The following is a 144,179-nucleotide window of genomic DNA, read 5'->3' as shown; positions in this document are numbered from 1 at the left end:
CAGTCGAAGTCACATTGCATTCTTAATCCAGTTGTGTATCTTTTATGAGCAACTGGGTGCTGCTGCTGCTGCTGCATCATCAAATCTGAAACTTTACTGTTGGGGTACCCCAACCCCATCAGCAACACCACCCACCACCCTGAGCACCCCCCCCCCCTCTCTCTCTCCCCAAATGAGTTGTTGTTAAGTTCAGCCACTAATTGCTCTGGTTGGGACTGTGGTCGACTGCATTACCACTGTCCTGCCCTCAAACACACACACACACACACACACACACGCATATGCACACACACACACACACACACACAAACACATATAGACACCAGTACTATGTGCCTGAGTGTTCATGTTTTGTCTCTCATTTGTGTGCAAACTTAATTATAAATGTGTCGTCTCTCTCTCATTTTAATGTGTTGTTTCATGTATGTGTGTTAGAGTATGTATCTGTGCATTTATGTGTGTGTGTGTGTGTGTGTCTGTGTGTGAGTGTATGTGTGTGTGCGTCTGTGTGTGTGCGCGCTTCTGTTTGCATGCGTGTGTTTCTTGAATCTGTGTATACGTGTGTGTGTGTGTGTGTGTGTGTGTGTGTGTGTGTGTGTGTGTGTGTGTGTGTGTGTGTGTGTGTGTGAAGCTCCACTCTCAGTTGGGCAGAAACAATGGAACCTCTCTGATTACATCTCCCTGTACAGGCGGACAGGGTGTGTGTGTGCGTGCGTGCGTGCGTGCGTGCGTGTGTGTGCATGCGAAGCTTCAGGGGGGAGGAAAGGGTGGCGGTCGCAGAGGAGGAAAGAGGGAGAGGCAATGTTTGGACCAACCCCCCCCCTCCTTTTGCTCTGTCTCCCATACACACTCGTTACTTCCCCTCGCGCCCACCTGGCGTCTCATTGGTTAAATCCCCAGCTATATATTTATCTGATTGGTCAGGGCGGGGTATATATACATAGCGTGGGTCGGTTAAATCTGGCCACAAGTTTCAAAACTTTCAAAGAGGGCAGACAGACAGAGAGACAGTGAGCTGGACGGCCTAAGTGACGGAGGGGAATCGAGCTTCGGACAAACCACCGCACCGCACACTCCAAACAAGAACTGTTGTCTTTTGAGAAAAAAAGAGTGAAGAAAAGAAAAAGGCAGAGTCATTGTGGATCATTTTCAGGGGGAATATCTTGCAACACAACTTGTTTGTTTTCTCTTTCTTTCTTTTCTTTTCCCTCCTCTCAGATCTCGATGCTGTGCTTTGGGATTTGTGCTCCAAATCCATCAAATTCCTCTCTTGATCTTTCTGTTTGTCATTCGAAACACTTTGAGTTACAAATTTTTTCCAGAACTTTGCAACCCAACAAACTGAGACAGACGTTTGCAGAATTTCACTTGGTCTAAAAGTTGAATCCGAGCCCGTTTCTGGAATGAATTTAACCGAGCCCCACTTGTCTAGAGAAACTCTTCTGCATCCAAGCCGGGTGTCTCTCGGGGGCCCCTGGACGTCCAGAACCCCGAGTCCCGCTGCTGATTCTGAAATGGGTTTTGAGCAGAACCTCTCTGGGGACTGCAGTTCTCCCGATGGCCTCGGACCCGGGAGCATGAGGAGAACAGAACCGAGGATTTCTCTGACGCCCAGTTCAGGGGGACAGAGTCCGGACCTGACCCAGGCGGGAGGTGTGTCGGTAGGCACAGCCGACGGGAAGGCCGTAGGGGGCGAGCAGAGGATCCGCAGGCCCATGAATGCCTTCATGGTGTGGGCCAAAGATGAGAGGAAGAGACTGGCCCTGCAGAACCCTGACCTGCACAATGCTGTGCTCAGCAAGATGCTCGGTAAGACAAGAACCAAAACTTACCTCTGAAACTGTTTTTAGAGCATCAAAATTTTCTCACCAGACTCACGCAACCCAGTTAGGGTTAGCTGCTTTTTAAAGGTTTATCGGTAGAGAGAATTCTCGGAATCGCCAGACCAAACCCTATATATATATATACATAAATACACACATATATTATGATGTGGTATACGACAGTAATATCAAGTTAATTACAGTGAAAGTGTTTTGGAAGAAGGAAGCTAATTTGCTGATTTATTGTTGAATCTGTAAACGTATTCAAGATTACCAGTTTACTGAGATGACAGGTTTGAGGGGTTTCAAGTGTTAACAACTTCGCTGTACGCCGCTGAAGCAGTAAACTGACATCTGTGATAAATTATGTTTGGCCGCGGAACAACTGCACAGATTCACATGATATATTTTTTTCACGACAGGTTTCCTCAGCGACAGAGTTAGTAGAAAAAAAAAATTCCCAAACGTCAAATCTTCTCAAACCACTCCTGCAGTATAAATCACCTCTCCGCTGTCCGTCCATGCACTCATTATGCTCCAAGCTCCACGGTTTTGCCAAAATATGGAATCCACTGTAACTGACCACAAGCGCTGCTCTCTTCCTGTGAGGAAACTACAAACTTTTTGCGACCACCTTTAAACTATGCATGGGTGGAGTATCAATCTAAGAGGAGCCAGTCGTATGTGTTGCGGGGTCAGAGGTCACAGTGCATTCTTAACATTGCTCTAATGCAGTATAATATTGGTAGCTATGACGCACCATGGAATATTCAGTTAATTTATTAAATTCCAAGACCTAGAGCTTCTCAATCAAAAGGAGTAATTAGTCAAATTAGAATAATTTGAATATTTTTCATTTAAACTCAACGGGTATTTGATTTGAATTAATTCCCAAATTCATTGTAAATATGTACTAAACATTTTCAAGTTGATATCAGAAGAGTGTAACAAATTTAGAGGATAGCAAGGCGCGTGGAGCAGTTTTTTACTGACTTGTGTTTCTGTTACTATAGAGAGCACCATGCTCTTTTGAACGTTAGCCCACCACACAAACATACGATGTGTCATATTTACACTGAGAACTGCTCGGCGCAATCACGGCCTGCCGCTGGAGCTAATCTGCACCTTGATATTTTCAGAGCCCCTCTGTAATACAAACCCTAAAGTTTTTCGAACCTCAAGGCTGCTGGTGTCCGCAGCCAGAAGACAAACTGGGAGTATACAAACTCAATGCAGCGGCTGTGACCTAACGTACCGCCACGAAATTAAGCTTTGTGGGATGTTTTACAGGGTGAATTATAGGCAGTGTTACTTTCAGCAGTTTGAACAGACAGGCACGTCGAGACGTGTTTCCTAACTGTCTGTGTTTTAGGCATTGCAGAAACAGGACCGATCTTAAATCGGCGATTTAGCAGCTCTCAGCAGCTTGTTGTAACTGTCACAAGAAAAACCTCAGGTTGTCGTTCCGTAGACAAACCACAAAGGGTTAGTCTAGGTTTGACAGGGATTCTACTTCAGCCGAAACAGTTAGAGTAGTTGGTTATCAAAATTGTTTGTCAATCGACTAATTGATTATTCGACTGAAATTTAAGCGGTTTGGATATGTCAATGTTGTTCTCTAGAAAAATGTAACAGGCATTTTTCACTAGTTTATGACATTTTTTTTAAGCCAAATCATTTCTTGATTAATCGAGAAAATAATCATCAGATTAATCAATAATGAAAGTGATGTGATGGATGTTAGTTGCCGCCCTAGAATCTACTGTCTGATGAGGATGATGCTGATGAGGACTTGACTGAATGATTCTACCTTCTTTCTTTGGTCAAGGCCTTTCAACAACAAATATAATTTTTATTATTTTGTAATTTTGTCTTCATTGTACCTTTCAGGTCAGTCATGGAAGGCCCTGAGTGCCACAGACAAGCGACCGTTTGTGGAGGAGGCAGAACGACTCCGTGTCCAGCACCTCCAGGATCACCCAAACTACAAGTACAGGCCTCGTCGAAAAAAGACCACCAAAAAACTCAAGCGGGTTGAACCTGGGCTTCTTCTTCACAGTCTGGCCCAAGGTGGCGCACCAGGTCTTGGATTAGGACCTGGCATGAGCCCGTTGGGTGCAGAAAGTGTTTCTGGAGGTTCTGCATATGGACATGCAAGCGCTCACCCTCCACACCACCATCATCCCCACCACCTGCTCCCCTCTCTGGGTCACTTCAGGGATCTCCAGGCTCCGGGACACCCAGAGCTGGAGAGCTATGGCCTGCCCACTCCAGAGATGTCCCCTCTAGATGTTCTGGAAGATGGAGCTGGGGAATCTGTGTTTTTCCCCCAACATATGCAAGAGGAGGGGGGGATGGGAGGTTGGAGTGGGTACCACCACCACCTTCACCCTCATAACCAACATTACAGCCATCACTACAACAACCACAGTCACCACAACTCCATACATGGTGCAGCAACACATGGTCAGAGTTCGGGAATGAGTGTTGGTGCCAGTTTAAGCACCAGTATGAATTCCAGTTTGAGTCCAGGTAGAAGTTCCAGAATTGACTCTAGAATGAGTTCTGTAGAGTCAAATATGACCTCTGTCTCTTCAGTTTTGGTGAATTCGGTCAACTCCAGGTTAAATCCTACTCATGCCTCCAGTCACCACATCACCTTAAGGAGTCCTGCAAAGTGCCCATCATCTCTATCCACCTCCCCCTCCCCTGTTTCCTACCCCCAGCCCTCTATCAGCCTCCCTGAGCCAATAAAATGCCACCAACCGCCCCTGAGCACCGCTCCTGTTGGCTACTTTAGTCAGATGTATGGGAACGGCACTCCAAATGCTGCCCATTTCACTCCCTCTCACCTGGGGCAGCTTTCCCCTCCTCCTGAAACTTCTCCCTCCTCCTGCTCATCCTCCCTTCCCTCATCAACTTTCCTTCCCCCGATGCACTTAGACCCTTCAAACCCTGAGTCTTCCGGCCATTTGGGGTCTTCTTCTGCTGAGTTTTGGTCTGAGGTGGACAGGCACGAATTCGACCAGTACGTGAATATCGGAAGGAATCGAGAGGATGCCTTCGGACTTGGTGGGAGCTGTGGGGGCGGGTCCAAAGTCCTTTGTGGGCGCAGTAGCAATAGCGTAGGTAGTAGCATTAATAGCAGTGTTAGCAGTATCATTAATAGGGATGTCAGTAGCATTATGAGTGGTGCTAGTGGGTGTGATGAAGGGAGCAGCCCTCTTATATCTGCTCTCTCTGATGCCAGCAGTGCTGTCTATTACAGTGCCTGTATCACTGGATAAACATTCAACGATCTCATCTCTCATACCTTCTTGCATACTGCACAGGTTGGTTTGGCTCATTTGAATCATTGCTATGTGACAGGGAGGAAGTATGTCGGGAAGATTAGTTTTGGCTCATACTTTAAATCAAGTCATTGTCATTTTTTGCGTATCTCTCATAGATTCCCACTCCAATTTGAAAAGTTTAAATTTTCCCAAATTCTAAAAAGGAAAATGTAAATGAATGGTTTTGATATGCAAACACTTACTGAAGCTGAGTAGAGCCAAAAGACATAGTTTTTGAAAAATTTGCAAACTGCAAAACACTTAACTGGCCAAGAAGGCACTCTTGTTGAAGAAGAAGAAAAAGAATATATAAATGCACATTGCTTATTTTTAGATTCATTCATGAATTCCTGAAGATAACTTTGAACAGTCGGCTGGATAACTAACCAGCTTTCCCTGATAGCTACAGGCTAGTGTTGCTTAGTTGAACTTGGGCAGTCAGGTATACAACTTGGTAGCATAGATAACTTACGGCCTAATCACAGGATTGTTTGTAGGATTTGTGGGACGCGCCTGTTGGAATGCCAGCTCCTTTGTAGGCATTAGTTTTAGCGGCAGGTTTCTGTTTTTGCTTAGCAACTGCAAAATCCCCTACTGTCAGTCACTTAGCTAAAATAGATGCTCTGTATCAAGATATTGTCTGTTGATTAAAATGGAGAGTAGAGAGAAAAACATGCTGACATAGTGCATTGTTCTGCTTAGGGAGTCTGACTTTAGGCACTCAAAGTAGTTCTCAGAGAAAAAAAGAAAATAAAGAAATAGTATCTTAGTGTGGTGGGCAGATGAATAGAAGGCAGCTGGATAGCACCGCAGGATTGTTCAGTTACTTACCAAGGTTGCTAGGTCTTTGAGTCTTGGTCAATAGCTGGTTGCATTTATGACCGGGACATTGTTCTGGTGGCTGCATAGACTGAAGGATTCAGGGATGTAGGATCTCGGCAAGCGCTTGTCTTAGTTGAAGTGCCTTCGAGCAGGACACAAAGCTCCTACCTGTTCCAAGGACTTAGTTTCTCTTAGCACTCTAAGCGCTCCGGTGACAGTTCATGCTTTATGAAGATTATGCGAGCAAAACGATTGCTTTAATTGCACTGTGCGTACTCTGGTTATCAGAAAAATCCAAACGACGGCAAATCTGAATTTCAAGATCATCTGATATTATTTTTGACAATTCATCTCAGGAGCGGACAAGTACTCCTCTCCACTGAACTTCATTAAGTTTAGATGAATTTATATCAAAGAAATGGGAACATGAAGCACAATGAAGGACAAACACGGGAGATGAACATAGAGAAAAAGACTTGATGGGAGAGACTTGATCCAGCCTCCACATATATCTCAGCAGTGTTGTCGGGACAGCCTTGGCCATGGACCCAGACCAGACCAGACCACTGATGTCTCCTACAAACTATCAGGATGTTTTACAAGTTTTTTTCTGACTATGATAAATGCCGTTCCCTCTCTATCTCATTCCACGACAGGGCCTCAAGTCAAACGCCATGCCAAAATCTGTAAGTCTTAAGTTGCTTTGCTTCTTGGCAAACACAGATACGTTGATGATTAAAAGATCATTTCGTTTTAACCAGTAAGCCTCACTGGTATAATAAACATATCACTTGTTAAAACAAAAATGTAGTTTCTGATTTAGCTCTCTCAATATCAATCCTCTGTTATTCTGCAAATGGCAGAAGATTGAGTTCTGCGAGTTGAGCGCTATCAGAACCAGTCTCGTGGGCTAGATTATTAAAACATCATCAGGTCTAGGGTCTGCCTATTTGCCAATTTAAGCAAAAGCAGCACCATGCTCCCGGATACTGGTAAGCAGTGTGACCGATCCAATAACAAATGGTTCCATTCTAAGTTCATTTAAAAATGTAAGCATAATGATTTGAGCGCTAGGTCTTATGATTTTTGGAAACCTTGGTTTGATGTAGCCGTTTACTGTATTGGTATACTGTAGATACTATGCCTCCTGACAGTATGTGAAGGAGAAACTGAGACTATGAAACGTTCTCTTTGCACTGGGTTTAATGTCTTAGCTGTATAGAAGGAACACTACTTATTAAGAAACAAATGTCCATAACTTTAAATATGTTTTGTACAGAAAGGATTGTGTTTGGTCGTTGTTGTTGTTGTTTTACAGATTCTTATTTTTCAACATTTTAGGAAATATGCTTATTTGCTTTCTTGCTGCGAGTGAGATAAGAAGATCAATATCACCCTCATGTCTGCGTTTTGAGTGCGAAACTGGAGCCGGGAGGTGATCAGGGGGGAAAAACTAGCCTAGATTTCCCACTAAGCCCTGCTTCCAGCCTCTCTAGCACTTACTGATTAACAAACAGAACCTTTAAAACGATAACGTGTGGTTATAGAGGGAGTCATGTGCTGTAGTCGCTGCTTCTGGCTGCACGTAGAACCATAAATTGTCGTTTTTACTTCTCTGTTCGTGCGGATTAGATCATTGAAATACAAGGCCTTCATTTGTGAACTTGAGAGGTGTCGATAGGTGGGTTTTTTGAACTTTGGCCAGAGCTAGGCGAGCTGTTTCCCACTCGCAGTCTCTGTGCTAGTGTGGGCTAATTGCCTCCCGGCTCCAACTCTCTACTTATCCCACAGGTATGACTCTCACAACCTCTGGTCTGTTTTTTTGTGTGTATGTATTATAAACTTGCGTTAGAAAAGAAATCTGTAATTGTAATGGTCTCTTGTAGATCTCTATGGGTCTTTGATAGGTTACATTTTACACTTTGCTCTGCCAGTGACACCGACAAACAATAAACTTTGCGACCCGCACCAGTGTTATTTACCTGAACGGCTGGAAATCGAAATGAGAATTTTTGGCTTTGTTTGTGCTGAGAAAATGAAAAAATCAACAGTTGTAGCCACTGTAGAGATCCCTCTGCATGTGTTTATGTAGCGTCTATCCTATAATAGTTTTGTATACAGTGGGAGCGAAACGCAGAAGTCTCTGTTCAAGGATTTATCCTGCATCTGTTCTGCATTAGTCATACAGACAATACTTCTGTACTTTTGAACATGAAACAGTAGAACAAAATCGAGTATCTTGTACAGTGAAACCAGTTATATTTACCACACCGTTCCTTGTGGCTGCCATTGGTTGAAAACAGAGCAACACTAGGTTTTTCCAAACGATTCCTCTGGAGGATAGAGCCACAGGGCAGCAGCAGTTCAAGTTTAGAGCATTAAAAAATTCTTCTACATCTGCATTTGACATTCTTTTCTGTTGACACCAAACAAAGTCTTGTTTCCATTTCAGTTTACTGTGACACACAAAGAACATCAGAGACACAGACGTTTTTTGGAGTCGTGCAATAACTGGGCTTTTGGTAATAATTATGTGAAGTAAAAAAAAAAAAAATGAAACACACAAGATTCTGGGATTAAAACAAAGGAGATTTTCTCAGCAGTCATATAACAACAAATTAAAACCAGGATTTTCCCAGAAGTGTCACTGTGATGCTTCTAAATCTGTCTGACAGGGATCATTTTTATATTTCCTAAGTGTAGAAAATGGTTTTGTTTTTGTTTATATTTGAAAAATGTGGGTTTGCTGTAAATGGATCTGTTTTTTTTTATAAAATAATTTCACAAAATAAACACTTCTAAGGTTGCACTTCGGCTTGTGAGTCTCTGGAGGAATAAATCGAAATTACCCAAAAAAGTAGTCCCAATTCTTTCCTACTTATTTGACCCGAGGGGAGTTTCTTCATTCAGTCCCAGGCTTTCACACCTCAGAACCGATTGGCACAACCAAAAACACACATCCCAAAGATTTCTCTCTGCAAACTTTTAAATGTAGATTAACTTTGGAATTTAACAAGATTAAATTTCACTTGGCTTGTTTGAATATCGTGAATTTGACATTGCTCCTAACAGGACAAGTCTCTCCAGGCAAGTTTGTTTAGTTTTGTCTGGGCAAGTAAAATGAATGTGAGTCAGTTTGGGTTTAAGCAATGAAAGGTTTTATTAAGATTAGTCAAATAAAATAGTTAGATGACTGACTTAGTTTTGATTGATTAAAAAAAAAAGAAAATCAAACAGTAGTAGGTCTTGGTGTGAGCTGAGACCAGAACATGGGTGTTTAGAGTTTTCGGCAAGTGTTTCCACCCAATCACATCCACCTTACTTTCCACTGTGCCCTATAAGTGTGTAACTACTTCCTGTTTGCAGTCATGCCCTCCTTCCTGTAAACCTTTCTCCTAATGGTGGCAAAAAGCGTTACTCCTACTACTTTTTAGGGCGCACGTTTGAAGTTTAACCTCTTGAACGTGGAGTTGACAACTAGTAGTTCCGCCTTCAAAAAAAATCCTCTCGTGCAGCCGCGCATTCATCAGACAGAGCTTTATTTTTGAATTTTTTCTGAACCTGTTCTGAAATGGTCAGATTTTGAAGGTGTGGTGGAAATGGTGCTGCTTGAAATCCTTTGTTTTTGCTTCTTCTTCTTTTTTTTTTTTTCCTTTGATCTGTATGTCTTTGTAATGTTCACAGGATTAATCATACAAATGGGGACACTGGACATATCTCTCCTTAAAGCCATTTGTGGCGTCGCACTCGGTCATACAGACAAAAGACTGTGTGAAGAATCAGAAGAGAGAGGGCTGAGCAAGAGACTCGAAGCCGGACCACTCCCTCGCCTCCTCACGGGTTGCCTATCACTGTGTTTTGGAGAGTTACAAAAAAAAACGGACAGACCCCCGGTCGCCCCAATTCCATCACAGGGGCGGGTGTTGCAGATGCCGTTACGCAATCTGATCTTCAGAGTACTTCACGGGAAGCATAGTGAGGAAGTGTCAGGAGGAAGCTACACAGGGTCACCAAAATAATTGAGACTCATTTTAAAGAGACTCCTTTATTCTGACCTGCTTTCATTTATCTTTACATTCACATACTGAACTCTTGTATGATTGATCTCTTTTACTGTTATTCTAAGACAACTTGAATAGACACATTTATGTCCACTTTCTGCTGGGTGCCTGGGCCCCGTTTTTTCTTGTTTGTCCTTTTTTTTTAAGTCAACTTCCATCGTACAGCTGCGTCCATCTCATCGCTGCTTTCGCCATTTTTCTTGTTGCTATGTTTTCACGTATGATAGACAGATAGCCATATGGGGAGACGGTGGCCAAATCCCACCTGCAAAGCTCGGACCGGTGGATTGTTTTCTCACACCAGACACCAGACATATTTAAACCGCTGAACAAATTGGAGATGCGGGTTGCTACGCAGAACCTGGGACTGGGACCAGTTAGGGATCAAACTGTTGGAACTTTTCTGTAGAGAAATTCTTGAAAATGCAGTGAAATAAGCAGGATCTTCCAGCACAAACACTGTAATTGCAGTGCATTCAGCTGTCTGTTCCAAAGTCCACTGTGAGCCCTGTGGATCTCAGTCCTCATGTCTCCTGGTCCTTGGATGGAAATAAGTAATAGAAGAGAAAAAGGAGGGGTGGGAAAAAGAGGGGAAGAGTAGAACACAGGAGGGAGACAGAAAGACAATTGCCTCAGTGTTTGTGCGGCGCTGTAATCCTCCGTGATCTGCTCTGATTTTGTCCTGTCTAGGTTCAGATCCGATGTTAAACGAGTTTGGCTCGGTGGGACAATTTTCCCCCAAACAAACCGCTGACGGACTCAAAAGAAAACATTTGGAACAAGGAAAAACTGTTCTCTCCTTCTCTCTCCTCTGACAGTCTGTTTTCTTTTTTTTTTGGTTTTCAGTTTTCAGTCGTTTTATTCCCTCTCAGCCCCCAAGTCACTGTAATTTTCTCTTCTTTTTCTTCTGCTTTTCTTCTTTCCCACGAGTTTGATTCCTCCCTCTCATTTTGTTCTTTGTCATTTTCTAACCCTCATCTCTTTCTGCCACCTTTTCTATTTCCTTTTCTCCCAAAGCTCTTTCCCCCTTCACCTCTCTTTTTCCAACTGTTTTCTTTTTTACAGCCATTTTGATTCAATTACTTTTTCTCAACTTCCATTTTCTTCCTGCTTCTTGCTTTTTATTACCCAATTTTTTATTAACGTTTCCATAAGATTCAATTATCTTTTGGTTGCAGAACAGAAACTTCTAGTCTACACGTCTTAACTGGGCTGTAAAAACCAAGCGGGGGATTGTGTGTGGTATGGAGAGTGTGTGTGTGTGTGTGTGTTTTCCTACACCGGGTCATGATCTCAGTGTGTGTGTTTTAGTGAAAGGGTTTTAGCCGTGTGTGTGTGTGTGTGTGTGTTGCTGAGGTAACTGACAGGAATGTGAGCAACGAGGAGGAAACTCCTGTGGAAGTTTGGGATGTTCGGAAAGGGTGTGTGTGCCTCCGTACATGTGTGTGTGTGTGAGTGAGAAGAGAGAGGAAGAGGTGTATATTTTTGTGGGAACACCTCACCCTCTGCTTGTTACCCTGACTGGAAAAGATAACACAGGCCTGGATTCCCCTTCTCCCAGCTGGAAATTAACACACGTTAGCTTCCAGGGTGTGTACATTGTGCGTGCGTGCGTGTGTGTGTGTGTGTGTGTGTGTGTGTGTGTGTGAGTTTTAGCAGTTTCAGTGGAGTTTCTGCTTGCAGACAGATATCAGCCCTGCTGGTTCCATGCTCTGTGACGACCCAGGAAGCTAGTTCTGGTTCCTACGGCGTTCCTGCTTGGTTATGAGAACTTTTGGGAAGTTTCCCAGGAATGTCCTCTCTCGAGCCATGGACGGGTTTCTCGTTTACAAACATTACCTCATGCAAAACTGCTTTAGAGAGACACCACAAACCCCAACTGAATCTCAGATTTAAAGCACAACGTTAGCATAGAAACGCAGTGGTGTGCTCACTGTATATTCATCATATTGGGGGTGACTGCAGTGTAAAGAGGCAGAGCATCGCTCCCCACAAACTGTGTCAAAACAGGATTGAATCAGTATTATTGATCAGCCACACCGGATCACGAGAAGAGACTACGTACGCCTGTTTAGAATTTTCTGGAAAATTAAAAGCTTGACAACATGGCACAGTCCCCGTCCGAAGCCATCAGTCTGCTGCTCTATCCGCTGCCACCGATTCCCAAACTGAGACTCTGAACACACGTCAAACAAAGAGCCTTGACATTATTCATCAACCAGCCTTAAACAGTTTGAGCTGTCTTGCCTCAAAATTGGCGTTTTTTTTTTTTTTTCCTGCAGTCTCAATGTTAAAACACTCCGCAGCTTCCTAAAATCCAGGGCTCCGACCAGATCACTGGAACTGGGTTTCCCTGTTGGGGCAATGAACATTTTCCATTCATTATCTTTCGCGATTCACGTAGTTTTTGGCACAAAAAACAACTTTTCGTGGTGAACTCCTCACAAGCTGTCGGCCATTTTGGGACATATTCTGCCCCCTACCTCCACATGCATCTCACCTATGACGTCGCTCAGAAACCCGTCCATGGGAACATTGGTTAAATGCTTTCAAAACATCAGAAAACTTTCCTCATATTTTCCTAAACATTAGCTTCTATTCAGCTGTGAATTACCAGGACATCTCCAAGAAAGGCCTACACTAGGGAAATGTTTAAATTATTATAAAATCATATTCAACTTTTCAAGAGTAAAATAGGAAATTATGTGGAAGGTAAGTGAAAAATAGTTCACGAGCAGATGCCGGTATCCATCTGAGCGTCCTGGAAATACCAACGACAATTCCTAATTCCTGATTAGACAGTCATCCTACCACACTGAGTCACTTCATTTTACAGATCTGCTCTGTGGAATTAGGCAGAAATTGTTGTATTTGTTGTTTGTAGCTGGACATTGGCGCCCGTCTCCCCGTAAAAATTGACCCCTTAGGTCGTCTGTGCAAGCAGAAGGGGGAGAAGGAAAGAGAGGAAGGGAGGACAAAAAAAAAATTGGAAATGGAAACAAATGAGTGAATAAGGGAGGGAAGGGGAAAAGGACACAAGGAAAGCAGGCGGGGAACAGAAGAATGCAAAGGACAGAAGTGGAATTAAACTGAATTGTAAAGAGTTAGATGAGAAAATCGATACATTATTTTAATGGGGGCCCAGTGTCAAAGTTTTGCCCAGGGCCCCCCCTATGGGAGCCGATCTGCCCTTGTTGCTGTGGAGAGCGAGCGCGTGATTTTTTGATTTCTTCATTATGCTGCCGCTCACAGTTTGAACGCGTGATGAGCGCAGAGAATGAAAAACAGACGCTAAAGACGCATACGGAGATGGACACTGAGGAAAAAAAAACTCCGGAGAGAAATACAGGGAGAGGCAGCGAGAATGGAATTTGCGCATCCATGTGTTTAAGAGAAAGAAGGACTGATTAAGAGAGAGAGACTATGCAACATATTTAGAGTGGGAAAGAGAGAGAGAGAGTGAGGGATTTTCCCGTCTCTTTCTGTCTCAGTGGTGTTTTATTCACCACATGTGGTTAGGATGTCAGATCAGCCGCCACAACTACACACTGACTCACTAACTGTGTGTCAGTGTCTGTATGTGTGTGTGTGTGTGTGTGTGTGTGTGTGTGTGTGTGTGTGTGTGTGTGTGTGTGTGTGTGTGTGTGTGTGTAGCTGCGGTCATCCTTGTGTGTGTGTGTGTGTGTGTGTGTGTGTGTGTGTGTGTGTGTGTGTGTGTGTGTGATTTCACAGACTGTGATGTGAGATGACAGCTGGTTTATACTGTAAATGCGTCTGTTTGTGAGCTTGTGCAACTTGCAACTGCTTTGTGTGTACTGTACTGTACACTGTAATGTTCTTGCATGAAAGGTTTTGTTTATGATGTGTGTCCAGTATTCACAGCCGTGTGTGTGTGTGTGTGTGTGTGTGTGTGTAACAGTCTTGTCTCAGTGTTTCATGCACCGATAATGTGACTTTTGTCTGTGAGTTTCTTTTCATATTTTCTTTTTTCTGTTTGAACCTATTTACATTTTCTGGCCTGATGAAAATACCTACTTTGTACATTTGGGCAGCTGTTTATCATTGTGACCTGTCAAATTGATTTGTCTATTTATTAATGGTCTCGTATAAAGAGTTTGCACATCTGCCCGCAGTGCCAATTCAGTTCCAAGGAAAGAAACCGTAGCTGCTCAAAACACTGATAGATATCACAGACGGAATCATATGGTAATCTTCATATTAATATAAAACAGAAGATCACTTGATTGCTTCAGAGCCATGAGCCTTAAAGCCTCTACATTTGGCTCCATCATGGAGGAATCATGTTAGTTAACTACTAGAAATTTTCATAGCAGCGGCAGGCTCTACGGTATCAGTTTCACAAACTTAAACACGGAAGAGGAATACATTTCCACATGTTGTTGTTTTTGATTTTTATTTTTACAACAGCAGACATAAAAGAAAAACCACGGATTTCTGATGAGAACCTAAAACGGTGTTCCAACGTTGTGCAATTTGTTCTCATGACATTTGCACACCCATTGCCTGTGCTAAACCACAATTACCTTCCTACAGTTTGCTAACCACGTCTCCCAAACAGCAACTGTCCAATCATAGCTGGGCAACAGTAGCTAGGTTCATCGTGCTTTGGATTTCTCCACCCGCCAAAGTGTGAGAGAGATATGCAATATCTCACGAGTTTGGAGGTAGACATTTTTTTGTTGCCTGTCCAAAATCAAAAAATATATACGAGCAAAAGTGTGTTTTCTTCTCTAATGGAGGCTGCGGACACTAGCGTGCCTGGCTAACTAGTTAGCTACAATAATGACCTAGCATTAATTCTAAGGAAAGGAGTTAGCCTATCATTAGCTGACCACATTATTTTATTAAAAGCTAATAAAAGCTCTGCTCGAGACTGAAACGTCCACTTTCTGGGAGCCATAACATTTCTCCCGATGCTACTAACCGGTATATCAGACTTCTGGCTAACTTCAGCGACTCCGTCCTGCTCTTTATTGGATTTGTGGAAGTTTACCCAAAATATCTTTGACACACTCACCACAGTGTCCTCATTTCTCTTGTGAAAATGAAAAGGTTTGTTTGAAAAATGCAATGAAGGATAAATTTAACTCTCATGTTGTTTATCCAAGTAACTGTATTAAGTTGGGGGTTTTTTATATTACTCTACTGTACTACCAGGGCTAACTAGCTTTATCATGCAATACACTTCTACATGAATCATCAGCTATGGAGCCCACTGACTTCTTGCTGATGACTTAGGTTCAGTTTTTTTTCAATGTCGTTACCCTGTTGAGTAAGCATCATGTTGTGGATGTCAAGCGCATATTTGTGCTCCAGTTGCAGGTTTTCTTGTTTTCATACGAGTAAACCGGAAACACTGAAAGGTGACGTTGAGACAGTTGTCGACCAAATCACAGAGTTAAAGTTAATTGGCTAGCTAGCTACAGCCGACAGCAGCAACTGGCATTTCAGCAAAATCGAGTAAACAAATACAAATGAAAAACTACTTTTACCTACCTCTGTGTGAAAACAAGGACCCAGTTTTTAAAAAACAAATTCCAAGGCTCTGCCTACTATTATCCACTAAATCTATTTCTATTTAGTGCACTATATTTACTGTCCACCACTTTATTTGAGTTTCCAATTTCTGAGTGTGTAAATCTCAAATAATCGACAATGGAATGAAAAATGACCTTCTGCAAACAATCCCATAATGCAATGCTCTGCATTTTATAGATACGGCAATAGAAAGCCAAAGTGAAGTCGGAGATTTCCCGTTTCTTTTCCAGAAATATGAAAATTAGTCAACAGTATGTAGGTGTTGCTCACCTCGTATGTTTAGATAAGGATGGTAGTTCTTTGAAAAAGGATCTTGAAAAAATGAAGGTTTTTTTTTTTTTGTGGCCTCTAATGAACACTGTTTCCCATGAGCCCTTGGTGTTTGTTGGCTAAATCTCGCGGCCCGGTAGAAGAGGCGAGTCTACGGCAGAGTTGGTTCAGACCTGCCTGTATAACAGCAGCACAGAGAGGAGTTAAGGGTGTAGAAGTTTTTAGATGACAATCAGAAAGTTGAAAAAAATTACTCCAGGTGAGAGCCCCGGGGACTTTTGTGGATGTGGACGAAACCAAGCTAGAATGACTTAAGTACCTGCGCTGCCACGTTTGTAGTTTTTTCATGGGAGCTGCAGTGGAATGGAAAGCTCGGCAGCCGTAGCAACGGTAACTGACGGAGACAAGGCCTGTCATATGGTCAACGTTATTGACGAAGTTTCCCTCAACACTGAACGACTTTGGAACCAAACTCAGTGTCCCTGGTTGTGTACATTTCTGGTCTGCTCCATGCCTCGACCATCGCCTGAACTCTCCCTGCTGCAAGGCTCCGGTTGGACCAGATGATGTAATGGGGGGGGGGTTTCTCCCCTTCGCCTCTCTGCCGCAGGATGTCAGGCTCTCTCTTCCATACCCCCACTGCTTCCTGTTTCCTGTCTCTACAGGAAGTAGCTCTGCGTTCACCTCCTGTCAGAGGGGCTGTTGGTGACAGGACTGCAGAGGAGCCTCACTGTATTGTATTTAACAGCTTGTAATAATGTTAGCAAGACTGTATGAGGTCAGAGAAAAAAAAGAAAAAAAACCTTTATCCTGCTACATACTACACAAAGCAGTTTTGCGGGGAGAGTGAAGCACAAAAGCGGCTTCTAATATTTAAAAAAAGACAATTAAAAAAACGTATAAAGAGTGTTAAAGAAGTGCAGGACATGAAAGGAGAACATCAAAAGTGAGGTCAAGGACAATAACGCAAAGATCATTCCAGCCTCTGTTTTGGATTAAATGTGGGATCCAGATTTTCCCGTTTGGGAGGAAGCTGAATTGTGTTTTTGTCGACTGTAACCTGGTGACAGTCGGTCTATTTCCACGACTCTCAGGAAAGAGAAAACGACCTCTGACCCTGAGTAAAGCTGTCTTTACTTTTAATAGACACAGGGCCTGGCACATATCTGACCGTGAACATATCATGGATAGTTTTTTCATCAATCTCTTTTTTCCCTCTTTCTCTCGTTTCTCCTCTCGCTGCCCTTTTTCTTTCTCTCCACCTCCCCTCATTTCCTCCTTTTCTTTTATTCTCCTGTCTTTTCTCGCTTCTGTCACTGATCATTTCTGTCTGTGCTTCTCCTTCCTGCTCTCTCTACCTTCTCTCCTTCCTCCATATTCCATCTCTTTTCTCCTCCCCGTATGCGTCCGGCTTCCTCTCTCCCCCTCCTCCCTTCTTTCCTCTTACCATCCACTCCTTTTGTTCTTCTCTTCTCCCCCGTCTTCCCCCTCTCCTTTCTTTCTTTCCTGAGAATGTTTGCCCTAAGAATTCAAACAGAAAAGGTTTGTACGAGGCGGCGTCTGATCATGTCCTGCCCTGAAAGGCCGCAGCCATCTTATGCTGAAGACCCACTTAACATCAGCGTGGCACGAGTGAATCACCTCTCAAAGAACTGTGGGATAGCAGGTGGCGCGTGGGGGTCTGACTATGGCGATGCAAAAAAAGAAGGGGAGTGGAGAATGGATGAAACATTTCAAATTCATTCATGTAAGGGCCTTTTCCAGACGTAGGTGGGACGTATGTCTGTATAGGAGAAAACTGTTATTCTAGCCTGTGGGGTCGCTCTTATACATGTCCCGCGCCTCCAGGATTTCAAACGCAAAACAAAAACGGAGCACTGCTCGGCACAGCGTCACGCAAATAATTGGAGAGAGTTGCAGGTGGCTTGTTGGCTGGCCTGCGACCGACAGCCTCTTTCAAACGCAGAATATGTAACATTTCTAGCTTTTCGTCAGTCTTATTTTGTTGTGTGTGGCTTCTGGCTTCATTCAGACACGACGGCACAGAGATATGACGGCAAGAAAGATGTGTTTTCTGTTCTCTCTCAGGCCACGTCACCCACTTTAATACCCATTTTGACTTTGAAGCTCTTCTAATCGTGAATACACTGATACACTTTGACATCAGTTCCATCATTTGATGTGACTCCTGTTTAATTCCTATTCTCTTCTCTCCCATGCAGCATTTCGCTCTCTGTCATTTATTCATCCACACAGCTGGCGTGAAGGAGCCTTGGAAATACATGAAGAGATTTGTTGCAGATTTTTATTGCGAGAAGGTTTTTCTTTTCTTTTTTTCTTTTTCTTTTAACCTCTGGCCACGGTCGTACTGCGAGGGGGAAATAATTTGTATGGAATGATCTGGTATTAGAAAGTTGATCTCCTCAAGACCTGACAATCATCACTCGCAGCGTTTTCTAGTTTATTAATTGGTTTGGCGCATAGGAGACGAAGATTGAGGTAATACGTTTATTACAGTGATCTTAGAAGGCGGTAAGAGAGTGTAATCTCTCTCTCCCTCTCTCTCGCTGCATTTTTTTAAACCGTCTGTTGCTGTGGTCTTTAAATAATGACCAGGGCGCCTACTCCCGACGTTAGACCGCCATCAGAGTGAAGGGGCCACCGTGACCGCCAAGCGGCGAAAGGCGACGTTGTGTGATTTGTTTCCTCGCAGCGGCTCTTTGCCATTCCAGAGGGTCTAGCTGGTGGACTGCTCGTGGCGTGGCATTCGGTTTTCACAGCAGGGAAGTGAGGGTGATAGCTGTGTCAAGAATGAAAATGGGGGGAGCTTGGGGGAGAAAGTTCAGACCCCCGGCTACTTCCACACCTCCGCGCCTCTGGCCAGTTACTTCAAACGACACTCAAACTTGATAGTCTCATCCCACTGCATGAATATAAACTTTTCTTTTTCTATGCTGTTCGACAGTCTGGGAAGCATTTCATTTGAATCATATGGAAACCTTTATTCTCCCCGCGCCACACACACACACACACAAACTCCCTCCTTTTCCGCTAACTGCCCAACTCTCTCTTTTCACTTCTTTCTCCCTCCCCCTTTTTTCTCCTCCCTCCCCTCTCCTCAGTGGGAGCCAAGGTGTGGGTGTTAAACCTCTGTGGTCTGCTGGTTTGGTGGCCTTGGCTTTGAAGGGCTTGTGGGTTGCGGGTTCAGAACCCGGGCAGGCCTAACCACTAACCTTGACTGGTGGAACCCATCTATCACCGTGGAAACAGTCAAACCAGCCAATCAGCGAGCCAGAATCTGAGTCAGCAGGAATCCAGAGGAAAAGTGCAGTTTTATTCTATTCTAGTCATTTGTCTCAAAGTGTTTGAGTGTCCATTTCTCGACTTTTTTGATCTCTCACGCTGAAGTCTTAGTTTTGTTTTAGTGCTCTGAAATGTGCGGCAGAATGTAATGAATAAAAAAAAAAATTATGAAAATAACAGCCAGATATCTTCATTAGAAAAGATGGAGAAATTGAGAAAAAAAACATGCACCACAACATAGGAAAACATTAAATCTGGCGTGAGAACAAGTCGTCAAAAGGGAAGGGAGAAGAAAAATAAAGACAGAAAAGTGATAATGAAGATTGAAAAGGGAAAAGGTTAGGAAAGATATCAAACATTAAAAAAATGGGAAAAGGTGAGAAAATGTGAAACAATGGGAGGTTAAAAGATACTAAATGTCCAAAAATATTTGAAACACTGGCTCATTCTTAGGTTTACAGCAGGGTTAAAACATTCTGTTTAAGGTTGGGTTGAGGTTTTGGTCAGTGTGTTATTTGTTTTACCAAAACACCACCCTGATTCACACGGTCCAAAATCGTTCTTGCATAGTGATGAAATAAAGGCATTTAGTGATTTCAGCAGAGCAGGAGGTTGGTAATCCTTCTCTCTCGTCTTTGCATCTTTTTTCACACTTTTCTTGTCATTTCTTACCTATATTCCTGTTGCTCAGCTTTGCTCTTCCATATTCCCCAGTCAGTGTTTTTTTTTTTTTTTTTCCACAGGAATTTCTCGCCTGTTTCGGATTCTAGCTTTCCGTCTTTTCCTCTCTCCCTCTAAACCTGCTGGGTCCTGTCCCTACATCTCCAAACAGCTCAAAACGATCGAAGACGAGAAACAATCTGAAATGTCAAAAAAAAAACGTGGGAAAAGCAGAGCAAACAAGAGAAAAATGAGACCGTAATGAAAGACTGCAGCCCGTGTGAGAACAGATGAGGACATTTTGGGGACTGCAGGCTCTCCGTGGTCTCGAACGTCTATATTTAAACCAGTGACAAAAGTACCCATGCTATTTGGGGATGAACGGCTCCAAAACTTTCTGTTATAATTCAGTCCATTTATCTCTCTGGCTCCCCTGGTTTTCCTAAACCTACATGCATGTCTAAACACCGGGTTTATGAGAACAGCGCCGATGTGGAAATCTCCTAAAATTAAACAGAATTTCAGCCCATTTTTATATATTTGTCTGTTGTTGGTTTTGTCCGCGGTGTTGTCACTATAACAGGCACTGACGCCGCGTGGGAGTGTGTGTGTGTGTGTGTGTGTGTGTGTGTGTGTGTGGCGTGGTGACCCAGCATGACGCCGTAGTAAGCATCGCACATGGCCGCCAGCAGACAGAGAGAAAAGGAGTGTGGGAAACTGAAAGAAAAAGGGCAAAAGAGAGGGAGGGACTGAAAAAAAAATGTGGATGGAGAGAAGGGGAAAAAGAAGGAAGAAAGAGAATAGAAATTAATGGTGACAGAAAAACTACCAAAAGGGAAACATGAAAAGGGAGAAAGAGGGAGGGAGATGCAAAGAATGAGAATCAGCAAGAGAAAAAAGAAGGTGAAAGACGGAAAAAAGGAAGAAGAAAAGTAAACACATTGTGCTTCCATTTCAAGCTTTATTTTTAAACTTAATTCTTTCTCAACACCGAAACACGGGAGTCTCGCTGATAACTGTTTTATACAATAGGGACATTTTACGGCCCTCAGCTCTAAATATTTCATTTTCTCTGATGTAAAAATGTTTACGTCATTTTGGTAGTATGAATGGCTCTGAATATTAGATAACCCATGAGGCTCCGAATTCATTAGTGGGGGGGGGAGTCCAAAACCAGGGAATAATCAACACACTTAATCTCTGCCGTCGGAAACAAAAGAGACCTGATGTGAGACCAAAACAAAAACAAAAAAACGCTTCGTCCAAATAGGGACAGTGAGAGCTCGTTAGAAATAGATCCACGGATATCAGATCAAATGGAGAAAGAAGAGCAGCTCCGACTCCCGACCCGTGGCCACTCAAACAGCTGACCTCTTCGAGCTCGTCTTCTTTGTTCCTGACGCTGACAAAGGACACCTCCGTTTGTCCGCGGCGGAATCAAATCATCGCTAGCAGTGAGGCCGCCAGGACCCACTGAGCCGTGAGGACACTGTACGGGCTGAGGCCGAATTTAGCGCCAAATCGGTCCCTCCCGACTAATTTTGGAATCGGGCTGAGTTTCTGCCGGATTGGCCGTCGCTTGACATTCAGGTGAGTCAAAAGAGACTCGGGGACAGAGTGACTCAGAGAGAAAGAGATGGAGAAGCAGGGAAAAAAAACAGAGACAGGGCAACCATCTTTTCTGGTCATTTTAGTTATTGTTTTTCTCTTTTGCTCAGTTTTCCCCTTCTCAGGTTTCCCCCTCACAACGTTTCCCAACATATCATTGGCCTCGGTGTGTGTGTGTGTGTGTGCGTGTGTGTGTGTGTGTCTGGAGCCATGGGATGAAGTGTGTGGTTACCCACTGGTGTGACCAGGGACACAGGGGCACCTCGCTCTCTCTCTCTCCGTCTGTCTTCGGCTTTCTCACTCTGTCATTTTCTGCTGCCTCCGTGTAATGTCTTATATTTGCAGAGGTCATCTGTTTTCCGAATCCTGTGAGAGCTGCCCTGTTCGAAACCTTTGAGGGAAGAATTCCACTACGAATTCCCCTAAATGATGGCAGCAGTATCGCATTGTCATGACCCGTTAGAGAGGACTTCGGAGACTCTCCTCGCAAGGGCCCGGGGGTTGGAGCCGGGTCATTAGCGAGATCCGTCTCACCTGTGTGACTCCTGGTGAACATTGTGTTAGTTTGTGACAGTTGGCCAGTCTCTCTCTCTCTCTCTCTCTCTCTCTCTCTCTGTCCCCTGGCTTTCACTTTTTTTTTGGTTTGGTTGTATTTAGTTCGTCTTTCGTTTAATTTCTCCTTCAAATTTGAACTCTCACCGTTTGCGTAAGAAAAAAATAGAACTATAATGTTTTCTTATTTTTCAGTTCCTCAAGAGTAAATAAAACGGTTTTTGGATGCCCCGTTTATTTATGCCCCCGGGGGGAGGTGGGTCGATTTTAATATTACCTGTCCTGGTCAGTGATTTTAATCCAGTGCCAGAGCGAGAGTAACAACTACCGTCCAAATTACCTGCTGTCTGTCAGCAAAGTCACTGGTCCTCCTGTAATTTAAATCCCATCTTGAGCAATGTCCTTTTTTTTCCACGTGATGAGGTTCTTGTACTTTTTACTTTTTTAAATTTATTTTAAATTTTTTTTACTATTAAATCCGCTCAGTGTGAAATGTGACTTTTTGTGTTAAAACACATTTAGTCAAAAATATTTTTTGCTAATTTGATGGACGGAAACATGCTAACAGAAAGATTGAGGCTTATTGGGAACGAAAAGAAACTGGCTACTGTAACATCAGCTACAGATATATAAGCCCCATTTTTAGACTATATTTCTTTACATTTTGGCAGATTGGTGTTAGCATTAGCTATTAGCAGTTCCTGTTTCCAATGTACCCATGAATGCGCAGACAACTGTCAATGGATCACGCTGTTAACGAAGAAAACTGAAAATGTGACGATTCGCCGGCAAGTTCTTGGAGCATCTTTTTTCTCTGGTATCTAAGCAGACTTATGGACGTCTATTCGCGATGGACGTCTGAGATGATTGTATCCTCGGCAAGCGCACGTCCAACCGAACGATATCAGTACGAGTTTGATGTCTGTGTGTTAAGATTTTACTGAGCCGTGGCTCCGAGAAGGAGTACAAGTCTTGACTAAAATTCCCCTCACGCAGTATCTTCGCTTCCCACTTCAGCTCTCTCTCCGGAGAGGCCGGCTTTTGCCTTTGTCCCGTTGAACGTCCTTCCTGTTTATTACGGACCGGGTCCTGTAATTTGGCGAAGTTTAAAATCCAGCCCAGAGTAGTCAGTTAAAGTACCAGGGAACATTTTATCCACCGCCTCCCCTCTTAACGTTAATCTCGTCTAAGTGTGGCCTAAGCACAGCTGGGCAGGTGTGTCCCATGACACGGGTTGACCGATAATGGGCCTTTCTCAAGGGGGACATTTTGACATGTCACAGTAGGAAAAGCTCAGGTGTGAACGATAAAGTGAGTGATGACTGAATTTAGCTGCTTTGGTTTCGGGGTCCCGGCTTACCAACACTGACGCAAGGCGTTTTTTTTGCCCCCTTTTCAAATCTACATAGTGTTAGTTTTAAACCATTAGCGATTTAAGCTGCCTGTTCCTTTACAAAAGTCAATGTAAGTGAAAACTAGCTAGCCTAGCTTGCTAAGCAATGATTCCTACTGGATGTTACTTTTTTAATCACGTTAGATCAAAACCCGCTGAATCATTGGCAGCCCCTGCGCACGCTTTTCCCAGACGGTTTGGTGATTCAAACCAGCAGCCTTCCAAGCACAGGCGTCCCTCCCCGAGTCTCCAAACCCTCAAACCCCGACTGGACCTCTTAATTAGCAGGTCTAAGACAAGGAGAACCACCAGCCCAACCTGCCGGAGCCGAGCCTGCTCCCGGGAGACCTCGAACTCTCAGCTTCCAGGTTCCTGGACAGGGAGGATTTTATCACAGGTTTGATTTCTTCTGTGGCAGCAGCAAAATAAATAAATAAATAAAAGAGAAAAAAAACAGCTCACAGAAGACACACAATCTCCAGGTCAAGCTGGAAAGGACGGACTACGGTAGAGAGGAAATTGTGTCGACCACACCCTACCAGGTTTGCAAACTAGTTACCTAATATTGTCATTGTCTTTTTCTTGTCATCTCAGGCTGCTCTGTACATTTAAATCTATTAGTTAATCTATTTGTGATAGAAATATCTATTGCGTATTTCGGGCTACATAAATAAAACCGACTCAACTCAATATCAGTTTTATTTTAATCATTCAAAATCCCGAATAAAAAGTCGACATGATCTTTAGCCTGTCACATGGATCAGATCCATTACCAGTTGTATTTAACAAAGTGAAATGAGCTCCATATTCTTATTCTTACCGGCCTTTAATTAATATTTGAATCACCGGCCCAATGATGAGAACATGTGATGACCATTTAAAAAATAATATCCATTTATAAGATTCGAAGATCCACTGAAAATGACTCTCGCTTACAATTAATTCTAGTGGCGAACTTGGGTCATTAAAAAAAGAGAAGTATTAAAATGTAAAAAACTTGTCTGCTATAAGACAAGACAAAACTATAAGTCCGTTCCAAACACTATTTTCACCAGAACATAACTAATTATAACTGAATGACACTGTAAGTTTTATATCTTTCTTCATTTTCCTTACAGCCGCACTGGTAATGTCCTTTGTGTATGTGTCACTTCCTGTTTTTTCTCAGCTGTGATGTCCCCATAAGGCTCCAAACACACACACACACACACACACACACACACACACACACACACACACACACACACACACACACACACACACACATACAGTAGGAGCAAGCAGTAGTAAACAGCGGTGACGTCAGGTTAATGTGTGATCAACAGCAGCACAAGAAGAGGAGTCATGGTTGAGGTCAAGGTATCCCTCACACGCACACACACACACACACACACACACACACACACACACACACACACACACACACACACACACACACACACACACATCGTGGATGCATTAGCTGGACACATTTTGCAGAAAATGCAGCCTTGGCCTCTTCCGCCCAGAAGAAAGACAGCGGAGAGGAAGGAAGAGGGAGGGAAGAAGGGGCAAAATTATTCACTCATTTATTTTCACCGTTGTTTGACCATGATAGTCTCCATGAGCTCATGGTATCTGTTTACAGAGAGTCCTGGCCAGTTTACAGATAATAAAGACGTTCATATATTTTTTCCTTCTTTTTATATAATAATTATCGGCCGATTGGTGCCTCTGTTCATTTTGTGTGTTTCTTACTTCACTATATTTCCTTTGTTTATTTATGTATTTTGCTAAAACAAGTTTTATAAATCTGTTCATTTTATTTAGCTTCATTCTTAAGTCACTGAGAGGTCGGCAATATAAGTCGGTGGCTTCTTGACTGCTCCTGTTACATCTGTTTTACTCCTGTTATCTGGTTTTTATGCTCTTGTAGCCTTAAGGCACAAATATAGGAAATGCAGTACCTAACAGCAAGCGGGAGGGAAGGAAAAGATAAAAGATGACAGAGAGGAGACATAATCGATCAGAGAGGCTGGCTGAAGGTAAGAAATAATGGAGCTGAGGTAAGGTGAGGAAGAAGAGACGAGAGGATGGAGGATGAGACACATAAAGATGAGGAAAGAGCTCTGTGTATGTGTGAGTGTGTGTGTGTGGGCAGAGGAGGAACACACACACACACACACACAGCTATATTTACACAGTATGGTACATTTATAGTAAGAAATTTTCACATACATATAAAGAGTCTCTGTGTGGGTGGTAGGTGGATCATGCAGAAATACTAAAGTGGAAGTTCGAGCGCGCGCACACACACACACACACACACACACACACACACACAAAGACAAAACCAACAATGCACTACATGTTTGTATGAACATAAACGCCTGTTCGCAACTGTTCGCACTAACTTGAGTGAGTGCTCCAGTCGAGGCCTCTCGGTGTCAACCATACCTCCTACAAAATCCGCTCTTACTCTACTAATTATCTCTGCCACATACGATTTACAGTAAAAAGTAAAACACTGCTAAGAAAATGTTCACTGGAAACTTTTTTTTCCATCCAAGAAAAGTTGCAGTGAGGAGGTCCAGGAGGATTGTTGGGACAATTAGCTTTCTCCACTATGGGAACCTAATGACCCATAACCTGGAGCTTCCCGTAACACGAACTCGTAAGAACCTCTAAGGTCTAAGTTCTGTCTCTCTTTTCCACTGTGATTTACAAACTAGAATGTTTGGATATACAGTACTGTCATTGAAAGAGCAACACTGCTTCTGATAATAGGACAAACATCATAAATTTTTATGCACTGTTTGACAGGTGAGTGCAGTTCACTTGTGAGAAAAGGTGGTTCTAATATTGATATTCTAGGTGTCAAGTAAGAAGGCCAATAGAATGGCACAAAGAGTGCTGCAACGTGGAATCATCCGGTTCATCGCCTCCCAAATCAGAAGACAGGGAGGTGCAGGTGAAGAATCTGCTGGAGAACAGGCTGCAGAATGCAGCACAATCATTTCTGAGCTTTTTTTTTCCTCAGGAGAAAATACAGTAAAATGAATAGCAACGTCATGTTTGGTTGTGCTGCCTTAGTGGAAAAAGTACACGGCTTGTTACTGGAAATGTTACATGATTCTGAAAATTACCAACGCTACCCAGACATTACTGGGGAATGCAATAAAACTGAAAACGTACTCCCAAACACTGTGCACACAATAGACAGTTTACAGGAACAAATGTATAACGAGGCAGCAAAAAAAACCACGTCTCTCAGATATTCTGGATCAGTTCTGCAAACAAACTTTTGCATTTGTTTCCCACCAGAGTACCCAGAACTTGGATTTAGTACCAACCCCTGAGCAGTGCCAAAAATGTAGGTTCAGGGACTCGCCCCCCAAAGCAGGCGCAGTGCAGTGGAAACAAAACCTGAACCCGTGGCAAAGGCTACACCTTAAGTGTACTTAATAGTCGCTGAGTTCCCATTGTGAAAATGCCCTATTTGGCACCAGAGTGTTTCAGGTTAGGAAAAGATGGTTGTTTTGGCTACGTATTGAAAAAGTCAAAGTGTCTCTCATGATAGCATTGTCTTTTGATATTCAGCCAGAATCAGCGTCTCCGTCTTAACCTGAACAAACCGCCTTGAGTTGCCAACACAGGACCATGAAAGTGTTAACCATGCTCTAGCTCACGGGAGTATACTGTAGGGACATGAAACTCATGGAAATGTTACATCACAGTGTGCTTTCCAAGGTGTTCTGTCCAAATGTTTATTGTGATATGATTATGTTGACTGGTCGAATGTTTTTCTTTTATCAAGTGTATTTTCTTTTGGTATGTATTGGAGACAGTGTGTGTGCAGTTAGATTTGGGTCTATCTTGAGTAGTATAAGAAGGTTCTTTGTTCAGCAAACCTGGAGCCCAGAAACCTGGAAGCCTCTGGGAGCTTCTTGGAGCTGTTGTGATGTTGTGTCTCCTGGGATGAGTCATGGTTATGATTGTGTGGTCTGCTGCTTCTTTTGGCTTCAGACAAACAGCAATAAAAACGTGGAACTTTCTAGAAGCTGTTATTGCTGACCCAGCAATTCCGCGGAAACCAAACCAGAACCAAACAGGAGCTGCATTAAATGTTCATCAGGTATTCGATAGGAAGCTCGGCCCACTTTGATACGCAGTAGCAGCAGTTGCTTGAATCATGTGCTACTGTGCCCGAGTATTTAAAACTACTAACATGATCTACACTGTTCTCTCTGAGCTGTGCAGACCCTCACCTGACTTCACCTGCAGTGGAGAGAGTAAATCAGCCCAGATGTATTGAACTGTGGTTAAACCAGCAGGGTGACAGGACGCCAAACTGTTTATGGACATGCCATTTATTGGGGCTAAATGACTTTGTGACCTTCTAATTAAAAGTCAGTGGTTAACCCGCTTCGCTAAATGTCACTTGTGTGGCTTGGAAAACCACTGGCCTCACACTGAGCTTTGTCAGACCTGAGTCAGCAAACGCATCAGTCCCACTGGACCCCCCCAAAAAAAAGAAAGAAAGAAAGAAAAAAAGTCACTATCGGCTTTTTAGCTTGGCTCAAAATATCTTTCATGTTTTGGTGCGGCACATGTGAAGCAGTGTCCCTACCCACTCGACAACCTGGTGCTAGTAATGAGATAAATCATGAGTAGCTTAATAAACTGTCGGATTTTTCCTTGTCATTTGTTTTCTCTATCGTGTTAAAACTGTTGAAAGTCAAGAAAGATGAGAGAGACAAGCCAGACTTGAGCCCAGTCCCCTGTGTTTCAACTCTATACAACCTTTTATCCCACCAAGCCACCAAGATGCACCTGTTATCAATTACTCATTGACTGCCTGTGATGATAAAACCTGAGCAGCTGCCTCTGCTGACAGGATTTGATTAATCTGGAAGCTTTAATGTCCAGTGTTGGTCCAAGGGAGATTTAGAAAAAGCTCCGCTCTGACAAGAACGAAATAACAAACTCTATTTCGTTTTGTTCGCCTCCAAAAGATTTAAGGTTGGGTTTTAAAACATCAACAGTGAGCTGGTGCTGTATTTGGGAATTTGGGGTTGTGACTGGCTAGAATAATGCATGCTGCTGAAATTTTAGCAACATATTTGGCAAAACTTCAACATTTCTCAGGCGGAACCCAGAGTCAAAACTCTGTTTCATAGAGTACATACAGTATATGCTGGCTAGTCCTCTGGGGCAGCAGTGCAATAAAGACTTCATCTGGTCTGTTGCTACATCCGCCTATTACAGTACGGTGAAGCCACAACCCAACTGACCATTAATGTAAAATAATACATATACAGCTTTATGTAGCTGTCACCAAGCATTGGTGACAATAGCCAATTGATTTCTGCAGCAAAATAACAAGAAAAGGTACATATTTAGAACTTGATGGTAAATTTATATTAAAGCCCCAAACCCCTCAGTATGCGCCTGAAAATGGGTGCAGGTCCCAGAGGTGGAACAAAGGCTATTAAGTCGTGAGTCAAGTCCCAAGTCAAGACTCTCCAATCCCACAAACAAGTCAGGTCCACAATCAAGACCAATAAGATTGCAATCAAGTCACCAACAAGTCCTAACTTAAGTCCCAAGACGAGACCAAAAAGTGTCAAGTCCCACATCAAGACCAATATGACCAAAGTCCCAACTCAAGTCCCTATTATTCACCCTTCACAAAGTTTATTGCCATTTTACATGTTTAAACAGAGTAAGATTTAGTTCGATTTTACAGATAAAATGAATCTGTTTTAAAATACGTTTTTATTACTTTCAAATAAATTTTATAACATTTAAAAATAAAATGATCAGCTGTGCCTGGCTGGAATATTCCTGTGACATGGTAACAGTCGTGTGCAATTTCTGATCCGAATGTTTTTCATGTTGCTGACCACAGCAGAGTCTTTACGTCTGAATGTGATGGTCCAGTCATCTGTTGTGTGCCTGCTCCAAAAGCCCACGGTTATTGCTACAGAGAGGGGGGGACGAGTCATTGCTCTGCAAGTGCAGTGCATCCTGATTCACGAGACTGAAGTCATAAGTCAAATTCCAAATCATAAATTATGATGTCGAGCACCAAACAAGTCAACATGTGAACTTGTATCTGGCTCAAGTCCACACCTTTTGAAAGTGAGTGTATAAGATCAGCAGCAGCTGCTTTGCTGCAAAACCGCTCGGTTACAGAGAGTGCAAGTAAACAAAGTTTACGTTTGAATCCGAGAGAGGACAGGAAATGGAAAAAAAGAAAAATATGGCAGTGTGAAGGAACTACAGTGTTTCTTCAGCTTACAGATCCTCTCCTGTTTTCTGTCCCAACTTCACCACATTTCATTCCCCCTGACTAAATGTCTAGAACACCTTTTGGTCTGGACAGCAGGCAGTAAGAATGTAAAGTTAATTCGACTAGTATTTTGCTCAGGTTTGGTCTCACCTGAAGCGCTGGGTTAGAAGCCATAAGGGCTTCTAGAAAGATCCAGGTTTTTATTGCTGCTTTACGAGAGCCAAGAGATCCACCAGACCAGGGTGTGACCTGAAGTCTTGGCAGCTGTTTATTTTAAATCTCTACTGTATATAGGTCTCTCCTGGTGACCGTGTTGAAATATATAATAAAAAAACAGCGGTTTTTGTCAGCATTGTTTATGTTCATTGACGAGATTCAAATACAATTATAAAATACATATATCAGACTTTGTCAGAGATATAACGATAAAGTCCTGGTGTTTTCACAATCCCCCGACCCTTTACCCAGATGGAAACACTTATTGAATTATAGCCAAAATTTGGCACGATTTCTTTATCGTTCATGACGAGATTCAGCGCCAGGTGCCATAAAATTTCCACTAAGCTATTTCAAGCAGATGTTGCTGCGTACTGGGTTCTGAAGCTAACGAGACTCTAGGAATTGTGAGGCTGAACCTAGCCACAGCGATGCTTTGGGCTAAATCACCAAAGTTATTACAATTCATCCCGAAGGGGGACATGACTCCGCGTACCAGGTTTCGTGGAAGTCCATCAAATCGTTGTTGAGACATAAACCTCAAACCTCAAACCTCATAGACTGTCAACTAACAACTGTCAACCTCATGGCCTTGTAGCATGTAAGGAAAGCTCAGGTGGTAATCCTCTTCATCCTCTGGGGACCACGAATGGCTCAGCAGAACTGGCCAAAGTGGGGGACCAACTGAAAGGCCGACACTGCCATTCCTAGAATCGCACCACCAGCAGAGAGATGTTACCACAGGTCCTGAATTCCAATGTCTACCTCCTTCTGTCCAAAATTTTCCTGAGTTATATTCCAGTATGTTGTATTTGTAAAACACAGCACATGTCAGGAATCCATGTGGTCAGGTTTCCTACAGCTGGAATACTTTTCGGATCCACCGAATTGACTGAAAGTCAGCCGTCCCCAAAAAGTTGCTCGGGAATGACTTTAGGTGAAAAGGGGGTTTCTCTGCACAGCTTCCAGCAGTGCGAAGCTGAATCGGGTCTTTCTCAGAACACAGACAGCAAACTTCAGAGGGATAAAAAGCACTGGAGCACACTAAGTGATTTGCAGCCTTAAGTAGTGCAAACAGATTGAGGTTTTGACACTACTGTGTCCCCACAGTCTAAATGATTTTTCCATTTAGATCAACAACTTATAAATGTCAAGATTTCTCCAAGAACTTTATAAACTCTCTTTCTCACTCAGCATCTTCCAGTGTGACAACCCGATAATGACAGTGAGCTGCTCTTTAGTTTTCTTCCAAACCAAACAGAGCGTGATGACAGTGTCTGAGTCATCTGCAGCTGGATGGACAGAGTGAACTTACCACACCGAGGCTAGAACTTCACTTATATATCAAACCTTCAGGGACAGCTTCAATCTCAAAGGGGCTTCAGAGAGGCTCGATGAAGGAAACTAACAAAAAAAAACAAAAAAAGAAAGAAAGAAAAAGAAGAAAATCCCACCGGGAGCAAAAACTGTGTGGAACACAAACGTTCTGCTGGTCTGAGCTGAAACGTGAAGAAACAATGTTAGGATTGTTGTGTGAAAGAGTCAGGGGTCAGATATTCTTGACATGGTAGATGGGATGTAAGAGCGTGAGCACAATAAAGAGAGAGAAGAGAAGGAAATGGACAAAATGGTTGAGAGAGGTAGACGTACAGAGGTAGAGAGGGAGTTTAACCTCCTGTGCTCGGCTCTAAACATCCTGTGAGAGGGAAAACCCCGGGCGCAATGTAACAGGTGCTTCACACGTACAGAAAAACAATCCTTAAGTGAGCACATGTGAAGGTCTGACATCTCTTCCTCTTCGGCTGCGTCTCTTTGTTTTCACCTTCCCTTACCCTTTTTGAAGGGGCACTCCAAACCTGCTGAGACCGCTGAAAGTCACGAAGACTATTTCCAACAACATACACTGATTTTTTATTTTTATTTTTATTTTTTTTTAAGTTTGGACGGCCGAACAGAAGCGCCTACTGAACGCCAAGAGGGACAAGGACGACATCGCCCACACCATAGGTGGGCTATGAGTAGACCTGCATCAGCCAACCCCGAATTCCCGGGACAAAACAAAGTTGATTCCCACAGGATTCAAAGCCTAACCCACAGGGTTGATGTGTACGAGCGAGCTTTGGTGCGCTAACCCTCAATCGATGGAAGGAGCATTGTCCAGCTCTCAGTCACTGCCAAAACAGATTCTTCCCCCGTTCTCCTCTAAATGCTGTATAAACATACGACGTGTCATCGGCTACTCCCGGGTCAAGTTTCTCAAAGATATTTTAGACTGGTCAGTGGACAGTTTCAACGAAAATGAAGGGCTCGTTTCACAAAGACAGATTTGGACTGTGACTCTGACCTAGCGAGTCAGTGTTCAGATTGATGTCTAAATTCACCCTTTGCACACAGCTGTCGTTTGATTATTTTGAGTCTGCTTGATTTTGCCTTTTTGTTTTCGAACTTTTACACACTGAAAAAAACAAAACAAAAAAAAAAACAGGGCAGACCGAGCAACTGCATCGAGCTGCTCATTCTCCTGGAAGAATCCAACAGCTACGGGAGGTTTTTCAGGGAAAATTCGGTAATGATACAAAAAAAAAAACCAAAAACCCTGTGGTGTTATAAAATCTCAGGGCAGTCCAGGCCTGTGGCGGAGCCGCGGGGTTGAGGCCTCTGGACGTGGCAGGGCCCAGTGCGTCCGCGAACTCCTCGGCCCGGCTCAGGAGACTTTCCCGAACGAAAATGACTGACGATGACCGACGCTCCCAGAAAAAGCCGTCACTCCACAGCTTTGGGGGCGAAACCGCAGAGCACCCGGTGCCACCGTTCGACTGGCCTCGCTCCAGTGTTACCATGGAAACGGGGCTCTGCTCTTTAGTCTTAAAGATAGGTCTGTTTATTCCGACAGTGTCTTGCAACTTGCAATAGACAAATCCTAGAGTGAAACTACGACTGGCCCAACCTTTTAGACGACCACCTACGGTCCGACCGTGGTAGAAGTTTCTGTCCCCGTGAGTCCGGCCCCGTCACAGCGCAGATGATCTAGGAGCTTCAGCTTATGCTGTTGGTTCAGTTACTGTCGGAGCGAGGGGGCCTGCCATTTTCCAGGACTCCCTGGCAGCTTTTTGTGGCTCTCCAGCTCACACAGGTGTGCAGTGTTTGGCTTGTTAGAGTTCCCCTGTGGGATGTGTGTGTGTGTGTGTCTGCTTGATGCCGTGGCTCTCTGTCCAGCGAGCGGGTTCCAACTCCAGTTAAAACAGGAAACGGGGGCCGAGGATGGCGACTCGAGGGCAACAAGGACCGTAGACCAGCGTCTGTCTGCTCTTTGTGATTATTTTAGCGACTCTACTGACTTTTAGTTGTGTATCCTGAGCCATATTTGGCTCCCATGCGTGTCGAGTGTGTACTGCAGAATCAGTTGTCTCTAAACAAACTAGAACACAAGGTGCCGGATCAAACCCAGACTGCAGCCCCCGTGAACACTAGACCAGATGTTTATGCACGACAAATGACGACAAACCTCTGGACCCTGTCACGGTTCCATCCATGTCAACCGGCGACGGTGACCGCACCGCGGGGATGGAAAACGCGCCCGGCACTGACGGCTGGAGCGTCTCATCTCACCTCCTGCACGCAGGGCGCATCGGTGCCTGAGAGCGGCGGCGATGGACGCGTCCGACGCCAGACCGGCCACCTCCCGGCGCGCAGCCTCCTGTTGGGGTGTAATTAGAGGCCGCCACCGGCAGATGGCGGCAGAGGAGCATGGGTCTCCCGCGGCCGGCGCTGGGCGTCTGAGCACAGAGGTAAAGAGGGTAGACAGGGCACGCCACGCCGGGGGGCACCGGTGTGATGCCGTATCCTTAACTGGCATATGTCGGACCCACAGAGCCCCCTGCTCGGAAGACTTCTCCCTGGTCTCGTTTGCGCGCAGCAGACCGGGTCCCCCGTTGCCAGACTGGAACCGTCATTTTCAGCTGCGTCGGTGTCACCCGAGGTCAAATGACATCATTGTCTCGCGGCCAGACGCGATGTGGGAGCGCTGCCTCTGCGTCACCGGGTGTCGGGGCTGTTTGAGGAGGGGGGGGGGGCTTTTTTCCGATCCCGACACAGTGTCTGTCCGGCAGCAGCGCGTGCAGATTCACCGCGGAAGTAGGAGGCAGGTCGCACGTGAACGGCCAGAGAAAGGGGGGGGGGTGAGCTTAGACGCGCTCGTTACGAGCTCGAGACCAACAAGAGGGCAGACAGGTATCCCACCCGGCGACTCGGGCTGTAGGCTGAATTTATTTTGGAAAGTGATGCCTGTTTCCATTTCATAGAGGAAGGCAGGATGGCTGCCAGTTAAACAAGTGTGGTAAACCTCACCTGCCGGATGGACGTACTCACTCCCATGAATAAAGAAGAGCGCTGATGAAACTGAATTACCAAGCGATTTAAATGTAATTTTCTGTCATTTATGAAAAACACTTTATGACTTCTGTTATTTTGCGTTTGACGCTTGTAGCCATCTTTGGTTTGTGACTGTGGAGGACACGGCGTACCCGTTCTTTTTTCGGTGGACGGTGGACGGTGTGGAGGCAGACAGAGGACGAGCAGGCAGGGGAGGGGGGTGTGACGTGCAACAAAGGTCCCCAGCTGGAATCAAACCAGGGACGCCGCGCCGGTGGTACAACATCTGACGGCGTGGGCTCAGTTTTGTTGAAACCTAACGGGTCACGTTGTGGGTTTAGTAGCTGTGGTGAAGAAAATCAGACCGCCGTCGATACATTTTGCTCTTCTTACCCTCCTTTTGTAAAACTACCCCTCAGTAAACTTCGATGTTTGTCAGAAATGATCAGCCGAGGAACAACAGAGGAGTTTTAATTGTCAGCCAATGAAATGTCAGCGGCCTGGCAAAGCCCAGACTTGTAAAACCGTTGTATTTGCATTCTGAGCAGTTATGATGCCAACTGACTGTGACTGGCTGCTCTATTCGCTCAGGTTCTGTGTCACAGACGTTACCTCACCGATCTGCTCCGATGTCGCCCCCTCGCTCTCCCTCCCTGACGCCTTTTGTCTCTCTCCCTCCATCTTTTTCCCTCCTCCGTCTACTCGGTGCAGGTCCCTCCGCTCACCTCCGCGTCTCGCTCCCGTCCCCCAGTCCCGCTCTCTTTCTCCGTCTTATTTCCGTCCGCCTCTCCCCCGGTGGTCACAGTGCAGCAGCGGAAGCAACACACACACACACACACACACACACACACACAGTTTAAAATACATGCTGGCCAGTCTGTACATGAGGCACGATCATTCAGATACAGTCTGGTGAAATGCATATCTACAAACAAGCACCTGCAGTCGTCATCTTTCTACAGAGCAGCCGCCTTGGACGTGCATCCAGAGTAAACGTGACATTTTAGCATGAAGCAGCATGAAGGTGAACAAAGTCAAGAGACGTAAAGAGACGCAGACAGCAGGGGCGTCATTTTTATCTCCCGGGAACAGCTGGAGATGCTGCAACAGTCGCCAGCGGGCCTCCCCAATGGGTGTGAAGTGTCCTTAATGGGCTACAGTTCCAGGGTGCTATACACTGCATACACCGATGAGCTGAAACATTATCTCCACTCACAGATGAAGAGAGTGACGCCGATTGTCTCGTGACGACAGCGCACGTCGCGGTCTGGGACACGGGGCAGTCAACAATGGTTTTCGTTTAACCACCACCACCGTGTTGGCCGAAGCTAAACGGGAGCCAAAGTGGCAGCAAATCGGGGAGACAGAGTCGTGACTTAGTCATGGCTTTGGAGGGGAATCCTGCCGACAGGGGCGTCCTATCAGAAAACTCTCATTTGAGTCGTTTTGGAAGTGAACGACAGGCAACAAATTCTTTGTCGTTAGTTTAGAGGATCACGGGAATAAACATGAAGTCTGAATAAATACATTATCACTCTACACTATGTAGCGTATTTGAGCCCGTCTATTTCAACTTTACTTCATTTGGTCATGCTTCTTCTTTTACTATCAAGGACATCAGAGGATACTCCTTTATCCTAGAGCATGTGCACAAGACCACAGGAACATGTTTCAGTTTTCTAGAAAAGCAGGTGAAAGAAATCCTCTACAACACTTTGAGAAGCTGGGGTCAGAGAGGGTAGCTGCACTGAATGGATCATGCTCAGCTGTGTGTGTGTGTGTGTGTGTGTGTGTGTGTGTGTGTGTGTGTGTTTTCTCTCAGCTTAGATACAGTGATTCTACCTGGTGGTGGAGTGTCACCCCACCTGGAAGCTCTATCTCTCTGCCTCATAATGTTTTATTTGCAAGTTTTATTGTGGGTTATATCTTATATTTCTGCCGTGTGATTCACTCAGCAAGTTTCATTTTGTACGGTTGATATTTTATTTATTTTTTTTAAACAAAAAAAACAAAACAATATTCAGACGAAATCAAAACCTTCCCAGCTTTTTCATTAATGTAATGTGAGTCTGGGAGATCAGTGTGGAAGTATCAAGATCGTGTATGAAGATAGTTTAAGAGGTAAAAGTGGCAACACCGCAACGGTAAAACACTCAGTTATAAAAGGAAAAGTTTTGCATGCTAATTTAGTGAAAATGCATAAGTACAATCAGCAACATGTGACTAAGTTGGATAGAGCTCGTTGGGCCAAAACGCCGCTCGTCAGTGTCTTATTATCCTGTGATGTGTGACATTGTATAATATTACAAATGCATTATGATGAGTTCTGCGTCTTTAAAAAGCATTTTGATGCTTTTGTCGAGCAAATTTTTACCTGGTTTACACATTCCTGAGTAGTTTGCTGTGTAACGCTGTATTTTATCCTCTGACCATATGTTTTGTATGTAGAACCTTCATAGTTCAGCTATTAACTATGGCCGCCAGATGAACGCAGTGATGTAAAAGTGTCATGTAACTTTTGTCATTTAAGGGATAAGTCTGAGCATACACACACACACACACACACACACTGTAGTTTATTTTGACGCAAATCCGGAGGAAGAAAGAAGACGCGAGGAGCGGCCACGGTGCGTGACTGACAAACGACCTCCGGGGGGGGAGTTCAGCGCGGAAGCAGCAGTGACCCCCCCCCCATCGCAGCAAAGATGGAGTCAGAATAAAAAATAACACGGGGAACTGATATTACCACTTTAAATGCAGATAAAAGAAGGTGCAGAGTTATAAAAGAAGGGGCACTTCTTGCCAGTTGTTTTTCCCTGGGCTGGCTCTTCCAAAGTTTAGAGTCCCCGATTGCAAATACTTTAGTCAGGAGAAAAAGCTTCTCCCCTCTTTATTGATTGTGGACTCTGGCTTATGCTCTCCCTGAATCGCCCATTTCATTACGCTTTGCTCTCGGTTTATTGGTTTTAAGGCACGAGGCGCCGAGGGGAGATGTGTTTAGCTTATTGCTTTGGCGGAATGGAGCGGCGCTGGCTTATTGCTAGAGTCTGCTGGTCCAGGCTGCTTCAGAGGCAGAGGAGCACAGCTATCCGTATTGTCGTAGACACCAGTGAAGCCAGTACGGATTACAGCAGGAAGCACTGGCTGGACGGGAAACGTCCTCTGTCCTCCTCTGCAACCCTGTCTCCTGGAAACAACGTTCATCTTCTACTGAACCGTTTCCCAACAACATAATCGCTGGCTGGATTAAGTCCAGATTTTGTTTTTTGTTTTTTTTAAATTTAATGAGTGAACGAGGCCCAGGGGAGTAGCCGGGAGGTGGTTGGGCCGGATGGCGGGCTTTCAAAGCGCATGACTGTCACACCAGAGACCAGAACTCACACCCAGGGTCCCGCCTGTGGACACGTTTAGCGTGAACAAACCAGGCTGTGTGCGAAGTCACTGCGAACTTTTTCTGTATTAGACCAGACCAGGACCTTTCCCCGACCTTAATCAAACGGCGTGCGGGTCTAAACAGAACCATAAAACAGTTTGATAAGGCTGGAGTCACGAAAAGAGGATACTGTGCTGGAAGATCAGATAATTTGGTGGGAAGCAAATACGTTGTCTGTGAACATTTTACCGATACGTTCAGCATCAACGTTATTTCTGGGAGACAGGGTTATTCTCTGAATGATCGCTGTCAGTGGTTTGCACAGGCCTCTCTGAGTGCGGTCTTCAGCCTAGTGTTCATCCTTTTCCTCAGGCCGGCCATTTGGGCCAACCAGAGGGACACCTGGACGTTTGGCCGAAGTTCGGCCCAGAATTAGTCCTGCAACTAACTGCTAATCCGCAGGTTGCTCTGTCAACTATTTTTAGATGAACCGATTAAAGGTTTAGTCTGTAAAATGTCAATAAAAAGTGCACAATGGCCATTTTAATTTTCCTAAAGCAGAAGGTGACATTTTCAAATTGCCTGTTATGTCCGACCAGGGACTGAGAAGGCAAAGATATTCAACTTATAGTGATATAAAACAGAAAAGAAGCTATTCTTCATATTGGCGTATCGCTTGATAAATGACAAGTGATTAATCGTTTGTAATAATTGTTATTTTCTGCTGATCGACTAATTGCTTCAGCATTACACAGAGTTAGTATCAAGACACTTCCAGATACAGAGTTTCGAAAATCTCACATTGCAATACTTTGCAACAGATTTTCCCAAAAGGAAAAAAGGAACTTTCAAATTCAGATTTTTTCCAGATGCCACCCTGCTGAAGACGTAGTGGCAAATGAATAGAGTAAAAGATGCAAAAAGGAATTAAAAGATAACAGTACCGCATGTAAAGATCTAATGGTGTTTAGATGGTTTCTTTCTTTTTGGCATTGTGGTGAACGGTGTAAAGTCGGCATTAGTGGACATAGGGTCGACACCCAGTCCCGTTCACTTCCAACGGGGGATATAAGCTCTGAACCCTGCACTTTGAAGAGCTTTTATGATGAATCATTCCATGTAAACAAAACAAGGCCATCTGAGGGAGGTCAAATTTTCCAGAAGAAAATGTAATCAAACATGAGGTAATTGCATCTAATTTAGTATCATTGAATTCCATCAGCTGAAAAAGTCTCCAACCCACCGGTATTTTGAAAGTCACTGAGTCGATTAAGATTCTGTGATTGTAATGATCATTATCCACTCACCGTTTGATTACACTTGACTTACGAAGCTTTATAAAGCCTCTTCAGTTTTTCCTCTCCCATTTTCTTTTTTTCTTCTTGTAGCCAAAATCGAATTGTCTTTCCACCCCATGTCCTTTATGCGTCTCTCCCTCTCGTTTCCTTATCGCTCGCCTGGACTTCACCTCTCGCCTTTATTCGTTTTCTCTCACTTCATCTCTCTCCTCTGTTTCCGTTCCCTCCATCGGTGATTACACATAACCCTGAAGTAATTAAGCTAAGAACACAGACGAGGATACAGGTCATAAATAAACAACCGTAAGTGATATTAAACAATTGGGTAGAGCGTTGGCAGGGGGAAAACACATCGTCAGGAGTTTTTAAATGAACACTGGCCGAGCAGCACTTCCGACTTCCTATAAATTGTCTCTGTGGCACGTGACAGCGTTTGAAAGCCTCTTTCTGCTGAGGACTATCGGGCCTTGTAGCGCATAGAGAGCCCAGTTAAAAAATCTGCATCACAACATTCTTACTGCTTTTATGCTTAATACGCTCACAAAAACTCATGTGACTTAGAAGAGACTCGGTGAGCTCTTTATTAGGAACAGTAATACTGGGTAGGGCCTCCTCTTGCTCTCAACACAGCCTCAGTTTCATAAAATGTTGGAAACTTTCCTTTGAGATTCTTCTTCAGATCTGGGGACTGGTAGGGGGGGGCACTGAAGTCCACTGAGCTCATTGTCCACGGTGCATCATCCTGCTGGAAGGAGCCATTAGAAGATGTTAAATCGTCGGCATAAAGGGATTCACAGCAACAGTACCCCGACGGGCTGTGGCATTCAAATGATGATTGACCGGTATTAAAAGGGCCCAGAGTGAGCCAAGAAAACCATCCGCACACCGTGACACCACCACCAGCAGCCTGGACTGTTGACACAAGGCAGGTCGGGTCCATGGACTCGTGCTGTTTTTGGCTCCACTCTGAGTAAAAAGTCTGGAGGCTGCTGTGCGTGGAAAATTCCAGAGGATCAGCGGTTTCAGAAACACTCAAACCGGCTCGTCTGGCAACAACAGTCCTGCCGCAGATCGAATTTTTTGTTCCTCATTCCGAACTTTGCTGTGAAGATCAACTGAAGCCCCCTGACGTGTATCTGCAGGATCTTACGCACTGCGCTGCTGCCACACGATTGGCTGATTGGAAGGTCGACAGGTGTTCCTAATAAAGTGTTTGGTGGGTGTAAATATGACTGAGAATCCCTCTCCTCAGAGTCCTCACCGAAAGAACAACAGCAGTGTTGACAAGTTTAAAACCGGCAGCATACTCCGTGAACTGGGGAAAACCACGTAGACACTGGATTGTGGTGCAAACGGAACCAGTGGAGAATTGGAAAGGTGTCTCGGGGAATGACCAGCTTTAGCTAATGACGACTGCGTTCTGTTTGTTTCACGCGCTGAAAAGTTTGCCATCACACATCAAGCAGGACCGGAACGATCAGCGACGGTCTTATACCGGCGAGAGTGGCGATACTTATCCATAACAGGTCGGGTCGCTTGTATCTCACCCCGCCAGATGTAACTCCTCGCTGTGTTTATGGTTTTCAAGCGCAGGGGGGCGGGAGAGAGAGTGAGACACAGAGAGTCGAACAACAGAGAAAGAGAAGATATGAGAGGTGGGGGAAAGTTACGCGTATTGAACGTGGCCGCTTTTTCTGTTGCTGCAGTGAAGACCCCACGTCTGCAAATCCCCCCCCAGAACAAAAACCAGCATCGTGTGATTTTCATTCAAGGAAAAACTGTGGACTGACAGAACGGGATTTGGATCTTAAAAGGTAAAAAAAAAAAAAAAAAATCCCCAAAAAACATGAAATTATAAAGAGCAAGCGAAAAGGAGGCTGATATGACAATATTTTACCAAATAGTTTTACTTTGCTCTGGTTCATAGTATGAGTGTAGGTTGTGTAGGTTTCATATAGTGGCTTTGAACCTAAACTGCTAATAAGAAAATTTCCAAAGCAGAAAAAGTATCTATTGCCAAAAATAGCAAAGTATATGTGACAGTAAAAATAGCCTTCCACCCTCCCGTTCCTCCATCATCTTCTTCCTCTCTCTCATCCTTCTTGTAGTGGGCCCATTAAAATCATAATGAGACTGTTGCCGTTTTTGGAGACTATGACTGGAAGAGTAATTCATCCTCATTGCTGAGGCTAAATAATTGAAAGGCTGGAGTTTTGGGAAGGAGGCTCTGATTGATGTACGGGCTTCAAATGATACATATAGTTAAAAATTAGTCAAATTTTACAACCCAGTAGAGCAGTAGATGCCAATTAAGCTTAAAATATGGACAGAAAACTCCAGGAACATGTTCCAGCTTCTCAGAGAGACTGAAAACAGCAGAGAGAAACCATCTTCTGAGAAAATACACAGAAGTAGCTTTTAGATGCTAGTTACACAGAGGATGACGGGGAGAGCGGGGGGCTTGTGTGTTCTCTATATGGCTGTACAAAATACTGTGCCGCAGTTTACCACACACACACACACACACACACACACACACACACACACACACACAGGTCAGGTGTAACGTTAATTTTCTGGATAGGTGTTGCTTATATTTACAAGAATGCACTACAGTGGTTTACACCAGAACCAGATCTTCCTCAGAGAGACACTGGATATTGATGCCGAACTTCGTGTCTTTGGGAATGTATTAGCTGCACAGTTTGTCATCGACAGCCTGCGCTGGGAAAATAAGTAACAAGTTTTGAAACGACAGAGGTAGTACGTTCTGTTTTCCTGGCTAAGTGGCGGCAACCAGGGAACAGCTTAGGAATACTTCTATAGGTTATAGTGTTTGCCTCGAGCAACTTTCGTTTCATGACCATTTCCTGAGACAAAACATGAAACGGAGGGACTGAACTTCATCTTTCAATATTTTCTGAAATACAGGAGATCCAATATACTACGCAGGCCAGTCAAGGTCCAAACCAAACCCAGGGAAAACCTTTCAAAAGCTGTTGCCACAAAATTGGAAGTGGAAAATTGTCTAAAATGTCATTGTAGCATTAAGATTGAGCTACGGGGTCTATGCCAAAGTGAAAAGACACACACCAAAAGTAAGTAAGAGTTACAATAAGTGTTTTGTCCATATAATGTATATAATTTCACATTGACCTTAGCTGACTGTAAATTTGCGTGCTCCGCGGCTACATATAACTCTGTAATGACCAGTGGACCTATGGTGTAGCACACCGTTGAGATTATAAGCTCGGCGTGTTACCGAGGTACTTCACAGTTACGTAATTTTGCTTCTCCTGGTAAAGCCCATACAGGTTGTTGACTGGCTACGTGCTAGCTGCCTAGCAGCTGGTAGACCCTTAGCTAACTGAGCAGTTGTTCAGACCTTACAGCTTGAGCAGCATTTGAAAATTGTGTTTATGCCTCATACTACTTTCAGCGTTCACAGCAATAATCTTCCTTTCAGAGTTTGTGCTAATTTAACAAAATTTTCAGGCAGTAGTTGAAGATTGTAAAATTTTAATTAGCCCACAGGCCAGTTAGCCAGCTAACAATGTTTTGGAGAACAGAATGCCCAGATGTTTACTGAGTATGCTCCAACTAAAAAGCCTATGGGTGAATTCCCTCAAAAAGTTACAGAATAGGTCTACTTTGCCTGTTTTTGATGGCTGTAACATAAATATAAAACCATTTCTACAAAGGACCTCGACGCTGGCCTGAGTCTGATCGATTTGACTCAACTGTGACGCCTCTTGTGCTCACATCTGACAGTGTTGCATTCCAGCTTGTCTCACCAATCCCTATCTTTTCGTGCATCTCATTTCATTTTAAGGAGTACATGAAGTGCTGGTGATAAAGGACTGGGACTTAAATTATTTATGGTGCAGTACAAGAAGTCCGCAGAGTTTAATATGGGGCCGGCGCTGTGAGCCAACGGTGGCTCTCGATAACAAAGTCCCACGGTGGGAACATCAATCATCCCCCAGACAGTGAGTGATGGATTTACTCAGAGCTTGGACTGTTTTTAAACGGACAAGCCAGGCCTTGATTTATTGAGTGCTATGACGAAAGTCTGAGCGAAGGAGTGTACTCAAACCTTCCCCTGTTTCACTTTGGTTGAGTAGGCAGAAGGCTGGTGTTAGTGGACAGCTAAATGAGATTTGTATCAGAGTGGGTGACGGCACATTATTTCTCCCCATTTCCATCTCTTAATATAATCACACAGATGACCAAATGCTAAGTTTTCCTTGCTCGGATTTACCTGTACTTACCCATGCAGGTTCAGGAGGCCACCAGTTCTTCCTTTTATGCCCTCGCTGATGTCATGCGGGAGAAGGTTGTGGGTGAGAAAGCTGAGTGAAACCCCTGAGTTAAACTTTTCTCTTTTTTTTTTTTCTATTATCAACATTTTCTCTGGTCTGGAAGGCTTTTTAACAGTCATGTAAACCGTAATTATGAACAGCTGAGTGAGGGGAAAAAAAACAGTAACGTCAGAAAGCTTGTAATTCCGAGTCAGCGATATCGGGAATTTCTGACACCGACGACATCTCTCACTTAGCGAAAGGACCAATAGACATGTCAACAAACTGCCGGCAGAGTGGCTGCAAAATGCGCCACGATTGGCAGTTACATGAAAGTAAAGTCCAATGTTAGTACTAATAAAATCCATTTGGCTAATCAGGAGCTATGCACTGCACTCCTTTGTTACAAGGAGGTTATGTTTTCATCTGTGTCTGTTTGTCGGTTTGTTTGTTTGTTGGTTTGTTTGTTTCTCAGCAGGATTACGCAGAAAGTACCAAATCGATTTGCACCAGACTTGGTATGTGAAGAACCCATTCACTTTTGGTGTGGATCCGGTTAAAGGGGCGGCTCCGGGAATTTTTTTGATCACTTTCCTTTCCACATTTTTTATCACTTCCTAGTTTGTGTCTGGTTTCACTTGGAAAAAAACTGCTACCAATATGTAACACAACAAAAGTAGCTAATTTTAGTCTGTTTGTCTGCTGTAACTACAAGGTTCAGAGCTTGTCTGCTGCCTGATGCTGCTGGACACAGAGCTGATTAGAGCGCTGACACTGGACCATGCCATAATAGTGCAGTAAAAGCATGTCTATGAGCTATGGATACAACAGACCATGGTGATCATTCTTTTTGGGTTTGTCAGATCCAAGGGAACTCTCCCGTTACACATAGTCACCGAATCCATCGGTCCATTCAGTGATTTGGCAGGGCGTTAGAAAACCGTCAATTCTTTAAAAAAGATATGGTTTGAAATATTACCGAAAAACTGTAAAATATTGAAGAATAATTCCAGGGGACATTTCAGTCATCGCTGACATAAACAATCTTTGTGATATATCCCTGGATTCCCTTTCTCAAACCTTTTATGAACTCAAAAATCAATGTGTTCCTTCCTTTTTTATCTAATATTGTTGTATATCTACACCTACACACACAAAGTTGCCCACGGATATTTTGCCAAGACAGAAGGAATATCAAACACCCATTCAGCACTGTTCTGGAAGGCTTCCAGGCATAAATGTGTTAGTGTAGGAATGTAAAACAAGGTGTTGCTGGAAAAAGAGTCTCTGTGCTCGATCAGCTTTTCTTTGAGGTTAAAACAGTATAAGCTGAGTGACTTACTGTTGTCTCTAAGGGGTGAGCTCATGTTACCTTCTCCCTGCTGAATTAGACCCTTTCTCTTCTACATCTCTAAATCACCCCTTCCTCTATCCACTCTATGTGTGTCTCATCCCTACATTCCTAATCCTCTTACTTTTGTATTTTTACATGTTGACAGATATATCCAAAACACTGTGGGACTTTGTACAAATGGGGAAAAACAAAAGAGTCACTAGAAAGGGTGAGGGAATATTTCAAGCAAATATAACAAAAGTTCTAGGCTTCTAGCGAGGTATTTATAGCCCCAAATTGTTGTTACTGCCGATGTGTGGCAAGACTCAACAGGCATCAGTTCAGATGTTATTTCAAGCAGCCATTAACAGATCAGTAAATCCGTAATCAGTAAATTAGTCGATGATTGAAGTCTGTCTCTTTCAGCCTGACCCGAATGGAGAAATGAGGCGGGTGTTGGTATGTACCCCTAATTTTCACACTGGAAAAACATCGCAGTTGTTCCGGAAACATCTAAATTAATCCTAAAATATCCACCGCAATCATTTCCCGGATAATTTTAAAGTGAGAACTGGGTCATGCATTTAATGTGCTTCGTGTGATTTGTACAGTGCCTTGTTCATCAGGTTTGGGTAATCTGAGAGACATCAAGTCCACTCATCATCTTCACACTCCCCAGAGCTCCTGAGGTCTAACATATAAGCTTCATGCTCAGCAGAATTTCAAATGATGTGTTCCCGATGGTCGCAATGTAGAGTCCTAAGAATAGGGGGAGCTATCCCAGATAGCCAAAACGTCTTGGCCTAGCAGAAGCCCAGAAGCAAGCCAGCTTGTGGAACTAATAATGTATAGCACACCTATGTTTAGTATGGACCCTTTTTTTTGTGTTGACACTGGCCCACTGCTGATCAGAGAGCTGCTAAAGCTGGTAGCAGGTATTTTAAATGATTGAACCCTAAGAAGACGAGACGCCGGAGGTTTCACGGTGGGTACATGCAGGCATACGATGTATGCCCACCTCAGGCCAGGGGGGATTTATTGAATACCGACCTAAAAATAGCCAGACACACATATCACTGTCCATCTTGCAGAGCGAGGCTGCAGCCAATCGCGTTGCAGTCTTTCAAGTAATACTGCCACTTTCCCATTCAAGCGAATTGGAGCATTGAAAGCCAAAATCAAAGACAATATTTTACCAATTGTTTCTGTTTTCAGACTGTTATCACCCTGAATGTTTCCACCACTCACACATGATATCAGCAATCATCATGTCAGTCTTGAATACCAAAGACGATTAGAATCGCACTAGAGACAAGTGGGAGAAGCTGAACCGGAAGGCAAATGATTGGAAATGAATGAACACCACGCGCTGCACGATTTTATCTGCCCACTGTCAACACCAACTGGCGGCAGTAGAAGAACACAGGGTCATCCTTATGTTATCAGTTGAGACCTGGCTAAACAAGCGCTGCTGATGTGGCAACACTGATAGAGGCTTGTCCTCCAAACTATAAGTTTTATCTGTCAGTCAGACAGAACAGGAAAGGGGGGGGTGGCTGCAGCCATTTTCTCAAACCAGTCTGTGTGTAATGACATTGACCTTGGCGAATTCTCATCGTTTGCATCCATTGCTCTTGTGCTCAAAGCAGAGCTATCATTGCTTATTGCTACATTATATCGACCACCAAAACATTCATCAATATTTATACGGGAATTCTCAGAACTAATCTCACTCGGCATCGCTAGATACAATTAATGATTAACCTACATTCATGTTAATAAAAGGAGTGACTCCAAAGCTATCGAACTGATGAATTTGCTGGACAACCTTGAATTCACCCGGCATGTAAATGAAGCATCTCATTAGCATGGTAACACTCTGGACAACAGACATCAGGGCTAAATATTGATAGAGTTTCAGGATTCAAATTGCCTACTTCTGACCATCAAAGTGGGTTTTTTGACGCCACCCTGGTCTTAACAGAGACCACAAGGAAATGGTATGGCTGAAGCAAGGTTTTCTAATCTTATGACATCAGTTGAGCCATACCGTTGTGACTGCTCTTTAAATGACTCGGTTCAACATTTCAACACTCTGTCGTTCGTCTTAAACAGATCAGTGCTGCCGCACGGAAGATTAAAAAGAAATCGACTGACAGAATCTCCCCGTCATTAAACAATACTAGAGTTAATAAGCTTAAGAGGCTCTGTCGGGCCGCTGGAAGAAAATGGTGGGGGGGGGGGCAAGGGTCACAGTCCACTGTAATACGTACAAAGAAGCCATGGCTGCCTATAGCAAAGCAGTGCGTCTGGCAAGAAAGGATTACTTTTCCAAGATTATTTCAGAGAACACTGGAAACTGTAGTATTATATTCTCCAGTATTGACCAGCTGCTCACTACTTCCCCCACACCCCCGCAGGCCTCTGCATCAAAATGTGAAGAGCGTCTTCAATAACAAAATAACTTCAATTAGAGCCAGTGTTGCTGCTGATATCAACACAGATATCCTCAGGAAACTGTGCCAAAAAGATGTAACCATGGGAACCATGTAGCCATGGGAAAATTCACCTGTGTTAGAATGGCTGAACTTTGTGTAGCTCCCCCACCTAAGCTATTGACCCTGCACCTGTACCTTTCCCAGATGCCTTCAAAACAGCCGCTGTGAAACCCTTCCTGAAGAAGCCCACCCTAGACAGTAATGCTCTGGCTCGCAAAGGCTGTCTCGATTCAACTGAATTCCTTTCTGAGAGAAAACCACATCCTGGAGGAATTTCAGTCAGGCTTTGGAACAAATCGCAGCACTGCGACGGCTCTTGCTAGAATAATCAGTGAACAGTCAGACTGAACGTGGAGGACAAGTAGATTTCAATTCTTTTTCTCTTAGACCCTAGCGAAGCGTTTTGTACAAATGTTCGCGATATCCTCGTCAGTGGTCTTCAGAAGTTCGTTCGTCTCTCAGACTTTGCGTTAAACTGGTTTAAAACATACAGAGAGTTTTACGTCAGTCTGGGGAATCATGTCTCTGAGAAACACGGCGTTGCACAAGGAACCTGCCGGGGTCCATTACTGCTCTCAATACACATGCTGCCACTTGGCGACATCGTTAGGCAGCACAATGTATATATTTCCAAAGTTATGCTGATGACACACATCTGCACACCTCTGCTGAACCAAATGATGCTGTAGCTACCTGTCTGTTATTATTATAAGTATGGTATGGATGAGCAATAACTCCTAGCGCAGGGACCTGGAGCGAAAAAAGAGAACTGGTGTCTAACAATCCGGGGGATCTAACTCCATGGATTAAATCTGGGGTTACAAGTCCTGGTGTTGCCGAAAGGCTGATTCATGCCTTTTGATTCAAGCCCACTCGATTATTGTCATGGACTCTTCACCGGCCTCGGCTATTAACCGGTATCAAGAGGAGGGAGAGCGTCACTTCTGTCTTAACTGCTCTGCACCTGTTTGCTCCAACATTTAGAATTGACTTTAAGGTCCTCACTGCCTGTCTATAAAAGCACGTAATGGGCGAGGACCAAGCTACAGTGGTAATTCCCTTGTTAACTATATGTATTCAAGAAAAACTGCAGGCATCTGCTGCTGGTTTATTTGGAAGTTCCCAGCTAAAAGCCAAAAGAAAATGGGGAATTCAGCCATTTTCAATTATGCACTTAAGCTGTGGAACCCACTAATTATAGACATCAGGGAAGCCAGCTCTCAAAATGTTTTTAAAAGTAAGCTTATAAGACCTATCGCTTGACTTTAGCCTCTAGACAGCTAGGACTTTATTGACACAGGCTATCTTGCACTTTGCTTCTTGCTCATACGCTTATACTGCACTCCTTTTAAATGTTGCATTTTACTTGATTTTATGCTTTCTACGTATTTTTCTTCATGTGAAATACTTCAGTGTTATTTTTTCAGCTTTACTTTTTATTTAACGCTCTGTGCGTGTAATTTATTTTACTGTGAACCACTTTGAGCTGCTTTTCTTGTATGGTTGGTGCTATACAAATAAAGTGTATTATTATTATTATTATTATTATTATGCAGCACAAAAGTGAAACAAGGATCATCTTTTGCTCAGACGTCATCTGGCAGGATGCAACGTCGGCCAATCAAATACTCACAATCGCGAATTCTTGATAGATGACTTTGTAGCGTAAACGTGTACCTTTGACATTGCCCTAGTCACGATGGATGGTGAGATTAATGTCCCCACGATAACGCTCCACAGTTGTAGAATCCTGTCTGATAAACCCTCTGCAGTGTTTTTTGTGTCTGATAAACCTTCAAACTCATGGGCCTATTACTCGAACTTGCCGGAAACAGCAAACGCCCACCAACGCTGGTTCTTCTGTGGTTTTTAACGCAGGTCTCTTGTTTGTCTGAACACCCAAAAAAAAAAAAAAAAAAGTCAAAAATAGGCCCCATCTGACTGTCTCTCCGTCCACAAGTGTTGAAACGCAGCCAAGTCTGCCGACGGTGAGCCACGCTAGGCCGGATTCAACTGAGATCCTTTTTTGGCTCATTTGGTTTTATACAGTTCTTCCATGAGAGAAAACGTAGATGTTATAACTGTGTATTTTCTTTTTTACATTAAATTTACATATTTAGCTTTAGATCTATTGATATAAATCAATTTCCAGATCTTTTCCTCACGCTGCTCTTTTTCACCGTCAGTCTCCTTTACAGTCTCCTCTTCCAATTCTTTCCCCGCTGTGGAAAGACGTGTTTTAATGCACACACACACACACACACACACACACACACACATTGCGCCAATGCCACAAAATCTAAAAAAACAAACAAACTCAGGCTTAGAAATCCATAATTCTGTGAGTTTGTAAACACAGCTATTGTTTCGTGCGTGTGGACGGCTGCAGAGTCTGTGTGGCTCTGCTCTTTAGTCCTCTCAGGCCTCCAGCGAGTCACAGGAAGAACAAAATCCTAATGACGGGTGAGTAATTACTCTTCTTAATATAAACGTTATAATGGGATTAAAATGATCCCACAGCCTCCCCCTCCCTCCCCTCCGGACTCCTGGTCCTACTCTTCCCTGGAAGTCTCTCTCTCTCTCTCTCTCTCTCTCTCTCTCTCTCTCTCCCAGCCTTGTACATCTCCCTACCTCGCTCTGGTTAGTGAGTTCTCGAGGGCCAGTCAGCTGGACAATATATATATATATATGTGTGTGTGTGTGTGTGTGTGTGTTCGTGTGTGTGTGTGTGTGTGTACAGTGTATGTGTGTGTGTGTCTCTGTATGTGTGTTTTTGTGTGTGTGTAGGAGACTTGTTTTCTCTGTATGTGTGTGTGTGTGTGTGTGTGTGTGTATGTGTGCGTGTGCGTGTGCGTGTGCGTGTGTGTGTGTGTGCGTGTGACGTGCATGCAGAGCACCATGTGACTATACAACAGAAAGTGAACATGGCAGCTGCCATGCTGCACAAACTCCCTCTCCTTAGACAAACCGCACAGACTCACTCACTCACTCACTCACACACACACACACACACACACACACACACACACACACACACACACACACACACACACACACACTCTCTATTTGGACCTCTATACTTGTGAGGACCCTCTTTGACATCACTTATTCACGACATTATACCAAGAGTTAACCGGTTACAGATTTTCATGTGTAAGAATTTGATGGTTTCCTGTTTTATTTGACTGTAAATTGAATATCTTTGGATTTCCAACTGTTAGTTGGGGAAAAACGAGTGATTGGAACTTGTTTCCTTTGGCTCTGGGAAATTATTATGGGAGATTTTTTACCATTTTCTGACATTTTATTGACTAAACAATTCATCGACTTCTCAGAAAACATAAATACCAAATTCCTGGATAGTGAAAATTAGACCTGAAATGATTAGTTGATTACCTGATTAGTTGATAGATAGATAGATTCCAGCTTCTAAAATGTGGAGGATTTGATGCTTTTCTTTGTCATATGCGACAGCGAACTGAATAATTTGGGGATTTGGACTGTCGACAAAATGAGCAATCTAAAGACATCACCTGGGAAATTATCAGGGCCATTTCCCAAAGTTTTCTGACAATTGACAGGCCGAATGTTTAATCGCTTTTATCGGGAAAATATTCCGCAGATTATTCGATCGTGAGAATGATCATTAGTTGCAGCGCTAATTTTAACCTTAACACTAAAACCAAGTCCAAATCTTCAAACAGTTCTTTCAGGAAACGATGACTGGACAAACGAAAGCAAGAACCAGTCCTCACAAGGATAGTAGTGCACACGCACACACATTCAGAGGCGTCCGTGTCACACTAACTTCACACTAACGTCACACTAAGGGCGCCGCTGTGCTGTGCACTCAGCTCGCCTAACCCGGCATGTCTAACCTTAACATCAACACTGAGCTGCTGGGCTCGCTGTTCTTCCCTCAGCTCCGGCCGGGCATAATGAGCGGCCAAAGACTGCAGTTGTCGCTTCACTGCTGAAAAAGGAGGAAGAAGGAAAAAAAAAAGAAAAAGAAAGGGTGTGAAGCGGAGAGAGAGAGAGAGAGCGCCGTCCACGCTGCAGAGATCCTCCATGTTATGGCGGCGACCCGTGCTTACTCCCGTCACTTCAATGAAAAATAATATTCTAGTGGAACAGCAGCGACACAGACGCCTGCTGTCTTTGATCCCAGCTGATGTGTGAAGGGAAGTCAGACAGGAATTCGGTATTATTTACTGCTCTATCTCAAAAAGCGTTGCTGGAACAATTCGAGTTTTACCATTTTGTAGATGCGGCAGACAATCGTAGACAGTCAGGGCCTCAAGTCCAAGGTGTCCTGTCGGGTCCTGACCTGCCAACCCGAGCTCGCCAGTCGTTACTGATGCGTCCTGCTTATCCAGAGTCTCCTCAGGCCCATAGAACTTTATTTTCAAGTCTGGTCGGCGTTGCACGAGTCTCAGAAGATACCAAATGTGCCTGAACATAACCCAAAAAAACAAGTGTCATAATGCCGCGGTCACTACAAATGGATATTGTACTGCAAGATCAGAAAGTTTTACTGACGTGTTCGGTATCGACGTATTTGAGATTTTCCAAATACGTAAATCAAAAAGAATTGCGTTTTTATTATTATTAGTATTACGCATTTACGTTCCACAGCAAACGTATTCGCTGTTGCGGCTTAGTTGTATGGGAACAGCGTTTTTAGGAGACAGGGTTGCAGTGGAGTTGAAGTTGTTAGCACACGGCGTCTTTTGTCTGGAACGAAATCACGTGGTCTCTTAAACTCCATCGGCGTGTCCCGAGAAACGAATGTAAAACACGAGTTTAACCTGCACCTGTGGTTGAACCCTAAACCCAGCGGCTGGGTTCTGGCGCAAATCACCTACATGCCGCCAGGCCGCCGTATCCGAGGTTCAGTACCTAAAACCTGCTGCAGGCCTGGTTTAGCCGAGGTCTGAGGATCATAACCATCATTCTGCCGCATTAGTCTGAATCATCCGCGTGGAACTTATTAGGTAACTTCATGATACATGTGGTTTACCTGCCGGTTATTCAGGTTCCTCGGAAGATGAACCCCGCTGTCGGAGGAACTGAGTACAGCAGTATTCATCGTCTGCCGCCGCCATCTGGCTGAGATTTGCGCACGTGCACAGTCAACACCGGAGCTAATGATCAGATTGCCACGAACGTGAACGAGCTATGTGTTCTCATGCTCCCTAGATGTTAAACCCTTTTACATTTTTAGCCCCACGATGATCTGAAAATGGTTAAATTACCAGCGCATTGTCAACACTTTCATATTGTTGATCATAATGAACATAGCCACCTTTAGCAAGAGACTTTGTTTATCAAAAATAAATTGTCTTATACTGTTATTCTCATTCAGAACCCGCCATCTATACATGTTCTGTATGCATGACTTTGAAAGAATTGTCCCTTTAAAAGTTAAATGATCACGAGACCAGACGCATATGGACCAGCTTTCATTAAACTGAATATTTCACAAGTAAAAGCTTACCTTATCATTAAAAATGACTTTTACATTATAATAATTATAATAATTATCAGGTTTTACTGATCTAAAATATTTTATTTAGTGTTAGAAAATATTTTTTTAGTCAACACTGACAGCAGGCGGAGGACATCAGTTCCTGTCGAGCGAGCAGATTCCTGAGATCCATCTGTGATCCCACGACAGTTTCAGAGAAAACAATCCACGGTTGTTCAAATCAAACCCTCAGTTTTAAGTGCAGCATCAACAGGTTCAGCTGGAATCTCTCTGTCTGTCTGTCTCTCTGTCTCTCTACCTGTCTATCTCTCTACCTGTCGGTCTCTCTATCTGTCTGTCTGTCTCTCTATCTGTCTATCTGTCTGTCTCTCTATCTGTCTGTCTCTCTACCTGTCTATCTCTCTACCTGTCTGTCTCTCTATCTCCCTACCTGTCTGTCTCTCTATCTGTCTATCTGTCTCTCTATCTGTCTGTCTGTCTCTCTATCTGTCTATCTGACTGTCTCTCTATCTGTCTGTCTATTTGTCTCTCTATCCTTCTATCTGTCTGTCTCTCTAACTGTCTATCTCTCTACCTGTCTGTCTCTCTATCTCCCTACCTGTCTGTCTCTCTACCCGTCTGTCTCTCCACCCGTCTATCTCTCCACCAGTCCTTCTCTCCACCCGTCTGTCTCTCTACCCGTCTGTCTCTCCACCCGTCTGTCTCTCCACGCCCGCTCCGTCGACCCTCTGCTTTGAGAGATCGCGTCCAGAACCGTCTCGGGAATCAAACGCCGTTGCCTCTCGGACAGCGAAGCCGAGCGCTCCAGTGTTTCTTCCTCCTGCGTCCGCTTTGAATGATTTGTTGTCCAGCACATACCAGTCAGGCAGGGTAGCTCTAAGTGTGTGTGTGTGTGTGTGTGTGTGCAGGATATTTACCGTGATCTTTTCCCTCTTTTACGACGCCACATGTACGTGCATGTATATCAGTGTGAATAGACGTAACCCTGGCTCTTAGCTGAAGGTTCGTCACTGAGGCGATGGGTTCGTGTCCTCCCAAGGGCCAAAAGAGTTTGTCGTTGGTTCGCTTTCTTCCTGCTGAACTGAAATCTTCTTCTGGCACCTCGCACATCATGATAACACATTTATGTGTTTGGTTTTTTTGTTGTTGTTGTCGACAGTTTCGGTTTGATTGAGGGATTTCGATTTGATTCCCCCACGCAACTCTTTAGCTGAAACGAAACAAACAACAAGATCAGGAAAGAACAGGAAAAATTATTCAAATTACAGACGCTAACGTGGTAAAACACTCGCTGGCAGCATCTCACACCGCCGGGATGTGCTTCAGGATCCCCGCGGCTCGGCGTCAGCTCTGCCGAAAAAGCAGCAGTTTCATCAGTTTTGTTCCCTGGATCGGCAGGCGCCAGCCACCGTACCCCGACCGCTTCTTCTATTTAACGCGCGCCGGTGTGCGCCGTGGGTCGTGAAACGGAACTGCCAGTGTTCGCTGCTCTTAGGGCCTCAGCGGCGGCGGAGGCGATCACGCATCCGCGGTGCCACATAGGCAACTACCCTCCGGTTCGCGCTCGGGGGTTTTAAATCTCACAGGTGAAAAAGGCCTGCGGCACAGGACGGAAATATAGGGGTCGTGTTCCAGTGCTGTTAACAAAGCCGCAGCACAAACATGCTGAAGATTTCTCTCTAGCTGAACCTCCCCCGACACTTTTACATTCGTTGATCACTTTTCTAACAAACTATAGTTCAGAAAAACTTGACATTTGGGAAAAGGGTGAGTGGGACTGAGGGCGTGAGGGCGGAGGGGGCAGTGCACAGCTGAGCTAGCTGATGGGGCCGAGGCTGACGGGTGGCCCTCCCCGGCGGTTTCGCACGCCACCCGCATGACTGCTGTCGTCTGAAAACCGCGTGGCTCCGGCTGCGACCCCCCCTGGTGGCTGCTGGTGGTTGTTTCCTGACTGCTTCATTAAAGATTAGACCCAATTTTGCAGCCACGAAAGAGCCAGATTATGCTTCATGAGCTGAAGCAAAGCTTATGTTCCACAACCTATGATACTTTTTTTTAGTAAATAAGAAACTGAACCACTAGATTATATAACTCTTATCCTGAAGCTTATCCTGTGCTGGGTCACGGGCGGTTCAGCCTACCTGAGCCCCAACCCTGACTCTTAAAATTTACCTTCACATATCATACAGTGCATTTGTATGAATACAGGGAGGTGGGCGACTCCGTCTTTGAATTCACTGAGGCATCATTAGGCTACAAAAACACTGAAGGCTAGGGAAGGATTGTTTCCCCGGCTAAATATTTTAAAAAGTTAGCGATGTCAAGAGGAAGGAATCCTGCTTTTGCTGCTAATAGCAGATGCTGCAGTGCAAGCAAACGTTGCCAGCGAACATTTTTCCAGCTGCGCAACAGGGCGTTTCTTTCGAAACCTATGTGCTGCTGCGACTTATTGGCATGCAAGCATCACCTGTGGAGGACAGGGCTGCCTCAAGCCCACGCTGGGCAAGAGGTAGGCAGACGGGTCGCAGCGCTTTCACAGGGCCGACACACAGCCGCGACCGTGCTGACATGTGGGCAGTTTAGAGTAGGGAAACCCCGCGCCAGCACCCTGTGGCACTACGTTCACCTCTTTATTAACTGTCGCCAGGTAGGTTTCAGTTGCCTCCTTAAAAACGTGCAAATAACGTAGGGAGGGCGATGTTAGAAATGTCGCCGTCGGGCATGAAAAAACCGTGTCATTGAACTTAACCCGGGGTTTGGCAGACTTGTCCAATACCTGCGTCCATTGTTTTGGTAATAGGGTGGGAACCGGCGCGGGGGAAAACATCAGCGATAACCGCCGCACCGCCGCGCTGCCTGTGTTCCTAAGACCTTTTGAGGCGATTACATTTTTTTTGGGTCTGCAACAGGTTTAGAAAATCCGAAGAGGTGAATCTTCACAAATCTGCCAGTTGAGATCAGGAGCGACTTCTTCTAGAAGCTGAAGAGGTGACTGTCGGCGGGGAAATGTGTGCAGCGCTCGTTCACATTCAACTAAAATGTGACTGCTCATGCAAAGTATTTATTTATTTAAAAAAACAAAAACACCCATGGCTAAAGCGGCATCTTCTGGTGAGACGTTTTTTTAGTTGAAGATTTTGAATCTACGCGGCCGATACCAAAAAAAAAAAAACCCCACTCTCTCCATTTAAAACGGGCAGTTAATGCTCATCTGCTGACGTCACCTCTCATGTTTTATTTAGAAGAACCATGGAGCCAGAGAGAACACGCGGAAAACTCTATGTTAATCCGGAGAGTCTCAGGAAATCTGCATGTGCCCCCAGACGTGGAGTTATGGTCTCTCTCTCTCTCTCTCCCTCCCTCTCGAGGCGCGATCGGGGATTTGATTAGTTTGAAATAGTTCCCACGGACCCTACAGGCGTTCAAACGCACCAAACTGATGACGGGCTTTGGGAGAAAATGCAAAATGAGGGATTGGGTGAGAAAGCTGACATTTTGGGATATTGCAGGCCGTCTCAGATCAGTGAATACTCAGCAGGCTCCATGTAATTCTCCATGTAATAAATCACTTTAAAGTATTGAGAATTGTTATGGACTTGATTTTCCTTTAATGACTCTGAGGGATTTTCCTGTTTCCTCTTAATCCTCTGACTGATGTTGAAAGTGAAAGCTTCGGGCTCCTCACTCTGCTTATCTGACCACGGAAACTCAACTGTGGGCAAATCAGCGTGTGTGCTAAATGAATATTTACAAAGTCAAGTAGGTTTTTTTTTCCTTTTTGTTTCAGTGTCTCATATCTGTCCGCTATCTTCGCTTGAAGCTTTGTGTTATTCAGTCTTGCTTATCTAACGTCCTTTAAAGCTTTTGGTTTTTTTTCCATCTCTTTCTTTTGTGCTTTCTTTAAAATTTTCTTTCAGACTTTATTTACTTCCAGATTTCCTTCTTTTAAGCTGTTTTACGTATTTTCAGCTTTTTGTGGTTTTGTTCAGGCCTGCTTTTGAGATGACTTTTTTTTGGAGGTTTATACCGCTCTTTATTTCTTTGAAGCTGAGGAACAGAATCTTTCATTCATGTATTAATTTCCAGATTTATGAAGGTCAGTGTCTTTGTCCACCCAAATTTTTAATTTTCTGTCTGGATTTTCCCGTTTTTTGTTTTTTGTTTTTTTGGTCATTTTTTTGTTGTTTTAAGGTTTCGTTCTTCCGAGCTTCCTTCTCAACTTCCTAGCGTTCCAGCTGCTTTAGGTGTCATATGTATTTATGTATCTTATCATCATCTCATCCTTTCCTTGACGTAAATGCCATTATCTGTATTTAAAAAAAAAAAAACACTTTTGCTGCAGCTCTCCTTTTTCCTGCGGAGCTTAAATGCACCTAAGTTCGTAAGTTGTTTGGACAAAAGCATCTGCCAAATAAAATTTAATGTAAATGTTAAAAAGTGTGATAACAACATAAATGGTGGCCGTTGTTTGTTAGAGAGAACAAAAAGCAAAAATGAGAAAGAAAAAAATTATGGAAGGTAAAATGTGCAAAACAACAACTATTTAAAAACGTGACGTAATTCATACATAATTAAATAAGACGATATGGTTCACAAATTTACAGATACAGAGACTGAAGAAACAAGAAATTAATTGTACGAATTATTCACTTTAAATTAACAGGAAGAAAATCTAACATGAGCGTGTATCTCTTTCCTCATCTGTGAAGGTGGCGCAGAGATTTCCAGTCGGTGGCTCCCATGTAAACCTTTTCAATGGCGTCTTATTCTCTCTTCTTCCTGTGAACTTATGAGGTCTGCAAGACCACGTCTTAATGTGAGGGACTTCCTCCAGAACCGTAGCCAACTTTCCCATGGCAGAAACAAACACTGGGGACTGGGCTAAAGTGATCTCCGGCCTTCGGCGTATCAGAGATGAGCGATGGCAAACAATTTCAACGCAGTTTATTCCCTTTAAATATCTTTCCTTCTTTTATAGTTAAACATGAATCTTCATCTACCAGCGTGAAGGTTTTTGGTCTGCAGCGTCCTGGAAGCTCAACAGACTCCGAAGGTACCACGTCGCTCTGAACCCAACCCATCTCCTTCATTATCCAGCTTCCGTCTTTTCTGTCACTCTCCACTGAAAACTGACAAACAGTTCGAGATATAAAAATCATTATCTTAAAAATAGCGGCGGACCGGTGCAGATGTTTTAAAAGTCCCTCAGAAGCTCGGAGTCTGTGTGTATTCACCAAAGTGTATCACGGCAGCGGCAGCACTGATCTGAGACCTAGAGATAATTAGCTCCCCACGCTCTCAAACTCATAATGACCCTCATTTGTCAGGGAATGTGCAGCTTGTGAGTGATACGCAGAGTACACAGGATGCAAGTTCGGGCGAAGCAGAAGGAAGAGAAACTGCGGCTCCCGGGGGCACATTCAGTCCGCCGCGCCGTGGATTCACACTCACTCCCCTGATGAGGGCGCTGTAACTAGAGGTCCAATTTCATAAAAATGCCATATCAAAAAACACATTGGGTCTGATTGGGCGGAAACTGAGTTTTGAGGTTCGAAATCATTACACTAATTATACACGATGTAGCGCTCTAAAAAAAAAAAAAAAAAAAATAGGAACTGAGTTCCTGCCATTTACCGTCATCTGGCTTTAAAATTTCCAAAAAAATAATTTCCCAGACACTAGTGGCTGGAATCTGAAAAAGCCTCAAATAATTCTGATGAAATAGTTAACATAAATGTTTTCATTTTTAATGAGAACAAGCTGTAAAAAAAAACGCATCATCGTTACTATACAACAACCACGTTGCCCCTTGAGGTTCGTAAGCGGTAGCTACGGTAGCTTAGCCTTAGATTTATCTGTTGAATGCAAACAAAACAACAACCGTCCACTCCGTTTTTAACCATCCAGCATCGCAGCTGACACTTGTTTATCATGGAATGAGGACAGAAAGAAAAAACCAAAACTATGTTTCAGCTTTTCAGAAAAAGGTGCAAAATTCATTATCAGGCAGGGGAAGGTGGAACTAAATAATTAAAAGAAAAAAACAGTTTTAGCAGTTCTTGAATCGGGGCGGTGCTCAGAGGTCGGGGGCACCAGCGCATTGCCATACATTTCTGTGCAGCGTTGCAACTTTCCAATGAATCAGTGCACAAATAGTGTAGGTCTTGTTATTATACTGTACGTTTTGGGCGAAACAGAGTTCAGTCAGAGAGCCTTCGATTTTTGCCCGTGCCTCCAAAGTCCTCTGCACAGAGCCCGGCAGGTAATGGGAGTAACTGTTAAAGCACATCTAGTGTTTCTTTTTTCTTTTTTTTTTATTACGAGATAATAATTTCTACTATTTGTAATTAATAATACTAATATACACGATTTGTGCTGAATCTCTTGCAGGTGGTTTTTTAACACTTTCACCAATTCAAGGAGCGGATTTCAGGGATTTTCCCAAAGTAAATTTCTATTGTGGCGATTTTTGCTAATGTCACGGCACAGTAAAATTAATTAATTCATTAATTCATTAAAGAAGAAATTTTGTTTTTTGGTAATTTCATTCATTACGATTTGAACAACTAAAGTACAGTATCCACTGAGGCTTCCCCCGCAGTATTGCCAGCTGATTTCGTGGCCCCGTGCTCACACGGTGCATACTCCTAAACAAAGTGGCGTCTACCCAAACCACCACAACGTGAGCCAGACAGCCAATTTTTAGCCCCGGGGCCCCACCAACGCACCCATCCGGCCCTGACGTGAGGTGGAGCTCAGGACCCACTGCATTTAAGGCTTTGACTGTCGGTGGAGTTTCCGGTTGGAGCTGTTGGAAGCGTCGCCCTGGCAACAACAGTAGCTATATGTACGGTACTGGGTCAAGATGGCTTCTCACTTGAACATTTCTTGGGTTGCAGAACCATTTATTTTTTGTCATTGTTCTCCACAAAGGTAAACCGCACGGACGCTTAAGTCCAGAAAATACATAAACATTTTTAGCCTGAGCCGATCGGGTGGAAACTGAAGCCCCAACCCGGGCACCGGTTTCATTCTGCTGCTCCACCCGTGGGCGATGAAGAATTTTCTAAACTGCTGCAAACTTGTGGATTTTTACCTCAGGGCTGTCAGGGCATGAAACTTTCAGGTTTTAGCTCAGAACCGTGGTAAGAATGTGACAGAGTTTTCTCCTTGCCGCAGAAACTCGGCTCTGTTTTTCCAAAGTATGTCAGAGTCAGAGCCGTGATGATCTGGGTTCTCTAATTAGCTCCCCTTAGTCTCAGACTCATAATGGGCATCATTTATCACAAAAATATATATATTTATATATATATATATCCAGACAAATGTGTGTATCTCTAATATATGTTGTGAAGCAAAAACCAAAACACTTCCAGCTTTGAGTTATACAACGACCCAATAAAAACCATCTCGGAGTGTGGTCCTTCATTTAGGAAACATTTTTTTCACCTCTCTTGATCAGACCATTTAAATGTTTTGAAATGTCGGCGGCTGCTGTCCAATGAGAAGCTTCCTACCTTGAGGGAATTGAAGCCACTCACTGAACTATTTTTGAAATAGCAGGATAGCTCGGGCTTAGTCCTGATTCTGGAGCCACAAGCCTCATGCGGTGCTTAACTCATAGGTTAATAATGTAAGGAAATCCAGGACGGAATTTATTTTACGATTTCAAATTCAGTCCCCGAACACGATTTGAATGAAGAGATTAGACAGGATCTTAAGAGTTAGGAAGTTGCTGTAACGGGGGCTCTTGTCTCCATTTCAAGGCCTGTAAGGGGCTCGTCACGCAGCCTCACTCGTTAGCCAAATCACGTTAGTCTCCGGTTCAGGGCCAGGCGGAGCCAGGACCCGGAAAAACCACTGCAGATGCGACTGCCGCTGAGGTGGCTTGTGAGAGGAGCGATAGCTTCAGATTAACAATCCGGGCTTTATATCTTGCTCCGCAGACATTTTGGATTGACCCCGGCTCCGATAAGCCCCCACTCGGCCCCGATGTGGAAACGCGGCCGCTGATTAGTTTATTGAGGGCGGCGAAGCGCACAGCCGTAATTCACCAAAGAGTTTTATGGCCTCTTCTGCTCAGAGTTCACGAGATCTTTTCAATTAGTACGGTCACTGCTGCAAAAAAAAGACCAGTTGCTCCGTGTCTTGTCTGCTTTTATGCGTCACTGCCCCGGTACGATCGGGACCAGCCCATGGAAAACACTGAGTAATAAATGACCCCCTTTAAAAACTGACGCTGATGAACTCTGGAAGGGGACGTCTGGTGATGCTCTTTTTTTCAGCAACTCCCATAAAAAGAACAAAACAGAGAACGGAGTTATCCTAGTAACGAGGATCGTCTTTGTACCCAAAGCCTGAGATTTCTTATTCCACGCACTCACGTCACTCGCGTGGCTCACGTCAGAGAGACACACACACACACACACACACACACACACACACACACACACACACACACACACACACACACACACACACACCTTCCCGGTGCCGGAAATACTCATTAATGCACTAAATGGTCGCGGTGCCAGGGGTTAAGGGTAGGTAGTCGCAAGGTGTTGAGTGTCCAAGTAAGGTAGCGTTGGTGTTGGCATTTTTTTAACAGTAAGAAAAACATATAGTAACGGCCGTTTAAGCAAGTCGTACCAAAGACCTCAGAGATGTCACTGATTAGTTGAATTACATTATTTATTTTGTAACGAGATATATCATGTTTGACGTCTCCTTTTTTTTTTTTTTCTGCATTTCTGCACTAACCAACCTCGATATAATCCATTACAGACTGCGAGCGTAACTATTAGCACTGAATGTGTCTCAACTTTCAAACATCCATGGTCGGCCTGGAAAAAAAGGAAAACTGCGAGACCTCCATATTTGTAGCAGGCAGAGTTTCGGAGGCCGATAAGTGGTGGGGCAGTGGTACAAGAAAACACGATGTCCTGGCCTTAGACCGAAAACCAGCGGTTCTGGCCTCAAACCCAGTGTTTTTAAACACAACTTGTTTTAAGCCAAAAAAAAATATGCCAGAAACATCTCAGTCTGTTTATTTTTGACTGATTTGTCCAAAATACAGCAAAGACTTTGGCCCGTAACTCCAGGACACGTTTACATGTTTACCCTGGAGAAAATTCCTGGTTTTATAGTTCCTTGAGTAAAATCCTCAAGTTGCAGATTTTTTTTGCAGGTTTTTTGGCTAAAAAAGATGTTTTTAACCAGAACCATACTTTGGAGAACTGGATGACCAATAGAGACCGACATTGTCTCCTCAGTATCCTTTCAACTCAGATCCTCTGATACAGGCTCAAACCCTTCGGAGGATTTTGCACCGAAGTGATTTATAAATGGTCTTTGAACACGCACTTGTTTTGAGCACTTCTCAAACACCGTAGGCCACAGCGTCACCTATCTTGGAACTCACATCGGGGTCGTCCGGAAAACCAGGGTAAAAACGTTGTCTGCCAGGTGACCTGTGGTTTTGAAAAAAACGAATCCCACGGTCGCTGTCTCCTCCTGTGTTCTTCACACTGAGCAAGCGGACAACAGGCTCGTCCTCTGAGTAAAGGAAAAACGATTCCTTTGGTAATCTACCACTATTGCTGAGTGTATGCAGAGAGGAAAGAAAAAAAAAAACCCAGAAAGAACAGCGTTGTTACCCTTTAACCTCCCTGTTCCCGTGAGACAGCAGACTGTGGTTTTACTGAAGAGCTCATCTGAATTTACACGTCTGTCTGGACGTGCAGCAGGACGAAACCTCAGCAAAACCTTTCTCTCCATAAGTAAAACCGAAAAAATATCACTTTTATAAAGACTGCTGATTGCATCGTCTCAAAACCTCCCCGGGGTTACGACTTTGTCTCTTTTTTTCTTCTTCTTTTTGACTTAATCGCACAGCACATTGGAACAATTTATCGTCTGGAGGGAGACCAGCACAGGAATAAGGTGGACAGGATGTGAAACGTTCGCTGGTTTACAGCATTAAGCACTGGTGTGTGTGTGTGTGTGTGTGTCGCACCAACACACACACACACACACACACACACGCCCACACCCCCACCCCACCCCCACCAGTGACAGTGCCAAGTCAGACACCGATCCTCGGCACCGGCTGCATATAAAACCACCTGAATACGAGTTTAGCAACGGTCTCGTCTGCAGAGACGGGATGATGCGACTGGAGCGGATTTAATAATAGGGGTTTTAAATGATGATGATGATGATGAAGAGAAAAACCCAAAACAAAAGCCCCGCGGGTCACGGCTGTTTGCGGGTTTTGTCCGTGTGCAGGCTGAATGTCCTGGTGTCACGGTGTTAAAAGCGCTGTTAGGAATGATGCCTCACAATTAATTGGCTGATGATGAGGCTAGTTATGATGTAATCTCTCTCTCTCTCTCTCTCTCTCTCTCTCCTGCACACAGCCAGCCCCCTCCCTTCTCCCTCCCTCTCTCTCTCTCTCCCGTTTCCCCACCTCTTTCTCTGTCTTTCTCTCCTATCCTAACCAACATGGCCGCTAAGTCGGATGGAGCAGCGGTGTCTGTGGAAGATGACAACACACCCAGGAGCCTCTCGGAGCCGGGGAACCCCGCCGCCCGGCCCCGCAGCACCGCCGCCGGCGGGAAGCCCTTCACCCCGCTGGACTGCTGCTGGGTGCTCTGCGCGCTGCTCGTCTTCTTCTCCGACGGCGCGACCGACCTGTGGCTGGCCGCCGACTACTACCTGAGAGGCGACTACTGGTGGTTCGGCTTGACGCTCGTCTTCGTCGTGGTGCCCTCCGCCGTCGTCCAGGTCTTGAGTTTCAGGTGGTTCGTGTATGACTACTCGGAGCTGAGCGGCGGCGACGGAGCGGCGAGCGGCGGCGGGACCGGCGCGGGAGCGGCGGGAGCGGCGGGCGCGGCGGGCGGAGCAGTCACAGCGGGCGACAGCACTTTAAGCACCAAGGACAGTGACCAGCGCGGTGGGAGCGCGGCGGCGGGGAACGCCGCGAACGCGACCCCGGTTTACACGTCTCCTGGCCCGCCTGCCACCGCAGAGAGAGTCGGGTCCCGTCAGAGGTGCTGCACCGTCTGCATGTGGATCTTTCAAACCGTGCTTCACGTCCTGCAGCTGGGGCAAGTCTGGAGGTAAGCCCGCTGGGTTGGTGTGCGGTGCGTGCGTGAGCGCGTGTGTGCATACGCGCCGGCGAGTGTCTGAGAAGTGCGCGGTGCACGTGTGAGCATCGCATTCCCAACGCGCGTGTGTAGTTGCTCGCTACATGTGTCCGCGTGTGCCTGCCTGCCTGCGTGCGTGCGTGCGTGCGTCTGTGTCCCTTCACGTGCATGTGTGTGCGCTCATCCCCCCGGAAAAATTGTCTTTCTTCCACGTTCACCGGTGACAGAGATGTGCAGAAACCCCGCGGGGAAAAGGAGAGAGAGTCTTGGCGAAAAGCTGGATTCGTAGCGTCCGCTCTCACCCGGGAGCCCTTCCTGCTCCGCTGTCCCTCTCGTCCCCGACCGTGACCGAGTCCGGACGGTTGCGTGCAGCCGCTGAGCTCCGACGTGCGGTGCCCTTTCCCCCCGAAGCCTCCGCCTGTCACGGCGCTGGCAGGAACATTACCAGACCCCGCTGCTCCTCTCTCCTCCGGCCGTTTTCCTGTCGTGGTTCCTGAATCGGAATCCTTTTTCTCCTCCGCGCTCAGTCCGGTTTTGGATGAGGGGGGGTTGGGGACTGTCAAAGGAGAGGAGGCACGGGCAAAACCTTTCAAGAAGCTTCCCACCCAGAACGCGTCCAGACCCATGCCCCGTCCCCTGCTTCGAACCGCGGGTAGATGCGAGGTTCGCTTCGATTCGGGTTCCTCCCAGAACCGCGTCCGCGCCGTGTGGGACGGCGCGTTGGCTTTTTTTCCGAGCAGCCCGAGACCTCGAGACCTCGGCGGTGTCCCGAAGCAGGACTCCGCGTCGTGGTGCTCCGGTTCCGCCCCGTCGCCAAGTCGGCAGACTTCGCGGGTTTAAGTTCGACGAGAGCGCGTCCGACGTACCGGTCGAAATCGGAAGAGAGCGCCGAGGTAAAAAAAAAAAAAAATTGACAGGGACGGGAGCCGCGACGTGACGTGAGAAAAACTCAAGACACTACATTTACTCAGCCACTGTAGATTCCTGGTGCTGTTACCGGAGTGTTTCCGGAATTATCATAGTTTTTACTCCACTACATTTATTTGACAGATATAGTTACAGGTTACTTTTCATGTTAAGGTTTCACATCAAAAAAAAAAAAAAAACACACACACACACAATAAGCATATATAACACAACACATTGTTGAAGATTAAACGACTGGTTCCCAGTCCCTTTGGCCTGTGACCCCCTTTGCGAGAAGGCCGTGTCTCGTTGGGCCCCTTGTCCCGTTTCAGATGTCCACGTGTTGTTAGCATTTCCGCCAGTAAACTTCCCAGATTTAAACAATAGTTCCAGGCCCAGTGATGTAAACCCTCCATTTACTCACAAAAAAAAAAAACGGCAAAGATCCGAGAAAAAGTCAGATAAATGAATGAACATTTGCGTAGCAGAACGTCTTTCCAACCCCGTTAATCAACTCACGACCCCGCAGATTTGTCTGGGGACCCCGCGGAACGGGGGGCCCAACCCCTAAGTTGGGGAACAACTGGGCTAAACTACCTGAGTGTATTTTAAAAAAACTAGATCCACCACAACCAGGTAAAACAGTAAAAGAGCTACAGTACAGACAGGACACATCAGTGCAGCAGTCACGGCCTAATAATGCAGAAAGAGTACTTTTAGTCTGATACTCGAATACATTTTTCGGATAATACCGCTGTACCTTTACTTAAGTAGGATTTTTAAATGCAGGACCTCTACTTGAATATCGGACTACAGTATTTTTACGTTTTAGTTCTGGTCCTTTCACTTAAGTAAAGGATTTGAGTGCATTTTCCACCATCGCACAGTAGCCTTGAAATGAACACATCTCTCCGCACATTTTCGGCAGCCGCCGGCCTAAAGTAAGGACGCCTGCGATAAAAGATGCACCCCAGAACATGAGCCGAAGAGTTCTGGTGGACTGGAACCCGGCTGACGGCAGACCGGTCTGTCTAGTCTGCTACGAGAGCAGCCAGTGATGCCGGGCGGGAAAACCATCTTACGATGGGATCCCACCGGCCGTGGCACCTGTCGAGGTTCCGGCCCCTGGGTACTCAGTAGTCCTTACTGCATTATTACACGAGTACTCAGTGCTCGCGGGTTGCACCGCACCCATCTTTGACCTGGGCCTTCATTTTGATCTCAGCCGCGCACACCTGCAAAGTTTGGTGACTGTATCTTGCTCGGTTGTGACGCTATCGCGGCGACGAAATCTGTCCACGGGCAGACAGGCAGACATATCACCACCTGCTTAAGTACTTAAAAACTGCCTCCGTGGCAGTTCCCGCTGCAGTAGGTGTCTCCAGGACCACATCTTGCCACACACACACACACACACACACACAGACTCGGGGGGTGTAAACAAAACCAGCCGTGGCTGGTAAAAAGCCAACTGGATTTTGTCAAGACCAGGGACTGTCACAGAGAGAACGGAGGCCGAAACGAGTCCGAGTCAAAATACCCACGAGACCAAGACCAGCCTGAGATTACAGAAACAATAGCTTGGTGTCAGACTCGAGACTGAGACGAGACGTGAGTAATGCGGCACCAATGTTGAGGCCTTGCGAACAACCATGTAACGTTTTGTGGGAACAGAGAAAACCTCTCGAAACACACACCCAGAAAGTAGTTTTAAATCCCTGCTCTAACCCGCAGATCCTGACGGGAAAAATCTCTCGGATGTGATGGATTTAAAAAAAAGGAAAACAGAGCAGTTTCGTCATCGTCTGAAAAGAAATGAATACAGCCGGCCGCCTGCGCCTTCGAACTCGACCGAGAGGTCGAAGGTCAAGGCGCCCAGGGCTCAAAGGCGCCCAGGGCAGCAGGTGACTTCTGACCAGTCTGTCAAGGTCGAAGAGGACAGGAAAAGACTAGGAATTAAAAAAAAAAAAAAAAGATTCACATCACATCAAGTAATTCTGAAATAGAGCATGTGGGAATTCACACACGAGTGTAATTACATGCAGACTCAGTAATGAACTGCATTAATGAACAACAATAAGATGCTGAGAGCTGGAGAATGAGAATGAGTTGGTTTTAATGTGATAGTTGGTGCCGGGAGGCTTGGACTGGGCTCAGTGTGACTCAGATTGGAGTCAACCGATGCTGAGAATTCCCATTTCAGATTCTTCTTCCTTCCCGTGCGGATCCAAATCTGATCCTCTAATCACTGAGAACTATAGCTAGAGGAAAAGTGAAGGTGTGAAGTCTTGGTTTCTTAATTCACATCTGACCCACCCGATTTGCTCTGCAGAATCCACTCCCGAAGCATGAAACCCACATGCGTCTTACGCTGTAATTCGCAAAAGTGGAAAATTTTGCAGCTCGTGTCGTGCGTCAGTCACCTGACGAAACCTGTCGTCACTTTGCCATCGGGGCTGTCTGGCGGAGCCAGCGTGTGGACGAGATGATGGCAGAAAGAGGTTGAGCTGAAAGAAAAGAAAAGAAACGCTAACTGGACTGTCATTCGGGGACACGCCTAAATTCGATCAAATCACAGCAGCAGCTAGCCTCACTGGACCGGAGGTTTTGTTGTTTCTGTATTTGTTTTCTGCAGTCGGGGGTTAGGGATGGAAACCTACCGCCACGGCCCTCCACCACTACGCGGTTGGGGTTAGGGGCTGACACTTCAATTTCTCCGAGAGCCCGAGTGCTTTGGATTCCTTGCTGTGTTGCATCCTGCCTCCTGCCGTCCGTCAGCGCTGGTTTCTTCTGACCATGACCAGCTCAGCCTTAACCTTATAATCTCAGGTAGCTGCGGCCTTCTAAAGGGTCATTCTTGTTTTGTTGCCGAAGCTTTTCCGAGTCTCTGCAGTGCAAATTAGATTTAGTAAAACTGAGAGACGGTCCGAAGTATCAGATGAATCCTTAATCTCCATTTAACCTTTTTTCATTCAGAGAAGATGAGCAACACCTTGTGTTTGTGTCTGTCTGCTGCATATCGTGCAGGCTACACAGGCTTTAATATTCAGCCTGTTTGTAATGAACACTGACCTTATGTATTCCTTCAGAAAATCTTCTAGGATTTTGCACATCTTCTGATTAGAAATATAATTTTTTTTTTTTTATCTATTGTTTTTAAATAGAACTACACTAGAAAATAAATGAGTTTCTGCGAGAGGGCATCAGCAAACACCCACTGAGCCCTTAGTACTTTTTCAATGTTCAAGTCACAGGATTAAGGAAAAATCCCCCTTTTTGCCAACTTTTATCTTTCTCTGTCTTTATCTTACATTCGTCTCTCAGCCATTAAAGGACAAATCTGTGTTAATCAGTGTAAATACCGATAGAGAAACGGAGAACATAGTGAAGATTACTGTCTGTTTTACACTTTTTTCTCTTCTGAATATTACCGATAATCGCCAGATATTTTCCGCGGCCGTGTGAGAGCAGAGGATTTAGTGTTGACCTAAAACATCAGGTTTAGGTCAATCTCTCATTTTCCCCATGGTGTTTAACAACAATGTGTGGAAAAATCCATCCCGAGAGACACGCAGGCCAGTATTCACAGCCCCGGGAGCAGGACAGAGCCCCAGAATGCATTGCAGTATGAAGACAGGTTAAGGATTGAATCAAGGTCAACTCATCTTTTCTCGACCGGAGACTCACGCTCCGCTCTTGTATCGTTTTCTCCATCTACATTCGAAATCCACAGCTGAAAAGCAGCAAGGTCGCATTTGTTTATCTGGGGGTCGTTGAAAGGCATTCTGGGGATTGTAGGAAATCTCTAACTGGAGCTGAGGCAGATAACGTTAGCACTTTATCACAAAATAATCTTGACTTTGTTGAGCATCACAAACTGATGATTAACAATGAGTAAGAGGATTAATTGATGTTGGATTTTAAAGCTATCAACTGACTACAAATAGATTTAAAGTGACCTTCATTAACCTCTGCTCTTCATCCATACCAAATCTGTAACGTTGCTAATTAGAACAGAGATACAATATAAATATCTAGTGAAGGGGTCATCACACAAATCTGTGATTTTTGACCATATAAATAAAGTTGACCTGACTTGAAGACATTAATTCATTCATCAGCAGGTCACTTATTTGTGTTCGTATGTGCACTTGTTGTAGTTGTACTGGTTTTCTGATATTTGGACAGATTGGGATATTGGAACGTGCATTTATTTCCACACTACAACGTAAAAAGAAAACAAAGCGCTTTATTTTTACCTTTGTCGTATTCTACTTCGTCCTCTGTGTCACAGTTGAAACTCAAATCTTTTAAAATCTTTGAATTCATCACCTTGGATGGCCGTGAGACTTGAGCTTTCGTCTCAAATCCAACTGAAAATAATTTTGTAATCTTACAAAAAACCAATGTCTGAACTTGACTAACCAGTGTCAAGTGGCTAGAATGTCCTCAACTTGAATAGCTGATGCTACCTCGGTCAGCGTTAATTACTCCAGTATTCTTATGTTCAGGTCTGAAGATGTCGAACAGTTCCACACAATACTGGCTTTTAGCAGCTCTTCTTCAGAGACACTGGAATTATAGTCAGCATACAACGGCCCATATTGGCTGAAGCCTAATGCAGTAACTAGACTTTCTGGCCATGCTGGCGGTGTGGCTCTAGGTTTGGGAATCTCAGTCCTACTGGTCAGTCCAGCACTTTGGTCCAGAGTTAAATATCTCAACGGCTGCTGGATGCAGCCCTTGAGATATGAATTAATTAACTTTTCATCTAGAGCTATCATAAGGTCAGAGTTTTTTTTTTCCTGCCAAACTAATGACATTCTCATCAGCGTCAGTTGTACTTTGTGCTTAGCGCCAATTAGCAAACGTTAGCCTGCTAACACACTCCAATTGACTAAAATGGTGAACGTGGTGAACACTGCTGTCACGGTGAGCCTGTTAGCACGCTCAGTTAGCGTTTAGCTCAGAGCACAATCTCCAAGTACTGCAGCCTCTCAGAGCCGCTTGCGTGGCAGCAGACTGTATAAACATTTTCTCATCTGCTGACGTTGTGTTTTTTTTTTTTGTCTCATAGATTTTACTCTTTTACATTTATATTAATTTAATGTTTACTTTTATTTTTTACTTTTATTTGTGACCGCATCTGCCGAGCGTTGTGTTTTTCTAAAAATAGTAAGCGACTCAGACTTTCTTCTTCCTGTTTTTAAAGGTATTTGAAGGAAAATCCTCCCCCTCACCGACATACAGACAGCCTGAAAGAGAGGCAGATTCATGGACAGGTAGTCAGGCGGGCGGAGGGACCAACAAAGCATCAGCTTCAGTCCCATCTGGAGTTCAGTGGTCAGCCAGCGCTGCAGTTTTTAGGACAATCCAATTGGTTCCTGTCAGTGCCAGACTAGATCAGTCAAACCAAGAGAGAAGTAATTGAACTGGTTCCAAATGGTCACTCAGCTCAGTGGTCTGACTGTGCCTGTCTGGACGTGGCTAATAATCAGCCCAAGTGGCTAACTGGCTGCCTCAATGTAGCTCAATACGCTGAATCATTCAAATCTGTGTGTGTGTGTGTGTGTGTGTGTTTAAGGAGGGGTTGCCTCTCTGTTCATTCACAAATGTGACTCTCAGTAACTATTACTCTTTAAACGGTGGCTGTTGAGGGTGACGAGTGACTGGAAGAGTGTCAATAACCTGTTAGCAGTCAGATCTTTTACCTTTATAATCCGTGGTCCTCTGTAAACATGTAAAACGTAGCTCTGGCTTTCATTCAGGCCTGGAGGTTGGTTTTCTGTCCTTCCCATCGTACAAACATGGGCAGATGAAGTGTTTTGGGGGCCCAAGCCATCGCAGGCAGGAGGGTCGTCCTTATCGTCTTGTCCTGTTCTTATCTTTCCTTGTTTGTCTTAACATCAGCCCTTTTCGTAGAGCCCTGCACCGCTGGTTCAGTGCTGCAAAGGTTTCCACGACAAACTGCTGCTCCGGTTTGTGTCAGTCCGCATCTAATAATTGTTTCTACTTTTGAGAGTTTTGATCGACCTTTGAGAGACACCGGTGATTACTGTTGTAATACCAAGTCATTCTTACTACATACTGTATTCCAAACTACAGACTAATTCTAAGCACAATTTGAGTCTGTAATGTGAACACTGAACACTGCAAAGGTTCAAAAATAAAAAATAAAAACAAAATTTGAAAAAGTAATTTATAAGTATACTATTTTCCTTTGTGCAATGCACTGTGCTGCCTGCAGCTGCAAAAAATTACAATAAATTGTGGATGGTGGCGAGGCAGCTGAAGAAATATTGCTTTTTAAAAACTTTCCTTCAGAAAATGCAGCTCAGACTGCTTTAAATCAAATTGTATCCTGTATACAAGAAAGATTTACAATATTTCAACAAATAAATCAAAAGCTGGCAAATAAAATCTCAAAGTTAAATAAAACCGTTTACAATAATAATAGTAAAAGAAAAATACAATTTAAAATGAGATTAAATGAAATAAGAATAAAGGTTTGGTAGGATTCAATAAAAGGAAGGATATATACAAAATAAAGGGAGGTTAAAAACTAAAGATGTTTCTTAGAGGCATTTACGGACGATGCATGACATGTTTGTTTTTGGGCATGTTGATCAACGGAGGGCTGCATCTCCATACTTAATTTAATTTCGTAGTGTTCAGTGACCAGCTAGGCACATGGAGGGAGGGACAGCTGACAAAGTATGGAGGCGTTAAACCATCCAGAGCCTTGTAAGGTGGCGATAACATTTTAAAAATCCCTTCTAAAAGAGATAAGAAGCCAATAATAAGATGCCGAAGTGGGTGTTAGGCTCTCTCTTTTACTGGTGTCATCCCAAAGTCGCAGTTTGATTGATGTCCATTGGTGGACGTACTGCGTCACAGCTGCTGCACAATGGGGGTAGTAAACCGATATGGTGGAGACAAATTGTAAAAGTGGTGTATTATGACAATATGTGTATGGAACTGTCTTTTGTTAGACCGAGGTGTGTGAGAGGTCAGAGATGACATCATAATTGGGGGGGAGGGGTCTGATGGTTAATTAGCTGCAGAAATGACACACCTGGGGAGAGCTGGAGAGAGCGTGGCTGGAAGTGGCCGAAGTCCGTGGGATGTTGAAATAATATTTGGCAAGTTCAGTGCAAGTTCCTTTTTTTTTTTTTCTTTCCTCCGGTATTCGGTTTGGACTTCGTAACAGAAATCTTCAATTTTTCAACTTGTATGACTAAAGAAAACATGAACTGCCTGCAAGGAGGAAAAGAGCGTGCCGGTCCAGAGTCAGGAGATAGTACCAGACACTGCAGCAGCAGCATCCAGGAACGAGCTCTCAGGTTATGGGAACCACAAGTGGCAGGTAGGAATTTTTAAAATTTAAATTAAAATTTAAATCTTAAGCCATAATCCCTTCACCTGCCTGAAAGACTCTTACTGTGAAACAGCAGCAGGATGTGATAAAAATACTCAATGAAAAACCCCCTATCTAAACTGAACACTACCGCTAAGCATGTTTTAAGCTTGGTCACACTGGAAAAGGGACAAATTAAAAATACTCACCAGTCATTTTTCTGACTGGAGATGCTTGAATTTTTGAGTGTGCTGTTGATGTTTGCACCATTGTCAGTGCAATGTTTGAGGGAATGGAGGTTGTACTCACAGCTGAAGAAAATTGAGCGCATTTTCAAACTTCGTGCTTCGTCTTCAGGCAAACCAAAATGCATCACCAGTGGTAACTCTGCTCCCTGGTTAGATGTGTCTGAGGCGCAAGCGAGACAGTAAACACAGGAAGGAAGTCGTGAAAATCCTCCTACCTGCCCAAGTATCAAGCGTCATTAACAGCAGCTATGTCTTCTTCGTTTCTAGTCCTGATTAGACCTTGATTAATTTTCCAGCTGGCTGATTGCAGCTGTTCACCAATCCTGCAAACCCAGTCTGCAGAGCACACCTAGGCCATGGGAGCCATTCAGCTCAAACTTGCATAGGACAACTTGTGGTTGGGTCAGATCAGATAAAGGTCAGATAAAGGTGGTTTGTCCATACCCTCTGATGCGACCCATAGGAGTGAAATGGCGCCACTATGGCAGCGGGAGATATGCCGCAGATGAACACTGTTATAGCTTGACAATATGCTGTGGTAAAGGTTTGGTTAGGTTTAGGGAAAGATGGTGATTCGGGTTAAAATAAGTACTTTAAGTAAGGCTACAGGACCTCCGTTGTCATGGTAACAATAATAAACACGTGGTTAGGTTTATAGAGCCATCGTGGTTGTGGTTAAAAGAGACAACGTGGACTGCAACACTGACTTTCTCCCTACGCCAACTATGTCACTCAATAACAAACGTCACCCGTCTTCCTCCTTTCCTCCCGTCATAACTACTACGGCCACTAGAGGGCGCTGTCACTTGAATGTTGTTTTGGGGCATTTTCTATAAAGACAGACGCCGTCCCACACAACCGCCAGATGTCTCTTAACAAGAAAACGTAACTGTGTGTCATAAAGACGCTGCTTGCACAAATTAGCCATCAGATTGTTTTTTTTTTTAATGGAAGGACAGCCTCTCCGATTGAAGTAGATACACATTTCTGAAACAAATGAAAAAAACGGCTCTAGGGTTCGTTTTTGTGACCAGAATACTTCCTCTAAAGGGTCTCCATGCAGTTGCTTTGGTCCCCGCCCAAGTAGGATTGCCGTGTTGAGATCCAGAGCCAGAGTCAGATTCAACGACAGATCAACGCAGAGCGACGCTAAACAACGCAGGTTTGAAAACGCGGTAGAATAAATTGGGAATGTTAGTGAGACAGCTGCACAAAGATCTTAAAAAACGTCTATTACGTCCTTAGCAAAACATTTCTCTGTTGAGTAATAGGAAATGGCGAAGCATGTCGGTTTCTCGTACACTAAGTGCAAAAACGTAGACTTGAAAGATTAGTATATAGGACACATTGTACAGAGTTAGAATGTATTGTGGAATTAGGACACAGCGTCCAAGGCTAACGAGCACTGCTAGCTTTAAGCTGATTGGCTAGCTATTGCCTACAAAGTGTTTTCTGCTGTGCTTCGCTCGTGGTGGCCAGCAGTAGGTGAAGGAACTCACTGAATTTCAAAACACGTCTCTTTAAGAATTTAAAATCCCAGGACTGTAAACGTACATGGGTTTATGTAAAATTCAATAGTTATTGATTATGTATAAAAATATGCCTGGAGGGAAGTTCTGATGATCCACAGCCTGCCTGTCTGTATGTCTGTATGTGTGTCTCTTTGTCTGCCCGTCTCACTGTCTGTGGGTCTGTCTCTCTGTCTGATGCTCTGCTGTCTGTCGGTCCGTCAGACTGTACTGAATTATTCACTAAACCCCTTGAGGGGAGCTGTCAATCACATTTCCTGTTTTTGTGTGTGTGTGTGTGTGTGTGTGTGTGTGTGTGTGTGTGTGTGTGTGTGTGTGTGTGTGTGTGTGTGTGTGTGTGTGTGTGTGTGTGCGCATGTGTGATGGGATCTAGCATTTCCTGCTAGCTGTCCCTGTCATCCGATCTGTCTGTGTCACTAGCTCTCGCTCTTTCTCCGTTTTACAGTCCGTGTCCCTCTGCATTTGCTTGTAGTGGTTAACCGACATTTAAAATGTTGCATTTGGAGGTTTGAAAAAGTCTTGACACGCGCCTCTGATCCCCCTGCTCCAGTCCATCCTTTGGACGTGTTTGTCTATCTCTTTGTGTTTGTGCGCTGTATGTAGGACAGCACATGCTCGGTTAGTGTATGTGCTGCAGTGATGCATGTTATTTGCATGTGCCTTGCAGGTGGCACACACACAGACACATTTATACATGTATATTGAAGAGTGTGACTATGTATAGATAATGAACTCACGGACACAAAATGAAAATATGCACACTGGGCACCAAAGCTCATATATAATTTTGGTTCTTCTTCGAACAACATCCCATCCGTTGCAAAACCAAAGCTGCAACCATTAAACTGACAGATATTTCCATTCCAGCGCTAAATTATAGATAAGATTCCAAACCTCAACCTACACTCTACTTTAATTCATTCATTGTGAAATAGTTGGCCATTTTGATTATTCTTATTCGTATTTCAGGATTCATCAGCAGTCATTGTGTAACCGTGACGTGCACCATAATTCACCCCTTAAAGCGCTGGAAGTGCAGCCAGCACCGGTTAGACTGAAGAGCCCATTTCTGTGGTTGATTTATCGAGAGGAAATTTAAGATGTCCACGCATGATAACGCATTAAAGCAGCTATGTGTAACTTTTCGCTATCGCTACGTCGCCAGCGTTAACATTAACAGCTGTTTACTTACCAGTCTAGGAGAGAGGTTGCAAGTTCAGCAGGTTCATTCCTTCATGCGCTACTTCTTCATCCTCTCATGTGGGGCTAAAGGCAGCCCGGAAGCTACAGTGACTCGCTATCCTAAAGTGGCGAGACGGGCCGGGGCCTATCTGGTTAGCACGCTAGCTTCAGTAGAGGAAAAGAAGCGACAGAAATTGTGGCAAAACAAGAGTTTACATTGGCGTAGCTTTCCAACACTGGAGACAGCTCTTGGCAAGTAAAGCAAGGAAGTTTGTTGCCGAACTCACAAAGTTTCAGCACTTTTACGGCCGAACAGAAGGGTTTTTAAACGGTCTGTCTTCCGACATGTCCTAATATTTTGGCTGTTTTCACCAGTTAAGTCTTTAAACCAATCAAAACCAAAATTGTGTGCAAAGCAAAATGAAAAGCCAGACTGAGCTTCTTTTGTGTAGCGTCTGGAAGAGGAAACAAAATAAAAGTCAGATGATGAGCAGATTCACAAAAAGGACTGTATTGTTCGGGGCGTTTCATAAAAACCCTGCAGAGAAAAGTATCCAATTTGTCTAGCGGGGACAATTTCTTGGCAAGAATCAGAAGTTACTGATGCGCAGGCACATAACCTGGACTTTCTGCTTGACTCATAAATATATCTGTAAGTTGATGTAGTCATTCATGCTGAAAGGAAAGAGAGAATGAGAGGCACAGGTACAATGCGTATCTAATTCACATTATTCTAACTCCTCGTGACTGCATCAAGCACAGTGTTCAGCGTATAAACATCCTCAGCAGAGTTTTCAGCCTGCTGAACAGCGAACCATCTCGCTGCCAGCTCTGAGCCTCGGAGCTGCTGTAATGACCCAGTTTCTCCTCGGGGATCAAGAAAGTTCATCTTGTTTTTACAGCCCTTTGCTCTAAATTAAGTGCTCAGTCAGAGTATCTCCACTTTACCGTTTAAATTAGATCTTTACCAATGATGGGCTGGGAAAAGCAGACCGTATTTCAACATTTCTGCTGGTGAATGGAGGGTTTTATGCTTTGAGTCACTTTAAGGCGGACTGATGGAAAGTACTAGCCTCCCTCCTCAGGGTTCCTATGTGTATTTTTATTGTATTTTGCTCTTAAATGTGCAGCTGCAAACCTTAGCAATTACTGTCCATAAATGTGGCTCCCTTGTGAAATTTGTTCTATTCAGCTTTCACATAGAACAATATCCTGAAATTGTTTTATCTCCAGCATCCATTTAAAGACGCAAGTAAAATAAATAACACAATATCCCCTGAAATTATGTTCATATTGGACGATTCTCTATTTATGTCCAAAGTCAACATTCAGTGGCAATGTACAGTAGGAAGTAGTGCACCCTTCACGTAGCGACGTGGGATTGATGTTTCCTTTTTTTGGCCTTTAACCATGACCACGATATTTTCCTAACTTTACCCATACTCTAGTTGCCATGCATGGATATTGTTAGAAACATTTAACAATTGCCCCCAGTCTAGTTTTAAAAGTCTGTCTCTGACGTCCAGTGCGCCCCATTACATTTGGGGGCTAAGCTGCTATTTCGATATAAGAATCCCTCACGAATAACCAGTTAACTTATGTGCCATGCAAACAATGTAATATGATCCACACCGAGGTAAATCATCATCGGGATACGGATAATAACGTATGCGCACAGGTGTGTCCTTGACTATGGCCATGCGGTCACTGAGTTGGTGGTGTTAACGCAAGAAAGCCTGTAATGATAAGCGATTAGGCTGAAATCCACATAAATGAAATTAACGAAAATGAATTTAACATAAATCCAGGCACTTTGATGTGCAGTACGTGGCCTATCAGCTATAAATCGAGATGTTTGCTCCCGGAATGACGGCTTTCACAATCGCCCCATTAAAACACTGAAGGCTCGGAGAGGGAGTGATTCACTGAGCCGCAAAACACACAATAATAGGGGTAAGTTTCAGTTTCACTTATAAAACAGCAGCAGTGAACAAAGCGAGCAAGCAGTTATTCTTGTACCTGTTTCAGTGATACTTAGCGAGTGAACACACCTCTACAGTGCCGATGTTTAGTTTGGTATTTTATTGATGCTGAGGTCAGCGAGTGTCTGTCTAAATCCTTCTGTCTCTGGCGCAGGCCAAAAGCGTGCACTGAAAGCTGTGCAAACTGAACGGAAAAAAAAACTGAATTAAATAAAATACTGTAACGTGGTCAGGACGGCCGTAAGACCCCTCAAGGTCGCCAGCGAACGTGTCCCCCGGGGCACCAGAATTCCAGCCAGAGACTGCCCTGGCTGGAAGGTTTTGTCGCTCGGATGTAAACACATTTCGTTTCTGGGCACTTCCTAAAACAACTGATGCTGCTGGCTTTCCTGGGAGGACAGTCTCCCTTGACCCCACGCCGCCTGGGTGGCTTTCCAGCGTGCTTCTTGGGGATTTTTTCCACGGCGTGGACTAAAGTGTCCAAGTGCACCAACAACTCTTGTGAGAATGAGAAAGCAGCAGCGTGTGGCATATGGAAACCATTCTGTGGTATAAATAAACCAGTAAAATTACTTGATCACTCACATCTTTATTGGTCTTGTTGCTCAGCCAAAGCTCCACTAGTAGCACCACCTAAATGGCAGCTATAAACATGTCATCACTGAGTTACTGATACATAAAGTTCAGTCTTGGCCCCAAAACATTTTCCTTCCTTTTCCTGCCAGTTTTTGGTTTGGGGAATTTACCAGTTCTGACATCCATATTCTCCTCATGGTATCCGTGTATATTAACGACCAAAAACTGGTCTACAGACCTACAGATAGATGTATAGAGCAGATAGTGTAATCTGGGCCACTACGTGGACTCGGGCCTGCACAGGGTTCTTTAGTTCATCTCCGTGTGCGCTTCAGTGGTGCATGTTATTAGCGTGTACCCTGCAGGTGTTATCCCCACACACACAGAGACACGCAGATTTTTCTTTCTCTTTCGGTCTCTCTCTTCCTTTTCGTTCATACAAACACATTCAGACACGTTCTCCTAGAGTGTGTGAACTTTATATTCAAAGCCCAGAGGAACGGTTGTATCGCTGTGGATTCTAGTTTTCTCTCTCTGAGCTCTCTGAACTCGCACACTCTCTGATCTGTCTCTCTGGATTTTCCTCTGTAAAAGTGTGTGTGTGCGCGCGCGTGTGTGTGTGTGCGTGTGTGTGTGTGTGTGTGTGTGTGTGAGAGGAAAATCCTCCCAATGTGAGGACCATTGGTCTTTCCAGACTAAGACAATTTTATGGCCTGAGATGTAAATTCAGGGTCATTTATAGAGCTCAGAATATTAGTAACAATTTTTTAAACGTTTCATTACAGTTCGAGTTTTTTTCTCTTTGACTGCTGTAATCACAACATTCGTTCATGCTGTATTCAGTTCCTCAAAGCTTTTCCATTTGGTGCTCTAACACTCGCGTTAACCATTTCTTTGCAGGAAGTGATTCATTTTATGTTCTCACTTGGAGCATATTCCACCTTCCTCCTTTATTTTATTTTATTTTATTTATTTATTTTTGACATGGGGAGTCAAGTGCATGACATACAAGTGATTAAACCTGTAAGAACACGGTCGCTATGCAATTTAAAAACATGGAACCTATATTCTTTTTTTCAAAAATTTTAATTTTTCTCTTCTTATTTTTCTTCTTTTTTTCTTTTCTGAAACCTTTTCTTGTTTAGAGGAACAAGAATAGACAAAGAAGGTATTTTCCATGTTCATGACAACTTCAGCTGTGACGGACTTTTTCATATTTGTTAATATGAATTTACCTCTGTGGCCAACATTGTCAGTTACTGTAGCAATAAAATCCAAATTTACTGGCTCTAGCTGTCCAAGGTGGGATGCCTGTCAGTCAACGCAAACTTTAAGCTGCGTTGATTGATTTTTGTGGCCACTTGGGGGCAGCAGAACAAGCTGAAAACACAACGGTGACCTATCATCAGCTTTTAAAGTTGTCATGGCGAACAAGTTAGCAAACAGTTGCTTGTTTACACATCCAGAAGATACAAAGCAACATCAACAACCATTTTGAGTCGTGTTTGTGTCCACTTGATGAATGTAAGTCCAGTCTTCACCCTCCTTTTAGCTATGGTTTGGTCTCCACCAAACATCCGGCACTTTAGCTACTAGATGTTCCACTTTCTTCACCAACTGGTCACACACTTTGTATATCAGCTGTTTGGTGCTGGATAGGTAGTGTACAGTGGGTTTATCAGAGGTTTCTGGATTAAAACAGCAGCCTGGTAATTGGGGCCAAAAACCATGAGTTTAAAGAGGCTGAAAAACTCCATAGCTAGAGGACCATTGCAGAGTTGGTGATCATTCTCTGTGAATTTGATACTACAAACAACACCTTTCACATCACACGGTAATTTGATCCATGCTTAATATAACAAAGATTGAATGGTGGAGTTTTAATATCAGATTTTAAAGGAATTTTTAGAACTGCCGCCAAGACACAGATCATAAAAGCCAAAGTGAAAGCCAAACATTTTTGGCACCAGTAGAAAGAGGTTTTGTTTTTAAAATCCACGAGGAAACATTGATGTAGATAGAGACAAAATTTAGATTAGATGTCCTGCGGAACACACGCAGATTCGAGTACAACACGAACGGCTGCAGTTCATTTCAGTGCTGCCGATGCACTGGCTGATATACTGTATACAGGTACCATTTCAACATCGCATTGAGTCTCACCGCAGCAGCTCTAAATCAGTTTCAACCATTCTCTTGCGTTTTCTGGCTAATTGGACTTCACTCTTGGCCTGCTGTGTCCATATTTGTTTAACAGTGATGTAGACTGAGAAGTAATAGAGTTCTGCTGCTTGTTCAGCCTAACCTTTGGAACTGGGAACCATCTATTAGAGCACATAAGCTCATGTCCCCCAAATAAAACATGAGGAGCCTGATGTAACACTATCTGCTAGACTCAGCAGTCTTTTTTTTTTTTTTTTAATACACACAGCCGGAAACTCTGACTGTTTTGGCCCTAAGTCTCTGAGCACCTTCTTAACAGTTTAGAAAACCTTGCTTTACAGAGAGGCAGTTGTGATCTTAATTGATCTAATTTTGCATATCAACTGCATCGTTGTCGATAGAAAAAGATACAGAATACATCTGAGCCAAATGACCTCGGTCTCTGAGGAAATCCCTCTGTCACTGCCAAATTTTAACACAGGTAATATGTTTGATCTGAAAATTATGTTGGGTTATATGGTGTTTATTTTTTATATATATAACTATATAATATACATTTTTCAGCTTGCAGTCATGCGAACTGTACATCGTCGCGTTTGTGCTGATGAATTGAGCTCGCATATGATCAGTCCTCTCCTGTTTGTGGTTAGAAATTAGGCTCTGAGGGAACAGGCCTGATAAATCAATCACCAACCTTCTCACAGTTCAAAGCCTCTGCTCTGCTGTTGTTTCCCTCCTCTCTGGACTTGACCTGAGTTTTTAAAGGAAAGTAGTTGTTAGAGGTTTTATAGAGGGGAATCGTGAAGTATGTTGATAGAGGAATGTGCCACATTTTATTTATTACACTTCAATTGATTTTGGATTTGATTCAGTGTTTTTTCAGAGAACTCAAGTATCTAGATTAAAGCCATTGTCCACCTTCTCTTTTTCATATTTCTGTCCAATGAAATAGAAAGGTAATGAAAATGCTTTAGAGTCTATTAAAAAAACAAAACAAAAAAAAGTATAATTTTAAGTGCCTTCTCTCCATTCTGGAGGAAAACATTCATCATTCAGAATTTCTCAAGTACTAGTGATCGAGTGTGTGAAGCCTGCCAGCTCATGGTCAAACAAGGACATACGTTTTCTTACTTTAATTTATAGAAGTAGTGTTATTTGAATTGTCAGTTATTCAGAAATAGTGGGTGTTACTTTTGTGTTTAAGCTTTTATTTGGAATCAAGCTTTTCAGCTCCTCTTGTGAGGAAATACTCGCCTCAGGTCTGACTTCTGAGCTGTTAGAAGTTTTTAGGATATTGACCATGAACTTTTAAAAGACTTTTGACTTTATGGTCTTATGGATTAAAAATTATTTATTTTGTTTCCTGCTCAGCTGACTCCTACGTTATGAATAATGGCACGAACCAGTGTGTAACTGTGCAGCCACAATTTAGTAACCAAGTTCAAAAAGAAAAATTACATTCTTTTTTTTTCATAACAAGGGAACCCAGCTGATGCATGGATGCTCCTCAACACTTTACACTTCAATTACCAAAATACTGCTAAATAAAATGATTCCATCTCAATCCTCATGCGTGACCGTTTTGAGTTTGAGTATGCACATGCGATGGTTTAGGCGGCTTAGGTTCACAGAATGCTACAGCAGAGAGTTCAGTGCGTTGTCACTATCTGCCTATTGCTATTACACCAGGGAGGTTCTATTTTCGGCCCTGTTTGTCTGAAATTTCTAAAACTATCTAACAGCTGTAACCCAAGTTTAAAAAGTTTTGCAACAATTAGTTTCGGTGCAGTTTGTATACAGCCATGTATAAAACACCTTGTGTTTTTGCCCCCAAGTAAAGGACTGTGAGGTGTAGAAGCAGTTTTTCTATTTATTCAGAATTCCTTGGTGCAATGTATCTTTCTACATGGGCTAAGCTCATTTGCACAACCAAATCCATCACCTTTGGGATGAGCTGGAACGCCAACTCTGAGGCAAGCCTTATCGCCCAACATCAGTGTTGGACCTGGCTGATGCTGTTGTGGCTGAATGGGAACAAATCCCTGCAATCAGGTTCAAAAATCTGGTTTAAAACAAGAAAGGGAAAAAAAAAAGAGAAGAATGTAGGCTTTCATAGCAGCGGATTAATAAACATGTTTTGAAATGAGACGTTCAACAGTGATAAACGGCTGTTACGTTCAGGTTTCCATATACTTTGGCCATACACTCACGGAGCACTTTATAACGAACACCACACTAGTACTGGGCAGGGCCTCCCTCTGCTCTCAGAGCAGCCTCACTTCATTTGTGGCATGGATTCCACAAAATGTTGGAAACATTCCTGTGAGATTGGCTGCACATTCACGCTGCCAATCTCCCATTCTACCGCATCCCAAAGGCGTTCTAGTGGATTCAGATCTGGTGGCTGGGGAGGCCACTGAAGTACACTGAGCTCATTATCATGTTTATGAAACCAGTTCAGGACTTTTGCTTTGTGACATGGTGCATTATCCTGCTGGACGTAGCCATTAGAAGATGGTAAATTGTGGCTGTAAAGGGATGCACATGGTCAGCAACAATACTCAGACAGGCTGTGGCATTCAAACCATGATTGGTTGGTATTAAAGGGCCAAAACTGTGCCAAGAAAACATTCCCCCCACCATTACACCAGCACCAGCCTGGACGACAGGTTGGGTCCATGGACTCATGCTGTTGATGCCATTTTCTGACCCTACCATCTGCCGCCTCAGCAGAAATCCAGATTCATCAGACCGGGCTCCGTTTTTCCAGTCTTAACCTGTCCAGTTCTGGTGAGCCTGTGTCCACTACAGTGTCAGGTTTCATCTCTTGGCTGACAGGACTGGAACCAGACGTGGTCTTCTGCTGTTCTAGCTCATCCACCTCAAACTTGGACATGTTGTTCGTTCTGAGATGCTTTTCTGCTCACCACAGTTGTAGAGAGTGGTTACCTGAGTTACCGTAGCCTTTCTGTCAGCTCCGACCGGTCTGGCCAGTCTCCTCTGACCTTTCTCATCCGTCCACATATCTGCTGCTCACTGGATGTTTTTTGTTTTTCACACCACTCTCCGTAAAAACTCTGGAGGCTGCTGTGCGTGAAAATCCCAGGAGATCAGCAGTTTCAGAAACACTCAAACCAGCTCGTCTGGCACCGACAATCCTGCTGAAGTCAGAGTCACTGAGATCACATTTTTCCTCATTCTGATGTTTTTTGTGAACATTAACAGAAGCTCCTGAGCTGCAGCTGCTTGATTTCATGCATCGCACGGCTGCCATATGATTGGCTGATTGGGTAATTGCGTGAAAAAGCAGGTGCTCAGGTGTTCCTAATAAAGTGCTCGGTGAGTGTACATTGTACATTGAAATGGTTATAACTCAGTGGATAAAAGTCTGCCACGATATTCGAAGACAGGAGTCAAGCTTTGAAATTCAGATGCAGATGAACAACACTTCTCTCATTACAATAAGGACAGTGCAGCCTCAGTGGAGGTTGAGTTCACTGCTCTCTAGTTTCTATTGTTTTGGCTCTTAAACAAGTTCAGCCCTCCCCTCCTGTCAATCAAACCAGCCGTAGATTGGAAATCATGACATGCACACAATAACATCAAATCTGACATATTCTCTCTCTCTCTCTCTACATGTCCATCTGTCTCTCTCTCTCTCTTTCACCTCATCCTCCCTCTCAACTTTTCTCTTTGTTCCCTCATGTTTTGTGCTTTGCTGGGTGGAAGAGAGAGGAGACGTCTGCAATTGACAGACTAAATACTTCTGACATCCTCTTTAGAGACCGTGTGTGTGTGTGTGTAATGTCAGGCTTTTCTTCATTTAACTTCATTTAAAAGAGAGAGAAGTAAAAGAACGAGTGAGTGTGTGACTGCTAATGCAGCCTTGTGTTAGTAAGTATAAAAAGAAGAAGTTCAGAAAAGGCAGAAGTAACATAGAAATGACACTTGGGTGTTTTATGTTTGTTTGGGTTTTTTTAGTTGTTGTTTTTTTGTGTGATTTTTCTTTAAAAAAATGTTTCATTACTTGAGTGGAGAGAGACGGAGGAGGTAAAGATAGAAAACGACCAGAGGAATTGAGAGAGAAGGCAAAGGAATAATTAGACGGCAAGAAAGCGGAGACTATCCTTTAACTGAGAGCTTAACTTCTTTTTGACTCATCCCAATGCATATTCATTAGTGTCTCTCTCTCTCTCTCTCTCCGGGGATTTAAGGGAGGATGGATGTGCGGTTAAAAAGACGAGCCAATAAAAAAGAGCGAATACGAGGTTGGGAGAGGTAAATGAGTTAAAAGCAGAGACGGCCAGACAGAGGGGCAGGGTGGGTTAATGCCAGTATTGAAGTGAAGTCACATTCCTGTCTGTCTGTGATGTGGAGTCTCAAGTCTCCAGCATTGAGCTCGATCCACGTCATCCGGTTCGGACATGGGTATAAACTGTACATGTGCAACGGTGTGATTTTTGACATTCGTCCTCTGAAGTCACAACTTTCAGTAGCAACTTCCTCTCACTTTTTTTTTTTTTTTAGGCCAAAAAAAATCTTAAGTGCGTTTTAATGGACATTAATATCTTGTGTATGATCAGGTCTTTGAGTGTCCCCATTTTGTCTTCATTATATCCTGGTTTCAAAAAAACCTGGATAAGCTCTTAACCTGGTTTAGAGAAACAATAATAAAGACCCATTCGGACCCAATTAATATTACAAGGACAAGAAGGGAGGGAAGAGAACATAGCAAAATAAGAGTTCCCCATGAAGATGTATAATAATAATGAGACTAATAATAAAATTAATCATCACAATAATAGGGCTAATAAATAGGCTACTAATAATAATCAGACTGAATAGAATAATAATAATAATAATAAGCGATAGGAGGAGAGAGGAGAGAGACGAGAAAAAACAAAACTACGGGAGAGAGAAGAAGCAAGGCAAGTTTATTTGTATAGCACCTTTGAACAACAAGGCAATTCAGAGTGATTTACACAAAAAGCAATATAAAAAGAAAGGAAACACGGGACATTATAAAAATATATATATATTTTATATATAAATATATAAAAGCTATAAAAGATAAAAAAGACACTTTTTAATAGGATTCAAAAGGGCAAAATAAAGTAGAAGATAAAAACAAGCTAAAGCTGAACAAAACAGACAGAACAGGATAACAAAAACCACGGGGCAGGAGATAACCAGTTCAAGTTCAACTCAACGAAATGCAGCAGCAAATACAAAAGTCTTATGTCCTGAGTCTGAACATACCTCATGTTTTTGAGAGTTTGTTCCAGATATGCGGTTCATAAAAGCAACAGCAAGCCGATCCCAGACGATCTGAGAGGTCTGGACAGTTCACATTGTAGCAGCTCAGAAATGTATTTTGGCCCTAAATCATTCAGTGCTTCATAAGCCATCAGTAGTGTTTTAAAATCAGTCCTTTGACACACAGGAAGTCAGCGTAAAGATCTGAGAGCTGGGCTGATGTAATCCACTTTCCTGGTCCTAGTGAGGGCTCTAGCAGCGGCATTCTTGGTCAGCTGCCGCTGACTGATCCACTTTTTAGACAGACCTGTAAAGACAGCATTACGGTAATCAAGTCTACTGACAGAGAAACGTAGGGACAAGTTTTATTAAATCCCTCTGAGACATAAGTCCTTTCATTCTTGATGTATTCTCATAGTGATAGTAGGCTGATTTTGTATTTGTATTAATGTGGATGTTAAAATTTGGGTCTGAGTCCATGACTACTTCAGGATTTCTGGCTTGGTTTGTGGTCTTAAACATGAGCGACTGAGGCTGAGCGCTGACTTTTAATGGCTCTTCTACGGCTCCAAAAACAATTATTTCAGTTTTCTCTTTGCTTAACTGGAGGAAATTTTGGAAACTCGGGGCTTATACGGGACCATAGTCACCTGGTGGTATCATTATATGAATCAGTGTGTCGTCTAGATGTTGAACAGAAGGGGCCCGAGGATGGAGCCTTGGGGAACTCCACTTGTCATTTTTTCTATACTTAGATGTGTAATTACCAACTGACACAAAGTAGCCCCTGGCTAAAAAAAAGAGATTGTTATTAAGATGGGTTTATAGATATGAGTGGAGGGAAAGATCTGATAGTTAGGGGGAAACTGTTCCGCAGTTTAGGGCCAACAATATAAAAGTGCCTGATGATCCCTGGATTTTAATTTAGGGGGGTGGGGGCGGGGATTGGTCAGTCGATCTGAGGGGTCTGGAGGTGGACTAGGGCATGAGAAGATCAGATGTATAAGCTGGTGCTAGTTCATGCAGAGCCTTAAAAACAAATAAAATAATCTTAAAACCATTCTGTGTTTCACTGGTAACCAGTAAAGGAGGGGCCTGTACAGGAGAAATGTGGTGTCTCTTATTGATGCCAGTGAAGAGCCTCGCTGCTGCATTTTGAACCAGCTGCAGGCGGCTGATTCCTACATAGAGAGAACTGCAACTGCATCAATCATGGACCACAATGTCCCTGGTTGGCATCTGGCAGGGGACGCTTGTTTCCAAACATTTCTCCTAGGAATTACATTTATATAATTCTAATTTATTTTTTCAATTAAATAAATATCTTTGCTGCCTCGAGTATGATCACAGCCAACATTTTTGAGTGAAGAACACGTTGTTTTTGTACCATACTGGGGCTGGATGGTTGGGGGTACAAAAAAGTTTAGGTAAGGGAAAGCTCTTGGTTTCAGTTAAAAACTTTGTGGCTAATGCGTCGGGTCACCGCTGACTTTTTCAGTACCAAACCAAGACTAAGATAGTTCCCGAATCTTAACCACCTGCTGATCGTGCCTGAACATAACTAGTGCTAATGCTTAAGTTGCTACGAGTGAATGTTGTATTACAAGAGCAGAAATCATAGGAAAACAAATGAAGTGTTTTGCAAGTGAACATTTTACTGACGCGTTCAGTACAAACATTTTGTGACTTGCCAGATATGTTAATTAACAACATTAACTCATTATGTTAATAGAAAAGATGATCAAGGCGGGATCACATTTCCTCCGAAGCATATTTGCTGGTGCAAATTAGTATTGTACTGTACATAAAAAGTAATTTCTAATAGTAAGGGTGGTTGTTGCATGTCACCCCCCCCCATCTCTCTCCCCTCCTTTCCCTGCATCTCTCCATGTCAACTATCAAATAAAGGCATAAAGTAAAACCATCTTTTTTTTTTTTTTTAAATGGCGGAAGCTTGTTCTGTCTACAAGTAGGTTCTTATTCTGCAGAAGAAAACCACGTGACCATCACTGGCAGGTTCATGAAATCATTTAGTTTAATATTATAAATAACATTAGAACTTTTAAATGTTTCCCAGTAAGTTCATTATTTGCATATTGCAAACTACACGAATTGTTCTTACTGAACGCTGACGCTTTTGGGGGTTTTGTTTTTAGTTTTTTGGTTTTTTTCTTCATCATATGAGTTGACTCAATGTAGGTGTTGTAATCAGGTGGCACCGAGCTAATGAACCCGATCCAGGTGTCTGACGGTTGTCTGCCATGTGCACAAGCGCCGTGATCAGATCGCTCGAATGAAGTTGAGTAGTCAGTCTCTGAAACAGAAACATACGATGAACAGTGTAATGATGCTCTTCTTTCCTCCTCCTCCTTCTTCTCCAACACCTTGGATATTTCTCACCCCTTTCCCTTCGTTTCTCTTTTCTTTTTGTCATTTCTGTCCTCACCCCTCCCCTCTCTTCAGAGACAAAATACACAGAGAGAAGAGCTTCCTGGCTCTTCTCACCTCTCATCCTTCCTCCTGTTACATCAACAAATTTTTGTTTTTTTCTTGTTGTTGTTGTTTTTTAGCTTGACTTGTTTTGGTCTTGTTTTTGTTATGTCTCCGCTTGTTTCTTTGTTTGTTTTTTTCTGTCTGCGGGAGCAGAAATGAAAAAACATCTAAAGTAGGGAGCTTGTCCTGAGTGTGTGTGTGTGTGTGTGTGTGTGTGTGTGTGAGTTGTATGCTACGTGCACTGCTCAGGCCATAATTTACACACATGTACACAAAACAGCCAATTACATTAAAGTCCTACCGAATGCATATATGCTCACTGATCCATGCAGTAATAGGGAATTCAAACTGACACACACATTCACACACAGGTTAATGTAAAGCTGCTGCCCTGTAGCGCCGGAGAGTCTCATAAATACAGACCACCAAGCACACAATCGCATAATCCCCCAAATCCAATTACTACACAGAGACAGGTGGTTAATTAATTAAAGGCTCACTACTTCAGTCAAACAGACAAACAAACAAGTGACTGTTCTGTCCCACAAACCTGAAAACGCCTCAGTGTGCAAAAGCAAGAAACGAAACATTTAGTAAATGCAAAAAACAAAACAATGAAATATGTAAATGTATTCTCAAAGAAAAGAAACTAAAGAATGAGAAAGAGGATTAAATGAGAGGGAAATGACTTATATCAAAATATGTGGGTTTTTTTCAGAAAAACAAACTGATTTATCTAAAAGTGCTGCAGACAATTAGTTAAAAACACACACAGAGAATAAGAAATAATAAATGTGAAGCAATGAGTTAATTAACAGCAGAGCATAAATCCCTCCGCTCTAAGTTGGGAATGAAAGTCAGATGTGGAGATAAGTGACTGCAAGACACAATGCGCGGCTGCAGCATCCGATAACGATCTCCAGAATGAACCAACGCTAAACACAGCTTTTAAAAACTGTGTCGAGCTGAGTCACCGTGTCACTTTGGCTGGAACCGATGGCGTTTTCATCACTGATTAATCTATAGGTAATTTTAACTTCTCTCATTGTCTCAGCTATCTACCTTTAGATGGTTGTGAATGTGAGTTTTTTTTTTTATTTGTGCGTCAAAACGTACACAAAAGGTTGTTCAAAGCATTGGAAGACCATATATAATAGATCATTTATGTTATTTGTTTTGAAAAGTGGGCAGGTAATATCTCCCCGCTCCTTTCTGATCACGGACCGTGTATTATATCGTTACAGATTCTAGCTTTTATTTGATGGAAAGTTTCGTGTTGGAAGTTCACACAGAAGTCGTTGGGGAAAAAATGAATAAGTGAATCGACACAATCCTAATAAATTGTGAGGGCTGCTCATTACAGTTCCTCACAGCCCAAGGTGATGTCTTCAAATAGCTTCTTTCATCTGACAAACAAAACTCAGAGACGTTCATTTTACAAAAATATAAAACAGAGAAAAAGCGTAGATTCCCATTTGAGAAGATGGAACCACAGTACGTCTGGTACTTAGCTTGATAAACAATTAAATAGGATTTTTCAATTTTATTTTCTGTTGATCAAGGATTCAATTATTAAACAATTTTTTTCAACACAATCTGTAACACACAGTTTGTTCCATTACCTATCCTGAGCCGAAGCAGCCCAATCACAGTTTGTGCGGTCTCCGCACGGTACCTCCGTAGCAGCCACAGCCACTGACGCGTTCGTAAGGTCTTGCGGGGGCTGGCGTCTGCTAAGGTGTAGCGCCCAGTCTAACAAGCGATGCAACACCGCACGCGTGATGTGCGGCGTTACATCGTTTGACACGCTGTGAGGAGAAAAAGTACGAGTCTCGGTATAGTAGCCTGGTGTTCCAAGCCGGTGTTAGTGCTAATACTGCGGCTCTTCTGGAGCGTCAACACGCCTCAGGTTCTGGAAATAAGACAATGGCGTTTCTTGGCCCCGGCAACGTGCGTCAGTCTGGGACGGCGCGCGTCTTGACACTATATATACTTTGGCAGCACCGAAACCTTGTCGAAAGGAAGTGGATTTGCTTTTTCCTTTAAAGACTTCTTCATTTTTTCTTAAAAACATTGACAGTATTTGCGTTATCTGCCATCCGTTGTCATACAACTTAATTACACTCTGTGCCTCCAAGCGTCACCTCATGTCCCTGACCGTGTAACACCTGCTGCTCTCATGGGTAGAATGTGTCACATCCTTTGAACAAGAGCATCCAAAATGGGAGACATCAACCAGAGAATCTTTTATTTCCTCGCTGCAGTAGCTGTTGGAATAACTGAACCCCACTGGGAGGGCACGATGAAAGGGAAACAAAGGTCTCTACAATAATTTTTTGTCTTCTTTCCTACTGCTCTTTTTCTATATACACTCCTCACAATAAAACCAGCGCTGACGATACAGCCGGCAGGGAGTCCAGCACGACTGTGTCCTCCTGTGGGCAGGGCAATTAAGATGGGAAGAGATGGATGGCGGTGAGGATGAGGAGGTGAGAGAGACGGACGAAGGGAAGAGAGGGAAGTGGGAGTTAATCAAGATGGGGAGAGAGGGATGGATAGGAGATGAGAACAGGAAGAAGGAGAATGTGTGAAAGGGAAGAAAAGATGGAAGCTGAGAGACAAAGTCAACCAGAGTAAGGGCAGGAGGGTGAGAGAGGCAGACAGATAAAGCACTGATTGGACCAGAAACAATAAAATGTCCCAATTTCCCGTAATCCTTTACAGTAATAAGTAAGTACGCACAGACTGATACAGCCAATAAGAACTTTGGTCTCGGCGCTGCGGGTCACGGTGTTCCCATTTCTTGTTTTTCCTCTGTTCAGTCAGAGTAGAGATAACAGAGCAGCAGGCGCCTGAGCCTGCAGCCTGGAAACGAGGGCGACAGTTGACCCAAAGGTCAAGGTCGCGGGTTCAAATCCTCAGAGCGGCGCTGGGAAGAAGAATGAGTAATGCTGGGTTCCTGCCCCGTAGAAAGACAATTAAAGTGATGCTGAACTTTAGATTGTGCAGCTTTGTGGACGTGAGATCAGACCTAATATTTCTCGGTTGTTTTTATCGGACACGCCTGTGTAGCATTAGTGAGACGTGCGCTCATTGTTCAGGGAGACGGGTCTTAATGTCGTCCTTTCTGTGCATGAATAACAGGACAAGAAGTGGCTTCATCCAACATATACAACAAAGTAGCCCTTTATTTATTTATTTATTTTGGTAAAGCGCAGGAGCACGTATCAGCTGGGAAGGACTCCTTACGGATGCAGAATGAAACAGGCAGAAAAAAGGGACATTTTTCTTTTGAATATCACATTTATGTATTCGCTAACAGTGTGTTTTTAAGATCCATCAGAGAGAAATTACTCCTAAAGACATTGGGCAGCCGGCAGGCGCTGCTTCTTGCAGTCTTTTACATTGGCAGCTCAAACGGCAGCGAGCTGTAGCCTAAATTTAAATTTGCAAGGGATTTAATATCTTTTGTTATAAAGTGATGTCGACTGATTTTTATAAAGACACAACCTGACATTGCCGTTCTGCTCTGGGAGTAACCGAACAGTACTTAAGAGTCAGCTTCAGAACATTTTACTCCTGAAAACCAACTAAGGAAAATGAAGACATACAGTAAAACGCAACCTCTATGCTAAGAAGGTAAAATACGAAACTGATGAAACAAAAAGGTTCTGAAGCTCTCCGCCGTATCACATGATCTTCCTCAGCAAATGGAGTTTGCCCAGTTGTCAGGGAAAGGCAGACTTTCATTTTTCGATAATTTGAATAGTGTAAGGACTTTGCCACCATTGTGGCTTAAATCTGAGTTTAAAGGGTGAATTTTGAAAATGAACTCGCTAAATGCTTCATGCCAAATGTTAGCATGACACGTAGGCCCTTTCCACCAACGCGAACCTAGGTGTTAGTTCTGGGCTGGCGCTGGTTGAAACTTACGAAGCTTCTGACAAGAGGGCGCTAGCGTTGCTGGGAAGGCAACGCAAGCACAGCAACAACAACGTCTGACTTTCCCTGTACCAGGATTTTATCACGTGATATGTACCTATATGTGACCTGATGTTCTACATCTGTTAGACATGTGCACCAATTTATAAATTGATTTAAATCCCCAAACGAACAAGCTATGTTGCATTTTATTTGTTGACGTGATGACATGCCAGTAGCAAGCATGTTATCATACCTGGTTACCCTGCTGACTTTAGCTCGAACCACAACTAAGTCCAGCTTACAGCGAATGCTGAGCTACGTGCGAGTCTCAGACAAAATGGCGCCCGTGTTGAAATCCTCTGATTCAAGCTGCATCACGGTCTTTCCTCTGTTGCCACCATCAGGATAACCTTTGACCCCACCGGTGGTCAGGGTCCAAGAACAGCAGAGTTGTTTTCATCCCTCCAATTATGTCTTTTTCCGCTGTCTAATTAACATTTCACTCATAGGGTCACTAGTGTGGATGTAGTTTTGATCCACACAAAGAAATGCCACTACACACACACCCACACACACACACACTCACAGCCACTGGTATATTCACTGCTTTTTCTTTTGTTTTTAACACAGTGCTTCTTCTCTTGCACACCTGCCCCCAGTGAGCAGCTATTTCACTGAGTTTTGTGACATCGGTAGTTTCCCTCACACACTTTCCTGCTCTTTTTCATCATCTGTCTTTCTCTGCGAGTTCATTGGACCGTGAGCGTGAAAACTCTTTCACACCTGCGCTCTTTACTTCTCTCTCTCTCTCTCTCTCTCTCTCTGTCTTTTGTCTCTACGAGTCTCTCCCCTTTTCTCTCCATTTTGTCTCGCTTATCCTCGCTCTCCCTCAGGTGTAGCTGCTGCTCTCCGGAGCGCACGCACACTGATTCTGAATAAACGCACCGACGCCGTCAGGGGTCCCGGGTTTCGATGCCATGTTTGAGTAGAGGCGTCTCCTGTGGCGGGCTGCGAAGCTTGCACAAGAAAGTCGCCCTAACATGATAAAACCGGACTCAAATTTAAACCCTGAAACATGTTGCAACCGTTTATAGTTCGAAGGCTGATAAGAGATACAGTGATGAAAAGAAAATGTAAGCAGCTCAGCGGAGAGTCTAAAGAAAATCTGAATGATCAAACAACTAGAATTTTTCACATCTTATCGAGTTTTTATGGATTGTTGCATCTTTTTTTTATTTTTTATTTGTTTGACATCTGGGATCTCACTAACTTTGCTCATCCACCTCAAACATTTTTGTCCTTTTTTTAAAATCTAAACCACCTCACCTGCCAGTTTAAAGTCGATCAATGCTCAGAGTTTAAATTGGAGTTTAATAGTTTGAAGCTATGTGTCTGCAATCGAAGACACTAAACGGAGATTTGAAGAGTGGCTTAGATATAAATTATTTAGTTCCAAACTGGTTTAAAGCGCGGCGCATTACAACCATAAAATATGACAAGAGTTAATCCAAGTTTCCAGTTAATCCTAGTTGTTGCAGCCCATCCTAGGGTGGTATTGAGAATCAATGCGAGGCTTTTATGGAAATTCTCCCTTTATTCTTTATTTGGTGCAGATTTACAAAGTTCCGGCACAGCTCGTAATATTAAATCTGAAACCAACACTGAGACGACATGGCACTAAACCTCTCCACTGAAACCTGAAACGATAAAACACAGACTGTATAAAACTCAGAGTTTTTTTAAGCTGAGACACCAACTCTTTCTTTTTTTTTGTGTGTGTGTGTGTGTAAAACAACAGTGACTCCAAAACAGCATCACACCAAGCAGAAATTAAACATGTCATCCTGAAAAAAGCTCCTCTCTGAAACTTCGACACTGTTTTTTGACAGCAAAGCTCTTTACTGTGAGACAATTAATCACCGAGTGGCTAAAACATTTAACAAACCACCATCAAACCAACTGACCCAATCACCCTAAAAAACGAAAAACGTTTAAATCTCCTGTGTCATCCAATCTCTCAATTAAAGCAACAGTAAAACACTTTGAAACCATCAAACCAGCGGAAGATGGTTTCCGTTAAGATTATTTCCATTAAGACCATTTACATGTAAAATATGAGTGAGTGCAAAACTGAAACTTTCCACCGAAAGCAGCAGTAAACAAATCATGTGACGCACGGTTAGAATCATTTGCGGGACCGAGACTTGCCAAAAATGAACGGACAAAAAGCATCTTGCCATGATTGGAGACCGAACCTCCCCACCGAAACCAAAAGAGATGACATCGTTACTTTGTTTCCGTGGCGACAACATTCCCAGGAACTTGACCTACTGCAGGTTTTGACGGACGGTCCACACCCGGTCCCTGCTCCAGCGGCACAGGACTCAACCCATTTTGCGGGCTCACCGACTCTCCGGGTGAATAACAGTAAAGTCTGGATCGCCTAAGTCTGTCCGGAATCCTCGGTTCAGTAAATCCACAAGAGAGTCCGCTCCTAACACGGACTCAGTTCAAAAGGTCATCCATAACTCACCAATATTCAGCAAATGTGTGACAATTTAAAAGCGGTGTGAATGGCACCAGTACAGCAGTACATATAATACCCTGGGTATTTTTATTGATGCCGCGAGATTTGACGACGCACGTAAACTGGCAACACAAATTCCATTCAGCCGTTCAGAAAAGTGTTTTTTTAGACTTGATGTAGACTCTAGACCTGTCAGACATGTTGTAGTACATTTGACTGAAGTCTGCTGGTTCAAGGTGTGTGTTTTTGTTTGTTTGTTTGTTTTTAAACAGTGTCCTAAATCTTTCTTAACATAGAAACACGGGACCTTCCCGGATAACGTCACGAACCATATTTGGTTTACGTTGGGCCACTGGTTTTAATTATTTTAACTTCGTTTCTGAGGAATCGTGTTTTGCCCGTCATTTTTGGCCTGGCGGACGGCTGTAAATACTACAATACCCATGAGCCCCTGGCACTGCGGCTATGGAGGAGAGGCCAGTCAGAGGCACAAATCGGGAACAGTAGGGAGTTCAGACCGCTCCGTTGTAATAGTCGCTAACCAAAAACGTGGCGCCGTAGCTGCTGAATTCTATCAAAACTGACACCGACTCTCAAAGTGAAGCGGTTTAAGTTGCAGATTGTGTTTTTAGTTTTCTCGGCGGTGCAGCCTTCAGCTCCTGCCCGCCGTTAGCGGCTCAAGTGACAAAATCCTGACTTTGGGGATTGAATGTCTCCTGGCAAAATGCCAAATGCTTGGAAGTCATAGTTAACGTCGCCTCTAAACATATTATTTACACAGGCTTTCCCCGAAGTAGCGCCTCTCACTTCACAACTCCATTAAGACCATGAGAATGAAAGGAGAGGAAAAAAGAAAATTAATTTTGTTTTAAATGGGTGGAGATAGAGACATCCAGCTCCGGAGTGTCTGGTCTCCCTTTCCAACATCCGGTTAAATATCACAGTCATGCAACAGTAAATGGCAAAGAAACATGTGAGCACTGTGCTGTTTTTGTTGAACTGCTGATTTCTAATTTCATGTTACCAGTACAAGTTTCTTACTCTCATAACTGTCCTTGATCTCACAGCTCCGGGGATGTGGTGTAAATTCCAAAAAGGAATCCAGAAAAGGGGACATCTAGTTCCCGATTTAGCTCTCGCTACTCTTAATGTCCTGGGACCATGTGGTCAAAAGAGTTCACATGACGATGGGATGTGAGCCGACCGACTTTTTCTCCTTGGCTGGAAGCCCCTGAGAGGAGCCCGGGGAAGCCCCTTTGATTCTGACCCGAGGCTTTATTAAAGCCAGCATTGTCATGTTCGCTCCGAGGCCCGTCTTCGCCTGCGGAAACACAACCTGACATTTACATATCCCCGATCAAACCCGGCCGTCTGCTTACTGATGAGAGGGAGAGGGAGGGAGAGGACAAGACGATCGAGAATAAAATAACAGTGAAGAGAGAGAGAAAGCCGGAGAAAGGAGAAAAAAATCAAAGAGATGGAGAGAATATAGAAAAAGAGATAGGGGGGTGAGAAAGAGAGACATCCAGAATACAAAGCAGGAGATCAAACTGGAAAAGGAATAAAAAGACGGAGAGGAGCGAGGCTGGAATGGAAAGAGGAAGTGAAGAGAGAGATGAGGTGAGGATAGAAAAGTAGAGCCGGAAAACGGACGATAAAGAAGACGACGGATGAGTGTGTGAAAGCGTGTGAGAGAGAGAGAGAGAGATGGAGAGAGAGAGAGAGAGAGAGATGGAGAGAGAGGGGGAGAGACGGGGGTGAAAAAAGTAGAGTGGAAGGAAGAATATAAAAAAGATAGAGAGGTAAATAAAAGATAGGGTCGATAGTAGAGTGATAGAGGGAGTGTGTGTGTTTGTGTAACCGCACGTGTGTCTATATATACAGTATATGAGCACATGCCTGTAGGAACAGCAACTCTGTGTGTGTGCGTGCGCGCGTGTGTGTGTGTGTGTGTGTGTGTGTGTGTGTGTGTGTGTGTGTGTGTGTGTGTGTGTGTGTCTTCCAGGGTCAAACCGTGACATTTTCAGTGAGGATGTGACTCCTGGCTACAGATACTCTACTGTCAGCAGTATCACACACACGCGCACACACACACACACCATTTCTCCCTAAAGAAAAAAGGAACAGTGATGTTACATCTACATCTGTTGTGTTGTGTTACACTGTAAAGTATCCCCAATAAGTCTGTTATTTTTTACAACAATAACCTAATTACAAAAAGAAAATACAATCCCATTAAATCAATTTTTCAAAGCAGCATTTCTACAAAAAAATAAACATGAATGAATGTTGTCTGTGATGGATTACCTCTCTGCAGCAAGTTTCAGGGCTCTGCAAGCTGATTTTCGGAGAAATCAGCCAAGACCAATGTCTGCCTGAAAGGAAAATCAATTGGAAAATGGCCAACAGTGAAAGTGACGGTGATTTGTACTTAAGGCCGCACTAAACCACATTCTTGTATTAACAGCGGCTCGAACTACTATGTTTGACGTGCGAGATGTCTACCGGTGATGACCCCGAGAGCTGCGCAGCTCCGGCAGCGGCAGACGGATGTATTCGGTTTTTAGAAAAAGCTCTAAGAACCCACGGTTCGCTACCCGCTGCGGTGAAGAGAGTCGAGCGTTTAGCAGCCGAAGAGCCAGACACTGATCCAGGAGGTGTCATGGGGGGAAAAGCAGCTAATTTGTGTTCGTAGTTTCATCATCCGTACCCTTCATTTTGCACAACTTATCGCCGTCATGCCATTAGTCCCTCTTCACTACGGGTCACTTGGATCTAATATGTCAGTCCGAGATCAAAATAAATCACGCCGGGATATACTTGAATTTATTTTACACGATGAAGAGACTGTTTTGCCGCCAAACGCTTTGATTAAAAGTGTCGGTTCCATCCAGCTCTTCAAAGCTCGGCTTCAGGGTTGTCCGGCACTTCATAAATGTCTTCTTTGTCCCCGTCTCCAAACCTCCGGATGACTGAATGCGCCGTGCCAAAGGCATTTGCTGCCCTCTACAAGAAGGGAGGAGGCTAAATATATAGTATGATATCAAACCGAGAGCACAAATTAGTATTTTGTGCACATAGATTATTAAATTGCACAGACAAATTGTTTTTTGTTCTTTGTTTTTTTCCTCTGTGACACCTCCCGGGCTTTACATGTCGTCCGAAGTCGGTGGAGACAAAAACAGGACTAGATGAAGAGTAAACACTAGAATTAGATTCGCTGGGCGAACAGAAACAGGGCCCCAGATGATGAAAGATAATGTTCCTTTGTGTCTGCTGGGTGTAAAATTTGCTATGCAATAAATGGTGTCAATGCTGTTTTTGTTTGCAAAATTTGTTTTTTTTTTAAAAAAAAAAAAAAAAAAAAAAAAAAAAAAAAAAAAAAAAAAAAAGCGGCAGTTCAGGCCACAAGCGGAGGATCGGACACGTGGCCTGACCATTCACACCATATGATGGTGATTATGCAACATGTTGCAGCACGGTCGCGAGAGCACTGAGATCATCATTGACCTCCTCATCATCATGAACTCACACACGGGGTCACGTGCCGGTTTTTGTCCGAACCTTCAGCTGCATCTCACCGTCGTTTCCTGCACCTTTTGTTTTTGAAGCCGGATTGATCTGAGATTATTCTGGCCGTTGGTGTGCAGTGGCTGTTTTTCAGCAGTGGCTGGCTGGGGGCAGATCAGAGCTTCTGCTTTGAGCCACATTTACTTACTGTGTCAGAAAAAAAAAAAATAAAAAAAAAAAAAAAAAAAAAAAGCAAAAACAGAGAGAGAGAAAGAAAAATTCTCTGTGGGTTCTTTGCAAGAGACCCCTTGGAAAAGTATTGATTGTTGGAGCTATGAAAAATTACGCTGTTTTCTGTGTGAACAACAAATTTTCCATCTCACCACATTTACATTTCTCACATTTATTTTTTGAGCACACACATCCAGCACACAGCTTCCACCCCAAAGCTCCTCCTCAAACGCCCCACCCAACCCAAATTCAGTCCACTTCTTTTAAAAAAAAAACTCAACCAACCGAACAAACAAAAAACGCAGAGAGACAGAACAAATATACAATGCACACACACACACACACACAGACACACACACACACACACACACACACACTCACGTATATCAGGGAGTTGAGTCCTAGGAGGAGAGGAGTGACTGTCGGGAAGATGGATGGATCAAACAATGAAAATCAATTAACTGTGTGTGTGTGTGTGTGTGTTTTGAGACAGAGGGAGAGACATGTTGCATTCATACAAGGGTGTCTGACAGAGAATTGCAAAGTGTGTGAGTGTGTGTGTGTGTGTGTGTGTGTGTGTGTGTTTGTGTGTAAGAGGGAGAGAGTCAGCAAGCCTGAAACGCAGTGGGCGTGTCTTGCTCTTAACGAGTTTCTTTTTAATTACAGATTGTTTCCCAGGAACACTGCCAGAAAAGAACCCTACACACACGCACACGCACACACGCGCGCACACACACACACACACACAACACCCTCAGCAGAGGAATTGCATGTTCGGTGTTTTGATGTTGGCGGACGACGCCATTTCCATACACGTTACATCCATCCTCTTTAATATCTGCCAGCGGGTTTTCATGTGCGTAGCTTCTGGATGGTTTTGTCAGCTTTTCTCTGCGTTCTTTCTCTCCGTTTGCATCATCTTGTTCGTAGCTCAGAGGTGCAGGGTCTTCCTCCCTGGGGCTCCGTGGGGTGTTGTCAGCCAAGTGAAAGTCAAACCCCACATTAGCACTTGAGAGCAACCTGATAACCGAGGCAGGGCCAGTGCGTTCCGTTTCCTGAGCAGCTGAGCGGTGAGCGAGGCTCTTCTGGTGCGAGGATGGGGGCTCTGAGAAGTCGTCCATGGCAGAAACTTTCATGGACATCAGCTGTCAGGTTCAGATCCAGCGAGTCGTCATGTTTGCTCAGAGCTAGAATCACCTCCGCTTTTAAAAACTACACTCCTCCCTTCAAAGAAACACCCTATTTTATACAGATACAGATGAACAGTGGAGAACTGGATTATGCTGCGGGCGCGGTTTAAGAAGTTTCTTTTGATACATACAGTATTTTGGCTTGACTCCCGGTTGCCACTGGAATCCATTGTTGCTGCTTTGAATCCCCGCTAACCACACCTGCCTTCCTGTGTGAGGGGGAGCAGGACGCAAACTTTTCAGAGCCACCTTTTTCAAGTCTGCGGCCGGAGCGCAGCCGTGGTCAACCTGGGTTCACGGTTGTTACGATTTCTGTGTGTGCGTGGCGCGCCGTTTACACACAACAAAACCTGCCATCACACCGCGGGACGGGCACTCCGCCAGGAGAAAGTGAAACGGTCCCCGAGACGCATGAAACTTAAAGCCGGGAGAGTTCTGATACGGACTGAGCGCAACACCGTGAACGTGAAGAAAGACCATCCGATATTTAAAAGGACCTTGATCTAAATCAATCTAACCTTCTTGATCTAAATCAAATAAAGATAAAAGCTGCAGATTTAGCTGCCTCGATTACACTCCCTTGGGGAGGCGCACGCGGACAGCTGCGGACACCACGGATGTATAGTTGTTCTTATTATGCCGCTTTCTGGTCACAACAAATGGGAGGGTACACGGACATCCGCGCAGAGCCGCCTGCACAGCCTCCGATGACCAGCTTTACATCGCTCAGCCCCACAGCGGACCCGCGCATACATGCTGGTGCCAAAGAGTGAGGTGGTTACACTCGCCTTCGTCGGGGCGCCGGATGTTTTTCTGCTAGAGGGATAGACTGGGTCAGTGCCCTAAACCGCTGTTGGTTGAAGTCACTAGACAAGTGACTGTGGCCGGATCCGACAGCAGAGAGATTACAGCTAAAAAGCTGGAAAGAGGACATGAGAAGAGAGCATGGGTGGATATCAGGGGTATGGGTGAACGCGACATGTATGACAAATTAAGTGCACTGCCACACGGGCACATCTTCATGGAAGCTGCCGTTTTTTTGGGGGGGGGTTGTATGCTAAGAAATGAATCATTGTTTAACTTACTGTTAAACTCACACTTCTAATAACAAGTGCCGTAGTAGATTGTAGTCAACCCCCGGGAACGTGTTTTATATTTTTAGAACGACAGATGAAAGACAGGTTAAATTAGAGATCACACTGAGTGACACAAAAATGGAACAGAGGCTGGTCTGAGGGGCGACGTCAGGACTTTTCTTTTTAAATGGATGAGGAGGCTGCATTACTTGACTGTATACTAAAATTTTCTCAGGTCAAGACTCCCTCAAGGACAACAACGTACAGGTTTTGGTTGGGGAGGACAGTTGGTTTGATGGTTTCTCTTCTCTAGCTACATAAAAGTACAGAAAACATCCCGCAGTACTGGACGAGGTCTTCGACACCACTTATCCCCCGCCTACAAGGCTGTCCTTATACCCCTTCCCAGGAGATTTAGCAACCTTCCACACTTGGCTTCAGGTGACCCCAACGACTCTTAACGACTGCCGTTACAACAGCCAGGAGCACTAACGAACCAAGTGACATCGATGGCCTTGATAACGACCCCCACGGAGGTCAAATACCTGGGACTCCCCACCGGTCAGCCGGAACTGGAGAAGCCTCTCGGATGACAGGTGAAACGTCTCCGGGTATCTACAGCCAAGTCCAGTTGCCCTTGATTCATCCCTTCTTGGACGACCTTGACCTGGGTGACAGAGAATATTCAGGCATTTTCAACGTTTTTTGATGGAGCTACATTTAAATCTCTTTCAGGAGGTGGCCAGCAAAGACTGTTTGATTGTGATATTTCATTAAAAGTTTTGATACCGATTATGTCACCGTGAAGGCATGAACATCAGCAAGAGGAAGAATTTGGGTAATTAATCTCTTCCGTGACGATTATGGCAGCAAGACTCAGAAATCAGACCCACTTGTTTTCTCATTTCCTTTTTTGTTTTTCTTCTTTTTTTTTGATCATCTTTGCATTCAGAGCTTTAAATTGGTCTCATGCGTAAGACGTCAATGAATTATTTGGAGTTTTTCAATCAATAAGTACTTTTGGTATTTTTTTCTGATGTAAATTTGGTTTCCTGTAAAGTTAATTTCAGCATCTCTCTCTCTCTATCTCTCTCTTTCCCTTAGTCATCGTCTCTCTCGTTCTCTGATTACTTATTGTGTTTATTCATGCAAGAATACACACTCACACAAAAAGGTAACACACTTGCACCTACAAAAACATATTTACAGCATCCCATCCTGGCCTATTTATAATATGTACAACCCACGTACAAAGTCTAACCCTGGTCTATTCATGGTGTGTATTCCTCATTAGCGTCATTCAGAGTTATTATCATGATATGAATGGACTGGCAGCTGCAGCAGCGATAAAGACTCTTCTCAGCTCATTCACTCACCCGCGTGTGTTTTTGTGCCTGAGTTGGTTTGGGAGTGATCTCGGGGAGCATGGATGAGTTTGATGAGTTTTTGTGCTCAAGTGGGTGCATGGAGAGAAAAAGAAGGGAGAAAAAAGGTGAGGAAAATGTGTGTGTGAACGTGGAAAATAAAATCCTGCACGAGTGTAAAAAGAGGAAGGGAGAGAGGGAACAAGGCAGTGTTCGTGCACATGGTTCTCTCTGTTTCTCTCGCGTTCCTCCACATCTGTCTTTTTTCTTTCCCCGCTGTGTCATCTTCTCATGTTGTTTTCTTTACCTGTTTCTCCACATGATCCTCTTTCGTTCCTTTCGCCTCCCAAATTAGAAAATCCACCTCCTCCACCACCTCTTCGCTCAGAGGCTCCGCTCCGTCCTATAGACACGTGCCCCAATTCCCATCTTCCCTCCCTTCTTCCCCTCCCTCTCTTCGGTCCTGCCTCCATCCATCCTTTTTATCTGACTCTGTATTTCTTCGGAGAGAGAGCGAGAGCGTTTACCTCCAGCTGTGATCTGGCCAGATTTCAGCTGCGGCACAGACAGCCTCGTGGGTGTGAAGAAGCTGCGGCGTGGAAACTTTAATCAGGAAACGAAAAGGCTAAACACAAGGACGACGGGACAAAAAAATGCCCATTGTTCGTTCCAGTTGATGTTCACGTTTGAACTCTTCTTCTTTGGTCTTACAAGTCAATACCGGTTAAAGGATCATTCTATTTTTCATAACTTAAGTTTTATTTTCTAGTATTTGGCAAACATTTCTCTCAGTTATGATAAAACTGTACTTATCAAAGTACAGCTGACATCTGAGATCGTCACAACAGAGTCCCACTTGGCCAGAAATATGACAAAATATGTCCATCAATTTATCCAGATCGTCAACACTTTATTTGGGGATAAAACTCCCCCACCCCCTCAACCCTCCACTCTTTCCTTCAGACGCCTGCCCCGTTTCCCATCCGCCCTCTCTAAACTTACTAGCGATAACCCGGTAATTTACTACGTTTGTCTAAGGTCTCAGCAAGGAACTTGGTCAGTACAATGTTGCTGTGGCTGATATCAGTGTTGGCCAAGCCTCCGATCAGAATTATCCTTTAAAGCGAGACGAGAGAAAAAAAAAAAAAATAACACGGTCTTGCCGAAGGGGAAGTTGAATCCACAAGCGATGACACCCACTCATGCTCAATTCAACACGGGAGTTTTTACTGCTACGGCCTTGCTCGGTCCGCTGTGAGCAGTAGCCTGTGGCGGCTAACGTTTGGCTAATGACGCGTCAGGCACGGCCCTGTAACAGACATGACTGAGTCGGTTCGCTGACTTCCTCACCCGTGCTGCCGTTAGACCGGTTTAGCATTTTAGCTAAACGCCAAAAGCGTAATCACGGAATTGTCACTATTCAATAGTGCCCTTTAGGAACACAAAAGGAACCCGCCGAACGTGAGCATCGGTCCCGTTCATTCTGCTTTTTCAAACATGAGGGACTGTCTCCACCCACAATCCTTTGGGTATAAGGGTATTTTTCTGCAAACATTCAGAGAAACATGAGAAGCACCATTTCCGCATTCACTATGTTAGTTTAGCATGTTTGCATGTTAACATGTGCTAATAAGCATCAAACACAAAGTACAGCTGATGGAATGTTGTTAGTTTTTTTTTAATTCACGTATCTGGTCATATAACGAAGTACTGGGCAAATTACAATGTTGATCTGATGATGGTGCCAGATGAAAAGTTAAGGGGTCACCAAGGTTATTACAGTTCATCCTGACTGGAACGAGTACATCCGTCCCAAATTCCATGGCAACCCATCCAACAGTTGTCAACCTCATGGTGGCGCCAGAGAGGAGGTCAGGAGATCATCGAAGTCAATGAGAGTCGTTGGTATCTTTACCAATTAATCTCTTGACATGCACCGACCATCAAACTGTGAGCTATCGCAGCGATGCTGTTACCTTATAATCCACTTTGTCGGGTTTGAGGTCAGAGCTACGGCTCAGCCCAAGTTCACATCACTCGCGAGTTCCCTCTCCTGCACTTTTTACAGTCTACAGTCCTTGTTGTCCTTGTTGTCCTCATCTCTCCATTCACCGTGTCATCCACATTTAGCATTTAGCTCCTATGTCTCTTTGCCCATCCCGCTGCAAGCTGCCACATGAAGATGTAGAGGTAAACCATCTTCTCATTGATGTCTTTCTTCTTTGGTGCAGAAACACACCTGGATTTGTGTCACCTCTGGATTTTGGAGGTTGCGTAGAAACTCAACTTTAAATACGGTCTGACTGTCATCCAGTGTGTTGCTGTCTTTCAAGATGTCCTCTTTTGTGACTGTCAGGACTAAAAAAATCTTCGTGTTGGTGGAAATGGTCTTTATGTGTGATGGGTCTTTTCTTTTGTTGTTGTTTTGTTTTTTTTTGTTTGTTTGTAGATTTCTTAAAGTGTGTTCTCTACTTGAGGAGCCCCAACAAATAAACTTAGGGTCTAACTCTGCATCTTAGGTTTGCCTTTCCAGCACATCTAAAATTAGATCAACAATGGATGAAATCTTAACACGACTGTGTGATTTTTTTTTGTTTTTTGTTTTTTTTGTGGATGGACGCTGGAGGAGAAAAGAGGTCGATAAGTCGACCGATCCGTTACTGGTGCCCATCACTGGTGAGGCAGAACACACAGAATGTTCAACTGACTGTTCAGCTGACGCATAATTCTCAAACAGCGGCACTAACGTGAACAAACGTTAGGAACTGAAGCAGAACCACAAAGAGGAGATGAGCAGAGATAATCAGCGGGCTGTTAATGGTTTAATGACATCTTATATCTCCGGACCGTGTTTAGCGCCGGAGCTGTGTGAGCTGATTAGTGTGCGTCTGTGTGTGTGAACAGGATTTAACTGTAGAGAAATGTGTTTGTAAAGAGGTGGGTGTCATAAAGACATGAAACCGCGTTAGATCCAAAGATGTTTCTCTAACATGCAGTTAAACGTTTCATCTCAGTCAGCCATTGATGAGGCCGCTCTGCTTTTTTTTTTTTACGCTCTGTGAAGCAACCAGAACGCCTCCGCTAATCCTGGCTGAACATTTCAGGAGTTTGTTTCCAAAATGTTTGAAAGAAGCCGAAACACCTGCCCAAAAAGGAAAACTCCAAAAAAAGCTTATCGTGACACCACATTCGGTTATAAGTAGAGGATGAGCGTGAATTGTGATACTTCAGGTGCAAATCCAAGATATGATCCTGACTCTTGGTTTTTTGTTTTTTTTTTATTATTTCATTTCATTCTGAATCCACTGAATAACATGTTTTTACCTACCGGTCATCCCAACTTTCCAGGGTTAGGCTACGGCTGAGAGCGACGTGTAGGTGTAGGTCAGGACCAGCTGCACCTTGTGTGCACGCTGCATTAGTTGACAGCGGAAAACCTTCAGTGACTTTTCACTCGTCGTAGCGGGAGCGCCAGTTGTTAAGCATTCTTGACACATACACAGCATCGGTTTCTACACACGTTTGACCCTCAGCTTTCAAGTAAAATATAAAAACCTACGTTACAGCCAGTCAGGCCTCCGTCCTGAAAAGAAGATCTGTGTCTTTACTACACACGCACACACACACATGTGCTTTTAATTGCAAAATTTAAAAAAATCGCTGTCAAGTTTGTCGCATTACACAAACAGATGGAATAAACTGGCCTTGGCGGCAACGAGCCTCGAACAGCAGCAAAGCCACAAAAAGGGGACTTTTCATTGAGAATAAAAGTATTTGTCCTAAATGGCATTACAGTGAAATTTGAGAAAAAGAATGATAACGAGCTAATTTTTAACACAAGGTAAAAAGAAAAGGCAAAGAAAGTTTTCTGACATCTCCTGCCTTTTTATTTTCCCCTCCAAAGCCCAGACGCTGTAGGTTCAGGTTGGGCGATGAGGATTTATTCGAGGTGAATGTAAATGAGGAGCAGAACTCCAGGTTGGCTGAAATGTGGGTCAGTATCCATGGCGACTGTTTGACGGGGGGGGGGTAAAAAAGGACATTTTGCGATGCTTGAAGCATTATGTGCTGAACTGTGGGTGTGAGTCTCGTGTTCTGTGTGTTTGAGCATCTCTTGACTTCTGTAAATATCATGTCCGGATGCCGTAGGTGCGCGTGTACTGTACGCCGTGTAAATCCTACAGAGGTTTTTTCAGTGGTGCGTTGTGGTTTTATCTTGTCCCGCGTCTCTACCGGGGACTTATCTCCACTAAAAAGCTCATATAGTTTTATTTTTCATATTGATGGACAAAATGAAAATGTGCCCAGCAGAGTTTTTGAGACAGGAAATATGAATCCTGCTTGAGTACCACCGTGTATACTTATATATATTTAACACGTAATGCATCTGCTTTCGAACGGCCTCCCTCCCTCCGGTGGTGCCGAGCTCTTCAGAACGACGAATCCGCTGTTTCCTCCTCTTCACTCTCGTGTCTTTTACAGCCTCACTCACAACTGGTGCCGCTGTTTTTCAGGCTGCTTGCGTGATTGTTGCTGACGCCTGTTGTCGTGCCGCGGTGCGTTCGAGAGCTGTAGGAACGTAAACTTTCCCAAGAGCCCCCCCGGCGGAGGCTACCACATGCGCGTGGGCCCCCTCAGCGGGAACGCGTTTGCATGCTGCTGTTTACAGTCTTTGCTGTAGAGAATAACGATGTCTGAATGATTCCTGCCAGCACATGAAGGCCTGACCTTAGTGCTTAGGAAGCCTTGTCACAATCATAAAAAATGCTACTACAACATACACAGTGCATTCAATCAAAATGTTTCCATCGGGTTTCTCTTTAAATGCATCTGTTAATGCAAATTATAGCACGTAAGTGTGAGGGGACAGGGTTGCACTGCTCGACAGCAAAGCTCGGATCCTTCCTGACGTAAATCTAGTCACCAGAACAGTCAGCAGATTCCTCGGGGAAAATCTGATCCGAAAGTCTGAAATATGATCTATAGTCAATAAAGTAATCAATAAAATGTGAGCGTCGATCCCAAAACAACCACACAGAGACCAGTGCAGAGTTTACAGAGCTGTCTCTACCTGGGCGTGGTTAAACATCCCGGAGCATTTTTTGTTCGTTCGTTCGCTCGTGTTTTAATTTATTCAGGGAAGTTTCGCTGAGAGCCAAGCTCTCCTCTGCAGGGACGCGCTGACGCTCACGCAGTTGCACACACCCACATCTGGAAGCTGCCCAGTTCAACCATAGTCCGATCCGCTGGCCACTGAGCAGTCTGAGCAGTTGGGGTCAGGGCCTTGCTCCAGGGCACCACAGTGGCGGCAACGAAGGAGGGACGAGCCCCGACTTCTCACTTTCCCCGCCCAGATTCATCCTGCCAGTCTGGGGATGGCACTGGCGACGAGCCCGCTTCTGGATGTTCCAGATGGAGCCTACTGAGGGCTCTAGTTTATTTGTACACTGTAGTTTACTTTGAGTCAGTCCCACATACACCAAACGTGTCTTAATCCACCGCTGAAGGTCGTCCCCGACAAATGCGTCGTTAGCTCCCGTTTGAGTAACATTTCCTAAAAACGATTCATTTACTGATCCTGTTTAAAAAGTGAGATTTATGTATTTGTGACTTAATTTTCAAGATTGATGACTTCAGTAAGAAAGAATGGGCTCGTTGGTTTTGGTCTTTTCATTGGATCTGTGGAAATTAAACCGAGCACAATCATCGGTTCAGTTGCCTTCATGTCCGGCAGTTTATCCGAAACTTCGGTGTCCCCCCAGTCTCGTTCCGGCTTCCCCCTGGCTTTCCTGAAGCCGCTCCGATTGGCCCGAGGGGGATGCTGCGTTTGTTTACTCGTTACCGATTGGCCCGAGGGGTGCCCGCATCACTCGCAGGGGACGAAATGTTTACTCTGACACACAAACAAACATGGCAACCACGAAGCGTACACACGGTTCCTCTGATGCACAGCCGCTCCTTCTCTCTCTCTCTTCCTCTTCTTCCTCTTCTTCCTGGATTTCTACCCCTCGGTCTGTCGTTCAAACACACGGCTTAAAATAACACTTTACTCACTCTCTCACTCTCTCTCTCTACTAACACACACACACACACACAAACAGACACACGCAGCTCAGTTGAGTGGCTATGTGGGACAGCAGCTTGGGGATAGACAACTGATTCACTTTGAGTGGCACGTGGATATTTATAGCTGGTGTGTGTGTGTGTGTGTGTGTGTGTGTGTGTGAGAGACAGCAGGTGATGGGTGCTGACTTAATAGCGGCAGTCTGTCTTTACATCTTTGCATGTTCAAAAGACACTGTGCAGTGACGTGTGCGTGTGTCTTTACGCGAGACAGAGCGACAGCCAGGTGATCAGCGGTGAGCGAGCTCAAACATCTCTCCGTTTGCTTCCGTGGTACTTCATATCCCCGCGTAACCATGGTAGCGCTGTGATGGGAAAAGCTATATTGGAACCTCGAGACCTAGACACCACACTAGACGCCCTGCACGCACGCGCACACGCACACAGATGACGGATTTTGATTGGTTGAACAACCCAGCATTTTTGTTTCTTCTTCTGTCTCAACTGCTTCTGTGCGTCGCCCTCGGCAGACAAACCGCTCCAACCTGCAGTCGTACGATTTTCAACAGATCCACTGATGTTTTTAAAATCGACTAATTACTAACGAACTAAGTGAACTGAAAAAAGTTAAATTGCAGAATGCGCAGTGACCACCGCGGAAGAAAGTAGACACCGGTGCCAATGTGCCTGAAGCTGCAGTTCCTCTAATGGCCACTAGATGCTGCTCCAAGAGAACATAAGTATGTTGAAGTGAATAAAACCCCAAATTCTCCTAAAGATAGAAAATCAATAGTTTTTTATCAGTACATTATTATTACAAAAAAATGGTTGAAATTCGTGTTTTTACAGGTCATACATTTGAATCCCAGTGATCAGCTGCTTTGTAACGGTCCGTGGGGAGTCCACTGGTGTACAGGAGGAGCTCACTGGTAGAAGTTCATCGTCATAAAAGTGTTTTTCCCTCGACGCGTCTGGTGTGAAAAACACTTGGGACAGATGGGACAGATAACCTGCGTCTGAAAGTCAGTTGTTGGTGTGGTAGACAGTGCCCCCCCCCCCCCTCGGAGTCTGGTTCGCATCACTGTTCATTTCTGATTGATTCCAGACCCCTTCATTGCTGCCCGCGTCTCTGATTTATTCAGCAGTTCGTACTGCCGAACCGGTCAACCAATCGGAGCGTTGCAGGAAGGATTAAGAACGGGAACGTCCTCTTCCCGCAGAGCTAGCAAGCTGCATCCCTGAGGAATGGTGCACCCTGCTGGCCTAATGGTTAAGGCGCATACCACGGCGCCCACGGATCAATTTCCGACCGGGAGACCCTTCGCTGCAGGTCATACCCCACTCTCTCTTTCCCCACTTCTCCTGTCTGTATCTCCACTACCACTATCGAATGAAGGCAACAATGCCGCGCAATCAAAAGAAAAAAACAATCCATGGAAAACAGCGTCGAAACGGCCACAAAGATGGTGACGAGTACGGATGAGAAGCAGCTGCACAGGCTGTTGGAAGTCAACTTACAGAGGCAGCAACTCTTATTTCTTTGACTGAGAAACGTTAAGTTAACTGCTCCTAGCAAACTCTACCGAAAGCTTCCATGTTAACTCAAAATTATGTCGGCAAGACGTAATACGTCCCTCGCCACTGAGAGACAAAACAACCTCCGGGCCAAACAGAAAGCAGCCGACACGAACGAGATATCGGACTGAATGAATGAAGTGAAATGAAATGGAAATTTACTCTGCTGGTCAGGCAAGGCTCTGTCCCCCCACACAGCTGTGTCCACCTCAAACCAGTGAGAAAGACGACAGGCAAAATTCGACCGATATAACTGATTCCTCTGAGGAATCTCTTTTTTTGTCCCTTCTTGCCTGTTTTCGAATGATTAAAAGTCCTCATTATTCATTAAAAACAACATTTCTGTTTTATTTTAATGGCGTGGTTATAAGAATGAATGAATCAGCTCATCTGAATTTTGTGTGAGGTGCTGCTACACCTGTTGCATCAGAATATGAATGTGTGTGAATAAGGGCACTGTTGACGTTTCCGATGGCTGAAATATTCGCCAGAAGTTCTGCCATCGAAAAACTTCTACTGCAGCTGCAGCTTTCAGAATTTTTGTGTGTGTGTGTGTGTGTGTGTGTGTGTGTGTGTGTGTGTGTGTGTGTGTGTGTGTGTGTGCGTGCGTGGGCGTGCGTGTTTGTTTTGTTTTTGGAGAAAATGGGCCACAGAAAACTGGGATAGAGCCAAGAAAAATAGAATATAAATAAGATCAGAGAAAGCAAGAGTTTGACTGTAGGATCCTACACAACAGTTTCAGCATTAAGGCTTCGGTTGTGAAAGTCAAATGAGCATCGTGGCTTAAATCTTTTTTTAAGACTCGCTTTTAAAAAACAGCTTTTTATGTGAAGCCATTTGTCTTTCATGTGTCATTCCCCACCTTCTAATTTCCTGTTTTATCTTTTTAATTCTTTTTCGCACCCTTGTGAGATCAACTGAATTTTTTTACCATTCCTGCTCTTTTCATGTACGGCGGTTTGTACGAGGAGCAATTAGATAAATGCGATTTAAAAAGAAAAGGGACTGTTTTTGCAGCAGGTGTCGAACCCCTCAGCTCCGGCAGCGCTAACGTCCCGCTCTGCTCGGTGAGCCGCAGAGGAAGGCAGGACAAGCTGAACGGGGGCAGCAGTTGGTTCATACCGGGAAAGACTGCTGAAATGTTTTGGGATGACCATTGACTGCAGGGGGGCCGAGCAGAGAGTCAGCTTCCTACCGCGATTAAATGTTCTGAAAGTAACGACCTTCAAAATCTGCGGAGACACAGCGAGGGAGAGAGGGGAAGGGGAGGAGGGAAGCCTGAAAGAACGGTGGAGAAAGAGGAGGAAAGGAGGGAAGGACAAAGGCAAAGGAAAGATGGGAAGAGAAGAAAGAAAGAGACAGAATTAGAGGTGGAAGGAAGAAGGGAAGAAAGAAGGAAGCGAAGATGAAAGAAAGAAGAAAGATGCCTGATAAATAAGCCGATTAGTCATTTCATTTAACTCCATTCACTCAGCCTCACGTTGTGATGGTGTCAGACCATTTTAGTTTGGGAAAGGGGGATATTACTCTGTGTTATTATCCCCCAACCGATCAGGAACCACAGCGTCAGCCGGCGGGTCAACCCGTGCGGCGCAGGTATTGATTTACAGCTCGTCACGCGCGTAGATTTCTGCTGTCGCCTCCGCAACACTGCGAAGACACGATCGGGTCGTATCGTATCGTGGCTTATATTCCCCACGGTAACCGCGCTTGCCTTGTTAATAATCATAGGGAGGGTGGGGAGGGCCCTGGTGCTTCTTTACTGCACATGAGACCACTCCGTTCCTCGCAGTGGCCGTGTTTACGTTGTTACACTCACTGTGATGGAGAGCGGTGTCACGCCGAGCGGAAATGCTCTGCAGTGGGAATGGCTTTGCACGGACGCGTGCTACTGAAGAGGAGGTGACGACCGAGCCTTTGCTGGCGGCATGGCCTCCGCGGAGGACAGTGTCCTTCCACCCTGCTCAGTCAGTCCACCCCTTCTGTCCAGGACGAGGTATCTCAACAAACTGCTGGGTGGACTGACACGGTGACCAGAGGATGAATCCCTCCACGCTCCGGGGATCCCCTGGCTTCTCCGACATGACTTCACGACCGCTGGACGGATCGCCATGAAATTCGGTACCTGCATTCACGTCCTCCACATGACGAGCTGACTTCTCATCCAACCCCACCGTCGGGCTAGAACTTGAGCTGCGCCAACACTTAGCCCCGGCTGTATTCTGTCCTCAGTGTTAGCCGGCAAACGTTAGCATGCTACAACGCACAAGCAGCACCTCGGTCATTGTGAGCGACGTTGCAATGCTGGCGTCAGCACTGCGAGGCCTCACGGAGCTGCCGGCGTGGCCGTAGACACCGCCATCGGGAACCTGTGCAAAAAAAACCAAAACGCAAGTAGCCCATGCTGACCTGTCGCTGACCCCGCAACATCTCCACGGCCGCTGTAGCCTGAAGGTGCAGCTGAGGAGGTGCACACCAGCCAAACTTAAAAATCCAAATATCTCTGTGTCTGCCGTTTTGACCGTTCTCGTTTTCACCTGTCTCTCGCTGTTCCCCCAGATCAATGGCAGTGCCATACAGAATGGCCGGATTGCCCCTTTTAGCTTAATTTCGTTGTATTGATTGAAGTTCCACTGGGCGGGGGAATGTCAAGTAGCGTAACACCGGACCTATTTGAATCGCGTTCAGAGGTCTGGGATCTAGCGCTAAAAGGGAGATTGGAAAGAGGCAAAACAAAACAAAAACCAAAAAAAACAACCGAAGAGAAAGGGGAGAGATATAGAAACAGAATGAGTGAAAGGACAGGAAGACGGAGAGAGAAAAAAGGGAGAGAGACGGACGAACAAAAAAAGGAAACGTAGGATGAGGGAAAGTCACAGAGAAATAAGAATTTGACTCTCATCATCCATCTCTCTTTTACTGCCCCATTACCGTTTATTTCTCTGTGTAATAAATATCTTTCCCTCTCCGTCCACCCATCCATCCTCCTTTCTCTCTCTCTCTCTCTCGCTCTCTCGCTCTGATCGTTCCATAAACAGTGATTGATCAGCGCAGGCAGCAGCTCACCGATCATCTCCTCCTCCATTCCTCTTTTCTTCTCTCCCTTCATTACCTTTTCTTTACGCCATGAATCTCCTCTCCTCTCTGCCCCTCCTCTCCCTTCTGCTCCTCGTCACCTCTTTTCCCTTCCTTCCCTTTGCTTTCCTCCTCCTTTGTGTTCACTCTCTCGTTTCCCCCCTTCCTTTCCTTTTCCTTTATTTCCTTTCATTACCTTTCTCCTTTTCATGCCCATCCTACTTTCTCTCTCTCTCCTCACTCTTTCTTTCCTTTTGTCCCTTTTCCTCCTCTTCTTTATTATATCACCTCCTCTCCCACCCTCCGCTCTCCTTCTCCCTCTTGTTTCTTTCCTCCTCATTAACCTCTTTCGATTACTTTTCCTCACAACCTGTATATCTCCCTCCGCTCCCGTTTCCTCTTCTCCTCCTCCTCGTTTTCTCCTTGAAGTCGTTACGCAGCAGAACCACGGCTCTGAATCCTGCAACTCCTGAATGACGGATGCATGAGAGGGAAACAGAGAGAGAGAGAGAGAGCGAGAGCGAGCAGGGGACAGATAAAAGATCAAACTTGAGCCCTTGAGTTAAGTGATAACATCACCCGCTTCACACACACACACACACACATTTCCCAATTAAACACTTCAGTGCTCGGCGTGATCTTATCTCGTCGGGAGCTTGGCGGCTTTGGCAGCGGCGATCAATGCTCATTCACCTCTGTTGTACGCGAGCGCACACACGTGCAGACGAGCACACAAACACGCGCGCATGCAGAAAACACGCCACAAACATCATGTCCTCTCTTGCTGTGTCACTTTCTCTCAATCGCTCTTTCACTTTTTTCCTCCTTCTCGTTTTCTCCGTCTCCGTTTGCATTTTCCATCTTTCAGCTCTGCTCATTTTCTCTTTTCCCTCCCTCCCTCATCCACACACACGATCCCCCTCTTTTACTCTCGCTCTACCTCTTCCTTTTCTTTTTTTCGGCTCGGTTCGTCTTCTCCTCTCTCTGTTTTTCTTCTTGTTTCCCCCCCTTTCCTCCCCTCACACTCTCCCATAATCTCACATCCTCCAGGTCTCTGTGCTGGTTTTCTCAGTGTGGCAGTCTAAGTAGGTCGGTGTTGACAGCTGAGCTCTACGCAGACAGAGAGGAGACATTATTTCTGCTCTGTGTGGGCTTCCATACAAACACTCACTCACTGTTTGTGGCTCAACCTCACTGCACTCTGCAGACTCAGTGTACAGATCTATGGCCGGATATAATTCCCCCGGAAACCAGAATAGCCTGGGGACTGGGTGTCAGGTCAGCAGGTCTTGAAATCTACGCAGAGTTTTTCTGGGACCCAACAGGGCTTAACTTGGGCTCTGCGGGTCCACATTAGCAACAGGTTCTGACCAGCTCATATTAAGAGAGAGATCCCACCTCCGTAAACAACTGGGGCTGGAAAAGTCTACGTTATTCCCCATTCCTCTTAAAAAGAGAGACTGAACAGAAATGTGTCTATAATACGTCTATAACATGTCTTAGAACAGTCAGGTGACCACATGAACACCGGAACAGGTTTTTTTCTTGCCGTAACCCTTGCTCCTGCTCATATTGGCCAATGAAAGGGTCCTTTTCCAATGCGATTCCAATGCAGCTGATGGGGGACAAAAACCTACAGTCCACATTTTGTGCAAAAATGTATTCAGAAGTGTATCTTAGGCTTGTACGAGGCGTCAGCGCTCTGGCTGAATCAAATCAAGTGAGGTACCTCCCAACGTTAGTCCGAAGCTCATTATGAAGGGAGGCCTTAGTGGCCAGTATGAACAGGAGGGATGATCGCAGCAAGCCAAACCTGTTCCAGTGTTTGCAGGGGCAGACGGACTCGAAAAAAACCCAACGTTTCCTAGCGTTTGCCGCCGATCCCACCTAAATAATCAAGACTCTGCCAGCAAAACCCCTGAGTAAGAACTTTAATTATTGTCCTGTTTACACAGGGCACCCATGCAAAACCGACTGAGCTGCTCCCCTTTGGACCACCCTGGCCGACTGTTAGAATGAGCCGTTTCTCCAGTCAAAAGCTGCCACGCTCTCCGCAGCACTTGATTTCTCCCAAAATGAGTTTAGCGCTTTTTATACTCAAAAACGATACAACGTATGTGCATATCTTTGTGCCCATCGTGGCCCCAGAAAAAATAGTAGACATGAATAAATATCCCTGCTGCGTAGAGAAACATTAGACTACGACAACAACAACATTTAAAAGTCACGGTTTTTCGGAGCGGCTTCAACAACGACGAGCCGGACAGAGGAACCTTTTTTCCATTTCAGAATAGTTAGTCCAACGTGGGTAACATTTTACATGGATGCGGCCTTTACAATCAAAAGACAGTTCATACGTACCTGTGTGGATACGGAAAAAGTATAATGAGTTGTATTCAAGCGCCAGTTTCCGTGCTCTACGTGTGACTGCGTGTGTGTTCATTTTTCTCCATGTATTTACGTGTATGTATGGGATTATAGTTCGCTGTGTGTGTGTGTCCCTGGATGTAATGAGTCTGTGTGTTTTAGGTTTTTTTTTTTGCTTGTGTGTATGCAGTGTACATAAATGTCTGCTGGTGTGTCTGTGCGTGTGTGTGTGTGCGTGTGTGTGTGTGTGTGTGCGTGCTTGTGTGTGTGTGTGTGTGTGTGTGTGCGTGTGTGTGTGTGTGTGTGTGTGTGTGTGTGTGTGTGTGTGCGCGTGTGTGTGTGTGTGTGTGTGCGTGTGCGTGTGTGTGTGTGCGTGTGTGTGTGTGTGTGTGCGTGTGTGTGTGTGTGTGTGCGTGTGTGTGTGTGTGTGTGTGTGCGTGTGCGTGTGTGTGTGTGTGTGCGCGTGTGCGTGCTGGAGAGCGGAGCAGGGCCCAGGGCTGTCCTGTGTGTATTCAATGTGTTTAATTTTGAGCTTTTTGACAGCTGCATTATTCACAGACTAGCAGGAGGCTGACTGTTCTAACCTCCATCCACCCACTGCAGGGGGCTTTTCATCTCTGCTTGGGGGGAGAGGAAACCGATCGTGCTCTGACATGATGCTGGCACAGCAATACACTGTGTGCGTTCGTGGCTCCATACCGCCGCTGCGTTTTTTAGAATATTCACCGGTTGTGTAACAGTTTGCAGGTAAAAACGAACCGTCCGTAAATCACCGAGTACGCAGCTGCAGGCACATCCCAATCCCGCTAATTAAGACGTTGTAGATCGCCTCATTACCCCTGCCAAGGAGGTTATGAATTCACCCGTGTCTTTCTTTATTGGTTTGTTTGTTTATTTGTCAGCAGGATTACGCAAAAACCGCTGAAGCAATTTGCACCAAACTCGGTGGGGGGATGGGGCCACGGCCAGGGTGGATGGTGTGGATTACTTTCCTTAATATTGCGAGATTGGGCATTTTTCGACATTTGCGTCAATATTTGGCATCGGCGGAGGTACGCGCTCCACTTAACGCCATTCTGGTTTGTTTTGTGCCTTGTTAAATTCCTTTGTTGCAATGCTTGGCACTTGATGTGTTACAGTATGTGCACAAGAGAGCCTAAGTGAAACCTAAATGAATATAAACCATTTTTCTTGTTCCACTTTGCTGTTAATTGACAGCAGAAATATCCATGTACTGTATCTCTACAGATCATTAGCTCTGGTGCTCCGCGCTAACTTTTCAACATATAGCACAACTCACTACAAGTCTGTGTCCCTAAACCATATTATTTGCTGACCCTTACAAGTTCTCTCACCAAACACATTATTAGGAACACCTCTGCAACTGCTTATTCATGTAATTATCCGATCAGCCAATCATGTGGCAGCGGTGCAGTGAATAAAATCCTGCTTATCTGGGTCAGGGGCTTCAGTTATTGTTCACATTAACCATCCTAATGGGGATAAAATGTGACCTCGGCGACTTTAACCGTGGCGGCATTGTCGGTGCCAGACCGGCTGGTTTGAGTGTTTTCTGAAACTGCTGATCTCCTGGGATTTTCACACGCAACGGTCTCAGAGCGGTGTGAAAAACAAACACCATTCAGTGAGCGGGCAGTTCTGTGGACGGAAATGCCTCGTTGATGAGAGAGGTCAGGGGCGAATGGCCAGACCGGTTGGAGTTGACAGAAAGGCTACGGTAACCTTTGCACAATAAGTCAACAGTCCAGGCTGGTGGTGGTGGTGGTGTAATGGTGTGGGGAATGTTTTCTTGCCACATTTTGGGCCCCTTATTATCAACCAGTTATTGTTTGAATGCCACAGCCTGTCTGAGTATTGTTGCTGACCATGTGCCTCCCTTTATGGCCACAATTTAACATCTTCCACTGGCTACTTCCAGTAGGATAACTCACCATGACAATGGGTTCAGTGGACTTAATCGGCCTCCCAGTAACCAGATCTGAGTCCAGTGGAACACTTTTGGGATTTGGTAGAACGGGAGATTCGTAGCGTGACTGTGCAGCTGACAAATCAGGAAAAATTATGTGATGCAATTGCGTCAACGTGGACCAGAAGCTCGGAGGAAAGTTTCCCACATCTTGTAGAATCCAGGCCACGAAGACCTGAGGCCGTTTGAGAGCAAAGGGTGGTCCTACCCAGTAATAGCCTGGTGTTCCTAATAAAGCGCTTGCTGAGTGTATACACTCTATACTGTATAGACCCACTGCAAAGGGTTTTAGGGATTAAATAAATCTTTAATGTATGACTCTAAAGTACGACAGAGGAACAATAAAAACTCTGACTTACATTTTATTTTTTGCTATAATGGAGTTCTTTGAGGGGAAATCCAGACTCCAGGCTGCAAAAAGAGATTTTTGGCCTGTATGGTTGAGGTTTTCAACACACTTAAAAATCGTAGTAGATCACAATATCTGTGACAGTGTCACAGCACAAAGCAGTAGTTGTTTATATGGCTGGTAACATGATGAAACGCTACATGTGACGTACTTAACATCACCATGCTAACCTCCGGTCGTTGTTAACACGCTGACTGCAGGCAGGTTAACATACTAGCCTCGGTATGGGAGGGCCCCTGACGTCAACATGCTTTGAGTGTGCAAATGCTAGCATCCGAAAATCTAGCTCGGGCGTGGCTGAGCAGAAGCACTGCCGAGACTGATGGAATACACCGTAGATTAAAACAAAAAAAAGATGAGCCGGCGTCGGACTGAGTCTCACACGCTGATACTGACATGTCCTAAAATGGCCACCGTACAGAGCTACAGATGTTCAATGTAAAAATTTGTTCAGTATGTTTTTTTTAAACCCTCTCGATTTAACAGCCAGTGGTAAAGTCCTCATACCTCAACAACGAAACACGGTGATAGGATGAGCACTGTCAAGTTTGGTTTGGTTAATGCCACTAAAACTACTTGGTTAAGTTTAGGGAAAGATTTGCTTTCACGGCTCCAAGAAACCAAGGTTCATGCCATGAGGCGGAATGGGAAGAGCGACGTCTCGTGTCAAGACTCCGCTCTAACCTTCCCCATTAGAGGTGGTATTGGAGAAGTAAGGGCCGCACCGGCATCGACACAGGTCCGAGAGGCATTTGCAGCTAGATTTACGTTTTACGTGCTGCAGCTGGGCAGCGCGAGCAAGGCGCGTGTCCACAGTGCGGACAGTCTGCCTGTGACAGAACAAAGACGTTACTGCTTCGTGCGGATATGGTCTGAAATGAACTGATTCTGACTGGCTGAATGGGAAGAGGCGCCGCATCTGCCTCATCATTTACTTAGTGCGGCTCGAACAGGATGTAGCCCGAAGGAGGTAATCTGTTTGCATGTAATAGAAAGTTACAAAACTTGACTGTAACTTCGGCTCAGCAGCCTGAACATGGCGCCGTGTAACCCGGAGTGAGCTGCTGGTCTGAGGCCACATTTTGAAGGCACGAAGTCCGACGAAAATGTCACATCCTCCGTTCGGCTCGGAGCGTGGCCAAAAGCGCCGCAGCATTTATTCATATGTTTCTTAGCCATTGCTAAACAGCTTCCAACCACTGTGACTCAACCAATCAGAAAAAAAAGACCCAGCGCTTTCTGTTTCATAAGAGACATTTGATCATCGAGAGTACACGCACACACACACACACACACACACACACACACACACAGAGGCAATAAATGCCACTGATTGCTGGCATGGTAATGGGCAGGTTGAGAGTCTCTTTAGACAAGTGATGAAGGTCCTGTTCACAGCTGAAAGATTTGCAGGATATATAGAAATTTGCTGTGTGTGTCTGTGTGTGTGTGTGTGTGTGTGTGTGTGTGTGTGTGTGTGTGTGTGTGTGTGTGTGTGTGTGTGTGTGTGTGTACCTGTGTGTCAAGCTAGCACACATCAGCAGCTCGTTAAAAGCCTGGCACTAGTACCAATTTATCGGCGTGGTGACTGACGAGGGGGCGGGTTAGAAACCCAATCAAGCCTTTGATCAACTGCAGGGACGAGTTATTAATAAACAGTTGTTTCCCCTCTTTCTCCCTCTCTCTCTCTCTCTCTCTCTCTGTTTCTTTCCTGTGCTCTCCTTTCTCTGGTCGAGGAGGTGGATTCCCGTTGACGGGCTGACTGTCACTGTGTTGTCACTGTGGATGGACAAGGTGTAGAGTTATGATATCGGAAACAATACAGACACGTCATTAGTCTCGTAGGCAACAGATATAAAATGAATCATTGGAACATGATTAAGTGATTTAAGATAACGACCTCCTGCTTCCAACTGTCCACTTCTATTATCATCATAGTTATTACTGGTCCCCTTTGTTTTTCCAGGTAAACAAATCATTCATTACAACTGACTCTAATCTTTGTTTCCTGACCTTTGTTTATTGCATCTCACTGCGACCCGGATGCGCGTCTGCTAATCAATTTCCAGTCAATGAGCCGTAAGGATGGGAAATTTGTGGCCTGTGAATTGATGTCCTAGCACAATAGTTGTTACTGCTAATGATCGTAATTACAAAAATGGAAATGCTCACAGGACATCATTCAAGCCCGAGCCTCGGACAGAGCGATATACACTGCACGGCCGAAAACTATGAGGATGCTTGAACTGTCCGGCTATGGGTGATAGTTCTATTACCGATACTACCATAACCACTGCTATTGCTACAGCTGCCGCCGTGTGATTTTATCTATTTATTTCCACCCTAACGCCACAGCTTCTGCGCTGCCAATACTTTTAGGGATTTGAAGTCCTGTGATCTCAACACAAATCCGACCAGCCCCTGCATTATTTGTCCTCGAACCCCCCCAACAAGCCAATTTTCCCCTTTTCCTGCCGTCTCCGTCTTCCCAGTAGAACTTAGTTCAAAGTTTTGTTTCGCTCACAACTGTTACCCAGTCAGACCTCATTTAGGACTCCGCCCTAAAACTGAACCACCCCAACCATTTGATTTTTAGAGCTTGCTGGAAGCTTTAGCAGGCCCGGGAGTGAACATCCCCTGACAGACCAAATTCAGGGCAATAACGTTCCCAATCGACATTGAACAGTGTACTACTCCACAGACAGCTAGTTCGTTGACCAAACCAGTCACATTTAAAATGCAGCTGTATGCACGATTCCTGTTACTGGAACCATTCATAAATGAATCAGGGAGTTTTACAGACATTTTATTTTTTCTCCCACTGACTTCACTGCATTTATTTCTGTAAAATGACACCAAAAGGGAACAAACCGCACCTTTCTTTTTCTGAAATAACGCCGAAAATTGTTTCATGTTGTGGACACCATAAACACAGCAGTTTTCACGGCATCCTGATGGGACTGAAGAGCTGCTTCTGCTCCCGGTGGCTTCAGTTAAATTACGAATCTCTGCCTCGGTCTGGTTTGTTATGCCGATCAGTGTGTTTCCCCCCCTGACCCGTAATATTCATTTAAAAGGTATTTAAATGAAGTGTGTGTAACTGTTTAATATTTTCTGTGTGTGAGTCTCTCTCCTTGGGTTCATTCTTGGTTCACCATCAGACTTGGCAGCAATTCTCTAAGAGTCCACACACACACACACACACACGCACGCACGCACAAGTTCTTTTCAAAAACGCTCAGGGTCTCCGCGGTCCAACTGTGGCCTTGTAGATAGTAGAGTTTTTGGCGGAGAGGAGAGGAGAGGAAAGGAGAGGAGAGGAGGATAAAGAAGAGTATAAAGCATACAGGGGACCAAAAGGAGTGATGGAGATAGGAGCAGAGTCGAGGAGGAGAGGATTCATAGATTTGATAGATTGGAAGCTCGAGGCAGAGAGAACGCCTGAGGGAAGAACAAAATAAATTGGATGGAGAGACAGAGAGTGAGAGAGAGAGCAAAGAGAGAGAGAGAGACAATTGCTGCATGAAATTGGATTGAGAAAGAAACAAAATGAGAGATAACAAGCAAAGGAGAGGATGAAGAAAATGAGAGAGAGAGGAAGAAAAGATAAAAGATAAATTGATTGAGAAAGAGAATAAGTTACCCTGAAAAGGGTAGAGGGTGAAAGAGGTGTGAACAAGCAAGGAAGGTGAGAAGTGAGAGGCAGGAAAGAGAAAGAGAAAACAGATAAATAGGGAAATATACCAGCACAAGTCTGGAAAGAAGGATAAAGGAATAATACACATTCTTCATGTGACCTTTAATAACTAATAGCAAAAAGCTAAATTAAGATTTAGACAATGGCTGCAGACAATTTTGAAGGAAAACAAAAAAGAAATGATGAGGGACAGAACTGGTTACAGGACAGGAGTCAGCCACAGCCACGCTAGCAGCTCTGTGAGGCTGGGACACAGTGGTGCATTGAGCTAAATGCTAACATGCAGGTGTTTAGCTGATATAATGTTTACCATGTAAACAGCTGCAGCTGAGGCTGTTGCTAATGTCTTGAACCTTGCAGGTATTTCACCATAAACCAAAGTACTGGACAAAGTCAGGTTTTGACCTGACTATGGCGCTAGATGAAAAATGGGGAGATCACCAAAGGTATTTACCGTTCAAGCTTAGGGGGACGCGTATGAGGAACAACCGACCCACCGGGCCCGAAACGGCGGAAGAGGTCAGGACGAACGAAGAAGATTTAGACACAGAAATTAAACTGAAAGGAGATAAGAGAGCGGGAGACAAAAACAGAGATGGATAAACAGAGACTTACAGAGGCGGAGATGGAAAGAGAGAGACAGAGAGACATAGGGATTGAATGGAGGAGTGCCGGCAAGTGCTTGGCCAGCAAATTATTTGCAGAGCTACGGATTTCCAGGCTGCCTTGTTGGCCTTGCTGTCTGCCTGTCACTCGGTGTGTGTGTGTGTGTGTGTGTGTGTGTGTACGTGCACGTGAGACAAATGTCATGTGTGTCAGTGTGTTATAGGTGTGTAGAAATGTTTTGCGTTGCGTCTGTGCGTCCACATACACATGTGAATCCGAGCTTGTCTTTGTTTTGCAGCCTTTAAAATCGTGATATATGCTGACGTTTGTGTGGTTGTGTGTGTGTGTCCGTGTGTGTGTGTGTGTGTGTGTGTGTGTGTGTGTGTGTGTGTGTGTGTGTGCGTGTGTGTGTGTGTGTGTGTGTGTGTGTTTTTATGCATACACTGCTGGGTTATTTTTACCCCTCTATTTAAAATCTGCTTTGGGATGCAGAAGCGCAGGAAGCGTCGTCTCACTTTTCCTCCAGGGAGCTTCATTTCTCCTCCACAACTCATCTGTCCCGCTGTACTACTACTACTGTCTGCCGTCCTCCTCTCCCATGATGCATCAGACACAATTCAGCCACGTTTTTTTTTTTTTCATCCGTCTAAGGCAGCGCTTCACAACCACTTTAACCCCATTTTTTAGAGGCCTGAGGAGGTGAAGGTATTAGACAAGAATATCCCTTTGTTCATTACTGTTATGGGGTCCCAGCACCCGGGCCGGGAACCACTAGTCTAAGGTAAGAGATGTGCAGAAACGCTTGCATTTGAAACACCAGTCATGTAAATGATGCCGTATTTAGCCAGAGGCATTTGTTATCATTAATTAGTTATACAAGGAAATACTTAGTTGGTGCCTTTATTTCTCAATATACAGCATATTATCATGTTTAGTGTAAAACACCCTCTTGTTTTCTATCAAACTCGACTTTGTGACTGCGGTGTCAGGTGAAAATGAAATCTCCAACTAGCAGGAAGTGTGTTCTGTGATCGTGTGTCACAGAACAATCCTGCCCCTCCTTTTCCCCGCATCAATATTTGTCCTAAGCTTTGAAAACGGGGCTCCTCGCCAGCATGCGCCAGATGACCCGCTGCAATCCTGCGTCACCGACACCAAAAGACACACCAAAACAAAAGTGCATCGGAGTTGAACAGTGACGGGCGAGGGCAAAGACGCTTCCCTGGAGAAACACGCAACACTCGGGTGTGTTTCTCCTGCCGGGAGAACATCATGGCGAGGGGGTCGCATTTTTTACCCTGTTGTGTCCTTCTGTCTGTTTGGTGTTTACATCAGTTGGGTTTCTGAAAAGGAGATTGCTTCTCTCAAATATACAAGCAAAGCTTTCTTCAGCATCACTGATGCACCTGCGCTGCCTTAATTATACCCAAAAACCTCAGCGTGAGCAAAAACCTCCCTAATTGTTATGTTATGCCTTTTCACTGTTAAATAAATGATCGCTCCCTGTATGCATACTGTTTTTAAGAGGTGTGCTCACTGCCTAGAACTGCTAGAAATCTGAAAGCTGCTACTGCAAAATGAGAGAGAGTCCAAACCTGCAGAATGAAAAAAATGTCAGTCCTACAAAATTATATGCTGTGTTGTAAAATCAGCATCATCAGACATTTTCAAGTTTGTCGTTCACCACAGGAAAAACTCTCTTTTTCTTTAAGGTGTAGCCACAGGCTTAGTGGTTCTTTAAAAGGGTCAGTTCACCCAAATCAGTTTTGATTATAGTTTTGTTTCATCTGCTTATCTGAGATTCCTGCTCTGGATTATCCAGGGCGGCCAGGGCGCTGTTGGACACTGTTGCAAGACATCACCATTCAAATCTCATACGTCATATTCTTTTGCATTCCGGATGTTGACGCCTGTGACTGATGACCACGATGTTGGTTTTTTTTGAAGACACACGGTTTCCTGGGGTTACAGCCAGTGGCTTTTCAGTTTGGTCACCTGTTGCCTGTTTTCATCATTTTGGGATTAGGTACATTTAATGTGATGGTTGTTGTGAGGTTTTGTTTTTTTTTGCCTGAAGATGGGATCGATCAAAATTTTGCACAGCAACGATGAGCAGGAATGATCAACGAATGATAAAGGGACACGCAGCACTACTCTGAACCCATCTCTCTGTCTCTGGCCCTCAGGTATATCCACGCCCTCTACCTGGGCGCCCAGAGCCGATGGCACAGCGACGGGCCCCACCGCCACTTCAACTGGCGGCTGATGTTTGAGAGCGCTGACATCACCATGCTCCGCCTCCTGGAGGCCTTCCTCAAGTCGGCACCGCAGCTCGTCCTCCAGCTGAGCATCATGATCCACGGGAACGCCGTCCTCCCCCTGCAAGGTGAGAGGGATGCCGCTCTTCCTTCACGGGGAAAGTTGTGGCACATCGGAGAAAGCGGGTTTAACGTTTGATCGACGGTTGCCTTGTTTCTCATCTGAACTGATGAAATTGAAGGATAATTCTGTTAGTTGAAAGCTGGGTTTCCCTTTCATAGTTTTGATCGTCATTTCCTTCGATTTATTGAAACATTGTACTCTCCAAGTTAACTGCTCACGCTTGGGACGCAGCGCCATCGCTACGAGGGGGGTAAAAATAAGTGCACTTTAATTTAAGTTTGACGCATTCAGTGTCAGTATATTAAAGTAAAAATACTACATTACGAGTAACAGTCCTGCATTCAAAATCCCGCTTAAGTAAAAGTACAGAAGTATTATCAGCAAAATGTGCTTTAAGTATCATAAGTAAGAGGACTTGTCCCCTGTGACTGAAATATGATCCTGACATTGTTAGATTGTTAAATACTCTCGCATCATTTTACTGTTGTAGCTGCAGAGCTAGTTTAAAGTACTTTAAACGGTATATGGTTCAGTGGTTTAGGTCAGGGCTCGCTTTTTTTTGTCAACCATTGTATCAAATAAAACCACGTGGGATGTTTAGAGGGGATATGTTTCTTTGGTGGATCTGCTACCAACTCACAGACAACTGAAACACGACAAGTAGACACAACTGCACGGTGATCTCGTGAAAAGGTCACGAGACAAAAAGCTTGGAAACCGCTGGTTTAATCTTTAGCACTGTGTTAGTGGAGTAAAAAGTATAACATCTCCCCGTGCAATGTAGCGGAGCAGAAGTAGAAAGTAGCACAAAGTGGTTTTGCTGTACTTTGGTATACCTCTTCTTAGTTAGTTCCTTTCCACCACTGCTGAAAAATCAGCAGCAATCCCTCAACTCAGAGGCAAACATGTGAAACTACAGGGGTCAAAATTTGAGTCAGGAAATCTGTAAACTGTGACTGCCCCTCTTTCTTGACCCTTCAGATATATATATATTTTTTAGGTGATGTTACTGAGATTCAGGGTCTAAACATTAAAGTTTGTGAGCGCGATGTTATTTACTACTGATGAAAATAAGACCCAAGTTGGAACAAATTGAAATGATCCTTTAAGAAAACTGTTCGCTGTCACCTCAAATCTTACTGGAGTTATTGGAATTTTATTGGATTTTATCAGCTGTCACTTCTAATTGTTACAGAGACTTCAGCAGAGAGAGAGAGAGAGAGAGAGAGAGAGAGAGAGAGAGAGAGTGTGTGTGTGTGTGTGTGTGTGTGTGTGTGTGTGTGTGTGTGTGTGTGTGTGTGTGTGTGTGTGTGTGTTTTGTTTTATTAATCAAAAGCCCATCTGCCTCTTGTAAGTGGTGTATGAATAAAGCATAAACTCTCCTACTGATATCCTGCCCTGAACACACACACACGCACACACACACACACACACACACACATCCTTGTTTTACTGTATTCGCTGGGACCCGTCATTGACATGAATTCCCTAGCCCCTAACCTTAACCATCACAAATGATCACCTCAACCCTAATCTAAACCTGACTCTAACCTGAACCCTAAAGCCAAGTCTTAACCCTCAAACAGCCCTTTATTGTTGTGGGTTCGGGCATTTTGGTCCCCACAAAGCTGTCGGACCCCACAAGTATAGTGGGCTCCCAGTGCGAATATAGTAAAACAAGCCCACACACACACACACACACACACACACACACACACACACACACACACACACACACACACAGTTGACATAGTCAGTGTTGAGGCGTACCTGGCAGCATAGAAGTCTAGTGTCAGACACATATTTAAATTGCACAAGACACACAGTCGGGGAACAAACACATACAGTAACACCTGCAACAAGTATACACACAAAACACACACATGGGCAACAGAAGAGCTCACACACTAAGTGAAGTGCATTCCCGAATCTGAATACCTTAAAACAACAAAAACCAAGTTTTAAATCTCAAGTGAAGAAGTCAGGACGTTGAAAAAATGTCACCACTTACCAATAATGTTCTCACTTTCAAGGTCTAAAGCCAAAGTCGTCCTCATAAGGATATGATTAGACATGAGTGGATGTGCTGACGTGCTCAGGTAAGCGTATCGTGTCATTTCCTGTTGCCGGCGTTTGTGTGAGTGGTAGCGACTTAGTTTTGCTGTTTTCTTCATTACAGCGGCTAACTAGCGTACGTACATTAGTTCTGCTTGAGCAGCCTTAGCTCTCTCCTTCTTCTGTTGTTTACACGCGCTTCAGATCGGCTAGCTACTTTAGCTTAGCAGTTAGCGATGGCCTCTCTCGCTGTCCCGCTCTCCCTCGCTCGGTGTGCCTTATGTTTAGTTACAACTCTGCCCCCCTTTAGCGATAGCGGAACATGTAATAAAATGTAGTTTATTTGCAGTGATGGCGTCGAGGCTCAGTCAGTTGGAAGCAAGGATCCGCCCCCTTGGAAACCATATCGTTAGCCGCGGTAGTTAGCCAGCCCCCGCAAACCGATGCGAGCCGACCCAGTGTAGCTTCTACTCTTATCCCCCGGCAGCTCCCGAGCAGCCAGGAAGCCAGGGTGGCTGGGTGACTGTAACAAGAAGCGTAGCCCTAAGCAGAAGCTAATGGCTCACCACCGACCAGTTCACGTTTCCACAGATACTCCCCACTCAGCGACAACACCCGCTGAGAAACCAACTCTGGTTATTGGCAGCTCTCTTTATAGAAACGAGAAGTTAGCGACGCCGGCGACCATAGTCAAATGCATTCCTGGGGCCCGAGCGGGCGACATATAATCCTATTTGAAACTGCTGGCTAAGGATAAACGTAAATAAATTAAGGTTGTTATTCACGTTGGCAGTAATGACACCCGATTAAGCCAATCGGAGGACACAAAAAATTAATGTTGAGTCGGTGTGTACATACGCAAAGACAATATCGGACTCCTTAGTTTTCTCCGGGGCCCTGTTCTCTGTACAGCCGCATATCATCATTCAACCGCTGGCTGTCAAGGTGGTGTCCAGCAAACCACGTGGGCTTTTTAGATAACTGGAGGACTTCCTGGGGAAGACCTGGTCTGATTACCAGAGACGGCACACACCCCACTTTGGATCGAGCACCTCTCATATCTAAAAAAATCTGAATGAGGTTATTAGTAGACCAAAACCATGACAAGCCAGACTTGAGACCAGGAGGGAGAGTCTTACACGCTTCTCTGTGCTTCCATTACAGCAGTCACCCATCCAAAACGCCATAAAGACTGTGTCTGCCCCCCGACCACATAAATTTGGTTAACTCAAAAATACAGAAGAGGAGTTGAACACAAAACCTCATAAAAATTAAGACCACCGCTGCAGAAGTACAACAAAATAAGAGAATTAAAATGCGGACTCTTAAACATTAGACCTCTCCCATCCAAAGCTGGATTAGTAAATGATCTAATATCAGATCATTGTATTGATATATTTAGTCTCACTGAAACCTGGCTGTGCCGTGATGAATATGTTAGCCTAAATGAATCCACTCCCCCCAGTCATATTAATACTTACATTCCTCGGGGCACCGCCCGAGGAGGTGAAGTTGCTGCCATTTTAATCTCAAGCCTAATAATCAACCCTAAACCTAAACTCAATTATAACTAATTCAGAAGCCTGGCTCTTAGTCCTGCACATCCAACCTGGAAAACTTTAAAGCCTATTCTATGTGTACCGCGCTACCGGCCCATACTATTTATCTAAATTCTCAGAGTTTTTATCAAGTTTGGTCCTTAGCACAGATAAAGTAATTATAGAGCGGGATTCCAATATTCATGTGGACGTTGATAATGATAGCCTTAGCACTGTGTTTATCTCATTATTATACTCAATTGGCTTCGCTCAGTGCAAATAAACCCACTCACTGTTTTAACCAATCCCTCCACCTCATTCTGATTTATGGCATTGAAATCGAAAAGTTAATAGTCTTTCCACATAATCCTCTTTTATGGGACCATTGATTGGTACTTTTGGAATTCCTATTACTGGACTATAAACCATTAGGCAAAAATGTATTTTCTAGATGTCAATCTGATGGTGCTGTAGCTAAATTTAAGGAGGGGATTCCATCAGCACTTAATTCTCTGCCATGTTTCAATATAACAGAGGACACCTATGATAACTTTAGTCCCTCATAAATTGATCATGTTGTTGATGGTGCTGCAGGCTCAATGAGAATGACACTCGAGTCCATTGCCACTCTGGAAAAGAAGATGATAAAACAAAGGAGGTTAGCGCCGTGGTTTAACTCCCTAACCCGCATATTAAAGCAAACTAAGCGAAAACTTGAAAGGATAAGGCGTTCTACCAAACTGGAAGAATCCCTCTCAATCTGGCATGAGAGTCTTTAAACATTTAGGAGGGCCCTCTGTAATACCAGAGCAGCCTATTACTCATCTTTAATGGAGGAAAATAAAAACAACCCTAGGTTTCTTTTCAGCACTGTAGCCAGGCTGACCGAGAGTCAGAGATCTGCTGATCGATGTATTCCTGTAGCTCTCAATAGTGACGATTTCATGAGCTTCTTTAATGATAAAATTCTAACTATTAATTCAGCACCTCCTGCCCTCAACAGGCACAGTTTTATCTTCAAACACAGGAACCTCAGAAACAGCAGTAAAACCTGATATATACTTAGACAGTTTCTCTCCCATTGACCTTCACCAACTAACTTCAACAATATCTTCATCTACACCATCAACCTGTCTCTTAGACCCCATCCCAACTAGGCTGCTTAAGGCAGTTTTACCCTCAGTGAGCACCTCTTTATTAGATATAATCAATCTCTCTTTATTAGTAGGCTATGTACCGCAGTCCTTTAAAATTGCTGTAATTAAATCTCTTCTTAAAAAGCCTACTCTTGATTTAGCCAACTATAGACCCATATCTAACCTTCCCTTTCTCTCTAAGGTCTTTGAAAAAGCTGTTGCCAACCAGTTGTGTAACTTTTCATACAATAATAGTTGATTTGAGGATTTTCATTCAGGGTTTAGAGTGCATCATAGCACAGAGACAGCACTGGTCAAAGTTACAAATGACCTTTTTAATTGCATCGGACAAAGGACGATTTTCTGTACTTGCCTTGTTAGTTCTTAGTGCTGCATCTGACACTATTGACCATCACATCCTACTACAGAGACTGGAACATTTAATTGGCATTAAAAGAACCACTCTAAACTGGTTTAAGTACTATTTATGTGATCGATTTCAGTTTGTGCATGTAACAATAAATCATCCCTATGCTCAAAAGTTAGTCATGGAGATGCACAAGGTTGTGTGCTTGGACCAGTTCAATTCACCTTATATATGCTTCCTTTAGGCAATATTATTAGGAAACATTCCATAAACTTCTATTGTTATGCAGATGATACCCGATTGTACTTGTCAATGAAGCCCGATGAAACCAATCAGTTAGCTAAACTTCAAGCAGGTCTTAACAACATAAGGACCTAGATGACCAGCAACTTTCTGCTGTTAAATTGAGACAAAGCTGAAGTTATTGTACTTGGCCCCCAACACCTCAGAAACACATTATCTAATGATATAGTTACTTTAGACGGCATTACCCTGGCCTCCAGCACCACCATTAGGAATCTTGGATTTCTCTTTGATCAGGATGTCTTTTAACTCCCACATAAAACAAACTTCAAGGACTGCCTTTTTTTTCACCTACATAACATTGCACAAATCAGGCACATCTTGTGTCAAACAGATGCAGAAAAAATAGTCCATGCTTTTGTTACCTCTAGGCTGGATTATTGCAACTCCTTATTATCAGGCTGTCTCAACAAATCTTTAAGTACTCTCCAGCTGATCCAGAACGCTGCAGCGCAAGCACTGACAGGAACTAGGAAAAGAGATCACATTTCTCCTGTCTTAGCTTCACTGCATTGGCTTAGGGTCCGGGAGGCAGACAGCCTCGCCACGTTTAAGAGTAGGCTTAAAGGCTTCCTTTTTGATAGAGCTCACAGTCAGGGCTGGTTCAGGCTTGGCTTGAACCACTCCCTAGTTATGCTGCTATAGGCCTAGACTGTCGGGGGACTTCCCATGACCGGGCTCCTCTCTCCTTCTCTTCCTCTCCACCAGTACGCAGTTCTCTCTCCCGTAGTTTTGTTCTCTCTCGTCTCTCTCCTCTCTCTTCCTGTCGCTTTCCGCAGGTGTTTCTGCCCCTGGTGCTGCAGAGTCTGGATCTGTGACTGCAAACCACCTACTGCCCCCATGATCCTGCTCAACACCCACTGCTACAATTATTATGATTATCATTATTATTATTGTCAGATTTAGTTTTATTAGTATTATTATTCGCCCTATTATTATAATTATTAGTTATATTATTAGTCTCAATATTATTATACATCTTTATGTGGTACCTGTATTGTCCTATTTTCTCTTTCCTCCCTCCTGCCTCCTTGTCTCTCTCTCTCTCTCTCTCTCTCTCTCTCTCTCTCTCAACCCAGCCGGTCGAGGCCGGGTTCTGTTCAAGGCTTCCACCCGTTAAAAGGAAGTTTTTCTTTCCCGCTGTTGCCAAGCACCTGCTCTCGTGGGAATGTTAGTTCTCTGTTAATATAACTGTAAAGAGTCTGGCCTGGACCTGCTCTACATGGAAAGTGCCCTGAGAGAACCTCTGTCATGATTTGGTGCTATATAAATAAAACTGAATTGACTTGAATTGAAAGGATATGAGTACCAGAGCACACACACAATAAATAAATTAATAAACATTCATTTTTTAATTTTGCACTCTCTCCCCCTTGGCCTGTATTATGTTATTGCTGATCAGGCTCATTGATTATTTCATAACTCAGTCAATCAAATGAATCATCGATCAATGCTGCCAATTATTCATTCAAGTCATGTGCTAAGTGAAATCCCGAACATTTGCTGGTTACAGTCTCTCCAAATGCTGGTATTTGCTGGGCTTTTTTAGAGCATAACAAACTGCATCTGTCACTTTCTTCCCATAATCCCTTTTGTTTTGGGTTCAGTTCTTATGTAACTGCTTTGTTTTATTTTCTCAAGCTGTGATCCAGGAAACATGTCATGATATTGGTTTGATTTTTTTAAACTCAGCTGGGTTCCATCAACGAGAGGTGGTTGTTCACTGGGATCATTGGCTGCGGTCAATTTAGACCAGTGTCAGATCCCAGTCGTTACCAGTTTTTAATGAAAGGAAAAAACCATATGAATGAAAATATACAAGAGAAATTCTGAAACCTGTCCTAACTTCCAGGACTTGAAGGACATTGTTAGCATGACACAGCAGTGGTATATTGGGCCATATTTTGCCACTGCTGTGAGTATCCGGAACATTATGATCAACAGAGAAGTGTTTTAAGCTGCATGAAGATTATGCTGCATTGTTTGGTCTTTTTCCTGTTGTGAAAATGATTACAAGAAATTTAATTATAGAGCATTTTTCTAAACAAAAGTTACAAAGTGCTTTAAAACATAAGAAGTGAAAAAACGACCTAAAACTGACCATTCCAATAGTACAAGGAAATACAAAATAAAACAGGAATGAAACAAGAAAAGGCAGCCTTTAAACAAGCGATGGGTTAGCGGTACCATTGGTCTTTAGCTTTGACACTGGGATGGGGAAGAGGCCGCTGCTTCAGAAGTAATGAACTAATCTTTTTGATACGAATTAAGCTTGCACTGGTATGTGCTACCCCCAGGAAATTGCCCACACTCATTGACATTGACAAATGCTTCAATGTCTCCCACCTTCTCCCACCTACTCACCTTTTATATCTTACCAAACTAACTGTCAGCCATAGAAATGAAAGCATTACACCCTTAAATAGTCTTACAAACCCACTCGAGTACTGTGTGACAAAGTTTAGCTTAAAGCAGTGCAGGTAGTGGCGGACCACATACGTTCTCCCCTCAGGGCTTACCATAGCGGCGTGCGCTCGCTGCTGAAGCCGTTCGGTACTACGAACCTGTGCAAACTCTTATACTGGACTCGACTTGGCTGCTTCTGATGCCAGCTCTCGTACAGACTCACTGCCCTCCATAATTCCCATACATGCCAAGCTGCAGCCCAAAGATGCCGAATAGACCACTTGGGAGCTTCGGGGCTCGGCGGATTTGTTCATGTACCGGAGTCAGGCGGTAGATTCAGTGCTTGTGGGTCTGTTAGTCTGTGGATATTACTTCTGATTCCTGCTGTCTGTGGACTTTGGAGAGACTTGCTGCTGCTGCAGTTTGGTTAAGTTACACAACTTTGAGTGCCTGTTACTGTTAATAATTGTTAATGCATTTTGATTTAAATGCTATATCGTTTTTTTTTTTCTTTCCTGCTGCTGTCATAATACAACATATATATGAGTTGGTAGAGTTTTGTTACTTATGGTAAAAATACACATAGCATCAACACTATTATCACAGTAAGTTACATAAAAACACTTCTTGATTTCATAAGTTATCAGCTAAATGTAACTTGCAGCTTAATACTTTTGGAGGATAATGAACCGTTTGATTTACTTCCGGCATATCATGTTACTGTGCCCTGCACTGTGGCCTGAAGGGTGCGCAACGCCAAATACTGGAAAACTCAAAATACTTGAAAAGGGGGAAATAACACATGAACGTCCCCGCACTTTTAAGATCTTCGGGTTCCATGAAAGTTCAGCAGAGTAGCTGGGTGGCTGGCCATGCAATTCTTTACAATGTTAGCTATAAAATTTTCAAAGCAATTCCAAAATGAACAGGCCCCCAGTGTAAAGAAATTAAAATGGGGATAATATGATACCATCTCTCAGTTCCAGTTAAAAGCCTTGCGGCAAAAAATATTACTCAGAGGAAGCAAATAGAGAGAGAATATAATAAGACCTACAACTGACTCTTGGGGCACTCAAACAAACTAATTTTGGCCAAGGAAACGGCATGATTGTCTATGAAAACACAGAATTTTCTGTTTTGCAGGTAGGAAATGCTGAACTTAAATCTAATAAAACTAAAATAGAGCACATGCCAGCACCTGTGAGGTCACTGGTTACTCTCAGAAGGGCCAGTGGGTTCAAGTTGACCACAGCCACTCATTTCCATTCTTAAGGCCACTATGACTAATTTTAAGTAAAAAGTTACCACCTATAATGCATCATGATATAATCATAAATCGTGCTAAGCTCTTAAATCTAATTGACCCCCCGACTCCAGTTCATCGGTCATTACAGACTCATGCTGTGCAGCACAGAACTTCTCTTTAAATTCTAGTAGAGATCTTAAAATTTCTAAAGATACCAAGATTTTAGGGCCGAAATTTGGGGAAACGTGATTAAAAAGATTCACAAGACAGCTAGAATAAGTTTTGGGTTTTAATATTTCTCTCAGTGTAAACATCACATAGCTTCAGTGAAGAGTTGTAAAACACTTATCATGGATAGTTTGAGACAAGGCTGCATGATTAACACACATGAATGTTTAATGTGTTAAACGGTGCTCTGGGTGGCTCGCAGTGGGCCTCGCGGGCGGTAGGCTAACGATCGTTTGACTTCAGTATAAAACGGGTTCGGGTCAGTTTGAAGGAACTAAAAGAAAAAAAACTTATTCTGTGTCTTCTCTGATCAGTTGATTATTTTGAGACAATAAACCATATGTTGGTCGACCTGACAGAAAGCAGCCGTCATTTTCCCATTGTGCGATTTATTTATCTTTTTATTTATTTTTTCCCCGGACTAGCAGTTCTTCAGTCTGTCCAACCCTTTGGTCTAATACCTTAACAAATACTGGCCAAATGTGGTACTCGTCATTAAATTTGATATAGATGTTCATGATCTCCACAACTCATACTAATATGTTTGCTGATTCCCCAACCTTTTTTTTTTTTTTTTTTATCACCGCCATCAGGAAAAATTTCCACTTTTAGATATTTCATCATAAAATGAACAGATTGTCACATGCATCCTCTACAGAAGATTCATCCTTTTTATCATAGTGACTCTGTGACTGGAGCCAATCCAATAGTGAATCTTTACGCCAATAACCAACATACTGTATACAGGATGTCAATACTCCTTTACCTGCAATAAGCTGACAGGGCACATTACGATTCTGTCTTACAATATCACTGGTGTGAGTTGAGAGCTGATCAATTGGCTCCAGATTGGAGACATTTGGGCAGAATGATTGCATCAAAGTTTTACAGGGAACGTGACTGAAATACTGTATATTGGTGTTTGAAATGTCAGTGTGTGAGAGTGTTTTTTTGTAATTAGGCTTTTTAGCCAGTTATCTCCCTTTCTCTTATTTCCTCCCTTCATCCAAATGTCTTTGTATTTGTGTCTCTTACTTCCCCTCCTCCTTTTTGTCTCCCTCTGTCCCTCTCTTTATCCATCTCTCCAGGCCTCTCAGCCTCAGCCTCCCTGGTCTCTCTGGCCTGGATGATCGCCTCCTACCAGAAGGTTCTCCGGGACTCCCGCGACGACAAGCTGCCTATGTCCTACAAGGCCGTGATCGCCCAGATGCTGTGGCACTTCTTCACCATCGGGGCAAGGACTGTGGCCTTCGCCCTCTTTGCCTCCGTCTTCCAGCTCTACTTCGGCATATTCATCGTCAGCCACTGGTGCGCCATGTGTGACCTGATGCAAAGATTCTGGGTCAAGGGAGAGAAGCTTAGCGTTTGACACGCAGAAAATGATGAATTATGATGTGTTTTTAATAGCTATCAGAAGAAAACTCTAGATCTTTTCTCCAAATTCTAGTAATCAGCAAAGTGTTTAATTTATTAAGTGTTTCGTGCAAGTTTATGATTACAGACAAATACAGTATAAATTATTCAGGTGGTCTGTTTGCAAAAATTAGGGCCTTTAAAAGTCATGAAACATTTAATTTCCTGCACAATACTGTAAACAGCAATATATTTCAGTAAACATGCAGAGGGATTCCATGTTAGCATGACACAGCAGTGGTATATTGGGCCATATTTTGCCACTGCTGTGAGTATCCGGAACATTATGATCAACAGAGAAGTGTTTTAAGCTGCATGCAGATTATGCTGCATTGTTTTGTTTTTTTCCTGTTGTGAAAATGATTACAAGAAATTTAATTATAGAGCATTTTTCTAAACAAAAGTTACAAAGTGCTTTAGAACATAAGAGCAAAAATCAAAGTGACAAAGACCTAAAACTGACCATTCCAATAGTACAAGGAAATACAAAATAAAACAGGAATGAAACAAGAAAAGGCAGCCTTAAAACAAGCGATGGGTTAGCGGTACCATTGGTCTTCAGCTTTGACACTGGGATGGCGAAAAGGCCGCTGCTTCAGAAGTAATGAACTAATCTTTTTGATACGAATTAAGCTTGCACTGGTATGTGCTACCCCCAGGAAATGGCCCACACTCATTGACATTGACAAATGCTTCAATGTCTCCCACCTTCTCCCACCTACTCACCTTTTATATCTTACCAAACTAACTGTCAGCCATAGAAATGAAAGCATTACACCCTTAAATAGTCTTACAAACCCACTCGAGTACTGTGTGACAAAGTTTAGCTTAAAGCAGTGCAGGTAGTGGCTGACCACATATGTTCAGGGCCTGTCAATCAAAATGTGAACATGCTTCAGGTCTACTACTCTGCTCACACCAAGGCTTCAAGCTAGTACAAGGCTTCAAGATGCTGAAAGACGTCATTATGGCTGACCCACAGGCTAGCGAGCTCCCGATTCCTGTCATAAACTGAGACAGTGTACACGACGAGGTTGTACGTGAAGGGCTGGTCGGAGCGTAACGGAGCAGGGAGAGGGAGGGGTGAGAGGAGTGGAGCACCAGCTTTAAATAACTAATGATATCATTGTTTGAGGAGATGTTTTCAAAGGCAATGCAGCATAAATGGAGAGATTTATGTTATATGTCTTGTGCTGTCCCCAAGCCTTTCTATGTATTTGTGATATTCTGCGGTATTGTTTGTTTTTCAGGTGTGTCATGACCTTCTGGATCATCCAAGGTGAGACCGACTTTTGCATGTCCAAGTGGGAGGAGATCATCTACAACATGGTGGTGGGCATCATCTACATCTTCTGCTGGTTCAACGTCAAGGAGGGTCCCAGCCGCTTCCGCATGATTGTCTACTATTCTGTGACGCTGGCTGAGAACGTGGCACTGACCGCTGCCTGGTACACCTACCGCGGCCCGCACACCTCCGACTCCTACGCCCTGGTCGTGGTGTGCTTGGTGGCCTGCAGCTTTGCCCTGGGAACCTTCTTCATGTTGGTGTACTACTGCTGGCTGCACCCTGATGGGCCCGTTCTGGGGTCACAGTGGGGAGGGTGTGTGGACGAGGGCGTGGTGGGTGCAGGAGGGGTGGTGGGAGTGATTGATGCTTGCCTCACCCCATCACAAGGGTCCCAAACAGACATGGTCATTACCAGCCCTCCGAGGACTCTCCCCAGGACTAAAGACACAGGGGAGCCGGTTCCCGGGGAGAGAGACAGAGACAAGGAGAGAGACAGGGACAGTTGCCTGCCTGTCTTCCAGGTACGTCCCTCCCCTTCCTCCTCTCCTGCACTCCTCCACAGGACCTCCTCCTCATCCCGTGCGCAGGAGGGCCCCGTGATCCGGATCGACCTCCCAAGAAAGCGATACCCAGCCTGGGATGCACACTTCATCGATCGGCGCCTCCGCAAGACCATCCTGCTTCTGGAGACAACATCAGCCGTCAGCCCCCGGATACAGTACAGGAGTAGCATGATGGGCAGCAAAGAGGTATTAGAATATGAGACAACTGTCTAAGCCAATAGGGGCTCTTTAACTTAAAAATGCAGTCTGGGACCAAGGCTCAGCCTGAGATCAGTTCTCATCCCAGGACTACCTACGCCAGGAGAAGCATGGAAGGGAGGCACAGTGTCAGGCAACTCCTTTTAAGCAAAGAAGTTGTCAGAACTTGACTGTGAAATGTGAAGCGCAATCTGGGACCAAGGCTCTCCCCTTAAGAAGCAGACCGGGAGTAAGTAGCATGAATGAGCCATGGGAAGTTAATGGAGTAACTCTGAACTGGGATAATCTTCATCTTTTCTAGAATCTTGGAGCTGAGAAATCTAATCTCTCATCCTGGGCCCAAGGAGTGTTAGATTTAGTTTCATTCTGTACGGTCAGTACAAGAAGTAAAAGGATTTGAGAGCAATGTAGTTGCAAAGTTTGAGATACCTGAGAGACAGTCTGCTGCATGAACTTGAGCCTTGGACCCTGGAGACTCAACAGAGACTTACCAGGGAACGTTTAGAGACTGGCCACTAGAGTTTGCATGGGACATGCAATCATTTTGGTTTTGCAGCGAAAGTAAACGCTGACAGAAAATGGGCACTGACTATCCAATTAATGTTCCTTAAGTGATTTGCAGGTCAAAAGATACCTAAATATACCATAAAACTGGGCTAAATTTGGTTAAAATGGGTGTCTAGTTATTATGTTTTTTCTTGTTTTGTTTTTTTAGAAATCTAGGTTACATACAGTATTAAAGGATATATATATATGTTGTTTCAACAGCACTTAAATTAGTATATTTCATTGTGAAACAAGACATAACTACAGGATCAATAAAAAAATGTGAATGTAAAAGAAACTGGCTATTTTTTTTTCTACATAGATGTCTCACTTTTCAACCAAATTTACCCCAGTTTTAACCAGCAAGATACTTTTGACCTCCAAATCACCCATTCATTGCTAACTTAATGTGGTTCATATTGTAAGAAACGCAATGACTTTAAAAGTATGCATACAGAAAAGTAGGAATTCATTTGTTTTAGCAAGGAGTGAGAGATAATAATACTTTTCTCTTTTTTTCCCATCATGCGTCCAAAAGATTGCATGTCCCTAACAACATATGGTAACCATGCTCTAAGCATTGTCATTGGTGTCTATAGAGAAATATAGTCTTCTACTTTAGCCTCCAGTCTCATGAGAACACAAGAATCCATCTAATGTAGGCTCACAACTCAGTCTAGGTCCAGATGGTTTATGAAATGTAGGCCTGATATACAAGTGATAACAGTCACCCGTCCATATGTGTTAGAAAAGCTGCCATAGCAAAAGTCCCACAGTTTACATCCCAGCTACACTGTCACCCCCAACCAGAGAAAGGACATGTTTGGAAAAATCAATCAGGACTGGATGCAAGGATGTAAGAAGGACGACTTCTGCAGTGGCTACTACCATATGGCATGGTGTAACTCACCACAAACAGACCTGTGATGTACAGTTGAATAAATACAAATGTCAGATATAAGCTATTATAATAAGCTCTAGTTAGGGGATGAATGACGTTGGGGTGAAGAAGCTTAATTTACTCTTAAGAGCCACTTTTTGCGAATACATAACCAAGGGGTATGAAGGGTATCATGAGCAACCTCAGTACATTTTCCAGTGTTTGGTTTTTGGGAAGAACAGTAGCTTAAAAGAAATGTTTTTAATAATGTGAACAAACCTTACAGATTTGTAGAAGGTTCTGTTGGAGTGGGAAAACCCATGAACACATCGCGGTTAATACAAGAAACAAAACGTGCTCAAAGAAAATTGATAACAAAAATTTAAGTATGAAATTTTTGCACGCTATCTAGTTAGCAATTGCTGTTTCTTGTTACAGATACAGTGTTTGACATGGGATTGAATTTTTGGAAAGGCGGGGTTTTTACAAAATGAAACCATGTACAGGCCTTTGAATCAAAGTAGTTTTTTTGGTAGGTTCAGGTTTGGACTGGGGTCACTAGACTAACGAGAAAAAAAGCATGGTAAGAACGGATAATAAATCTTCTTTGTTCCTGCTGTTGTGATGCCCTGAAGCAGGGAGCTACAACTTGAACACAATCAGCGGAGCCAATCAGTAACCAACTTAAGGTGTCGAAGTTTAAACGTGGCACCTCCCAGGTATGAATGAGTGTCAATATCAATTAGAGGCAGCTGCATGCTGAGAAAGTCAGGCATGGTCAGCAATAGAACCTGAAGGAAGAACAGTTAAAAAAAAAAAAAAACACTAGCTTCAAAGCTAACTTCTGTCCTGATCATATTACACAACTGATTTCTCTTCAGCAGTCTTTCAAAGACATTGTTTTTCTTTCACAGCCTTTAGGGTTAGTCTGTGCAATCATGGAGATTTGATATGTTATAAAATGGGAGGTCTTTAAGTCCATCCCAGAAACACTTAAACCAGTGTTCTGATTGTTTCAGATAAATACGTCAGAAAGTGTTAGCATTAATAGCAATGCACTTAAAAGCATTTCTCTAAAAAACATTACATTCACTATGTGACCCTGATGCATCTCAAAAAGCAAGTTCATCAAAACACATTTGAAGATGCATTTGATGTACTGTACACTGAGAAAGGCTCCCAGTTCATGATATTGTTTAACTGGTTTGTTATGCTTAGTAGCTTTAACAGGAAGATTTTTATGTTATAACCCAACAATCATTTACACAAGATGCCAATTTTCAGGGGGTCACCAATTCATGTTGATGGGCACAAGCACAAAAAAGAAAATATGGCACAGTAAAAACTCACGCTGCTATGAACTTGTGTCAAAATAATTTAGATTCCAGGTGTTCAACAAGCTGTTGAACATGTATGAACCTGTAACCGTCCCCACCCTGACTGACAATAAGTAGAAAATTTAAACAGGTCCTTTCTGCTGTCATCTGTTTACAACAAAAATATGTTCATTGTTGCAGTATCCAAAACGGTTTTAATTATCGCCTTTATGCTGATGATGCATGTGTATATTCTGAGGTGTTGAATGGGCTCCTGGGGGTAAAATTTCTAGTCTTGTGTACTTTAGGTTGATGGGTAGAGTATTGACTAAGAGCAGTTTATATACTTACTTTTCAACAATGCGTTCATAGATAAGCAGCTGTGATGCGAGCAGCATTGTTCACATACTTGATGGAGGTACCAGAGGAAAGTGTAAGGGGTTACTGCCATCATTAGGAATCATTCTCTTGGAGGGCATTTGGTGGCCCGATGGTTAACTCCAACGTCCACAGTTTGATTGCCAGTCGGGGGAACTTTATTGTATATCATACTGTCTCTCTCTAGACTGTCAACTCTCAAATAAAGGCACATCTTTAAAAAAATGAATGATGATCACATATATCCACCACGAATTTCATGGCGATGAGGACATTACTTGGGGTAAACTTGCTCTGGAGTTCGGATCAAAGTCTTTGCCAGGGTTAATGTTGAGATCAAGACACAAAAGGTGGCAGAGACATCACCTAACTGCAGGTAACTGCAGACATATTCCATTAGTTTGTCTTTCGAAGCTTCCTGCTGTTGTCATCGTCCGAGATGATTCTGCTGCAGATCTTACTTCACTGCCCAAACTTTTCATGTGTCCATTTGCATCTTGCGGATGTGTTGTGTCAATTTCTGAGAATGTGAACGATCAGCGCTCTGAGGGATCGCGGGATACAGTGAGTGGCCATCGTGCACACTCATATGCATTGCTGAAGCAAGTATACAAGCGCTCACACCCTACCAAGGTTCGTGGCTGTATTTGTGTCTCCCCTACAGGGAAAATCAGGAATACACATTCAAAACAATGAAATTGGTAATAATACAGTTTTATCATCCGGACGGTGTTGTGTCCGACCTGAACTTGTGGATGTTGGTACAGTGGTGACAGTCACGGCGATGTTAATGGTGCTGAAAACAATGACTCTTTGTCAAACGTGATCGTGTCAAACATGATCAGCCTGATGGCTAATGTACAGATGATGCATACTTTAACCTCCCAATCATGGGCCAAGGGCGAGGCTTTGCTCTCTTTGATGAACCGGTCCTTTGTCATTGAGGTAAAATAACAGTTAAAAGTGGTCAGCTGGTTATATATTGACTTAAACAAAAACATGTTAAAAAGTAAACAGTGGGTTTAAAAACTCAAAACATCTTTTATTAATTGATGCGAGTATTTATGTTTATTTATTTTTGTATTTGTTTTATATCTAATTATCTATTCTTTACTCACTCAGTGGCCATGTTTTTGGTATGACTCTTATATTAAGATGTAAAAACTGAAAATAGATTTTTTTTTTTTTTTTTTTTTTTTTTACTCATTCTATATATCTGTATATACCAGAGCGGCGCTATACTAGGACATGTGTGTATGAGTATGTGTGCTTTGGTTTGTATGTATTGTATGTACAGTATGTATGTAAGGATGTGCTCTAAGTTTTTTTGATAATGCTGCTTAAACATCCTCTGAGTGAACGAGCAGAAAAATAAACCAGTGGTGAAAATATCTATGACGATGTTAAAAAAGAACTCAACAAGCTGTGCTGATAATTGTAGATGGGAACAATACTGTAGTAAACATGGTTGAACAGCCGTCGAAATAAACTCCCTCGTTGTGTCTGTGTCTTTTTTTGATTGCACCAGAGGTTGGAAGTAACTGATTATATTTAGTCATATATTATACTTAAGTTCAGTTCTTACCAACGTCACTATGTGACCCTGTTGCATCTCAACTGTACCTCACTTGAATATTTACAATTTGTGAAATTTGTGAATACATCACTACGTATATTTGACAGCTATAGGTAGTAGTTACTTTACTGATTGCATTCATTGATGCTGAACATATAATAAACCCAGACAATACTGTATGATGCAATACTAAACATTAAACTACCTAAAAGTATGTGGCAGTATAGTAGCACTGTACACGTTAATTTATCAATAATTGAAAACACTCTGAAAAGAAACCCTCTTCACACTGAGTACTTTTACTTGTGCTGCTAATACTAAAAAAAAAATGACGCCCTAGGTCGTCTGTGCCAGCAGCTTATCATGACCCATAGTTACGTCCATCCATCCATCCATTAGCTATACTGTTTATCCTAGCCAATCCCAGCTGACATTGGGCGAGAGGCGGGGTACACCCTGGACAGGTCGCCTGCTTATCCCAGGGCCCCCATAGTTACGTTTTACTATTAAACGACATCTAGGGACAATAGTAATTGTGATGGGAGCAAAGCGATTAGTCAGGTGGAGTGACCAAGTCCGCTGTGGGAGGATGGATGGGTCGACATGACTCAAGACTTTCACACGGTCGACCGCTGTCTGGTTCCCTTGTGATGCCAATAGAAACGTTGTTTCTTGCATCCTTGACCGCTCCACAACCTCAACCTTTATTATTAGAACCATGATTGCGGAGGTCCTCTGACCTTAAGGAAGTACTTAATCTAACCCAGATCAAGTTTTTTTCCTAAACCTAACTTTGCAGTTTTTGTGCCTTAACCTAACCAGTCCGGGACCGTTCCACAGCGTTTACTGCGGGTTTATCATTGTTACTATGTCGATGAAGGTCTATTTCAACTTTAAATGAGCGACTACACCACTGAATGGCCAAACCCATCTCCTAAAAATCCTTTTTACACACTACTAATTTTTTAATGCCAAATAGTTTCTGTGAGAAAATGCAATTGCAGTTTGGATCATGGTCGTTGGCAGTGTTTATTGGCGGGAGAGAAGTGCTGTGTTTATTTGATCATGGAGTTTTTCAGCGAAGTGGATGGGTGGTCTTTGAGAGCACAGACAAAGCTGCATTTTGGGAAATACTGTGGTTATGGTTGAATGTCAGCTAAATCAACACGTCTTGTCTCGGGCGTCAAGTCGATATTCACTTGTAAGAAAACAATCTTAAACGAGTGCTTTGAGTGTCTAAACATAACGATTCAAAAATTTTAATAATGCTTTAGCTGCTTTGAGAGTAAATTGCATTTCAGGATATTGGAGGAAAAAACAAACAAAATATGCTGTCGGTGAACGATTTGCAGATGCGATCAATATCAACATTTCGCAACTTGCCAAACAATCAGAAATAACGAGAAATCATTCAGTTGATGAAAAAACATAATTTTGGCGGCGTTACATTTCCCTCAAAATGCATTTGCCGTTGCAAATTGCTGGTACGCAAACATCATTTCAGTGAGGCAGGTTTTGGATGACACATTGCACAACGGTTCAAATTAAGGTGCCGTTGCAGGCTTTTAATGTGGAAATATTTTTTAAAAACAAAACAGCTCCATTCCAGCTAATAAACATTTTGTAAACATCGAAACGACCATTCTTCTGTTACCAAGTTTAAGAAGACTCTCAGCTTTCAGTAATTGAATCACAACAGAGATCCAACCATTCTAGTACATTTTATTGTATGTTTTCTGAAAATGTTTTGCCCCCTCAATGAACAAATCTTTTGGAGATTATAAGTGTTAAAGTGTGATATATTTAGGGGAAAGTTGGCTTCAAGTACAGGTCCCCCAGCCGGTGACACTCAACAATGATGGCTGTAGTGCACAAATTACAAGTTCCAAGGAAAATTTTTATCAAAAATCTTATTTTCTGTTGTTAGTCCACTTTCTCTTCTTCCTTTTTGCATGTACTCCAAAACAGACAGACAAAGAACAGGGGTAAGTAGTTGTCATATTTTTGCCATTTTGTTCTTCACTGTTGTTTTTCTGTCCCTTCTTTCTTGTCTTCCTTCCTTCTCTCCTTCCTTGTTTTCCAACTTCTGCCTCTCTATTTCTTTTTTTATTTCTGGCATCCTTGGTTCTTCCCGCTTTTTTCCTCTTCATTTCCTCAGCCCTTTATCTGTTCATTTCTCCTTCCTCCTTTTCTTGCATCCTTTTATTCCCCCTTTCCGTCTCCACACCTCATTTGTTTCCTTAGTTTTCATGTCTTGTACTTAATTTCTCTCCTTCATCCCTCCTTCATTCTTTTACCCCGTGTTTCAGTGAGTTCCATTTATTCATTCATTCATCCATTTCCTCTATATTCCTCTTCTTTTTCTCCATGCCACCTTCCTTCTTTGTTCCCTCCTTTCCACCCTCCTTCCTCCTCGTTGTCCCTCCCTTAACCTGCCTTCCTCTTCTTCCTCTTCTTCCTTCCTCACCTGTCTGCTCATTTCTCTCTCGTCTTTTTCTCCTCTTCGCTCTCATCTTTTATCTCCATCTTCCGTCTTCTCATCATTCTCCATTTTCATCATCTTTCCCCCTTCTCCGCTCTCCCCATCCTCTTCCTCCTGTGTTTTTCACGCCTATTTTCCTCCTCTTTTTCCTCTCCTCTCACGTCTCACCTCATGTGTTTTTGAAGAAGGAGATTTTTTAAGGTTGCTGCTTCTTTGATATCGCTGATGTACACACACACACACACACACGCAGGCACACATCGATCATGTTGGTGTAAACTTCAAAGTACGTCAGACCTTGATTTGTTACGATGGTTCATCAACTCTGTATCTCTAAAAATGTGTGTGTGTCTTTGTGAGTGTGTGTGAGAGACAGTGTGTATTGGGTGCGTTATGTGTGAATTTATTCACGTATGTGTGTGTGTGTGTGTGTGTGTGTGTGTGTGTGTGTGTGTGTGTGTGTGTGTGTGTGTGTGTGTGTGTGTGTGTGTCAGAGAGAGGGAGAACATCATGAGCAGGTGAGTACATGTATAGACTATATGTGCATTTATCTTGTGTGAGTATATGTGTGTATGCACCGTGCGTGTGTATTCACGTATGTGTAGCCAAATTAAACTCAACTTCATGTTCTCCAGCATTTGCTTTACACTGATATGCCGTGGCCCCGAGAGATAGCCCTGTAAAGTCTGTAATAACCCTGGAAAGTCAGAAATAATTCCCGAAAATGTGGCATCAAAGCAGCACCGCCTGGTGCTTTTAAAGGATTGTGGTAAACCCATGCAGGTGATTACTTCCCAATCGGTGCGCGCAGACTGCTCTGGCTCTCCTGTTGGGTTTGTTGAAACCTTTTGAGACGGGTGAAATTACAGCTCTGTCACTGTCACCGGTGCAATGAGCTCGGTA

The 144,179-nt window shown here is 44.0% G+C and overlaps 2 protein-coding genes across 2 annotated transcripts; both read left to right on the top strand.

The window, feature by feature from the left end:
- The first annotated feature begins 982 nt into the window (after positions 1-982).
- Positions 983-8,531, top strand: sox18 (SRY-box transcription factor 18). The gene is made up of 2 exons (XM_040153497.1): positions 983-1,809; positions 3,714-8,531. The coding sequence occupies exons 1-2, from the start codon at positions 1,404-1,406 to the stop codon at positions 5,108-5,110; spliced, it is 1,803 nt and encodes a 600-aa protein (XP_040009431.1). The 5' UTR covers positions 983-1,403; the 3' UTR covers positions 5,111-8,531.
- Positions 8,532-63,038: 54,507 nt separating this feature from the next.
- On the top strand, positions 63,039-136,113 carry xkr7 (XK, Kell blood group complex subunit-related family, member 7). The gene is made up of 4 exons (XM_040153424.1): positions 63,039-63,655; positions 123,162-123,361; positions 133,725-133,944; positions 135,300-136,113. Exons 1-4 carry the CDS (start codon positions 63,039-63,041, stop codon positions 136,111-136,113), a joined length of 1,851 nt encoding a protein of 616 aa, XP_040009358.1.
- The last annotated feature ends 8,066 nt before the right edge of the window (positions 136,114-144,179 follow it).

Source organism: Xiphias gladius, chromosome 18, assembly GCF_016859285.1.
Source record: "Xiphias gladius isolate SHS-SW01 ecotype Sanya breed wild chromosome 18, ASM1685928v1, whole genome shotgun sequence".
Taxonomy (NCBI): domain Eukaryota; kingdom Metazoa; phylum Chordata; class Actinopteri; order Istiophoriformes; family Xiphiidae; genus Xiphias; species Xiphias gladius.
Note: the sequence above shows the minus strand (reverse complement) of the source record. Positions and strands in the feature narration are given on the sequence as shown.

Bases quoted from the DNA above. Each gene is read 5' to 3' on its own strand.
- xkr7 (XM_040153424.1), top strand. From the start codon at position 63,039: ATGGCCGCTAAGTCGGATGGAGCAGCGGTGTCTGTGGAAGATGACAAC. The intron at 63,656-123,161 runs GTAAGCCCGCTG...TCTGGCCCTCAG, and splicing joins CAGCTGGGGCAAGTCTGGAG to GTATATCCACGCCCTCTACC. The intron at 133,945-135,299 runs GTGCGCCATGTG...TTTGTTTTTCAG, and splicing joins ATATTCATCGTCAGCCACTG to GTGTGTCATGACCTTCTGGA.
- sox18 (XM_040153497.1), top strand. From the start codon at position 1,404: ATGAATTTAACCGAGCCCCACTTGTCTAGAGAAACTCTTCTGCATCCA. The intron at 1,810-3,713 runs GTAAGACAAGAA...TGTACCTTTCAG, and splicing joins TGTGCTCAGCAAGATGCTCG to GTCAGTCATGGAAGGCCCTG.